Here is a 119,801-nt window from a genome sequence, read left to right as displayed (position 1 = left end):
CAATTCACCTTCCTGATCAGAGAGCACTACTCTGCTGGCATCTCTTCAACACATGACTGTAGTGAGTTAGTGACTAAAAAGTCCAGAAACCTCTGCTGATGTCCTGTACCTCCTAGTCTTTGCCCACGGGTAGTGTTTGTCCATGCTGGCACAGCCCCAGATTCTGACCCTCCCCCACCCCATCTCAGCCTGCCAGTAGAGTCCTGAAATTCAGAATGCAGTCCATCACTCGATGGGCAGCTCTGGACCACACTGAGCCCATTGCTCATTAAGAGGGACACTGGAGGAAGGCATGTTCTAGCCTCATTTCTGCTGCTGTGAGCAATGCCCAGGCAAGAGGCAAGTGAGGGAAAGGGTTTGTGTTAGCTCTCAATTTCAGGATACAGTCCCTTATTTCAGGGAAGTCAAGGCAGCAGGGACTTTAAGCTGTTAGTCACATCACATCTACCATTAACAGCAGAGAAAAATAAGGGCACACATGCTTGTTAGTGCTGAGCACACTTTCTGCACTCACACGATCCAGGATCCCTGCCTAGGGAACAGTGCTGTGTCTTCATACATCAATTATCTTAATTATCAAGACAATCTCCAACTGACAGGAACACAGGCCAACCTGATGTAGACCCTGTGTTCTTCATTGAGACTTTATTTCCATGTGATGATACACTGTATCAAATTGACTGTTAAAACTTGCTATCCAGTGAGCATAGGAAAAATCAAGAAAGTAGAAAGGACTCAGCAAAGGTCAGAGGTCAGCTGTGTGCCTTGTACTAATGCACTTTGTGGGTTCCAGCCTTTGGCCAGTGGTTATCATAGTGTCACTGAGAATGGAACCCACAGATGTAATGGGGCACAGAAGCATTGCTTCTAGAAAACTCCAGCAATGAAGACTTTCTAACTCCATGGGTGACCTCTCTAAGATAACCTGGTAAGTCAGTGACCAGAATCCAACATAATAAGGGGGCACCCTGGATTTGAACCAGGACCTCTTGATCTGCAGTCAAATGCTCTACCCCTGAGCTTATACCCCCACTGGTACCAGTGTACCCAGTTAATAAATTTCATCTGTGTGGTGAGATAGTCTGACTATAAAGGTAAATTACAGATCCTCTCAGACCTACTCTTCAGAAGCAGCCAGACCTGACTGGTGAGATGCCTTCCTCAGCTCCCCAGCTTTCCAGGCCCATCCTTGATCAGCACCATCAGCCAAGGAAATGGAAAGGAGCAGGAGGAAATGCAGACCTGAGCCATTCACACTGCTGTCGCTGGGTTAGCTCCTAGGCTGGCCCAGTGCCTCCACCTGGGCCCCAGACACCCTTCTCCTCCTTCCCTGAAGACAGAATGGCTGCCTCTCAGCAGCTTCTCATGGTGCCCTAGCCAGCACTGTCAGCAGCAACACTGGAGGATCCCTCTCTCCTGGTAAAGCAGCTGAGCCAGGCTTTAGCCTTTGAGGATGAAGCAAGTGAGCAGTGGGCTCTGGAAGGGGAAGAAGCTCACGTGGGAAATGTCTACCAATACACAGACAGCCTGGTTCTGGGATTTTTCTGTTGGGGAAGATTGTTTGTGTTGGCATGATCTGAGACTGCCATTGAAATCAGACCCTTGGTTCGAGGGCAGAGTCCCACACCTAAGTTGGCCATAGTTGGCTAGAGTTTTTCCTCGCCAACTGAGAGTAACCTAGATGGACCTAGAGGAGAATAAGGAGGGGCCTGAGGAGAAGAGAGTGGGTGATAGTTTCTCTATTGCTCTGTGGATCTCTCAGCGTTTTGTTTACATAATTTTTTAACTGCCAATTCTATATTTCAATAAAGCAATAATAGAAGTTGCAATATCTAGCATCCAATAACATGGCTGTAGATCATGTCAAAGCAAGTGGTGTATAGCCACCAGTCTCACCCGCTAACTCCCCCCCCCTGGTACATCAAGAGCTGGCACTCTCACTCAGGCTGACTGCACCTGCACACTGTGACCCCCTCAGCACCACCAGCAATGCAGCAGAGGGACTGTGAACATGCCGTTTCTTTGCACTCCCTGGATGCCATGCTCTCCTGCTTACAGCCAGCAGCTTGGGTCCCTCCCATACAGTGTCCCAGCCAGGTGGGTATCTCCTAAGGCTCACTATCTCTCCCCACACTGGCCACATGAGCAGCCACAGTGGGTACCTGGCCCAGATATGCAATTAGCACAGCTGGGGGCTCCCCACCCATGTCCACCTTCCCTGTTGGCAAATCCCAGCTAAGTGGTTTATCCCCTGAGTTGATTACCCTGCAACTGATTACCCTCCCATCCCTGCCACTCAGCTCCATCTATGCTGTTGGCATCAGTAGATTTGGTGAGACACTTGGGAATTTTTAAAGAGGAAATTAGGTTTTAAAAACAAATAAAAATAAAGTTTAAAATGGGGAAATAGTTCCCATGTTAAGAATTGGAAATATCACAATGGAGGGAGTTAGGACCCTGTTTAGTGCTACTATGGATGGCTTACACATGGAAAAAAGAAATGAGGGGATAAACCACTTAGCTGGGATTGACATATTATCTATTTTAATTACTATAGTTTTTATCCTTAAAAATTGTTTGATTGCTGCCATATATGAAAATTTGACTGATAAGTTACAAACCTTAGAAGGACTTATTATTGATAAAGTGCTAGTTTTAGATAGACTTACTACTGATAAGTAAAAACTGTAGAAAGACTTACTGATGAAAATAATAAAAATTTTGCTGATAAGATACAAGCCTTAGAAAGACCTACTAATGAAAATAAGAAAAATATTCAGACAGAGACAGAGGAATTTAGAGCAGAGCCTACCACACCACTGCATTATGAAATTGAATAAGAGTTGCCCAATATTATTAGAAAACCAACTTTAGTTTATCCAGTTATCACACAAGAATGACCACCAGAAGATAGGCATCACCAAGGCAATGCAGTGTTGACTAGAATCCTGTAGAAGTTTTAGACTTGAAGAGATTTAAAGAAGCAGGCATTTCATACGTAATTAATTCACCCCATGTGAATCAGATGTTAAATTCATGGGCAACTCAGAACAGAATTTTCCATAAGACTGAAAAGATTTAGCTACAGCAATATTGGAAGCTGCCCATCGTTACAATGGAAAACATGGTGGAAAGAGGAAGCTAGGGTCATAGAACAATGAGTAGGTATAGCACAATGCTAATGCTACAGGTAGGGCTAGAGGTATGGAAATTTCCTAAGACCAGCTTCTCAATAAGGTCAGTATACTGATTTGCAAAGACAGTGAAGATTTGACGATCGCACCTTGACACTATGTTGTATAGCAGCTTGGGACAGGGTTTAAGAATCAGGAAAAGGACTGAGTCATTTACTAAAATTATACAAGGCCCAAAAGAAGCCTTCACTGATTTTTTTTTTACAAAGATTGACTTCAGCTGTAAATAGAATGATATCAGATCCAGAAGTTAGACAAATATTAATTGAATCTTTGGCTTTTGAAAATGCTAATTCAGAATGCAAAAGAATGATTAGGCATTTGAAGGTAGACACCAATACATGAATGGATTAGAAATATGGCTAATATTGGATCTCATGCTTATGATACTGCTTTGAAAGGATAAGTAATTTCTAGAAATTTTAAGAAAAATAAAAAAGTCAGATGTTTTAATTGTGGTTAACAAGGTCATTTGAAAAGGGATTGTAGGCAAAATATTCCTAGAAACAATGTATTTCTAGAGATAATCCAAAAAGAAGGCCCTAGCCTTCTGGAATATGCAGTAGTTGTGCCAAAAGCCAGTATTGGACTAATGACTGCAGATCAACAAGGGACAGGCAAGGTAAATATTTGCCATAGGGTACTCCCTGAGGGGCTTCCTACAAGCACCAATATCAAATTTGGCTCAAGCATCCCCTGTCAGTATCAGAGAACCTCATACACAGAGCAATTAAAACCACACTGCTCTGGATGTGACCAAAGACAGAAAAACTTCTATAGATACAACAAAAGGTTCAGGAGTGACAAGAAAACAAGTAATTTGGCAAACTGCTGTAAATGATCAGAGACCAAAGCTAAAAATACATACAAACTGCATTAACATTGAGGATTTGGTAGTCACAGTTGTTTGCATATTACAATATAAAACTTATTACAGGTATACTACACAATTCTACAGGACAGGCAGTTATTGAAAGATCAAATTGCACTTTGAAAGATATGCTTAATAAACAAAAAAAGGGTAATAAAGATCCCCGGAGATAGATTACACAATACTTTATTAACCTTAATTTTTTAAATGCTAATGAGAAAGGAACTCCAGCTGTGGAGAGACACTGGATAATTGAAAAAACTTCTGAATTAAATCAGCCTGTATACTTCAAAGATGTGTTGACCTCAGAATGGAAACCAGGGTATGTGTTATGTTGGGGAAGAGGTTTTGCTTTTGTTTCCACAGGAAAAGACAAGCTATAGACACCATCAAGATTGATAAAGATTGCATTCAAACAGGAGAGACATAACGATTAGAGAGGTGATAGTTCATCAACCACATGGCCATTCCATCTAAATTAACTGATAAGACTTGCAGATGTCTTTCATTTGGTCAAATACAACCTGCCAAAAAAGGGAAACTCACCAAAGTTAGGGTCAGGACAGGGTTTTGTTTTTGTCTCTCCAGGAGAATAAAAGAATTCAACTAAAGAATCTGAAGTCCACTGAACAAACAGACATCTGAAGAAGGACAAATCATCCAGAGAAAAATGTACCAAGAAAAAGAGTAAATTGGATTTGTGGTATAACACATTTCCAACAGGAAAAAAATTTCACAAATCCTCCAAAATGTTTGTTTCTACTGTTCTCTACAAACATAAAGGCAAATGGTCTTTTTGTAGTCCCAACTCAATTAAAATTTAAAGCTGAATTGGAGTTGGAGCATGGCTCTTTCCTCCTTTAATTCCAAGCTTCCTTGTTAGAGGAAAATCCAAGGTCTCTGTCTCATATCTGAAGAGCCACTTGGTATGGAACAGAAGAAAACCAGAATTAAGGAACTGTTCTATTGCCACTAATCTCAACCTTTTCTTAAGGTATAAATATTATCTCAAAATTTTTAAGATATATATATATATGTGTGTGTGTGTGTGTGTGTGTGTGTGTGTGTGTGTGTGTATGTATATGTATATCCTGTTATGATATTGATGGTCATAGAGAGCACTAGCTAATTCTATAAATATGTATCATATAGCTTCCTGTACTTAATTTCAGCCTTAAGTCTGAAGCGGGTAACTAGGAACTAAATTTGTGTACTCCGGATGTAATTAATAGATTGTGACCACTTAATCTCTCTGAGATCTGTGCATATGCCATTTCAAATGTTTAAGTTTTCAACAGTAAACTGTGACCATTCTTAACCGTGTTTTTTGAAGTCTCCAAAAGGATGTTGTGGTCTCACAAAGACAATTCCACCTTGATTGTAGTAATAGTACTAAGCTAACAGACACCACTTACAAATCATCTTTGAACTATAAACTGCTCAGTACAATTTTAAGGCAGTTAGCTAAGATGGTCCAGCATCATAGACTACTACAGCCCGAGCTTCAGATAAGCACTTTCTCATCACACAGAGACTGGACAACAGCTAGCTTTACCTGGACCTGATCTTTATCTCAATTTTTTCAGAGCAACCTAAAACTGCCAGGAGATCCCCCCGAAAGAAGAAGTAAATTTAAGAACAGGATGCCCACATTCCCAAGGGGTGGGGCAGGTGGTTTTGGTCATTCAGTGGATGTTTGTCATTGTTTAGGGGAGGTGGTTACAAGGTGTTATTGGTCATGGCCAGGGAGGAAACTAAGGAAAGGAAATTAGATTCAGGAATCTTGTTCTGAAAAGAAAAAGAGGGAATAGAAATGATGGAATAATAGGGTAGATTATTGAATCTACTTTCAAGCTAAAAAACGCAACTGCTAGTCTCAAATATTTTACATTGATATAGATTTTTGTATACTAATACATATTTAGGGTTAGTTTTGTTATACTGTATATATGTTTCTAATCTTGTTTAGGATATTTATAAATTATACAAATTTAAAGTTATTTTGTTATACTTTATATATGTTTCTATTTATTTATAAACTATTGTACCTATGCAGCTCATTTTAAAATGTGATTTAAAGTTCTAGCTCTTGAAAGCTATTTACAATAATAAAGAAATACATATTAGAAGTTAATCATCTATAGCAATCAAACTTGTACTCATGTTAGGTATGTTTTCAAGGTCAAAGAGACATATTGTAAATAGATAGTCTGCAAACACTTAAGAGAACTACAGAATATGGCATTTAAAATGTTTTAGTAATGTAAGGCTTCTCATGACAGTGAAACATGTCTGATCCTGGCAGCACCAACTTACTTCAAAAGAGAATGATGGGCATAGAAAATGTCCATATGAAGTTTGCTTTCATTTGTAGCAAAGTTAGCCACTGAGCAAAGAAACTGCCTTTGCCTTGACTGCTGACAGTATGCTGTTCAGATTAGACAATCAGGGCACAAAAGAAAACAACTCGAACTTTGCTAAGACAAGTTAGGAGAGTCCTTTAAAATTCCTGCATCACAGAAAATCTGTCAGATATTCTAGGGCCATAGGCTGAAGATGGATGTCCCACTGTTGCAGAGGAAACTTGGGGTGACTGTCCAATCAGCCAGATATTTCAGTCATTTTTTTTTTGTATAGGAAGTTGCTTGTTCTGTACTTCCTGTTTAATTAGGTAATATTGTACCCTTCTGAGGTCTCTGATGAAGTTGAAGATTTGATAGTTATAGTTATAATTTTCCATAGTTAGAAAGGATAGATTATGGGCTATTTTCTTTAAATTTTCCAAATAGTAATGGACTGGACATTCTGAAGGTACTTCTTACTTGAGAATTGCTTTTATTTTATATAGTTTTACTATGTTAAAGTTAAACCCTTCCTCTTTATTTAGACAAAAGGGGGGAAATGCTGCAGATTTGTTTGTGTTGCCTTTCTGAGGCCACTAATGGAGTGAGACCTTGGTTTGAGGGCAGAGTAAACACTAAGCAGGCAAGAATGAACCATAAAGTTTTCTGGCACACTGTGAGAAAGCTAGAGAGACACACAGAGGAGGGATAAGGAGGGGCTAGTGGAGACCAAGGCCTTTTTTCAAGCCCGGAAGGCAGAGAAGAGAGTGGGTGACCATTTCTCCATCTTTCATGGATCTCTCAGGTTTATTTTCCTATTATTTAACTCTCAAATCTTATTTTTAATAAAACAATAAAAATAAGTCTCAATAATTCTCTCCTTATTTCTGACCACATGTTCATCAGACAGTAACAAAGGGAGATAATTTACTGTTTGGCTTTCCTTTCTGGTCCCTGGATACCAGCTGTCTGTATGACTGCTGTGCCTGGATAAACCAGAAGAATTCTCCACTATAGTCCATGCCTTCTCTTTAAGTTCCCAACAGAACCAGAGAAACTAGATATATTCAGTTAGAGTAGAGACACTTATAAGAGTGGGATGGACATAGAGCTTGTAGGAAAAGATGGGAGGCATCCATCCATCCAAATGTCAGGCTGGCCAGGACCTCCCAGCTCTGATGAAGGCCATACGTGTAAAAATTGGAAGAAAAATAGTACTGAGTGTGTGTGATAAAAAAACATATATAAAAACATAAAGAAATATGGATTTGCCCAAGAGACCTCTTGATCTGCAGTCAAATGCTCTACCCCTGAGCTATGCTGCCTCCCTGTCAGATGTTTAGGAAGTGCCTTTTACCTTCACACTCAACATTCCTACAATTTACAGTTTTTACTGTAAATTCACCAGCACTGCTGCCTCCACAAACTCAGACAGGTCTCCAGTCCCCAGTGTTTCCAACTCTGTCCCATGTTGTCATGTTGGCATCCCCACCCCTAAGCCTGTAGGAACAGCATAGCTGGAGACAGAGAGGCATAAGCTACTCTAAAGGACTCAGATTTACATGTCTGGCTTCTTCAGTTATACACAAGTATCAGTGTGAAGAGACTCTGCCTACTTCTTTGGGGAACAGTGGGGTACCTGCATGTGAAGACATCTCTCCAGCCCATGGGTGATCTGAGTGTCGCCCCTGAGGGTAGCCGCTGGGTAGATGATGAAGATGTCTCTTCAGGCCTGAGTGGGTCATCGAGGAGCTCTGACAGCAGAGCAGGAGGACACAGAGGGTCAGGAATGCTGAAGCGCTAGCCTTTGCCCTGGCCTTCAGATCGATCACCACTCCACACACTCATTGTCATATGTTTATATCAACATATATGGCACAGTTCAGTTATTTTGAAAACCAATTATTATTGTAAAAGATTACTAAGAAAAAAAAAACACAACAATCCTCTGAATTCTTTCTTATCGCTCCTGTCGCCCAAAGGGAGCCATTCTCCAAAGGTTTCACTCTCTCTTCTAGTCCTTCCTGTGCACTCATGTAAAATGCACACAGCATGGGGTGTCTTCTTTAACCAGGTCTGGACATCAGTAACTGACTTGTGGAAGAGGATTATCATTTTCATGCCTTCTTCCATTCTCACTTTCCCATTACATTCATGTCCCAACCTTTAGTTGGATGACCTTCTCTGTTTTTATCATGATGACTTGTTAACACTGTGTATGGTGGATGTGTGTCATTCTAAACAGGACAAAGACATCAGATAGAACTTTTGATTTTCCTGAAATTACTGGTAGTCTTATGTTTAAACTGTTTCATTTCCTTTAAATACCTACAACTTCTTTTTTCACCTTTTTTATTTATTTTTCTATTATCAGGTTGATACAGTATAAATTCTTATCCTAATTGTGAAATGTTTCATTGAGGCTGCCCAGTAATTGAGTAAAACCAAAACTTACTATATGCCATAGTCATCCTAGGGTCCCCCCTGCTATATAGCCTCCCTGGTTCTGTGGGTTGCAGTCTGACTGTTCTTTGCTTTGTATCTAGAATCCACTTATGAGTGAGTACATACCACGTTTGTCCTTCAAGACATCACTATTAGCTACTGAAGTTTGAGCATTCTGGAAGAGCCTAGAGCCACCCTGAGGCCACCCGAGGCTCTGCAGCCTGTGTACTGTTCTGGTCAAATGCTCTGAGGTCTAGAGGCAGAACCAGGCTTCCTGCATAGCACCAGTATCAAGGAAAGGCCTATGACCAACCAGTTCCTGTTATGATTTAATGGAAGCCAGCGGGCTCCTGTGTTTCTGAGGACCACACCAGTCCCCTTCCTTGGCTCCTGTGTTTCTGAGGACCACACCAGTCCCCTTCCTTGGCTCCTGTGTTTCTGAGGACCACACCAGTCCCCGTCCTGGGAGACTATGAGCAGATGGAGGGCAGTGTCTTGAAGCACAACCCACACAGAGGAGAGTCAATGCTATGTTTTTGAGACTGCTGTTGTTTTAAGTATGTAAGTGTTTTCCCTGCATGTATATTTGTGCACCATGTGTGCCTAGAACCCTCAGAGGTGAGAAAAGGGCTTTGGATCCCCATAATCAGAGTTAGAGAAAAAGTGAGTGGAGGGAATTGAACCCAGGTCCTCTGGAAGAGCAGCCAGTGTTCTTAACCACTGAGCCATCTCTAGCCCCCTTCTGAGACTTTCTAAGGCCACCACACAATCTAAATGTAAAAAATAAATAAAATAAAAATTGAAATTTAAAAAAATATCTACAACTTCCACAAACCATGAGTTCTCTATGAAATACTTTTCAGAATAATATACGATGCATGGAAACATTTCTACTCTCCAATGAACATTTCTGCTTTCTGTTTTCCAGAGTGACCTGGGCTCCTGATCCTTTTGTTCTGGTTGTCCCCCAAAGGCCTGCTGCATGGTCAAGGCCCTGTGACTTCCTTCACCTTGACATTCTTCTTTTCCACCATCTCTTCTGTGTGGAAGTGTTTCTTTCCCAGATTTTGAGTTCTTGGATGTTTCTTAACAAAATGACACTCCTTCTTTTGGGTGATGAACCCCTCTGTGAGAGGTGAATGGAAGTAAAATTTCTAGCCTTTGTATGTCTGATAAAGCATATAATTCTTCCCACACACTATACTAATAGTTAGTTTGTATATTTAATTTAAAGATTTTTTTCATAAAATAATGTGGTTTGAATGAGAACAGTCACCATGGGTTTATATATTTGATAATGTTTGGTCTCCATTTGGTGAACTGGTTAGGAAGGATTAGGAGGTGTGAACTTGTTGGAGGAGATGTGTCACTGGGAGGTGTTTTGTGGTTTCAAAATCCTGTATCAGGTCAGTCTTACTCTCTGCCTCCTGCTTGTAGATCAGATGGAAACTCTTAGGGCTCCAGTGTCATGCCTGCCTACCTGTCACCATCCTTCCCACCATGATGATCATGGACTAACTCTCCAAATCTGTAAGCAAGCTCCCAAGAAATGCTCTCTTTATAAGTTGCCTTGATCATGCTGCCTCTTCACAACAAAAGAACAGCATATTGACTATATATGTTATACTATAGTAACACAGAATAGTAACTAAAACAAAAGTTGATACCAGGGCCTGGGTTGTTTCTATGACAAGTCTGACAGTGTGGGTTTTGGGTAGAATATGGAAGACGTTGGAACTTTGGATTAAAAAGACAGTTGAATGTTGTGTGACTTACCAGGTCATACTAATAGGAGCATGAAAAAAAAGTAGTTCTTATCTTATGATATAATGACAAAGTGCGTGTTTGTACAAAAAAAAAAGTGGCAAAAGGTCTTGTCTAAAAAATCTGCCTGAGGATAAATTCAAGAGTTGTGGACTTATATTGTTGGCAGAGGAGATTCCAAGACAGCCTAGGATTGACTGTGTCACATGGCTACTACTGATCACCCTTCTGCAGATCTACAATGAAAAGGAGCAAGAAGGGCAAAGTAAAATACAAAATGGATGATACTGGTTCCTTGGAGTCATCCATCACCTTTGGTCCTTATATCCTTTCTGCCTCCTCTTCACCGTAGAACTCTGAGACTTGAGTGGAGAGGTTGATGAAGGCATCCCACTTAGGACTGAGTGCTCCAACGTCTCTCACTCTCTGTCCATTGTCCAGTGTGGGTCTCTGTGCTCATTTCCATCTACTACAAGGAGAAGCTTCTCTGATGTGGATTGCACAATATAGCAGTATGTTATTAGGAATTGTTTTATTGCTATGTTCCTTAGCAGAAAATTAGGAGTGGGGTTTTCTCCAAGGGCCCATGACCTGGACGGTGTCAGGTCCATGGCCATTGTAGCAGTGTCAGATATGGGTTCCATCTCATAGATTGGCCCTTAAACCCAATTTTGTAAAAGGTTATTCCTATAAAATTTGAGTCAGTATTGAACTAGTATGTCAGTTGACTGTTGTAGGTCAAGGGTTTGTATCTGGATGGTATTGATGATTATATTTCTCCTCTGATAGTGAACAGAGTAATTACTAGCACCAGGGATGCTTGTCAGTTTGTAAGAAGAACTTGAGCACCACCTTAACATCTCTGTTTTATGAAATAAGGGCTGTCTTCAGACAATCAATCTATTTCAAGATGCAGCAATACCACCCTTAAAAATCTACCGAAAGGCCTCTCCATCTTACTGAAAGATACTCATCCATTTTCACTGCTGTGCTATTCATAATAACCAGAAATAGGAAACACCCTAGATGGCCATCAACTGATGAATGGATAATGAAAATGTGGTACATTTACACAATGGAATATTATTCAGATTTTAAGAAAAAGGTAGTTTTGAAAATTTCAAGGCCAATGAATAGAGCTAGAGACAATCATCCTGAGTGAGGTTCAAATAATCAAAAAGGCAAATATTTCATGTCTTCTCTTATACATGGATGTAAACTGATAAAAATCTGATCTGTGGGTTACAACCCAGCTAACCACAGCATTTAGGTACCTGTTAAGGGACAATTGGGAGGAAAGGATCTTTCAAAGTGGGGAGATAGAAAATAGTTATAGAGAGATAAAGGGGAAATCAAAATAGCAGCATTTAACTAGGGAGGAAGATGAGAGACAAGGACAAGAAAAGGGCTATGGGAAGAGACACTAACACTGGCCTTTAAAAACTATACAGAAATCAGCTATTTTAGAAGCCTCCTGAAATATGTGCCTATAAGAAAGGAATTCAATGCCAGTAAGTAAAACCTCCAGAGCCAGAAATCCGTTATATCATGTAGAATTGCTGGCCAAAGGGGGTCCATGGAACCCTCCACAAAAAATTATTACCAGCTATCCCAAGACAATTATTGGTTATTCTCCAAATGAGAAGGAAAGGCCCTATTGCTGAGGACAAAATATGATTCTTTAAAATATTTTCATTAGTTCTTGGAGAATTTCATACAATGTATTATCATATATTCACCCTCAACTCCTTTACTTAATTAACTCCTTGTCCCAGATCCATTCCACATCTACACCCCTAGGTTTATGTCCTCCTATGTGAGCTATCCACATGGTCCTGGGTGTGGGGCCATCTACTGGAACATTGGTGGCTTACCAGGAGCCATGCCTTAGAGAAAACTCTTTTCCCTCCCCCAGAAGCTGTGAATCACCTAAGATCCAATCCTTTGAGCTTGGCTTAGGGTGTGGAGAATGCGCTGAATGCACGCTTCTGGGCAGTAGTGCTTCTGTCTCAGCTGTGAACAAGGACTGGAGGGTGCTGGTCATGAGGAGGAGGCACACAGGTGTGCAGCTGGCTCAGGGCTGGGTCTCACAGGAGAGAGCAGATGATAGCAGAGTACTAGCAAGTACACATGTCAAGGAGTGAACACACAGGTTCAGAGACGTTTATTGGATATACATAAAGCAGATGGGGGCATAGCTCAGGGGTAGAGCATTTGACTGCAGATCAAGAGGTCCCCGGTTCAAATCCGGGTGCCCCCTTCCTAGTGTCTCTTTTAGATACAAGAGACCAAATCTGAAGTATTGATTAGCACAGAGCCGACTAATGCCCTGTTTTCCCTGTGCTCTGTATTCTGCTCAGGCCTGGTCCCTGTTCTCCTCTCTGACAGAAGCTAGTACAGGACTCACTGTGAGACCCACCCAGGTCACACTCACGTTGTGGCACACGCTGGCCTCCAAGGCTCTGTATGGCTCAGTCAGTGCAGGAAGTCAGCATAATGGAGTCCTAGGAAGATGAGAGTGGGATTCTTCCTCTGGCAACTTTCCATAGTCAATCCCTCAGGAAGTCACTCCTAAGCCTCCAGAAGGGACGCTCCTTACATGCTGTTTCCTCTAGCCTGTGCTTTTGCTCCTGATACTTCTGAGGAAAGACTTGGATCCATGAATTTGTCTCCTACTTAGACTAAGACTCTGAGGAAAAGGGGAATGGCTGACCTCACTTTGTCTCCTCAGCATGGCTGATAGTGACCAGAACATAGGAAGTCCCATGGGTGTTTATTGAGTGAATAAATGATGGAGGGAAGTAAAGGGCACCCTTCTGATATCTTTGAGTACAGATAAAGTTCTTTCTGGGCAAAATGTTTGGACCATTGAAAACCCAGAATCATCAGCTCTTGTCTAGGCCACTTATGGAAAATTGAGTGTGAAGTTAAGGGAAACACCACAGTTAAGTGTCCTTTTCAGGACCAAAGTTGATGTCTTTAACACACACGAGAGAATGGACATTGACATGGGCTGAGTAAGGTTGGAGAGAAGGGTGGAGGGCAGACTTTAATAGAAAAATCTTGCCAGGTCAAGATAGTTAGGAGGAACCAGTAGGTTGTGAACACATAGGAAGCCTGGGTGTGGTGCCAAGGTTAAAGAGATGCTAATGAGAGGTTACCTTACCTGTAAGTGGGGGTATAGCTCAGGGGTAGAGCATTTGACTGCAGATCAAGAGGTCCCTGGTTCAAATCCAGGTGCCCCCTTGCTTAAATATGATTTTGGTTATTAATTTACCATATTTGCCTTGAGGAGAACTTTAGTGAACCTAGAAGGTCTGCATTAGTTGAGGTTTATTGAGTAAACTCCAGAGCCTCCCACGCTGGGTAGCATAATACAGAATAATTGGATGTCCTATAAGAGGATGACTTAGTCTTTTAACAGAACCCTCACCCAAGGGCCCAAACACTGGTGACTCTGAATCCACACTCTACCCCCACTACCACGATGACCGGAAACAGAAAGTGATGGAAGGTCAGAGAGAAGGAAATTTACCATCAAGGGAGATATGGACTTCCATTTGGTAAGTACTCGGCACAATGGATGAAATGTGGACTCAGTAGCAAATGCCAAGAAATCTAAGACCAAAGAGAAGATCTTAAAACCTGGGCTACAAGGAGCAGGTGATGCTTACAGGACAGGAAATCACCTTGGCAGTAACCGCTCAACAGCGCTCTTTGACACTAGGAGACGGTAAGAAACATGGTTGGGACTCCAGCACACCTCTGACCAACAACTCAAAGGGAGGCATCCATGCCTGGAGCTGATGTTTTGTTTGGCCATCTATAGCTTCTCAGATGAGCATAATCCCCCGTGTGGGGCAATTGCAATTAAACTCTGGTGTCAGACAGACCCCCAGGACAATACAGACTATTGACATTGCACTGAGTCACTCATCAGAACTCGCTGACAAAACCCTATTGCTGAAGACATCACATATATTAGTCACAGCACATGGGGGACCAAGTGGTACAGACCAGGAAGCTTCCTCCCTGTGGGCTAGCTTTGGTCCAGCTGGAAAGTGCTTTGTAAAGTCATCAACAGGCTTACCCAGCTGTGGACTCTGTGAACTGCAATAGTGACCTGAAAGGAAGGTTATGGGGGTAACCACCCCCCTCTTTGTGTAATTCAAGGCCTGCTCCACAGAAGGAACTAGATGTTTAGTACAACAGATCTGAGAACACAAGGCCAGAAGCCAATGTTCTTGATCCCCACCTGAGAACCCCTAAATCAGATTCTCAGGAAACAGGACCTGAGGATGACCTTGGTATCTAAGACACTCTGGGGATGATTCAGACTCATGGGTTGTTTATAGCTATTAATTTTAATCAGGTATTTCCATGCTATAGATGTGTGAAACTTTGGATAAATCAGGCCCAACACGACGAACTTCATAATGGCCAAGCCATATCAGAGTTTACATTTGTGATGCAGGGCCTATTGTACCAGCCTTCTTGAGAAGGGATGGAGCAGCCTTCATTGTCTCTCCTCTTCTTCCCTCTTGGTCCCATTTGCTGAATCCCTTGATGTATCAGAAGAAGATAAAACCTGAAGAACTGACTCAGTCCTCAGAACTGTGGTGAAGTGAGAATCAGAGAGTCTATGGTCTCAGGAGCAGACATGGACGCTGGTGTGCTGAGCGGACAGTGTTGAGTGGGGATTGCCTGACACGTAGGCAATGACTCTGCCAGTGATTTTTTGCCCTTCGACCCGTGTAGACTCTCCTCATTACCATATATTGGCACTGCCTCAGCCAAGGACATAATGTGCTCTGTGACTTCTCATCTCTAGTGCCCTAGGGAGCCAGACTCACCACTAATGAAAAGTAGTATTAAAGAGAGATGGGGGCACTGTAAACTCCCAACACTGGTGATGGTGATGATGATGGTGATGATGATGATGATGATGTGTGTGTGTGTGCATTTATGATGTGTGTGTTTGTACACGAGGGTGTATACATGCCATGGAACATATGAGGAGGTCAGAGGAAAGCCTGAGGTATCAGACCCCACCTTCTGCTTTATTTGAAGCAGAATCCCTCTTATTGCTTGAAACTGAGATGCACACTCCAAGCTCACCAGCCATGAGCTTCCAGAAATATCCTCCTGACTCCAACTCCCATCTTTCTGTAGGAGTGCTAGGATCACATACCTGCGCCCCCAGATCTGGCTTTTTCACATGGGTTCTGGGGATCCAAACTGAGATTCTCGGGCTTGTGCAGCAAGTGATGATGCCTGTTGAGCCTTCTCACTAGACAGCATTGTGAGACTTTGGTTATTGTTTCATGCAACCTTAGTCACTTGGCAGAAATAGCTGAGGCCGCTGCACAGTGCTGGGTTTCACATGTTCCTTCTGTGTCTTCAGCAAAGACTGCAGGCTGTGGAGCTGTCCATGGTACAACCTATAGCTCCAGAGTAGTCAGGCTCTGCTCAGCCCTTCACAAGGCGCTGTAGCAAACGCTGTTTGTGAAAAGTTCAAATCTTTGGTGAGAATTGTTCTGTGGAGCAAAACTTCAAATACTGCCAAGGCACAGATCCTGGCCAGTTAGAGGAGGTGCCCGTCAACGGCCACCATTGGATGCCCACAGCCTGGGATCCCCAATCCCCAGCTCAGGAGAATCACCTGGAGTTCTCCAGTGACAGCACACTCCTGACCCCACTATCCTTAGGGTCATTACTCTGGCCCTCTCCAGTTGCTATGCTGGCTTCCGTACATGGTTCTAGATGCAGATACTGGTTCTTTCTACTGAAACTGCCATGGATAAAATGAAAAAATAAATGCACACATGCTTGTTAGTGCTGAGCACACTTTCTGCACACACACGATCCAGGATCCCTGCCTGGGAACAGTGCTATGTCTTCATACATCAGTTGACTTAATTATCAAGACAATTACAGGAACACAGGCCAATCTGATCTAGACACTGTGTTCTTCATTGAGACTTTATTTTCATGTGTCAAACTGACTATTAAAACCAACTATTCCAGTGAGCATAAGGGAAAAATATCAATGGGGAAAAACAAGAAGGTAGAGGGGACTCAGCAAAGGTCAGAGGTCAGCTGTGTGCATTGTACTAATGCACTTTGTGGGTTCCAGAGTTTGGGCCTGTTGTACCCAGAGCCCCCCAAAGACCACCAAGAGACCAAATCCGATGCAAAAGCAAAGAGTCTTCGTATTATTATGAGTTAACTTGGGACTCTTCGTCCATCTGACTCAGTAGCAGAGCAGGAGAGACCCTGAGTAGTGATGGGGCAGGTTGTTTTGTTGTTTTGTTGTTGTTGTTGTTGTTGTTGTTGTTGTTGTTGTTGTTTTAGCAAGTGGGGGTTGGGGCCTGCAGACTACATAGGAACAGACTCAGGATTGGTTTATGCAAGTGGCAATCATGTTAGTAACTTTTAATTGGCTAGGATTAGTTGGTGGTTGCAGTTAACATTTTTAGGCAGGCCTGGACAAGTCCCAGGCTTTGTCCTTGGGCTGCCATGGATGCTGGCTGGCCTAGCAGTACTGACTATAGGGGTTGACTCAGTGGTCTAGGCTCTGTCCTTGAGCTGCCATGGAGGCTGGCTGACCTCGCACATTCACATTGACCCATGGATGTAGCTCTAAGTTGGTGAGGGGTCCGACACAGTAAACAATTGGCTGAACCTTGAATGGTCAGAATACATGCAGAAAGGGAGCTACTGCAAGGAGTATGTCTTTGTTCATGGCCCTCCCAGAAACTGATTGCTCAAGTCTCAGGAAACTGAAATTGAGGCCTGATCTCTGAGAGAAGACTGAGCAGCCTGCTTGGCATCTGCTTGATCCTTCCAGCCAGTGTGGCTGAGAATGGAACCCACAGATGTAAATGGGGCACAGAAGCATTGCTTCTAGAAACTCCAGCAATGAAGACTTTCTAACTCCATGGGTGACCTCTCTAAGATGAACCTGGTAAGTCAGTGACCAGAATCCAACATAAATAAGGGGGCACCTGGATTTGAACCAGGGACCTCTTGATCTGCAGTCAAATGCTCTACCCCTGAGCTATACCCCCACTGGTACCAGTGTACCCAGTTAATGTCATCTGTGTGGTGAGATAGTCTGACTATAAAAGTAAATTACAGTTCTCTCAGACATACTCTGCAGAAGCAGCCAGACCTGACTGGTGAGATGCCTTACTCAGCTCTGCAGCTTTCCAGGCCCATCCTTGTTTTCCTTTTAATTTTTATTTATTCTTCTGTCATACAGTACATCCTGACCAAAGCCTCCCCTCCCTCCACTCTTCCTATTCTTCCCCTCCACCTCCTGTCTCCCCAAGACTCATTGAACCTCTGTTTCCTTTCAGAAAAGAGCAGGCCTCCCAGGGGTATCAACTGAATACAGCATAACAAGATGCAACAAGACTAGGCAAACCCTCACATCAAGGGTGAATGAGGCAATCCAGCAGGAGACAAGGGGTTCCAAGAGCAGGAGAAGGAGTCAGAGACACCCCACTCCCACTGTCTGGAGTCCCACAAGACAGTAAGCTAACAAGTATAGTATATGAGCAGAGGACCTGGCATAGATCCAGGCAGGCTCTGGATTGTTGCTCCAGTCTCTGTGAGCCCAGTGAGCACTCCTTTGTTGATTCTGTGGGCTTTATTTCATGATGCCTTCAAGCCTTCTGGTTCCTGCAATCCTTCCTCCCCTCCTCCACTGAAGTTCTCTGAGCTCCATCTAATGTTTGGTCTTCCTGGCCCATTCTTTTTTATTTTTAAACTTTTGATTGATTCTTTGTGGATTTCACATCATGCATTCCACTCCCACTTATCTCCCCATCCCCTCACCTCCACCCTCTGCCCTTGAGGACTCCCTTCAGAGCAAACCAAAAAAATTTTTTAAAGAATTTTACTTTTTTTTTTAAGATTTATTTATTATGTATACAGCATGTATGACTGTAGGCCAGAAGAGGATGCCAGATCTCATTACAGGTGTTTGTGAGCCACCATGTGGTTGCTGGGAATTTAACTCAGGACCTCTGGAAGAACAACCAGTGCTCTTTACCTCTGAGCCATCTCTTCAGCCCCGCAAACCAAAATTTAAAAGTATAACCCAAAAGGGAAGAGGAGGGAGGAAAAATCTCAGCGTAGTCTAGAAGTGATATGGTGACCCAGTGAGTCACACAGTATGCCCCTTAGTCCATACAGCTTTATTTGTGTTTATTGCAATGGATCATTGGTCTGGCTCAGGGCCTGTGGCTGCTGCTACCCTATGGACACTGGGCCCTCACTGGGACTCCTCCTGGATATCCTGTTGTGATCTTGTGTCATGGAGATTCTGTAGCTTTGAATCTGCAGATCTGGCCCCTTCACGTGCTCCAGTGGTTCATAGATGAGGTGGGTGTTGATGGTTCTGGGCCTGGGTGGTAACTGGGTTAGTCAGCCCACCAGCTTTCCCTCATCTTCACCACCAGGGTGAGCTCTCCAGAATTGCCCCAGCTAGCTCACCCAATGCAGCAGATAGGAAGGAGCAGGGCCAGTTCTCCTGTTCTCATGCCTTAGATATGGTTCGCCCAGGCTCACACCAGCAGAGCTAGCTCTACTGTTTTTCCCAGGTGAGGTGTGTGACCTGCTCTCCCAATTGCTACAGCTGATGAGGGACAGGGCCAGCTCTTCTGATTTCATGCCACAGGGGGCACTTATTTCCCTCACACATACATGGCATACACATGGCATAAAAGGGGAGGACTTGTCCACTCTCCAGCTCTCTTGCCCTCCATGCTGGTTCACCTGCACTCCCAAAGAGGGTCAGCACTACTGTGCTGCCCGGTTGAGATGAAGTACCAACTCTCCCACTCTCGTGATCTCAGGGTCAGCTCTCCCACCCACCACAGGCAGTGAGGGGCAGGGGTGCTTGGATAGCTTATCTCTCTCACCCACTCCACTATATGGTAGATGAGGAGTGGGACCATATCTCCCATGCTCCTTCATAACTGTGGGTCCCCTGGACCCACATCATCAACAGGGCCGGCTCTACTGTGCTGCAGCCAGTGAGGGTCAGGATCAGCTCTCCCACTCTCATGACCCCAGGACCAGCTTTTCCCTCATGCTGTAGGTAGAGAGGGGTAAGGTAGGTATCTCTCCCTCGCCCATGCCACTGAATGACAGACAGGGGCTAGCTCTCCCACTCTCACACCTTCAGAGCCAGCTTATCTGCAGCCCCACCAACAGGGACAACTCTACTGTGCTGTCCAGGCAAGGTGCAGGGCCTGCTCTCCTGAGTGCTGCAGTTGGTGAGGGCAGGGCCAGTTCTCCCTAGTCCTGTAGCCAGTGAGGGGTGGGGCCAACTCTGTGCAGCCCTGTCCTCACTGCTGCTTTTGGTGACAACAGGAGCCATGGACCTTACCACAGACCAAGGCTGCAGCAGGCCTGGCCCATCCTTGATCAGCACCATCAGCCAAGGAAATGGAGAGGAGCAGGAGGAAATGCAGACCTGAGCCATTCACACTGCTGTCCTGGGTTAGCTCCTTGTCCGGCTTTCCTTTCTGGTCCCTGGACACTGGCTGTCTGTATGGCTGATGTGCCTAGAAAAAAAAAAATCAGATGAGTTCTCCACCATAGTCCTTGCCTTCTCTTTAAGAACCCAACAAGCCAGGCTGTGGTGGTGCACACCTTTAATCCCAGTACTCGAGAGGCAGAGGCAGGCAGATCTCTGTGAGTTCGAGGCCAGCCTGGGCTACAGAGTGAGTTCCAGGACAGGCTCCAAAGCTACACAGAGAAACCCTGTCCCAAAAAAACAAAAATTAAAAAAAAAAACCTAGAGAAACTAGATAGATATATGCATGAAGAATGGAGACACTTAATAAGAACAGAAGGGACATGGAGCATGTAGGAAGAGATGGGAGGCAGCCATCCATCTGCATGATGGGCTGGCCTGCAGAAGGTGTGGTGGTGTTAGTTGTTTTTTCTCTTTTGGGGAGCCTGCCACCTAGCTCCCAAATAAATCACACACAGAGTCTTATTATTACTTATGAATGCCCAGCCTTAGCTTGGCTTAGTTTCTAGCCAACTTTTCTTAACTTTAAATTATCCCATCTACCTTTTGCCTCTGGGCTTTCCCATTCTCTTACTTCTGTAAATCTTGCTCTTACTCCATGGCTTGCTGTGTGGCTGGGTGACTGGCTGGGTGGCTGTGTGGCTGGATGGCTGTGTGGCTGGGTGGCTGGGTGGCTGGGTGGCTGTGTGGCTGTGTGGCTGTGTGGCTGGGTGGCTGTGTGGCTGGGTGGCTGGGTGGCTGGGTGGCTGTGTGGCTGGGTGGCTGGTCCCTGGAGTCTCCTCCTCCTCTGCCTCCTTCCTCTTTTCACTCCTCCATCTCTTTTCTTTTCTTTCTCCCAGATTTCTCCTTCTATATATTCTCTCTGCCCACCAGCCCTGTCTCTATCTGCCTTGCTATTGGCTGTTCAATTCTTTATTAGACCAGTCAGGTGTTTTATACAGGTGCAGTAACACAGCTTCACAGAGTTAAACAAATGCAACATAAACAGAAGTAAAACACTTTAAAATAATATCCCCCAACAGTGTGGTCCAGATTAAAGGTAGATCTTCCCATGTCAAAAGATCCAGATTAAAAGTGGGTCTTCTCATTTCAAATGATTTATTTAAGAAAAACCCCTCAGGGGTAGAGAGATGTCTCAGGGGTTCAATTTTCTGCACCCATGTGGCAGCTCACAACTGTCTGTAACTCTAGTTCGGGGGATCTGACATTCTCACACAGACTTACATGCAAGCAAAACACTAATCAGTGCTCATAAAGTAAAAATAAATTAAAAGAAAGTAAAAAAGAAAAGAAAAGAATAAACCCCCACAGCTGCTTGGATTTAGTTCATTCCAGATGTGGTGAAGTGGATAGCCAGGAATAGCTATCATGGTGATCCTGTCCTTCCCTCCATGAGTCCTCCCCAGGACCCTCATCCAGTGCCCCAGCCTAATCTGGCCACTCCTGCCTGCCCCTAACCCACAGACCCTTCCCACATCACTCCAACCTCTCTGCCCAGACAGATAGTGCACATACTGTGCTGGGGTCTAGCTGGGCTGGTCTTCTTGCTCTTCCCTTCCACACCCCCTCCCCCAAGCTCCAGATTTGGACCAGAACGCCCATCCTACATACCACCCCCCTGTGACTATCTGACTTCATTCCATCTAGGCCATCTCATCCTTTATGTCCAACCTGGCTCACACATTCTGGGTCTGCCCCAACTTTCTCTGTACATATCAGACATAGAACTAACCAAAGAAGTCCACATGCCCAGACCTCATCACAAAATATAAACAATATGAAAACTCAAGGCAGTAGCTGCCCACCCAACAAAAATACCCACCAGTCCTATAGTAATGTTCACCAAGGAGAACTGCCTAGGTGGACCCCCAGGACACAGAATTTTAAAGTACAATCACAAATTTTGTGACGCAGCAAGAAGGCCCTCACTAGAGGCAACCCCTCTACAGGCTTCCCAGCCTCTAGATCTGAGAGATGCACACTTCTGTTTATCGAAAATTCCCCATGGCAGAGCCCACCACTACAACATCACCAAAGAGACAAAGGCCCCAGCCTTACCTCATTCCTGAACCAAATGTCATATCAGCTCAACATTTCTTCTTGAGTATTTAGTGAGCATCTCAAATTTAGCATTTCCCAAACCACACTGATCTCTTCCCAAACCTTCTCTTCTTCAAGTCTTTCCTTCTCTTTAAGCAACTACCCTAGTCTTCTAGTTGTCTGGTTATCTAAACTAAAATGGGGAGTTTGCGTATCTCACACCCAGTGCACAGATCCTTTGGCAAGCTCTAGGCACTTCACATACAGGCTTTAAGGAAACTGGCCCCACTCACTTTCCACTGGAGATTGAATAAAGAGGTTTCACTTTATCTGACACAAGTGTGTCTTAGTAGAAGTTTCTGCTCCTCATCCTTTCCTGTGTGGAAGTGATACTTCCACATATGAAGATGACAAACACTCAAGACCACACAGGCCAGGGAGATAGAAGTCCACATAGAAAAAAAACGGTTTGAAATTGTGCTTAGTGGACCCAGCCAGACCTGGGTACATCCTTTCTTCCATGCAGACTCTATATCCCAGCACATGGTAGGGAAAGGAAGGTGGGGTTCAGATACCAAAGTTATAGACAAAAGCAGTCAGTACAGAGTATAGCTGGATTTGAACCACAAACCTCTTGATCTGCAGTCAAATGCCCTAACCCTGTACTATTACCCCTGTGGAGGAATGGCACTTAGCTAACAATTTCTTTTGTGTGGTAACACTCAGACCTGTGAAGTTAAAATGTCTAGAAGCTGCTAGACGTCACTAGCAAGATGGTGTCCCTCAGCTCTACAGCCTTCCAGGCCTATACTGGAATAAGTACTTCAGCCAAGGAAGAGGAACAAAGCATCCTGCAGACCAGCGCCCATTTCACATTGCTGTCCTGGCCCACTTCTCCTGCTTTGGCTCCCAGACATGCCTCCTCTCCTTCTGTGAAGACAGAATGGGCTGTCATGCAGAGGTTCTCAGTGCCTTAGTTGGCCTTTGCACCGACATTCCAGAATGCCTGTCTGCCCTGGTAGAGCAGCTGCGCCAGGCCTCTGGCCTCTGAGGCTGAGGAAGTGTGCAGTGGCATTTCATTGGAAAAAGCAACTCAGGTTCCAGCCACCCTAGACAGAAAAGCTGGGTTTCCTGATTGTCTCCCCAAGTCTGACCACCAATGTCCAAACTACTGTGTATGGCAAGAAGAGAATGAAAATACTTTAGGGTTCCAGTTACCGTCTGTTCCTGGGAAGCTGGCTCTGTGTGCAACTATCTTCTCTGACCTAAAGAACTGTCCATCACAACCCTTACCTACTCTCTGAGAGTTCTATAGACTCAGAAATTACAAATATACAAACAGATGAGCTAAATACTAAGAATAAAAGGGACATTCAGACCACAGAAAGAGGTAGGAGGAAGTTATTCATCTACATGACATGTTCAAGGGTTGGCCTGTAGCTTCCAATTCTACCAAGGACCATAATGAGAAAAGTAGAACTGAATATAATCAATAACACATATGAGTAAAACAATATACTAAAAGAAATAGTAATTAAACAAACAAACAAAAAAACTAAAACAAAACAGCCAGCAGGAGATGTCCAGGCTTGAACTTGGGAAGTCAATGACTGAAGCCAGATGCTCTGCCCCTGAGCTATACCCCACTGCTCTACTCTGAGAGTCTACTAACCACCTTTTATAGCCACAGACATACACAGCATTCCCAGATAAGACAAAGTTTCTACTTATCTCTAGTGAATCAGTAAGACTAGTACAGAATTCTTCCCAATGCAACCCAAAAAGATCCCTCTCCAATCTTCAGTGTCCTCAGCTCTACCCTGCTCATCTGTCTTCATATCCCTTCTTCAGACTGTAGGAACAGCAGACATACCTAATACCACAGGGGCTCTAGGAATTCCTCATGTCACACACCACAAAAACCTCGGTTGGAAGGTATGAAGTTTCTTCTGTTTTAGTTCCTATCCTGGATCTCGCTCTGTAGACCAGGCTGGCCTTGAACTCACAGAGATCTGCCTGCCTCTGCCTCCCAAGTGCTGGGATTAATGGCATGCGCCGCCGCCGCTGCCGCCAACAATGACACCACCACCACCACCACCACCACCACCACCACCACCACCACCCTGCCTGTACCTAATTTCTTTGAGACACCTGTAGTGCCTACATCTGAGCACATCCCTCCAGCCTGAGTGAGGGTCTGTGCATTCCCTGGTCCTGATTGGACAATGAAGGAGTTCTGAGAACCACCATGAAGACACCATAGAACCAGGACCACAAAGCACCTCTATGGACACAGCACTACTGTGATCTTTATCCCTAATTCATGAATGTGCTCACAGTATTTATATCAAAATAGCTTTCACAATTATTTTTCAAGGGTAAATGTTGCTTTTAAAGTTTATCATTAAAAAAAAAAAAACCTCAATTCTTTGTGTGTCTCTCCTGTCACCTAGAGACAGTCACTTTTCATAGTTTGGATTGTTTCTTCTAGACTTTGAGTCTTATGGAAGGAAATAGATAAAAGCAGTGTGATATGCTTTGTCTAAAATAACCAGGCTTAGAAATCACTAACACACTTCTGTAGGAAAGAGTTTTTTAACTCATGTACCCCCCTCTATTCTCATTTTCCAGAGGTATTTATTTATATTTCAACTTTGAGTTGAATTTTCTCTGCTTTTCTTATGATTAGTTAAGAGTGCTCATAGCTTGTCTATGCCAAGAACTCAGAAATCTGGAAGGACTTTGTTTTCCTGGAGTTAGGAATAGCCTCACATTCTACTTAGCCTTAACTGTCAACCTGACACAAGGCAGAGTCATCTGAGAGGACGCTTCAGATTGGCCTCCATCTTTCTATGATTGTTATTAGTTTTATTTTAAATTTATTTCCAATTATGTATACACATCTGTGTCTGTATGTGGAGATATGCATGGCCTGCAGAAGCCAGAACAAGGCATCAACTCCCTTGGAGATGGAGTTACAGGGCACTGTGAGTTGCCAGATGTGGGTGCTGAGAACCAAACTCAGGTCCTCTACAAGAGCATGGTATACTCTTAACTGCTACACCGTCTCTCCAGTCCCTCGGGAGCTGCATTTACATATCTTAGTTTTAAACACTACTTTTTAAAATATGTTAATTTACTTTTTCTAAAGAACCAGATTAGCCAGAATTCAATAACTGACTCCTGGTGCACACTCATCCATTTTAAATGACCTCCCTCCTGCTTGCAGCATAGAAGAAGTATCTTATTGCACTGTAAATCCAGGGAATTTCTCACTAGAGAATTTCATGTAGTGTTCAACTTCTTTAGCATGCAGTAAGCTAAACTTTCATTACGTGCCTTTATTACAGCATATACTTCATAAGTGTTCATCTTTTTATTCTTAGTGTGCTGGTTGTTTGTTTGGTTGTTCTTGTTTTCAACTTGACACAAAGCTAGACCTATCGGGGAAAGTGGAATCTCAACTGAATAATTACCTCCAGTGGATTGTCCTGCATGCTTGTCTGTGGGGCATTTTCTTGATTGAGGATTGTTGTGGAAGGATCCAGCCCAGTATGGAAGGTGTCACCAGAGGGAAGGTGGACCTGGGTGCAATAAAGTAAGCTTAGTAAGCCATGAGGAGCTGGCCAGTAAGCAGAGTCCCTTTGTGGATTCTGCTCCAGCTCCTTTCTCTAGGTTTGCCTTGGTTGTGCACAGTGGTCTGTGACTTGGTATATGCAAGCCAAATACATGCTTTCCTTCTCAGTTGCTTTGTGTTCATGATCTTTATCCCAGCAGTGGAAAGCTGACTACAACCATAGTTATAAAAATTCTGAATGCATATTCTCATGTGTTTTAGCATTAATAATTCTACTGTACTTATTTTCCTTCATTTCTCAAATCTCTTTGTAAATCCATATATGATGTCTATAATACTTTATTTTTGTAATTTTAATAACAATTTTCTGTAAGTAGATCTTCTTACAAAAATCTGTTAATTTACTTTTTCTTTTGTCTTTTCAATACACTTTATTGTTTGGGAAATCACTGTAATATTTGCTGTACTTTATTTCTTCCTTCTTTAATTTCTAAGAGTTATTTTTTGTTCCATAGGGGGCCACTTCATATAGGACCCTCTTCATGTTCCATACGTGCTGTACTTCCCATCTTTCAGACACCAGTTTCTTTGAAGCTTTCCTCCTTGTCTGGTCAATTAACAGGTAGACCAGCCATCTGGAGATCTCCCCAAATAGCAATAACAACTAGACACTCTCTTTTCAAAATTCTTAACATAATAAAGATAAGACAAAGAAGCTGGCTGCCCACAAGAATGCTGAGAATGTATGCAAGAAAAGCTGTTAGAGATAAACATTGAAATTAGAAGTGAACAGAAACTCCGGTGGCATGGAGCCAACATCTGTAGGGGAACAGTCAAACAATCGATCAGGGTGGGCATCGGTGAGCTTCTGCCTTGGGAGAAGGACCTCCTTGGTGACTGTAAATCCAGTCAATCCAATAACGGTAATTAACCATCGCACCATGAAGTCTTGGTTTCATCTCTTTCTTTACATTGTTTATCTCAGTAGTTTAGTTCACAGTAACAGAAACCTGAATAGCACATAAGTTGTACACAGAAGATATTCCAGCTTCTCTCCACCATTGGGGAATACCACCATGAACGCTGGACTTCTGTTGTCCCTTGAAACCTCTCTGGGAGGTACAGTGTTGCTTTGTTTAATGTGTGTGTGTGTGTGTGTGTGTGTGTGTGTGTGTGTGTGTGTGTGTGTTCTGTTCCCACAAACTCTTACAAGTGGTAAAAATTTCAGATTGATAATCCTGAGTTATGAATCTACTTAACAGGTCGGAGCTAAATTTGTCACTCCAGGAGATCATCGGTGTCCCTTGTGATGTGGGAGAATGGGAAGAGGAAGAAAGGGTGCCGTTGAACAGCTAAGTTTCTCAGGCCCTAGCTCGGACCTAACAAATCAGAAAGTCTGAGTTGGGACTAAAGTCTAAGCTGCACCTATCATCACCCTCTTGGATCATTCTTAAATCCACACATACTCAGCAACCTTCAATGTACACTTCCATATTGTATTCCTGAAAGAAAAAGGCTAGAACAGAAAGTCTCCCTGGGTCCATAGGATGCTTAGTAACTAACATGTTCATGTTCTGAAACCACATTTAGAGTTCTGAAGCTTCCCATTGCCCCAGCTCAGGAGATTAGACTAGACTCTTTGCCCATCAAGTCTAGTCGGTCTCTCTGCTTCTCTTTCCCACTACTCTCTATTACATTAGGTATTTATAGGGCACTATCCTGGGGGGACTAGATTTGAACCAGGGACCTCTTGATCTGTAGTCAAATGCTCTACCCCTGAGCTATAGCCCCAATAATTTGGTGAGTGCCTAACAAATACCTTTTCAGCTATATTCCAATACCCATATGTAAGGGTATGGACAAATGAGTGGATGTTTGTTATTCATTTGAGTGCCAAGGAAGCCCATGGGTGACATGCATCGTGTTGTTTTCTAAACGTACAATGCACATATGCACTTACCCACATCCAATCACTGATGGGGTGGAAGGCACATCACTTAAGCTCTGACATGCACAGCTGTAGTTATTCCAAATGGGAATAACTGATGTAGTTACTTAAAGAAAAAAGAGTCAAAGTCAAGAAAAATGTTAAAGAACACAAATACCTTGTCTTTGCAAAAACAAGACACTTATTTCTTAAAACAAAACAAACTAACTAACTCTTAGAAGAGAGAGTCTGAGTCACTTCAGATTGAAGATAGATACTACAATGAGTTGACCTCATAAGGGAAATAGTACAACAAAGCTGGCAAAGCTGGTTTTTAAGATTGATTTATTTTGATATGCTATGTATGAGTGTTTTGCCTGCATGTAAGTGCAGTGCCTCAGAGGCCAGAATAGAGCATCCTATCCTCTGGAACTGGAGTTACAGTTGTTACCCACAATGGGAACCACACCTGGGTCCTCTGGAAGTGCACCTGTGTGCTCTAACTGCTGAGCTGCCTCCCAAGCCCATTTACAAAGTTCTTATGCCTATAGTGCTATATTTAAATGCTCAGAATATAAAGAAACACAGTCCGGATCTCCCTCCTTGGGTTTATAGTAAAGTATCCAATTCCTTTAATGTATTACTTTCTCTCTCTCTCTCTCTCTCTCTCTCTCTCTCTCGTCCTCTCTCTCTCTCTGTGTGTGTGTGTGTGTGTGTGTGTGTTACATGTTGGGAGTCAGGTGTCTTCCTCCATCACCGCTCCATCTCATTCTGAGAGACTGATGCTTCTCCACCCCACCCTAGTGCTCTCCTGCCATACCCTAGTGCTCTGCTGGGGTTCTGAACTCATGACCTCATGCTTGAGAGCTGGGATTTTACCCACTGAGCCATCTCCCAGCCCCTGGGACATGTACTTTTAAAGCTTGCTCTGCCTAGCAGGACATGCTCTTCCAGTACATACACCCTGGTGATTTATCAGGACAATCAGTTTTCACATCAAATCAGTGACTCGCTTTTTCACTCCTACACATTTCTACTGTAAGACACCAGGTATCTTTCTAGTAATTCATTTTAATCAACGGATTACATAAACAAGTTGCTTTAGTACCGTACAGCATGATAGATTTAAATTATTGTGTAATTTAGCTCACAGCTATACAGGAAAATGTCTGACTTAAAATCGGACAGAGATGAAGCTCTGGGTCTCACTCACCAGGAGGGAGAGCAGAAGGTAATTCATTTGGCCTTTAGAACCTGGAAGAAAGAGATGGCTGTCTTTGAGTTCTAGGGTCTTTCTTTAGTTGTTTTTAGCTGAAATATCATTTTGAATCTAGTTCCGTTATTTTCTAGTCGGAGGTAGTCAACAAATGCCACACTGAGAATCCCTCCCTTCTGTAAGCCCTCATTGACCTTTTTTTGTGCCGATGGTGCGCCCTGCAAACATGGTGAAGGATTCCTAAAATTTACGGCACTTTCTTCAAGAAATGTGTGTCAAGCACCAACCCCCCGAAGCAACATGGTCCAAGAAGATCGTCCAGAATGTTATCTTTTAGATATGAGCAAGGAGAGATGGCGCAGAGCACTTGCTGTTCTTGCAGATGGCCTTCATTCAGTTCCAGTCGCTGGGGGTCCCACGCACCGTACACGGGTGATGCACAGACATAGAGGCAGGCCGAACACCCATACTCACAAAACACGATTTTAAAAAAGTGCGGACGGGGGGGGGGGGGGGGGGGGGGGGGGGCATAGGGAGAGCGAAGGCAAGCAAGTGTAGTTCAGCGGTAAGAGCGTGTGTGTTCTCAGCACCCACCAACAGCAGCCCATAAATGTCTGTAACCCCCGGGGACCGATCTCCGCAGGCACGTGATGCATACACACACACACACACACACACACACACACACACACACACACACACACACACACACACACAAAGGCTTGACTGGCATCATCTACTTTCCAGGTTCCCTAAAAAAATTCAATGTTGTGCTCTGGCCTGAAGCCGGTTGCGGCCCCACCTCACCCCGGCCTGATACAAACTCTGGAGCAGGTGAGGACCCCAACACACGTTGCTGGGGATCTGCCTCGGTAAAGTGAAGGAGACTGTGGGAAATCGAACCCAGGCCCCCGCGCCCCCCGCGCTTGCAAGGCAACTGCCTTACCCACTGAACCATTCCCCCAGGTCCATCCCGCGCTCTCTTTGTACTGTTTTGAAGGTATCTAGGCTATACTTTGCTTTGTGAGACAAGATCTCTCTGTAGCCTTGGCTGGCCTGGACTTCTGATCCTCCTGCCCGCCCCTCCTCGGTGCATCACAGCTGTGCACCACACCATGCCTACTTCTGTGGGTCAGTTTTAGTAGGTTATGTTTTACACCGAGTTTGAATTTTTTCTGTGACCAATTTTTTGCTGTATTGACATCACGTTGTTCATAACGTCCCTCTTTGATCTCGCACGGTCTCCAAACTCTGAGGCACTCTCTCATAACTTCTAACATATGCTCTGAGGTCTCCATTTATTTTCTCTTGGTCAATCTTTCTGTTGCCTTATCGGTTTATTAGCTTATTATTGGCTTATTTTATTGATAAACTTTGTGTTTGTTGATCCTATCTATGATCACTTCTGTTCTTACTGTTTCCTTTCTTTTATATTCAGTGGATTTAATTGGGTTCTTTTTCTACTTTTGTTTTGTTGGTTTTTCAATCTACCTTTCTCATACCAAACCCAGGTGCTCTGCAAGAGCAGTAACTTCTCTTAACCAGTAAGCCATCTCTCTAGTCACTTTCCAAACACTTTATATGGTTTCCTCATTTTTGTTACTGACGTCTAGTTTATTCTATATCAACATTGTACACTTACAGTTCAGTTTTTTTTTTTTTTAAGACAGGGTTTCTCTCTGTAACCGCCTTGGCTGTCCTAGAACTTGCTCTATAAACCAGGCTGTCCTCAAACTCCCAGAGACCCGCCTGCCTCCGCGTCCCCGAGTGCTGGGACTAAACGTGTGGGTCACCGCCCCTGACCAGTTCCGTCTTCTGAAAGCTGCGGAAGCTGACTTGCTGGCTCAGCATTTGTCAGTTTGGGTAAGCGTTCTAACTGTACACTGACACGGAATTGTCTTTCCAATTGTTGTGTATCATCTTTCATTTGGAAATTAAATAGACTTAATTGTGACTTTCAAGTCTTCCATCTTGGCTGATTTTTCCTCTACGTGTCCTATCAGTTACATGAAGAAGTTGTTAAAATCACCCAGCAAAACAAACCATTTGAATGTTTTTCTTTTAGTTCTCTTAATTTTAACTTTTATATGTTTTTGAGGCTATGGCGTTTATGCATTAACACTTAAATATGGGGTCATCAAGATGGCTCAGCATCCAAAGGCACTTGCTACCAACCCTGATGATGTGAGTCCAATCCCAGGGATCCACATGATGGACGGAGAAAACTGACTCCTGAAAGTCGTCCTCTGACCTAACACATGTGCCATGGTTGGAGACATACATACATATGTGCGTGCACACACATAATAAATGTAATTTAAAAATAAAACTTAAATATGCTATATATTTCTGCTGTACTGACATTGGTCATGTTATGAAATTTCTCTGAGAAATTTCTAAGAAAGTTTCTTTCTTAAATTACAATATGTAGGCTATAAGTATAATTTCACCTACTTTCTTTTGATTCTGATTACTGCTGTGCATTGCCCTGTCATTTCCTGCTGTTGCTGGCTGTGCTGGGAGCTTGTTTGTCAGGGCCTCTCTTCCTGGGAAGCTGGAGACTCCAATCATCCTCTCCGTGTGTCTCACCTGGACTTTTCTTCTTACCTCCTGGCATCTGCTACCCTTCCCTCAAAGCAACTGTTCACACAACTCCAAGGGAAATCTTGTCTAATGTCTATTCCATATTCTCAGCTCCAAATGCAGTTACTTCCCAGGCTCTAAACCAATGGTGGTTTTTACTTGATACTTATTATTTTATGTCCACATGTGCTTCGTCTGCATTGTGTGCCTGTAAACTACTTGAATGCCTTATCCCTGTGGCAGTCAGAAGAGGATGTGGGATCCCCTGGAATTAGAATTATAGATGATTATGAGCCACCATGTTGGTGATGAGAACCAAACTTTGAACCTCTTCAAGAACTGCTAAGTCATCTCTCCAACGCCCCACTCATCCTCTTCATGTTGATTTGCACACCACTAGACGATGAGGTCCATAGGGAAGGACTGTGGTTTTCAACCTTCTGCTCCACCCTGAGCAGTTAGTGCTGGGCCAGTGACCATGCATACCTGTCTACCTAGGTCAATGATAATCTCACATAGTCTTTTGCCCATATGAACATAAAAAGTGTTCCACTTTTCTATACGTGGGGCCCAAACTCTATCTCCCAATATCTCCCAGCAATAATAAGTACCATAAAAAAATCTTTAAACTACCAGAATCCCTGTGTTTAGGGTTATGAGATGTATGCCTCTTGACTCTATGCCTGCCCTGCACACCTAAGACCAGCCAGAAGAGCCAGTAAGAACTCCATATAAACTTGACTAATCCTGTTGAGTGAGTTTGTCTGTATCCAAGCTAGAGAGGACTCAGTGTCCCTGTAAAGCAGTCTTAATTTCTGACTAGTCTTTGATGTGACATCTTTCTCCCACTCTAAGTTATAAAGCAATGTTGTATTGACTATGAGGTCATCAAAAATTGATGACTCAACTGTGAGTCTTATAAAACTTCAAAATCTCCTGTAAATATGAGTCAGGATCTGAGTAATAAGCTTGTCTCTATTATAATTATTAATGTCATTGCTGGGGCGCATTGAACTCTTGTACGGTGGTGTTCCTAAACTACAAGATGAGAAACTCAATTGTTTCTACCTTGACCACTATTCAAAAGCCATGGAGAACTTAGTCATTATGGGACTTTTCCTGGAAAGATGTGAATAAATGTCTATCCACCTCCAGAGAGTACACCAAAGAAACTCTACCCGAGTCTAGCTTGGTGAGCCAGTGAGTTTATTGGGGTTCCACACAGGACTCAGAGGAAGCTGCATTCCTGGAGATCCTTGTTCACCTTGCCCTCAGCATCTTCAGAGAGTGCCCCTCCCCCAGCATTGCTTACTGCTTTTCTCCACCTGGGGAAGGGACCTATCCGTCTTGTGGCTTTGTAAGCCCACTGAGTCTTGTAGTTTCATCAGCTTCCAGAGCCTTGTGAGTCTCCTTCCTCTGAGAAGGATTATTTTAATTTGGAGCTTACATGACATCAGTTTCCATCAGTTATGGGAAATTTAATAACCTTAGTTACTGAAATTTTAAAATAAACACAAACTGGTACTTCTGGATTTTTTCCATATTTGAAGTCTACTTAACGACAGGCCCACTGGTTACTCTTTGAAGACATTCTTCCTCTACGCTGGAGCAAAGTGACCCCTTTTTTGTCCTGGTAAGTTCAGGCCTAAAGCCGGTCCACCTGTGGAGGAAGTCTGGAGTTCTTCTATTCCTGGGGAATGCAGAGGCCCTGGACGGGCCACCCTCTAAGCAGTTGTCCAACCACTAACACCCTTGTACTCTGACGTCAACCCATCACAATAACTGTGACCACAGAGGGCTCTCGAAGACAAAAGGCAATCAGGGACCTCAGTTTTGGGTTTTGTTTTTTTTCCCACACATGTCCATCTCATCCCTGGTTCAAAGTCACATCAAAATCTTACCTCCAGGTGGTCCAAGAGTGATGTCATCATGATGAAAGTTCCACAACATCTCAGAGAGCTGTTTCTCAGACTGAAGCTTGGGCCCTCTCTAAGATAGGTATCCAGAGCATTTAGTGATGTGGGATCAAGAGAAGGCTTCTTTCTTTTAAGATTGATTTTTCCTTTTATGCCTATCAGTGTGCCTGGAGACTCCAAGATTTATATGGATTGTTACAGTGTGACAATTCAACACATCTGGGGCAGATGGCAACTTTTTAAATATTTTATATTTATTTATCTTATTTTAAGTGTGTAAGTGTTTTGTCTACGTGTATGTATGTGCACCACTTGTGTGTCTGATGCCCAAGGAAGTCAATATAGGATGTCAGATTCCCTGGAACTGGAGTTACAGATGGTTGTAAACCACCATACGTGTGCTGGGACTCAAATCCGGGTCCTCTCCAATAGCAACAAGTGATTTTAACGACCGAGCCATCCCTCCAGCTCCTATGAGCTCACTTTTCCAGTGCACTGTTATAGAATGTTTGCTAGGTACGCAGCCACAGACATCCCAGCCCAGGTCCCCCAGATCCCTATAGTTTGGATATCGAATGTCCACTAAAAGCCGTGAGGTTAAAGGCTTGGCCCCAGAGTGGTGTTATTGGAAAATGGTGGAGCCTTTAAGAGTTAGGAACCAGCTGGAAATTTTAAGGTCAAAGAGTATTGTGAACCCCAGCTCCCTCCTCACTCCCGACTTCCTGGCCATGAGGTGAGTGGATTTGCTTCTCTGTGTACTTCCACTTGGCCTAAAGCTAGGAATCTTCCCAGTCACGAAAGGGGAACTCTAAAACTGTGAGCCAAATGACTAGAGAGGTGGCTCAGCTGTTAGAGTGCTTTCTACTCTTGCAGAGGACCAGAGTTCAGTTCCCAGGACCTGTAACTCCAGTTCCAGGGGATCTGACACCCTCTTCTAGTGTGCATGTGCGTCTCTCTCTCTCACACACACACACTGATATATATAATATATACATATACATTTTGATATATATATATATATATATATATATTCACAAAACTGTGAACATACATACCTAAATAATAAAATTAATTAGGCCAAAATAAACTTTTCATTGTTCCTTGTATCAGGTATTTGGTAATAGTGACAGAAAGCTGACTAATAGCCTATTTCCTCCATTGTTCAGGTTTCAGCCACACTGGCCTTCTCTCCTTTTTCTAAAATGCTCTGTATCTTTCTGCCTCAGGTTTTCCCCAGGCTGACACTAGCTCCCACCATTATTGCCAGCCTCTGGTCTGAAACTCTCTCTACTAAAATTCTGCCTATCCTGCATGATCAGTTCAAATTTTATCTACTCTGTAAAGTCTTGCCATTGGAATAAAAAACAAACGAGGAAACAGATTTATTTATTTTTAAGTTTTATTTTACAAATGTGTGGGTGTTTTGTCTGTGCACCACGTGTATGCTGTGGAGGTGAGGAGAAGGTGTTGGATCCTTCCCAACTGGAGTCACAGGTGGTTGTGAGCTGCTACTTGGGCACTGAGAACTGAACCCAGGTCCTCTGCGGCCAGTGCTCTGAACCACCAAGTCATCTCCCCAGCTCCAAGACATGTTCAGACACATGAATCTCTTACATACTTTCTGAGCAGTTGTATTTTATGCAGTTGGCTAGTCTTGGGATACAAAGATAAGCAAATGGTGGTTCTTCCATAACTTAGTGGAATGTCCATTCCCAAAGGCCAGAGAAAACAATGGATACAAATTTGAAGAGGTCTGTGACATTAAAGGGTTCTCACGCCCACAGCTCCCTTTGAAAGAAAGTAATTCGAGGTAATTCCCTCTATAAAGAGTCACTGGCAATCTGTGCCAAGTGCCTGACAGTGCTGCTCTGGCTCCCACCTATTGAGGGCCTTGCTTTCAACTCTGCCCTGCATTGGATGGCAAGAGCTGACAGATTAGATCCCCTCCCCCAGACTTCCTTTAGGGGACTCACAGATGTTCTCCTAAACCTGGGCAACACCCTGTCTGGATGCTTGTGTCCTCAAGGAGGCAGAATTCGTTCACCAAGGGAGCAGTGGAGGAATCGTAGGATTCCTCAGGATGGAATCCAGCATGGATCTAAGATCTCTACACCTCTTTGTCCTTAAGCAGCAGCAGGCCCTTTCTCTCTGAGCAGTTATCTCAGACAGGATGAAATGGACTGGCCGGCCAGAAATGATGGTGTACTAGGCCTATAATCCTAGCACTTGGGAAACTGCAGAAAGATCACAAGTTCAAGACCAGACTGGACTTACACTGGGGATTGGGGCAGGGGTAGGAGGACTGTGCGAAGACAAGCAAATAATCATGCAGAGTGACTAGCAACTGGGCCTCCCCTTCCCCCTTCCCCTCCCCCTCCTCCTCTATTTATTTTTCCATTTTTAGTTTTTTGAGACAGGCTTCTCTGTGTAACAGAGCCCTGGCTGTCCTGGATCTCTGTAGACCAGGCTGGCCTCAAGCTTCACCTGCCTTTGCCTCCTGAGTGCTGAGATTAAAGGCATGCACCACCACTGCCTGGCCTACCACCATAGCTTCTTAACAGCAGATATGGACTATACGAAGTTGAGACACTGAATGTGAGGCTCATGAAATTCAATGGGGAAGACGGAGGAGGTCCTGAAACATCTGACAGCAGTGAAAGGTCTCTGAAGGCATGAAGACAAAGAGTTAATTCAAAATCAAATGTGCAGAACTGGAGAGATGGCTCAGAGGTTAAGAGCACTAGTCACTGCTCTTCCAGAGGTCCTGAGTTCAATTCCCAGCAACCACATGGTGGCTTAAAACCATCCATAATGAGATCTGGTGTCCTCTTCTGGTCTGTAGTCATACATGCTGTATACATAATAAATAAATAAATCTAAAATAAAAAAGTTTTTAAGAAATCAAATGTGCAGCCCAGCATGGTGGCTCATGCCACCACTACAGCAGAGACCGAGGCAGGAGGATTTCCACTATAAATTCAAGGCCTAACTGGTCTGGATAAGGAGTTCCAAGACAGCCTGGGCTCTGTGTCAAGACCCTGTGCCTCAAAACAAACAAACAATCAATAAATAAACAAAACACAAAATGAATCCCTGGTGCTTCTGGCATCATTTGCCTGTGTTGCATTGAACAACATCACTGAAAATTGGGTTCTGAACTGTCAACACACGCACTTTGTACTGCACAAGTCATCACAGCACACAGTACCAACTGCCTGGAACACCTTGGCTCAGACTTAGAAATACTGTTTTATGACCTGCGTTGCTTTGCCAGCTTCCTGCTTATATAGAAACATAATGGTTTACAGAAAATTAGGACTATTTATATTGTGCTGTGGATTATGCTCATTGTTAATTTAAAAAAAACTGATTGGCTGATAGGAGGGTAAGAAGAGACTGGGCAAGACAGCCTGATGCAGAGAGAATGAGGGGAGGAGAAAAGGCAGAGTGAAGGAACAGACACCAGCCAGATGCCATGAAAGCTGGACAGGTAGAAAATGAGGTAACAAGCCATGAGCCACATGACAAAGCATTAATAGAAACATGGGTTAATTTAAGTGTAAGAGTTAGCTAGTAACAAGCCTGAGCTATTGGCTGAGCATTTATAATTAATATAAGCCTCTGAGTGATTATTTGGAAAGCAGCTGCCAGGACAGGAAACCTTCTGTGTACAATATTTTTCTACTACCATTTCTCAGTATGTAAGTTTCATACTGTATTATAGTACGTCTTTGGATTATTGTATATGTGAATGGTGGAAATTTAAAACTGCTGTTTGGAATGCTGACTTGAATTTCATTAAGAAAATATAAATGAATTTTGGCTTGAGATTAGGGAGAACTTCCAACAATTTCTGAAATAGTTCTAAACAAAACTGTCATTCAGTACTATCCACTTATGCAAAGTGTAGTTCTCAGCATTGAAAACTATAAAATCAAAATATTCAACCACTCTGAGAAGCATGGAAGATGTTCCATGTCCTGTAATATCAAATGTTCAGCCAAGACTTAATTTTCACTGTTGTTGTATTTTGTTTCTCTGTTTTTTAAGACAGGATTTTGTGTAGCCCTGGCTGTCCTAGAACTCACTCTGTCGGAGATCTGCCTGTCTCTAACTCCCAAAGCTGGGATTAAAGGCATGTGCCACCACCACCATCACCACCCAACCCTGGCTCCAAGATTTAATTCTTAACATAAAAGCAAATAAGCACACCTATCACGTTAATATGCAACTTGGTTTTTCCTGTAAATAATTGGTAAGATTATACATATGCCAAAGAATCATTTTAGAATAAATGTATACTTACTATGAGAAAATGTTTGATTTGGAGACCAATTTTGTATATATCTAGGGTCATATAAAATTTTCTCAGCAATATCAAGCATAAAAAGTCTAAGAACTTTTTGGAGACATGGTTTAGTGGTTAAGAAGCTGGCTGATCTTCTAGAGGACCTGGGTTCTATTCCCAGCACCCACATGGCAGTTCACAACCATCTGTAACTCTAGTTCCAGGGGCTCTAACCACTTCTTCTGGCCTTTGCAGGCACCAAGCATTCAAGTGGTGCACAAACATGCATGCAGGCAAAGCACCCATACACATAAGATAAAAATGTCTTTAATTTTTTGAAATGTCTAAGGCACCCTGAACTAAGCCACAGTGGAAGGATTGAGGTAGTGCTGGGCTTCAGCTGGGTCCAGTATTAAAGCAAGTTGGGATCTCCTAGGTGTGGTGGCACAGCCTTTAACCCCAGCACTCAGAAGGGAGGCAGTACCGGTGGATCTCTGTGAGTTCCAGGCCAGCCTGGGCTACATATCAGGTTACAGGACAGCCAGGACTGTGTAGAACAACTCTGTCTCAAGGTGGGGGGAGGGGGGGAGTTAATATCAAAAGGAAGGCAGATTCAAGTAAATGTCTAGGGTGGTCATCTTACACATGAGACAAAGAGACACCCAAGAGACTGGCTGACCTGACCAAGAATCTCTGCAGATTTCTAGACCCCCCAGGGTCCCTGAATTAATTTTGGTTCCTTATGCACTCAGAAACTTTTCACTTTCCCCACATTCAATTACACAACCCCATATAGGGTCGCTGCCCACAGTTGAAGCTATGGTCCAGTTGTTGGTCATTCTCTGTGAATATTGGTTTATATTCTCATGACCATTAGGATTTATCTCTCGTGCTAGAAGGACTTGTTCTAAAGTATGTGCTGACTTTGATTTTTTTTTTCACACTTATTTATGTGCATGAACATTTTTCCTGCATGTGGTATATGCACCATGTATGTGCCTGGTGTCTTTGGAGGTAGGAAGAGGGCATCAGATTCCCCAGAACTAGAGTTACAGACAGTTGTGAGCCACCATGTTGGGTGCTGGGAACTCAAGCCAGGTCCTCTGGAAGAGCAGTCAGTGCTCTTGATTGCTGAGCCGTCTCTCCAGCCCTGTGTTTTGTTTTAATAAAGTAGAGTCGGGGGTTACTAAAGACATTTACTACAGGCTGAAACACACAGGTTAGAAGGAGGAAAGAGGCTCGGGACAAAGTAGAACACATTTGAGAGCATGGCTACGGGCTTGTCGAGGAAAAGCTGAGGATAGTAAGACTGCATGCAGTGTGGGCACAGCTCTTCACTGGAGAGCTGCCTTTGCTTTTTTCAACCCCGGACTTTACAGCAAAGCTAACAAGCACAGGCCTCAGAGCACCTTCCTTTACAGTTGCAGTCCAGTCTGGTGTTCCCTTATCAGATTCCCTCCAGATTATAAAACTTCAGTCCCACATGTGGGTGCCCCACCAAAGGGGATGTGTTGAAAGGGGAAGCGATCCCCTCCCTGGAAGAACTACCAAAGGAGACACTAGAGAAGGAGCCGGGCCAAGGTGCCGGAGCTGCTCCCTGCGGTAAGGATGAGATGGACTTCGCCCTTTGAAGGACTGACTCCAAAAGGCAGACGATGTCAGGGGACCCAGGTAACTCTTTTGAGAGGCAATAAATTCCAAAACTTTGGAGACTTCAGAACACAGCTGAGTTAGCAAGAAGAGAGGAAAATCAGATTTGAGGAACCAGCCTCCCCAAATATTAAGAGTAAGGGCTCACCCAAGGCAGTGCCCAAGAGAAATTCAATTTTTACAAACTAAGAAGGGTGCATTCTAAAGACTCATCTCTTCTTACCCCTACAGGCGATGTGGGCTGAGGAGAGAATGAAGGGAGGTATCAAGGTCTCAGTCAGTTTCTGGGGTTGCTATCGCTGTGATGAAACACTATGACCAAAGCAACTAGGGGAAAAGGGGGTTAATTTTGCTTACACTTCCACATCACTATTCACCATCAAAGGAAATCAGGATCAACTGGACAGGGACCTGGAGGTAGGTGCTGATGCAAATGTCATGGAGACGGGCTGCCTACTGGCTTGTTCCTCGTGGATTGCTTAGCCTGCCTTTGCTAGTAGTCCTCAGAGACCAGGACTACCAGCCCAGGGATGGCACCAACCATAATGGGCTGGGCTCTCTTCCATCATAACTAATTAGGAAAATTCCCTACAGGCTTGTCTGCTTATAGCCCAAATTTCTGGAGGCATTTTTGTTTTTTTTTTTTTCAGTTGAGGCTCCCTTCTCTCAGATGACTATAGCTTGTGGTAAGTTGACATAAAACTAGCCAGCAGTCAAGGAGCTGTGTGTGTGTGTGTTTGTGTGTGTGTGTGTGTGTGTGTGTGTGTGTGTGTGTGTGTGAGAGAGAGAGAGAGAGAGAGAGAGAGAGAGAGAGAGAGAGAGAGAGATTAAGAATGTATATTTCTCTTGCAGAGAACAAAAGTTCTGATACAAGCGGGGCTGGAGAGATGGCTCATAGGTTAAGAACACTGGCTGCTCTTCCAGAGGTCCTGAGTTCAATTCCCAGCATCCACATGGTGGCTCACAACCATCTGTAAAGAGATCTGGTGCCCTCTCTAGCCTACAGACACATATGCAGGCAGAACATAATAAATAAATACAATCTTAAAAAACAAAAAAGAATTTATAAGCCGGGCGGTGGTGGCGCACTCGGGAGGCAGAGGCAGGTGGATCTCTGTGAGTTCGAGGCCAGCCTGGTCTACAGAGCTAGTCCAGGACAGGCTCCAAAGCTACAGAGAAACCCTGTCTCGAAAAACCAAAAAAAAAAAACCAAAAAAAAAAAAAGTTCTGTTCCCAGGTTGTTCCCAGGAATCTGACACCCTTGGCCTCCCTCCCTCCCACACCTGCATATAAGTACACATATTTACATACAGACACATGCATACATAATCAAAAATGAAAGTAAGTCATAAAATAAATAGCCAACAGCAACAACAAAAAGCTCTCAGCCACTGATATGATCGTCCGGTCCTACAGGTTCCTGCTTGGAAATTGGCGCAGAAGGCAATTCTGAAAGGCAATACGTCTTTGCTGCCACACGGGGGCTCCACACCAGGCTTCTGGAAGAATTTTACATTTTAATTGTTTTCTTCCTTCCCTTGTCATTACAAAACAAATATACGAGTTGAAAAAAGTCAGGAGATGTTTCCAAACAGTCTGTGGTCTCTCTATTAACATAAAACTACCGACACTGCGTTAATGTATATGCTTCCAAACTTGCCTAAACTTTGTTAGACATAAAATTTTATATGAACATTAAATGGATATGAATGTGATAACACATATCCTATTATACACACATTTCAATACCAAAATGGAATCGTTCCACAGTACTCTCACTACATATCAACATCTTTCCGTGCGTACACGGTGTCCAGATATGTCAAAGGAGGGGGGTGGATCTCTGGAAACTGGACTTATTTTACAGACGGTTGTGAGCTGCCCTGTAGGTGATGGGAACCAAACCCCGGCCCTCTGCAAGAATAGCCAGTGCTTTTTGCGGCTGAGCTATCTCTCCAGCTCCATTCAAAACATTTTTAAACGATGGCATTTTATTCCATTTTTCGTGTCATTACAATGTTTATTATAATACACACATTATAGAAACCCCTACATTTTTCATGTCATTGAAGTGTTTATTATAATACACATATTATTGAAAATCCTACACGGATGCCTACTGTGCCTCAATCACACGTTTCTGTTGTTGGAAGTACTCATTCCATTTCAAGGCAAAGATAGACCTGCTACAGCTAGCTGGCCAGTTGCAGAAGTGACCGAGCCAGGGATGCGCACTGCCCGCCGAGGCCATGAGCGCAAGTTTTATCCAGCTAAACCAGGTTGCCAGGGGCTGTGTTGACCGGAGGGAGGTGAGCCTTGCCTCCCGCCCCAGCATTAGCACCGCAGGACCGCAAGGGGCGGGGCGACGCGCGGGGGCGTGGCCAGAGGTCGGGCTGAGGCGGGGCCTCGTGAGGAGGGCGGGGCCGGGCGCGGCGGCGGGCGGGTGCAGGCGCTGCCGTTCGCCGCTCGAGCTGCAGGTGGAGCTGTGCCGCCGCGCTGCCTCCAGGAAGCCTCACGGGCCTTCGTCGGCCTGGCCGCGGCGCCGGCTCCCAGGATGCAGTGTGGAGTGGCCGGGCGCTGACGGTGGCGGTGCGGCTGCGGGCGGAGCGGCGGGAGGCCGGCCTGTGAAGAGCGCGGCGGGGAAGGCAGCGGCGCTGCGGGCGGAGAGGACCCGGCGGCCGGGCCTGCGTGGGGCCGCGCGCCGCGGCGTCGACTTCCTCCGCGCCGGGCAGGACAGCGCAGGGCCATGGCCGAGGCGGCCGCGGCTCCGGTAAGGGCGGCCCGCGCGCTTGGCCCGCGCGGCCTCGGGCCCCGGAAGGCCGGGGCCCAGCACACAGTGCCGCAGGCCCCAGGAGGGTTTCCGGGCCACATCAGGCCTGCGGGTCCTGAGGCTGCGGCGAGCGGCCGCGAGGTCCGCCGGGCCTACCGGACCGGGTGGAGCCGGGCGCCGGGAACGGCCGTCCGCGCCCCGGAGGCCGACCCGCGCCAAGTTCCCGGTCTGCGCGTCCCCGGGCCGGGCTCCTTCCTCAGCGCCGGGCCGGTGCTTCCCACCCCAAGCTCCCCCCAGCGGCCTGGTGGCACCTGGGAGGTGTCCGACGTCGATTCCGCATACACTGAGCACCCACTATGTGCCCAGCCCTCCCCGGGCAGCACCCGAGGGCTGCTCCCATTTGTCCAGCCAGGCTGGCGCTGTGCTCAGCCCGGTTTAGGCATGATTTTTGTCCGCACTGCAAACCTGTGGGGTAGTTACTATTATAGTTATTATTTTGTACAAAAGAAAAGCTGGAGGCCCAGCGAAGTTAACTTGCCGAGAATCTCGGAGAGAAAGTGTGGGAAGACAGTGCTCACAGTTCAATGGCTGTGATAAGGAAAGCAGACAGGTACACGAGTAACCATATGGTCGAACGGAAAGAGGTTGTAGCAACCTGGTGGAAACGAAGTTCGAATGCAGGTGCTTTGCAGACCCTGTTCCTCCTGCCTGGCCAGGTATTCTGTGCTTTTGTGAGCTGAGTTAACTAGGGTTTCATAGGGCTTGGGCAGAGAGAGGCAAGGCACAGAGACAGGACAGTACAGGACCGGTCCACAAGCCTGGAGAGATGGTTTTGGTTATGAGGCTGCAGAGCTGGAAGGGGCTGGAAGGCCTGGACTTGGTCATGTGGGTGGGAACAGTGGAGGGATTTGGCATCCTCTTAGACCAGTGGCCCTTCTCAAACTCAGAGTTTGAGCTTCCCTGCCTGTTTTGCAGTTGGTTATATCACCTTCCCTTTGAGTCAGCAAGGTGCTAGGCTGAGCCCAAAGACAACCCCACACAGTTCAAAGGCCCATGGACCCCATAAAAATGGTTAAAACAAACAAACCAAAAACGCCCCACAGTTCAGATGTTAAACAACAATAACATCACCGGGGTAGATATTGTACCCTTTTGTGTGACACAGAGGTTGCAGCAGAGGGAGGATGGCAAGTACAAGGGTACATCTGAAATAGACTCTTGGAGTCTGGGGTCATCCCAGACAGGGCTGGCCCTACGGGGGAAGAAGAGGCCAGAAGTACCCTCCCACAATAGTTTCCCCGCCCCCTGCCCATCAGAACCCATCTTCTGCTGTGTCTAACCACATTCTGCTTCCCAGCGACTCAAATGAGTCCACACTAGTTCCTAGAAATCACTTTTATCTTTGTTCAAGAGTATTCTTCTAGAATGTAAGGAACATCTGTCTTCAGGCACTGGCCAGAAATGGCACCCATGCGGGGATGGGGATCCTGTGGGTTGCACCTCCGATGTGCATGGAAGAGCTCTTCCCACTTCACACCCAAAGTGGGCTCTCCATCTCCAGTGGACAGTCTCTAAAGCCTCTGTGCCATTCCCAATGACAGGGACATATCAGTCTTGTGACTGTTGTTGCACATGTAAAGTATGACCGTCTACCTTCCTCACCAGATTAGAGTGTGTCACTGATCTTAGGATAGCTCATGTCTGAGACTGATTTGTACCTTCCAGAGAGTTCAAGTGGTATAAAAAGTCCAACTCAAAATGCCAAGCTTGGTAACAACACTTGTCACTCCAGGACTTGGGGTGGTGAAGGCAAGGAGGATCAAGGGTTCAAGGCCATCATTCTGTTCTACCTAGCACATACTAGGTCAGCCTGGGCTAAGTGAGACTTCATCACAAAAACAAACAAAATATTCATCTCTTTGGTTAAAATTAGCAGTAATGGTAATTTTAGCTCGTGGGGGAGGGGCAATTAGGAAAGGACCAAATCAGATTGTCCTGGAGGAAAGGGAATTGGCCATTGAGCTTATCTGTCTGTAAGAGGGAACAAGAGATGCTTTTTTAAAAAGCACTTGAACAACCCCCTTGTTGGTGCCTCTCAGTTGAAGCAGCTGGAGTTTTAGCTGGGTCATCATCACAGTCCTCTGCGATTGTGACAGGAGGCAGGCTGCCCTAGCAAACCTGCAGCTTCTCGTTTCTCCACTAAAACACCCAGCAATGCTAAGCCACTGTTTACTTTGCAAAATCGCAGTGTGTTTACCATGTGGTTAGCACTGTGCTGTGAAAAGACAGTGTCCATCAGAAGAGATGTTCAGTGTAGTGACATACAGGAGATGCTGAAGAGGGTGTGGAAAGTGCCAAGGTAGGAATCTGCACAGTGTGCTGTGGGATCCTGAGTGAGGCACCTGCCAGCCTCAGGCCAGATCTCTATACCCAAAGAGGCTGTCACTAACGCAAGGTCTGGTGCATGATATAGGATGTCTCTACTTTCCAAATACATGGGTCCCACTCCCAGCTTGACTCCTCCCATGCCTAGAGGTAAAGGTTCACAGTGTAACAGTGCAAAGAGTGAGGCTGATTTCTCCTCTTTCTCGAAGATTTCTCCATGGACAATGGCAGCTACAATTCAGGCCATGGAGAGGAAGATTGAATCACAGGCCGCTCGACTGCTGTCTCTAGAAGGTCGAACTGGGATGGCAGAGAAGAAGCTGGCTGACTGTGAGAAGACAGCTGTGGAGTTCAGCAACCAGCTGGATGGCAAGTGGGCCGTGCTGGGGACCCTGCTGCAGGAGTATGGGCTGCTGCAGCGGCGGCTGGAGAATGTGGAGAATCTGCTGCGCAACAGGAACTTCTGGATTCTGCGGCTTCCCCCTGGCAGCAAGGGCGAGGTCCCCAAGGTAGCTTTTGGGGCCTCTGGGGTGGGGAGCCCAAGGGTCCATGCCTGCAGGCGTGTGGGTGAGCAAGTGTTAACACTGGTTTTGGGTTCCTGTGACCTTTGATGACGTGGATGTGTTTTCCTGAGCAGGAGTGGGCCAAGCTGGAGGACTGGCAGAAGGAGCTTTACAAGCACGTGATGAGGGGCAACTACGAGACGCTGGTCTCCCTGGGTAAGGCCTGACACAAGCCTCTGTAAGGCGGGATTTTAGAGTTCCCAGACCTCTCTGTGATAGAGTTGTTTTCATGTCAGTGATGTGGAGATGCCTAGGTTCTGTGAGCAAGGAGACTCTCCCTCCCCACTTCCCATCCCCCTCCTCATGTTGTGGGTTGAAGAGTCAGATATTCCCTTCTGCTTGGGGGAGCAGACCAAGGCAAGCAGTACCCTCTGTCCTCACCAGGCCTAGAGTGTGGACATCTGTTTCTGCTGAGACTGGAACACAGGTGTGCCACAGCTCTCCAGTGTTTTTAATCAGCTCTACTTTAGCGGAGGAATTGTTCTTTTACCATCGATTGGGTAGCTTTTATATGACAAATCAGAGGGTCTGGAGAATAAGGTAGACCCTGCCTCTCAAAACAGATGTTCTTTCTGTGCCCCCAAGCCCTGCTGCCTCAGTCCCTGGGGCTGCTGTCCTGAAAGGGCCAGACCCCTCTTCTTGGCCTTACTTTCTAGTCTGGAGTGTTTGGTGGGGTTGTGAATGAGTACACTCACAGTATGGTCTGCTTTGCAAACATGCTGCTGCTTAATGTGGCCCTGTGTCCCAGCACCACCAGCTCTCTAGACAGATGACTGTTGGGGTGCCGTCTTTCACATGCACTGTTGAATATGCAGCAGCACCTCCCCCCTCCCTAGATTCTACTCAAGATTGTCCCTAGACTTTGCAGCAGAATGCCTACCATTGCGAATTGCTGTTTTGTTGTACCAGTCAAGACATTTAGTTTCTAGGCTGTTAGTGATTTTACAGCTGCCTGTTCCCAGCTCTGATGAGAACATGGCAAAATTAACCCCCTGTCTTTCCTCAGACTATGCCATCTCCAAACCCGAGGTTCTCTCCCAGATTGAACAAGGCAAGGAGCCATGTACTTGGCGTCGCACTGGCCCCAAGGTCCCGGAGGTTCCTGTGGACCCAAGTCCAGGTGAAGGGTTGGGAAAAGGTCAGGGCCACATCAAAAGTGTCATCAATGTAGAAAAATAAAGATCTAGGGGTGGTGTTGGTCTTCCTTCCAGAAAGACACAGAGAATGTTTCAAATCTAAATCTTCATGGTTGAGTCATAGCTGACTTACTCAGCTGTGTTGTAGAAACTAGTGATTTCCACCCTGGACATAGATAGCAAAGTCAGAAGCGGGGCACAGAATCAGGGGATGAGAGAAGAGGGGGTGGGGAGCTCTAGCTGTTGAGAGCAGTGGGTACAGAAAGCCACCCATTGGCAAGCTGTATGGTCCAGTGTGACTAGAGTCAGGTGTTGGCTTCAGGTGAATTGGGTCCTGAACAGTGTTTCACATTTCCCTGGAGCCAGTCAGCACCTCTTCAAGTTTAGGAAGGATGGGGATGCTGGGTTCCTGCATGGAAGACCTTGCTGGGTCATTTGGCAAGAGACATTGCCTCTGCTCAGCCTCTGCCTCCTCCCTTGTCTGTCCTTGTCTGTCCTGCCACCTTGGGTTTGTGTCCTTGATACTGAGTCACTCAGATCTTCCTATAGTTAACTCCCATGTAATTGTGTTTTACATGTTTACTTCATGGGAATTCAGCTTCATCTCATTAGACAAGGGCAGAAGCAGGTCTCAAGCTGAGCACATGGCCAGTTTTCACTGATGTACTGACCGTGTACTTCAGCAGATGTATCTTGAGAGGCTTATTGGTACCAGGACAGTGTCAGCTGGAAGTTGGGAAGGTGCCTACTGAGAGTTCTCTGCCTGGAAGAAGTGTGGACACATATGACCTTGACTTCCAAAGCCAAGAGTGAGAGGTTCCTGGTATCAGATTTTATTTCTTTATGTTTATAACGTGGTACTTTCCCTGTGAGAACCAGTGGGGTCCAAGAAACAGCCAGTTGCTGGTCCTCACTCTCCACTGTCCATTGAACTTAGCAGGAATCACATGTTGTCTTTCTTCCCTCCTCAGTCCTGGCATCTGGGGTTCCTGCCCTCCTCTCACTTCTGATTGAGTTGGTCCATGCCCTTACCGGGCCTCATCTCTTCTCTTCATCCCTAACATCCCCATGGTGGTCTTCAGGACCCACCATGCCTAGCAAGTACTCCTGGGTCCAGTGTGTTCCCATCTGTCTTGCGCAGGCTGAGCCCTGGCTCTTTCCGAGTGTGGCTGCCCTGCAGCTCTTTCGTCCTCTTTCCCATGTCCCAGGAGGCAGATGTCCTTGCTCCTCATCACTGACCCTTGCTAGCCTCTCTCTCCTCTGGAAACCCTGTCTGGAGAGCTCAGTTCTCCTTTAGAGCCCTGGGCACCTTGTCATTCTTCACCCTCACTACTCTTACAGACGGCTATGTCCATGTGGTGGCCTTACCTCCATACCCTTCTGCACTCCATGGTTTCCTCATTCCTTCCACTGTCCCCATCCCTAGCATGTATTCCACAGCCACTTCCTGCTGCTACTTCTCCCAGTCTTAGAACCTCCAGGCCAAAGGTGCTCAGTCTGTAGGAACAGCAAGGCTCCCCACTCTGCTCCTCTCCTCTGCCTGTGGCCATCACTCGCTGCCTCTTCACACTCTCCCTTTCCTGTACTCACTCTTGTCTACTTGGCAGATCGTAACCCCAGAGAAATCCCCTGCTGGCTCTGCTCCTGCATGCGGCCGCTGCCACGGCAGACCCATAACCTACAGCTGGTCTCACTGCTTTCCTGGCCAGCAGTAGTCACCAGCATCATCTCAGCTGCCTCACGAGCTCAGAGGCTGGCAAATTATGACTCACAAACCAAACCTAGCCCTGTTTATAAAGAGCTCACAAACCAAGAATTTCAGTTTAGTTTAGTATTAAAAAATCATTTTTAATTATAAAAAATCTACTCTTGGGGGAGGGGCTGAAGAAATGGATCAGTAGTTAAGAGCACATGTTGCTCTTGTAGAAGACCCAGGTTCTTTTTCCCAGCACCCACAGGGTGTTTCTCAACCATCCGTAACTCCAGTTCTAAGAGATCTGACACCTTCTGACAATAGGTACACATGTGATGCATATACGTACATATAGCTGAACATTCACACACATAAGATAAAATAAATCTAAGATGAGTATGTGTGAGAGTTTTTTTTTTTTTTTTTAATTTATTTATTGCATATACAGTGTTCTGTCTGCATGTATGCCTTTATACCCAGAGGAGGGCACCGAGATTTCATTACAGATGGTTGTGAGCCACCATGTGGTTGCTGGGAATTGAACTCAGGTCCTTTGGAAGAACAGCCAGTGCTCTTAACCTCTGAGCCATCTCTCCAGCCCTAATGTGTGACTTTTTTTTTTAAGAAAAAGAAAAAAAAAACATTCTCATGGCTTTCCAACTCCTTGTGCCCTGCCTGTTCTGTGCCTGCTGCTCTGCTTACCTGGACACTCTCTAGTCCTAGGACATCCTTCTGCCTGGGCCAAGACTCTGCCCTATGCCAGCAGACATTCCCTCCCTTGGCCCCACTCCCCACTCCCCTCCAAGACTGCCCCATGTCTCTGGCCTCCATTCAAGCTCCAGAGGGAGCATGTACGACTCCAAGCCATCCCTTCTGTCTGGGTGCCTCTTCCACTAAGCCTGACTTTCTCAGTCTCCAGTCACCTGACAGTGCCAAAAGGTCTGCCTTCCTCATTGTGTCTAGAGAGTTTGCCACCATAGCTCACTGTCTTACCAGCTTCTGTTTTTACTGACTACCATACACTGGGTCATTCTAGATTCCCCACAGTCCTAGCCTGGAGGCTGGAGAGTCAAGGTCAAGAAACCATACTTGGTGAGACCCTTCTTGCTGAAGGCAACAAAGGATGTCCCATTGTGAGACAGCAAATCTTCCTTCCCCTTGTTACAGAGCCACTCAGGCTATTATGGGGGACCCCACACCCATGACCTTATCTAATCCTGATTGCCTCCAAAGGCTCTGCCTCTAATACCATTAACAAAGATCAAGGGATTAAGTTTCCAACACAGGGATTCCAGGGACACACCCAACCACAGTACTGCTTCCTGAAGTAGTGTCTTTGGATACACAGGATACCTCCATCTCCTGTGGTTCCTGCCCCACCCACCCACCTCTGCTGTCCTTCTTTGGCTGTTTCCTGTGGCCTTGAAGCCTTTCTGAAATGGTGCCCCCCATTCTCAGTCCTTCCCCATGGCAGCTAAGGTCTCAGCACCTATGTCTAGGTGTGTGCCCCTAGCCTGGACTTCGGCCTGAATTTTCCACACCCCAGCGCCTGGGCTGTGTCTCCATTTGGATGCCTAGTAGATAGCCATGACAAGTACATCCCAGGCAAGCTGGGAACCTCCCTTTGAAACCCATTCTTCCCTCATTCTGCCTGGCTTCTCTATGTGTCCAGCTGTAAACCAAAAACCCAAGTTCTCTGGCCCTCTAGTCACAGCACACACCTCCTTTCTCTCTTCCTAGCCCTCCCACTCAGTTATCTAGACTCCTTCCAAGCCTCAGTCTCTTGCTGAGATGACTGCCACCATTGGTCTTGCCCTTAGCCCCTACAGTCTGGTTGGACCCAGCAGAGATCCCCTTAAAATGCATGTCCTAACTTTCCATCCGATCTCCACAGCTCAACCATCCTCCCATTTTCCTGTCTTTCTGCTCTCATCCCACCGTCCTTTAAGCTATTTGCTCAACATTCAGGGCTGCTGGTCCCAAATCCTTGGCTGGCTGTAGAGTTTTCCTGCCTGGCCCACATTCAGGACAAATCCCTCTCACCTGCCAGGCCCATAGACGCTCAGAACCAACCAAGAAAGCACACAGAAACTTATATTGCTTACAAACTGTATGGCCGTGGCAGGCTTCTTGTTATCTACTTCTTCTATCTTAAATTAACCCATTTCTGTTAGTCTATACTTTGCCACATGGCTTGTGGCTTACTGGTGTCTTTACATGTTGCTTCTCATGGCAGCGGCTGGCGGTGTCTCTCCCCAGCCTTCCACTTCCCAGAATTCTCTTCTCTCTTGTCCCGCCTATCCTTCCTGCCTGGCCACTGGCCAATCAGCATTTTATTTACACAGAGCGATATCCACAGCACTTCAGAGTCACTACAGGCAGGCCTTGGGTAGGGTTCCTCAGTTACCCTATCTGACATTGTAGCTCCCCTCCCACAGCTCTAGTCTCTTTCTGTTCCAGGTAGTTCGTATTTACCCATTGTATGCATGTCCTCCCCTCCCATTTACAAATCCCAAATGATAAAAAATGGGTTTTGTTCATGTAGTCATACTCAGAATATTTCATAACAGAGCAGGAATTCAGGAAGTGGTTTTGAGTGTATGCTCAGCCCCATCCTCTAAGATGCGTCTGTGTTTGGTATTTGGACCGTGTCTCTGATACTGTCAGCTGCCTTTGTCTCTGTTGGGACGATTTGTTGTTGTTTTCTTACTCTGCTACTTTTGGGGCCTGCCGCCCAGCTCCAAATAAACCCCACAGAAACTTATTCTCTTATAAATGCCTGGCCTTGGCTTGGCTTATTTCTAGCCAGCTTTTCTTAATTAAATCATCCCATCTCCCTTTTGCCTCTGGGCTTTTCCCTTCTCTTACTTCTGTGATCTTACTTCCATTCCTGCTCCGTGGATGGCTGGATGGCTGGGTGGCTGACCTCTTCTTTCTTGCTCCTTGATCTCTCTCGCTTTCCAATCCCTCTTTTTCTCCTTCTATTTATTCTCTCTGCCTGCCAGCCTCTCCTATCCTTTCTCCTGCCTTGCTATTGGTCATTCAGCTCTTTATTAAACCAATCAGGTGTTTTAGACAAGCAAAATAGCACAACTTCACAGAGTTAAACAAATGCAACATCAAAGAATGCAACATGTCTTTGCAGCACTAAAGTAAATGTTCCACAGCAAATGTAACACATCTTAAAATAATATTCCACAAGTCCCATTCTTCATGCAGTAACTACTTGCCCTTCATTGCCCTTGTGTTTTGGAAAGCCAGCATAAATGTTCCTGTGTTTTTCACTCTGTAGTTCACATTTGTCTGCACTACCTCATTAGGGTGCTGCTGCTGTGGAAGGTAGTCCTGCTCTTGTAGTGAAAGCTTTCCAGCCATAGCCTCAGTACGGGGCTAGAGGTGGGCCTATTGCACCTGGCCCACTGGGCTTTTTAGCAGGTGCTTGATATTTGAAAAACAACTGTGTGGCTGGTGTGACAGGTGCCTGTAATCGCAGCATTTGGAAAGCAGAAGACTCTTGAGACCAGCTAGGAATACAGTAATGAAACCTCTCAAACAAGATAAAACAAAATCCAGATGTAGTAATGTATGCCAGTGTTTTGGAGGCTGGGGCAGATGGATTGCTATGAGTTCAAGGCCACCTGGATGACATAGCAAGTTTCAGGCCACCCAGGGATACATAGTAAGCCCCTATCAAAATAAAACAACAGAAAAGAAACTGTTGCAGTGTATTTTCCAGTACTCTCAAATTTTCACTGTCACAAGCAGCATGGTAGCGGCATCCTTGAGCGCATCTTTGTATCAGCGTGTTTCTCTGGAGCAGACCTAAGGTGCCACCTGCATCAGTCTTAGTCACCCCTCTGCCGTACCATTGCTCTCCCCAGGATCACCAGAAGCCTCTCCCATCAGCATTATGAAATGTGTTTCTGACATCTTTTCCCACTTTTCATAATTAACATTTGCTGTCAGGCAGGGGTGAAATTGTATCTCAGTTTAATTTTCTGTTTCTCTGACGGACTATCATACAGAGGAAAAGAGTCTGCTCACCTCAGGGCAGACAGGAAGCAGAGCAAAGATACTGTTGTAATTTTTTTTCTTTAAAAGATGTATTTATTTTTACTTTATATAAATATATACATATATATGTGTGTGTGCGTGTATATATATGTACACACACACACATATATATATGTCTTTTCTGCATTTATGTAGGTGACCGTGTGTGCAGTAGTAGCTACAGAGGCCAGAAGAGGGCATCATATCCCCCTAGAACTAGAATTATAGATGGTTGTGAGCCATGATGTGGATGCTGGGAATTGAACCTAGGTCCTCTCCAAGAACAGCAGACGCTCTTAACAGCTGAGCCATCTCTGCAGCCCCTTTAAATATTTTTAAATTACACCTTAAATTTAGGTGTGTGTGTGTGTGTGTGTGTGTGTGTGTGTGTGTGTGTGTTTACACACTTGCACGTGCCATGGCACATGGGGAGGGCAGAGGACAGCTTATAGGATAGGTTCTCTTACATCATGTGAATCCTGGTGATCTTCAGCTTAACGGCCAGCACCATTTTTAAATACATTTTTTAAGGTTTTGCTTTTTAAATTTGCCTTTAATCCATCTAGAATTAATATTTATATAGGCTGCAAAAGAGAGTTTAAAATTATGCCACTGGGCACAGTGGCACACACCTCTAACCAACTGGGAGTAGAGGCAGGAAAATCAGAAAACTTGAGACTTGACTACAGAGAGTGTTGGAGGGATGGCTACAGGCCCTGTACCCAAAGCTCTGGCCTCCAAGCCTGATGACCTTAGTTCAATCCCTAGGACCCATGTGGTAAGAGAGAACCAAATCCTGAAAGTTTCCATCTGACCTCTATACACGTGCTGTCATATGGGCACTGGAACTCAGACACACATACACATAATAATAAATGTTTGAAGAACTAATTGGAGACCAACTTAAAATACATGAGACCCTGACTCAAAACGTGCATTAGTAAATACCCCCGTCTTGGCTGGTTTGTAACGTCACCTGCAGCTTGAACTAGTTCTGCATATACACGGCTCCTTGTTGTGTCTGTCTCTTCAATGCTGCACTGTTCAGCTCCTCAAAGCCTTGTGGAGCAGACCTGCCCTGCCTGCTCTTTGAACTGTTCTGCTGTTCTTGGATCTTTGTGCTTCCGTATACATTTTGGAGTCTTTAAGTTCTTAAGAAAAATCCTCTGTGCGCATGGATGAATTTCACTCACTTGCCTTATAATTTAACGTCTAGAGAATTGCCATCATTGCAACTCTGAGCTGTTCTGTCCACAGGAAGACTCATTTATGGACAGTTTCTTGGGTCTCGTTCTGGTAGTTGTCTCTCTAACAAATAGGATTTTCTTTTAGACTTAACTTTGAGTTTCTACAGTTGTAACAGGGACACATGTGGTAAGCTTTGACTTTATTGGATTAAAAATGCTGCTCTTATCAGGTATGGCAAGTCATCTGCTCAGACATGCTTTGGTTTTTTTAATCCTTCACAAAAAAAAGTCATGAGTAGATCCTTTGGCAGTGCTAGGGATAAAACCCAGGGCCCTGTACAACATTGTTTTTCTGCTCTAACAATTTGGCTAAGATGTTGTAGAATGGACACCCTTGCTGATGTTTCTAGAGTTTGCACCTGCATTGTGATTTTATCAGGTTGTTTGTTTTGTTTCCAGCACTACAGATCAAACTCAGGGCCTTGTTCATGACAGGCTAGCATTCTATCACTGAGCTATACCCCAGCCTCCTTTTAGATTTTTTTTTTTTTTTTCACTTTGAGATGGCATCTCCCGGTGTTGCCCAGGCTTGCCTGGCACTTGAAATCCTGCCTTGCCTGCTGAGCACTGGGACTATTACCTGAGAGGAGATTTCTTGGCTTCTTGTCTTAAAGGGAAGAATTCATCAGAGGGGTGCAGTTTAAGCAATGATTTACTTAGCAAAGTGAAGCAAAGCCGTAGTGCACTTCATAGAGCGGGAAACGAGCCAACCCAAGGATGGGTAGTAAAAAAGATCTTGCACTTGTTATTTTTATAAGAAGTGTTATGAATATTTATGAGGTGAGTAGCATGTTTGTGTGGTAAGGTAACCTTTCCCCTCCCAAATCACGGGACACTAGAGCACACTTCTAGTGTCCTTCTTCCATGATCTTTTTAGAAGCCCACTAAAGAGATCAAAACCACAGTGTCAATGGTATTCTGAAGCCTGTGTTCTTGAGGATACAGACCTTGTTAGTTCGCATGTATGGCATCTGGGAACCTGCTCCCTTGCCTTAGTTTTAATATAGCGGGAATAACCTAACTGCAGTGTGAGGATGTTCAGCCACAAAGTGACGGTTGAGCACAGACACAGATACCCAGATAACGGCCTCCATTTCCATGGTTACCTCACATCGAAGCCCTGCCTGCCGTCTCAGGATTACAGCTGTGTGTCATCATACCTGGCATCTTCTAAAGGACCAGGCTTGATGGCGCACACCTTTAATCCCAGAACTTGGGGGGCAGAGGCAGGCAGATCTCTGAGTTCAAGGCCAGCCTGGTCTACAGAGTGAGTTACAGGACAGTCAGGACTACACAGAGAAACCCTGTCTCCAATATATATTAGACTATCCTACCAAATCAGTGATTTATTATATTATTTTAAATAAAATATAGTTTTAAGGCATAGCTGTGCACACCTATAATTATGACATCCAGGAGACAGGAGGCAAGAGTATCAGAAATTTGAGGCTCCATCGTGAGGTCCTGTCTCAAAAAACAAAGGCTGAGGATGTATCAGTGATAGAGCTCTTACCTAACATGCAAGGTCCTGGGTTGTACCTTCGGCACCATGCACACATGTACACACATTCCCTTTTACTTGTACCTAGCCAAAGTTTTGGATGGTTTAGGGCAGTTGTGTAGGAATCCAGTATAGAGCCTTGTGTGCACGTGGTCACCAAGCACTCTCTCCTGTCTCCTAGCCAGATTTTTATTGTGGACAAGTGTTATTATTAAACATAGAGGGTTGCTTTTTTTTTCAGTAGTATGGTTTTTCTGCATCACACATATTAGTAAGAAAAATACCTAGGAACAGGATTGATGAAGTGTGTAAAGTCACCACTTGTATACCAAACACCTAGCATGAGAATTGAGCACCACCAGAACCTTCCAGAGTCCATGTCCCTTCCAAATCCCAGCCTTTCCCTTTTTTATAAACAAACAGAAACCAGGAACTGAGCAGATCATTCTCTGCCTTTCTTGATATTGTTATGTTCTGTGTGTATTACCATTTGGTTTGGCCTGACTTCAAACTTGTTATGAATGGTGCCATGTACAGACGTTCTTCTTGGGCTGCTTTTCTCGTTTGAGATCTGTGCTTGAGCCCTGTGTTGACATAAAACCATTAGTTTGTTCATTTCCATGATTTTTCACTTTGTAGTTTTTATGATTAACACATTGCATTTACTTCTTTTACTGCTGGGGAGTATTTACATTTTGTCTAAGTTTGGGATTATTTAGGGTTAGTTGTGGGTTTTGGTTTGGTTTGGTTGTTTTGCTATAAGGACATGCTGTTGTGAAAATTCTTAAGCATTTGTAAAGGTTTCTTGAGTATCAACCTGTGGATGACCCAGTAATGTCCAAGTGTTCCTGAAGTGGGGTTACCAGCAGGACCTGGGGCTCCTCTCCTGCCTCATTTAGAAGGTTGTTTTCATATCTGACCATCATGTGGAGGTGGAATGATTTTGAATGGAGCACTCACTGTGTGCTGTGTTGCTGGGCCATTCTTCTATTTGTCTTTTTAGTTGTTTTTCTTATTCATGTGTAAGAGTTCGTACATGTAGGAATATGAATCTTTATATGTGTACTGATACTTTCTCAAGTTGGGTTTGTTGACTGTCTTGTGTGCTGGCGCTAGAACTCAGGACCCTATATTATAGGAAGTGCTCTTCTCCTGAGCGGTGTGCTCCACAATGTATTGTAAAGCCCAGATGCTTCTCACGCCACTGTACTTAGATTTGGTAGTCTTTCCCAGTCTGTGTGAGCCTTTTTGTGTCTCAACAATTAAGAACTGTTTCCCAGTTTCCAGATCATAAATGCTTGTATTTCCTACTGAAAGTTTCAAGCTTTGCTTTGCATATTCAAACCCTTAAGCCAGCAGGATTAGGTTCTCTGCTGAGCAGCTGAAGAGACAGTGGTACTTTCTTCCTAGCCCTTTGTTCCTCCCTTGCTGCTGGGAGACTCACTGGCTAATCAAGTACTGTGGAACTACAAATGAGGTTTTGATGCAAAGGATTGACACTTTTCTCTCTAATGGTCATATTGTTATTCTTGGTGGTCTGTAGTCCTTTATACGATCTCAGTAAGAAAGAGTTCATGATTATCTCTTTATTTAGTTTTAGTTTTTCAAGACAGGTTTCTCTGTGTATCTCTCCCTGGCTGTCCTGGAATTCACAAAGATCGGCCTGCCTCTGCCTCCCAAATGCTTAGTTGAAGGCGTGCCCCACCACCGCCAGCAGATTTCATAATCTTAGGCCCGAAGGTCTTCCTCGTGTACTTTGTTTTTGTTTTGTTGTTGTATTGCTGTGCTCAATGGCGTCCTGTTTAACTGGCAGTGTCTGTTCATGCTGATTTATGGGGACTGGGACAAGAACACCCTCCCATCCAGCAGGAGCTCTGTGAGGTGCTGTTCAGCCCTCTGCCTCAGATGCGTGAGGTGACCCAGCGCACTGCAGAGAGGAGCTGGACCTAGCACAGCCCCGGCCACTGGCCACCTCCTGAGACAGCTGTCCTCAGCTTCCTGCTGGGACAGGCTCCAGCCCCGCCTAACTTCTGACACTAGGGTCACTGTTAACAGTTTTGTCCACAGATGAAAGCGAAAGTCTGAATTATCATCATCATCAAAACAGCTTAGCCTTACTGCTTTCCTCCTTGTTTGGTGGGTTCAGATCCATGTCAGAAGAAAAACAGCAATTGATTGGCTCCTCAGAACACAGTAGTGGAGTAAAAAACAGTTGTGAAGCCGGGTGTGGTGGTGCACACCTTTAATCCCTGCAAGCAGATTTTTCTGAGTTCAAGGCCAGCCTGGTCTACAGAGTGAGTTCCAGAAAGGGTAGGTATACACAGAGAAACCCTGTCTCGGAAAAAAAAAAAAGAAAAAGAAAAGAAAGGAAGGAAGGAAGGAAGGAAGGAAGGAAGGAAGGAAGGAAGGAAGGAAGGAAGGAAGAAAAAGCAGTTACCTCTCATTTCTAGAAATCTTGCTGAAATTCTTATTAGTACTAGTAACTTTTCTAATAATTGTCTAATTCTCAAATTTTCTGAGAAATTAATCACATCATTAATTAACAAAAATGTATTGGTTTTTGTTTTCAAATCTGTAATGGCTTCAGTAGAAAACAGGCACCCTAGTGATGTAGACATAATAATGGGTACCCTAGTGATATACACCTGATAATGGGAACTCTAGTGATTCATGATTTGAAAGGGACTGCTTTGAACTTTCCACATAGAGAATACCACTAAACAAGTCCTACAGTTCTGGATGGCTAAGGGCTTCAGCATCCAACAGGAGAGGCTACAGTTTTGGAGGGTAGATTTGTTGTTGGCTTTGGCATCTATTGAGATGATACCGGTTTCTGTTTGCCAGTTTCTGTTTGCTGTCTGTTCATTTAGTGTACTAATACAGTAAGTTATATTATTTCCTAAAGTTGAGCCAACCTTGCCGTCCTGGAATAAACTTTACTGTGTCATGATGGTTTGTGTACATTGTAGATTTATTATGCTGATTGTTCGTCACTTAGATAGTAATTTTCCTTTTGTGGACTGCCTCCTCCTACTTTTAGTATTAAAGATATAAGCCATTATGTGCTCTCCAGTGTTACATGCTCAAAGAGTTTGCTTCATGTCGCAATGATCTTCTCTGGGTGTTCAGAAGACATCATTGAAGCCACATGAGTCTCAAACTTTCTGTGTTGGAGGCTTTAAACAACAGATTTAGTGTATTTTAGTTACAAGATTCTTTAGGTTTTCTGATCCTTTTTTGGTCGGTGTAATTTTTCGTGGGGATTTGTTCATTTAGAATGCCATTCGCAGCATACTGCTTACCATTTGAACTTCAGCTGCATCTAAGCTCACTCTTGTGTGTTCGTTTTTTCATTCTCAGGCCAGTTATGGCTGCTCACTCCTTTTCTCCTAGTAGTTTTACTAGAGATGAACTGGCTTACTCTTCTTTTCAGTAAACTAATCCTGTGTTCTCCACATTGCTTTTCCATATTCTGATTTACTAGTTCCCCTTCCACATTCTCTCTCAAACTGGGAATTAAACCTGGGGCTTCACACATGCAGGGCAAGTCCGCACTGCCTCTGCACTATGTCCCAGCTGGTTTTGTTTGTTTGATTGATTTTGTTTATTCCCCACATTATTTCGAGGCAGGGGCCCAGAATGTTGCCCAGGTGACCTTAAATAATGTGCTTATGATGCCCTCACTGCCTGCCACGAAGCTGGAATCAGAGGCCTGAGCACAGCTGTAGCTTCCTTCTGCTCTTTTTTTTTTAAAGATTTATTTATTCATTATGTGTACAGAAGAGGGCACCAGATCTCATTACGGATGGTTGTGAGCCACCATGTGGGTGCTGGGAATTGAACTCAGTGCTCTGAACCTCTGAGCCATCTCTCCAGCCCCCTTCTCCTCTTTTTAAAAGCTTTTGTTTTGAGGCTACCCTGGTCTATAGAGTGAGTTCCAGGACTACACAGAGAGACCTTGCCTCAATCAATCAGTCAATAAAGAAAGGCTTTGTTGTCGGTATTGCTTGTGAGACTTTGCATTACTGACTAGCCCATTAATTTTCATCCTGTCTTTCCTACTGTAAACATGCAAAACTATAAAATTTCTTGTATGTTCCACTGTAGCTCCAGCCCACACAGTTTGATATTTTCATCAACATTAGCATCCAGATACCCTCTTCCAATTTGCATTTCAGTTTTCTCTTAAACCCTTGAATTATTTACAAAGATACATATACCATATACATACCTACATGGAATTACTGATTCCTATTTTGCTTTCTGGTAACTTCTTTTTTTTTATTGTTTGTGTCTGCATGCGTGTCTGGGCACTACTTGTATGCCTGGTGCCCTCAGAAACCAGGAAAGGATGTTGGATCCACTTCTTCACCTTCTCTAATTTTGCTCCTGGAACCCTTGTGGAGGTGTGGGTAAAGCATACCGCCCATCCTGTGGGGTGTGGCTGGTCCAGCAGGCTTTGGTCACCTTTTGTTGGGATCCTCTTCTGCCATGTTCCCTGGGGGTCAGTGTCTCTCCTGTCCTTTACATTTCCCCAGTCTTCTTTTGAGTTTATTCATGGAGTTTTACCCTCTCTTCAGACTACTGTTACTTTTAATTAGATTGAAAGTTACACTTCGCTGGGCAGGGGTGGCTCATACCTCTAATCCCAGCACCTGGAAGGCAAGAGGCAGGTGATCTCTGTTTGAGGCCAGCCTGGTCTACAGAGTGAGTTCCAGGACAGCCAGGGCTACAGAGAAACCCTGTCTTGGAAAACAAAAGTTCTTTTTGGTAAGCTTTAGGGACTTTTTTTCCCTTCCTTTCATAGGGTGACTTTTTAATGAGTTTGATGGTAATGGACTCTTGGTTGCATGTAATGGAATTTGTCTGAAAATGTCTTTGTTCCATCTCTGTAGTCAGAATTCTAGTTTGATTGTTATTTTCTCTTACTTGTGAAGATAATGCCCCTCTTTTCTTCTGACTCGGCTGTTGTTGGGGAGAAGTCAGTAAGTTAGCATTATTCTGCTGGGGTGTGTATATATATATACTCCCTCAACCCAGGCAACACTCACCAGTCTACCACCAGCCCCGGCCTCTGCTCACCTTACTTATTGTCACCTATGCTTAGAACCTTTGTGTTTTCCCCATGTTTTAGATTCCCGTAAGGGGGACTTTCTCTGGTTCCCTGCATGTCCAGCCAGTGTATGCCAGACACAGCTCTGAAGGCCACTGTTAACATCTCAGAGATGGTGGCAGGCACTTTGCTATTAATTTGTCAAGAACTCTCCCAGCCATTTACTGTCCATTCTAATCTCCACACATACCCCTTTGTTGTTTGTTTGTTTATATGTCTTTGGAAGTCAGGGCCTCATGTATGCCAGGCTGGCTTCAAACTCACTATATAGCTAAGTGATCTTAAACTTCTGATCCATCTGCCTCTACCTCTCAAGTCCTGGGATTACCTGGATGCACCTCCATCCATTTGATGCAGTGCTGGGGATTGGACTGATAGCTCCTTGAGCTAGGCGGGCACTCCACCAACTGAATTACATCCCCAGCTCCTCACTCCATCCCCTAATCAAATTGCTTTCCTTGACCTCTGGACTCTCTCTTTTAAGCTCATGTGTGGTAAGATAGGGTTGAGATTCCTGTATTATATACAAGTGAGAGCAAGACTCCAGGGCAGCTAGGATTTACCCTTGGATCAGCTCTAGCTGATCTGGATGTTCTTCCTTCTCCCCAACCCAGGCACCCACTGCCATGGCTTTCTTGTACTGTTAGACCCTAAGGATCTCCTTAATTGTCTATACATTCCAGCTCAGGCCTGAAGTCCTCACGTGCTCTCCTTTTCCTAGGCTCTGGAGCCCCAGTTCCTGCCCCCGACCTCCTGATGCAGATCAAGCAGGAGGGGGAGCTGCAGCTGCAGGAGCAGCAGGCTCTGGGTGTGGAAGCCTGGGCAGCTGGACAGCCGGATATTGGGGAGGAGCCCTGGGGCCTCAGCCAGTTGGACTCTGGGGCAGGAGACATCTCTACAGATGCTACCTCTGGTAAGTATTGAGACAGAAGCAGACTCTGGGATGAGTTTTAGGGACTGGGGGTAGAGAGGTTGGGAAGGTGCCTGGGGGTTACAAAGATGGCCGGCTCAGTAGTTAAGAGCATGACTGCTCTTCCAAGGACACAGGCGGCTCACAACTGATGCCCTCTTCTGGCAACTGAGAGTACAAGGCATGCATGTGGTACACAGACATACATGCAAGCAAAACCCCCATGTGTATAAAATAAAAATAAATCTTTTTAAAAAGAAGAAAAGAAATCTGGCCTGACAAGAAGTTTTTCAAACCTACCTTGAAGCATAGGCTCCCCTCTTGTTGGAGAAAGGTGAGTGAGTTGATAACATCTGACTTTCCAGTGCTTCAGAGAAAGGAGTAGTACACCAACTTCAGAGAGGCCAAGGCACATGGTCATTCAGAACAGGGCTTTCAGGGCTTCAGCGCCCTGCCTTCCTCTCTCTGTTCTGTGTTCACTATTCTCCCAGGTCCTTGTCCTTCCCCTTCCCCTCAGGCTGTGATTTCTCTTCCTTACAGGTGTCCACTCCAACTTTTCAACCACCATCCCGCCCTCTTCCTGGCAAGCAGATCTCCCTCCCCACCACCCCTCTTCAGCATGCTCAGACGGGACATTGAAGCTCAACACGGCAGCATCCACAGAAGGTACCGGAGTGGCGGGGAGGAGACTGAATGTCTGGCCTGGGAGCCCTGTTCTTCCTGGTGCATTGTCCCATCCTTCCCGCCGCCATGCTCTGAGTCCAGTCTTACAGCTCTCTGTGCATTCTGCTCTCTTCTCCTTCAAAACTGATTTGAACAGCCTTCCTTGAGGATGCCCATGTTTTTATACAGTTCCTTTCACGTGGAGTTAGCCCATCTATTCACATAAGCTGGTTTCTTGGAGGATAGGCCTTCCCCTCCCCCCAGCCAACCTGTGGCTCCCATGGCACAGATGCAAACAGACTATGCTAAAACCCCTTCCGAGATACCAACACTGCCAAAGACAGAGGAAGCCAGAGCTGGAAAGAACAGCTCTCACGTTCCTCTCATACTCACTGTCTTGTTGGAGGCCGGTTACCTGTCCCAGTAAGAATTTCTGTCTTCTTTACGCTCTACCCAATACACTAAAACCAACATCCCTGATAACAAGCCTGGGCCTAACTTCAGTATATTCATATAAAGTCGAACCGTTCTAGTCATCCAGTAACCTTCTGGTCATCAGGTAACTGCAGTTACTGTGTACCAGATGGCATGCTGAGGTACCTTTAGATGTGTTGTCCAGGCTAATCTTGTAGCCCTGTGAAGTGGAGCTGTGGTTAAGAAATGTTCCTGACAGAGTCCCAGATGCCTCAGAGGCCAAACTTGTGCCTCAGCCTTATTTTTAGTACATGGCCATCACACTCAGAATCCTTCTTAGAATAAACTCATGGTTTATGTCAACAGCCAAAGAAAGAGAAAACAGAATCTGGGGACAAAATTTGGGAGTTGCTTTTACTGTGGGGAAAGCACCAGGCCAGATGAAGCTTTTGGCTAGCCTCACAACCAGGACGGGACGGACGCTCCTTTGAGCTGTGGTGGTGCTCCATGGGGCTGACCTTTTGTGTCCTTTAAAAACGTCCAGAATGATCTCTGCTTTTCTGTCTTCCAGCAGACGTAAAAATTGTTATCAAAACAGAAGTCCAGGAAGAGGAAGTGGTGGCCACACCTGTGCATCCCACCGACCTGGAGGCCCATGGGACTTTGTTTGCACCAGGCCAAGCCGCAAGATTCTTTCCCAGCCCTGTCCAGGAAGGAGCCTGGGAAAGCCAAGGCAGTTCCTTCCCCAGCCAGGACCCAGTGCTGGGGCTGCGGGAGCCCACTCGGCCAGAGAGGGACATTGGTGAGCTGAGTCCTGCAGTAGCACAGGAGGAGGCTCCTGCCGGGGACTGGCTCTTCGGTGGCGTCCGGTGGGGCTGGAATTTCCGGTGTAAACCTCCTGTGGGCCTGAACCCAAGGACGGTGCCCGAGGGGCTCCCTTTCTCCTCTCCTGACAATGGAGATGCCATCTTGGACCCCAGCCAGGCCCCAAGACCCTTCAACGATCCCTGCAAATACCCGGGTCGGACAAAAGGCTTTGGTCATAAGCCAGGGCAGAAGAAGCACCCAGCCGCGCCCCCTGGCGGCCGGCCCTTCTCCTGTGCCACATGCGGAAAGAGCTTCCAGCTGCAGGTGAGCCTGAGCGCGCACCAGCGCAGCTGTGGACTGCCCGACGGCGCGGGCACAGGGGCAGCTTCCACCACTACTGGAGGTGGGGGCGGCAACAGCGGTGGTGGCGGAGGTGGCGGCGGAGGTGGGGGTAGTGCACGGGACAGCAGCGCCCTGCGATGCGGGGAGTGTGGCCGCTGTTTCACACGCCCCGCACACCTCATCCGCCACCGCATGCTACACACTGGCGAGAGGCCCTTCCCCTGCACCGAGTGTGAGAAGCGCTTCACAGAGCGCTCCAAGCTCATCGACCATTACCGAACGCACACGGGCGTGCGGCCCTTCACCTGCACAGTGTGTGGCAAGAGCTTCATCCGCAAGGACCACCTCCGCAAGCACCAGCGCAACCACCCAGCAATGGCCAAGGCGCCCACGCACGGGCAGCCGCTCCCACCACTGCCGGCTCCTCCTGACCCCTTCAAGAGCCCGGCAGCCAAAGGACCCATGGCTTCCACAGACCTTGTGACTGACTGGACTTGTGGCCTAAGTGTCCTGGGACCCACTGATGGTGGTGGGGATCTGTGACGTCCTCCAACCCTCCTGTGGCCCCGCAGGCCACAAGTGTACAAAGTCCCATGTGCAGACAGCAAGGTGGCCTGAAAGTTCAGAAACAAAAAGGGAGACTTGGCAGAGAACCAATTTTCCACGTTGCTGAACTGGTCACTGGAAAGAAACTTCTCAGTGCAACCTCCACCTTAAAAGAGCGTAGGATTCCGACTGTGAGACTGGACACCTTAGTAGAACTTAAGTAATTCAATTACACACCCTTTTTGTTTGTTTTTTCTCTTTAATTCTTGAGGAAAAAGATGGAAAACAGTAGCAACACCAGTTGAAGTTCTGAGGTGTACTGTGGCTTTCAAGGTTGTGTGTCCACCTTGTCTTACCAGGGTTGGAAAGGTGGCCAGTGGGAAGAGCAGGCCAGGGCCCTCCCGGCCTTGGACCACACAGTCCTATGGCAAGTGAGTTCCCATTCTGTTCAGGCAGCTAGTCTGGCCTGTAGGCCCTGGGTGATGAGGGCACTAGGGGCCTAGACAGACAGCTTCCACGCAGGGGCTCCACTGGGAGCAGCCCTTCCCTTCTGAAAAGACCCCTAAAGCCAGGCCTGACTTTCCCTGTCCACGGTGGTGCTGTCCACTGTAGTAGTGGGCCTGGCTAGTAAGAGCCATGGAGCTGTGGTAGTGTTAGGTCTGGAGGGTGGTGGCCCTCGAGCATGAGGTCACAGAAAGCCAGGGCCACCCATCCCGGGGCTATGTCCATTATCCATGGATGCTTCGTGTTGGCTGCGCATTGTGTAGTACATTCATTTTCAAAATGGTTCCATTACCATGACTGGGAAGCAGCAGACAGTGGTTCTTCTAGAGAGAAGTAAAGGGCTCAAAGAGGACACAGCCTCTCACTGTGTGTTCCAGGAACTGGGAAGAGCTTCAGCTGAGCCCCAGCTCTCTGGTGGAACATCGGTTTAGGGGAGGAAAGGTTTTGAGGTCTTGCCCTCTTAAGAGATTTGTCCCAAACACATGGATCAGATGATGAAGACACAGAGAGTGTCTGCCGCAGCAGCTCAGGCTGGACCCAGCTCCCCCCCACCCCCCATGTGTGCTTCCACGTCACTAGGCATGCAGGAAGCAGGAGGGATGCCAGGGAACTGGGTAAGTGGCTTTCGCAGGCTTGCCTGGGATGTCTTCACGGTGGAATCAGAGCTAAGTCCAAGTTTCTGTCACAAAAGTGCTGTCCCTACCACACATAGCCATTCCCATTTTGTTAAAGCAGCCGCTGGTCCTCTTCCCCAAATGGGTAACAACTCCCTGAAGAGAGCAGAGACCATGGTGCCCAATCAGCTCCCTTCTGCGTACTTTTATTAGAAATAGACTAGTTAATAAGATTGTTTCTATGTACTGTATATTTTGTACCTGTTTACACTTCTAATATTGATATAACTGATATTTTGAAAAACAAATGAACAGAAAACATCCTGTTAAAATAAAACCTAACCAGCACCAACGCTGTTGGATGGATTCCATTCTTAGAAGCAGCAGGGAAAATGACCAAATGCCTAAACACCTCCTCCAGGAGGTCATTCATCAACCCCCATAGCTAATGCTGGGCCAACTTGGGAACTATGAGTGGGTGATTTCAGGGAAGTTTGGCTCATTGGAGATAAACTGGATTTTGGGGGGAGAATCAAAACCTACCAAATCTGTTTTGTAAACAAAGTTTATATAGTTTAGTTTACTTTGAGATTCAGGAAGATAGGACACTCTTGGAGAAAACTATGGATTATCCGGAAAATGGATGCAAGCTGTTGAGTCCTCCCATCCTGGCCTGGGGAGGCGGCAATGCCTCTGGCTGCATCCTGGTCTTGCTGCTTCCGGGAGTGTTTTCCGATACTGCCACCCGAGATCACCCAACAATCAGTGTTGATATTTTTACCTCACACTTTTGGCATTTTTTATCTTAGTCATATTTTTTTAAGGAAAAGAAAAAGTATTTTTTGGGCTAGAGAGATGGCTTAGCAGTTAAGAGCACTTGCTGCTCTTGCAGAGGACCCAGGGTCAATTGCCAGCACCTGTGGTAGGTGCTATGCGCCTCCTGTAATTCCAGCTCCAGTGGATCTGCTGCCCCTGGCCCCTAAGACACCTGCACTCATAAGCATACACCCCTACACAGATACACATAAATAAGAATAAAGATGCATCAAAATTTTTATTTTTCACTTATTACATATTTTTTTTCATGAAGGATGTAAGAATGAGACAGAAGGGATAGTTCTACCAGGCCCATGATGGAGAATCATGACAATGCCTAACTCTGCCAACATGACCCCTTCCTTCATTTCTGGTCATCTCCCCCAGTGGATGTCTCCAGTATTTGAAAGCCAGCAAGGAGTCCTACCCAGTTCCGGTGCCCTTGCTCTACCCTAAACCCTCTACTCCTGCATGCGTCCCCAAATTCTTCAATGCAAGACTAATAACCCAGAGCCTGGCCATGGTTTCCTAATAAAGGATTTCTCCATCCTGGGCTGGGTGCCACTTGCCAGATGACAGAAGACAAGATGGGTCAAGCTGCATTTTAACCATATCAATAACATCAAGTACCCTGATCCCCGGTGAGGGGATGCGCTCTATCATCCCAGCAACGAAGGCAAAGACAGGAGGGTCACTGCAATTCAGAGCTAGCTGCTCCACACAGCTCCAGTAAGCCAGGGCTTTTCCTTGTGAGACCCTGGAAAGCAACTATAACTATGTTTTAAAGTGTGTGCTTGTGTGCGTTCATGTGCACTGTGTGTAGCAGCCCTCAGAAGTCAGAAGAGTGTTGGATCCCCTGGAACTGGAGTTGCAGGCACCTGTGAGCCACCACACTGGTTCTGGGAATCAAACTAGGTCCTGTACAAGAGCACTTTTAACTGCTAAGGAAGCCATTATCTCCAACCCAAGCTTCTAACCCCTGTGGGGAAGGGGCCTTGTGCTTTCCATGTACCATTTGCACCTCACCCTAGAAAAACAGCCCCTGGCTCCCCCTGAACTCCACGTCACAGCCACTGCAAGCAATACCCACCTTCCCCTTATCTCCAGTCCACCTGGTACATTCCTACCTCCCCTTGGGTCTTGGCTCAAAGAGCCATCCAGCCTACCCTGGTCTCTGCAAGTGGAACTGACACCAGCCTCTCTCCCAGACTCCTGTGTAGATTCCATCTGTCACCTTATCCAACCTTTTCCTACCTTGTGGATGTCTATGAAAGTGGACCATTTAAAAACAAGGCAAGAGATGTAGGAAACAAGGCCTTTTCTCTTTGACAACTGTAAGACAGAGTTCCTAATCTGGGTGTAATTCATAAAGTTTCCTACAATGTACCCATGATTGTTTAAAAATATTAAAAGACCATTTAGACATAAATATATACTCTCAAATAATGTCTATGTTATTTTTAAAATGCAGGGGTATCAGGTGTGGTGGCTCACATCTATTAATCCCAGCATTTGGGAAGCTGAGGCAAAAGGATCACTTTGAGTTCAAGGCCAGCTGGGCTACATAATGAACTTTCCAAGCCAGTCTGGGCTGCAGAGTGAGGCTGGGGGAGCCACTGGAGCCATGGCTCAATGGTTGGGAGCACTTGGTCTTGCAGAGGGCCTGAGTTTAATTCCCAGAATGCTCATGGTAGTCATACCCATCCATAACTCCAGTTCAGGGAGATCCAACACCCACTTCTAACCTCCACGAGTACAAAGCATGCACATAGTACAAATACATACATACAGGCAAAACACTCATAAATCTAAAAAAACTTTTTAAATAATAAATGCAGATATTGTGAACCACATGACCTAAACATATTGCTGAAAAGTGCATCTTTAAATTCTAAGACTTAATAAACATTCTTTCCAATACAAAGCTAAGACAAAAATAAAGGGAGCCGGGTGGTGGCACAAGCCTGTAATCCCAGCACTTGGGAGGCAGAGACAAGTGGATCTCTGTGAGTTCAAGGCCAGCCTGGGCTACAAAGCTAGTCCAGGACAGGCTCCAAAGCTACAGAGAAACCCTGTCTCAAAAAACAAAAATAAATAAATAAATAGATAGATAGATAAATAAATAAATAATAAAGGGAAAGACTATATGCCCCAAATGAAGACAACTGTGTGCCCCAGTTACAATTGTAGAAGTCCCTGCTGTACCTACCTGGGGTTGGTTGGGTCTGGAGAAGAGCACACATAGCCATAAGTCCAAGGCAAGACTGGACTCCACAAAAACCTCGTAAGCCATGTCATCAGCACACACGAGGTTCAAAAACACATCCTGGCAGCGTAACGCCATGTGAAGGTGGATCCTCTGGCAAACAAGCGCTAAGACAGTTTGAAGTACAAGAAGTTTACCTCTGGAAGATCAAAGGGAGAGGAGGCAGGATTTCACAGACTGCTGGAGCACCTGCGAAAGGACATCGAGGAAGCAGGTTTGGAAATCAGGAACAAGGCAGGACGCAGATCTAGCAGTTTCAACCAGCCCAGCAAGGTGATCTAGAGGAAACACTGCCCACTGAAAGGGTCCTACACTGGACAGAAATGACCAGGCCCCAACCCCCAGCTGCTCAAGCAGAACATTAAAACCAAGGCATTTCCCAAAGGTGTTCACAGGCAGAGCTGAATGGCAAGCTCCTAAACTGAGATCCAAACTGTAGAGCAAGATGGCTGCCACGGATGACTAAAGCCTGTCCATCTCAAGCTGGGCTCTGGCCATGGCAAGAGCAATATCCTTCCTGAGAATTCAAAACCAGAACTTGTAGCCAGGCAATGGTGGTGCACATCTGTAATCCCAGCACTTGGGAGGCAGAGGCAGATGGATCTCTGTGAATTCAAAGCCAGCATAGTCTATAAAATGAGTTCCAGGACAGCCAAGAATACACAGAGAAACCCTGTCAAACAAAACAAAACAAGAGCTTGTATCTGCTAGTACCTTCCCTAGCAGGTTAGAGGTTCAAATTTACACTATTTGAGGGGTTGATAAACAGACATAAAAAGTGGACAGAGAACAATGATAGAACTGAAGTTTCCAGGTGAAGCAGACAGCAGGAGGAACAGAATACAGACCTCAAGCCCTGCTCAATATAAAACACAGTCACACACTACAAAACCAGAAACAAAAACAAAAATCTAGCCAAGAGGTGGCTAGAAAAACCCTGTCTCAAAAAGATTAAAACAAAACAATTTACCATTAATAAGGAATACTAACAGCATGATTAAGTATCCCAGAACTCAAATTCATATAAAGATACTCCTAAAGCCAGACATGGTGGCTCATACCTTTAATCCCAACAATTGGGAGGCGGAGGCAGGTGGATCTCTGTGAGTTCGAGGCCAGCCTGGGCTACAGAGTGAGTTCTAGGACAGTCAGAGCTACATAGTAAGACCCTATCTCAAAAAATAAAAATAAATAAATAAATAAAATAAAGATAACATAACTTGTTTCGAGTGTATAAAACTAACAGCCCCGAAGCAGAAAGTAGAAAACGCATAGTCAATAGAAACCACCAAACCTTAATCATCAATCTTATACACAACTGTGAACCCTACAAGCTACAGTGACGATCAGCCTGGTAAGACACGCCCACTGGTGCAGTAGTGGCGTGAATGTCATGGGAGCAACTGGCCCTTTCTGATTGGATGTAAGGCCCACTCCACAGGATGGAGCCCATGCCTGGCACTGTTATCAGGGTCAAAAACCTTTGGCTAGACAGGTCATAGGCTCTAGGGGAGAGCCTATTATTACTCTCTGCCAAAGGGACAGAGTATTAAACTGACTCCTAATGACTTACTGTTATACTCACAGACTAGTGCCTCTCTCAAACCTCACCAGAAAAGCTTTCTTTTTTTTTTTTAAGAGTGTATGGCAATTAACACAGAGACCCACATTTGGTCAAGGTGCAAAGAATAAGGAACTACAAAGTGACGGCCCTAAATGGTGCATCTTTACTGCTCTCTTCTCCTACCAAGGCTCAGGGGTGCTAACAGGAAGGGGTGGGGGGAGGGTTCTAAAAGCCGAAGGTGGTAGTGAGGACAAAAGAAGCTTGTGGGCAGCTGTGCAGAGTAACTTCCGCAGTTAGGAGACCCCAGCACACAGGGAGGGGTGGGCACAAAGCTACCCCTTGCTGAATTGCTATTGGTAATAGAGAGTTGCCAGGGTTAGGAGAGTAGTTTTCTTTAAGGGTGTGGTCCCAGGTAGGTTAAACACACTCCAGTGGATGGACACACACCCAAAATGATATAAACAGTGCTAACTGATCTGGATTTTTTTAACTGAGGACAAATAGTTGTGTGAGCATGGAATTGGGGGTGGATTTGAGAGGAGTTGGGGGTGAATATGATCAAAATACAATGTGAAATTCTCAATTACTTATGTGTGTGTGTGTGTCTGTGTGTGTATAAATAAAATAATCAAACCTTAAGAAAACCAATATACTATAAAGAGCAATGTACCATTAAAAAAAAAGGGTATTTCTAGACAGGCATGATAGCCCACACCTTTTTTAAAGATTTATATATCAATGTTCTATCTGCATGTATGACTTTATAGCAGAAGAGGACATGAGATCCCACTATAGATGGCTGTGAGCCAGCTGCCATGTGGTTGCTGGGAGTTGAACTCAGGACCTCTGGAAGAGCATCTAGTGCTCTTAACTGCTGAGCCATCTCTCCAGCCACCTAGCCTATACTTTTTTTTTTGAATCAATTTTTCTAGCCCATACTTTAATCCTAGCATTAGGAGGCAGTGGCAGGTAGATCTCTGAATCTGAGGCCAGCCTGGTTTTAAGAGCACTACATAGTGAGAACCTGTTGCAAAAACAAACAAATAAGGTATTTCTAGAAGTAAAAGTATGGTGTCTTAGGGTTTTCTATTGCTGTGATGGAACACCATGACCAAAAAGCAAGTTGAGGAGGAAAGGGTTTACTGGCTTACACTTCCACATTGTAGTCCATCATTGAAGGAAGCCAGGACAAGAACTCAAACAGGGCAGGAACCTGGAGGCAGGAGCTGCTGCAGAGCCCATGGAGGAGTGCTGCTTACTGGCTTGTTCAGCCTGCTTCCTTATAGAACCTAGGACCACATGCCCAGGGATGGCACCACCCACAATGGGCTGGGCCTCCGCCCAGCAATCGTTAATTGAGAAAATGCCCTACAGCTGGATCTTATGGAGGCCTCTCAAATAAGGTTCCCTCCCTTCAGACAACTTAAGCTTGTGTCAAGATGACATAAAACTAACCAGGACATATTGTCACAGAACTTGAAAAAAACTTAATGGACTGATTAAACAACAGAACCACCAATAGTTGAAGAAGAAATTATGGTCATTCATCAATACTAGGGAAGACTCACTCCAAAGCCCTCTCCCCATGCCCTTTGTATATAACCTATGCACATCCTCCCAGACAGCTTAAATCACATCAATACTACTAGTAACATCTAATACAATACAGATGCTATACAGATAGTTGGTATACTATATTATTTAGGGAACAGTGACTATTTTTAAAGAATATTTTATGTCTAAACCCACAAATACTGGGATCTAACTGTAATTACATCAAAGATAGATGAAGAAGCTAGAGTGAAGAATAGAGAAAATGATAAATGGAAATATGTTATGTTAAAAGCATAAACTAGAGGACTAGAGATACAGCTCAGTGGTCATGTGTAGTTGAACTTTCCTTTGGGCCACCAGCTCACAAATAATGACTTGGAGACTTATTATTAATTATGAAAGCTCGGCCTTAGCTTAAGCTTGCTTTTTAACTAGCTCTTATAAGTTAAATTAACCCATTTCTATTCATATATGTTCTGTCACATACCACCCATCTTGCTTCTTTTGTGTCTCCTGGCGACCCACACCTAGATTCATCTCCTATTACTTTTTCTCTCTCTGCCTGGAGGTCCCACCTATACCTCCTGCCTAGCTATTGGCTGTTCACTGTTTATTTCACCAATCACAGCAACAGATCTTCACACTGTGTACAAATACCCCACAACAGTTAAGCGCACTTAGTACTCTAGCAGAGGTCCTGGGTTCTGTTCCCAGTATCCACATCAGGGACTCCTAACTGCCCATCTGTTCCCAGTTCCAGGGAGTCTGATGCTCTCTTCTGGCCTTCTGGAGGGCAGAAGTTCGCTTCTGATGCTTCTGATGTTTTTTGTTGTTGTTGGGTTTTTTGTTTTGTTTTGTTTTTTGTTTTTTGAGCTGAGGATCGAACCCAGGGCCTTGCGCTTGCTAAGCAAGCACTCTACCACTGAGTGAAATCCCCAACCCCACATCCGATGTTTTACAATCTTACATCTAAGCTGTAAATGCCCAATATGCTGGATACATAGACAAGGAGCTTCCCTTAAGCATTCAGGAGGGTGGAATCTCACAGGAAATTAGCATAAGGAGGAGGTCAAGGTCAGCAAGCAAGGCAACAGTTACCCAAAATGGGGGCCAGGCACCTACAGGTCTCCCCCTTTTACTAAAAAATGAGCTTCTGACTTAGGTTGCGTGGGACGTCAGCAGGTCACCTTACCCATCATGGAGACACCTGTCCAGGCCACACAGGTGTTCTGTCTTAGGTTGGTGAGCGCCCCCCAGGCATTACCCATCTCTGAATGCTCATTATCATACAGGCTCAATCATGTGAGAGCTGCAGAGTTAACTGTTGCCAAAGATCTCTAAGTGACGCTGGGCTTGCAATCTGTGGGTTCGACACAGAAAAGACTAACAGAAGTCTTAACCCACCCACAGCCGGTCTATGTAACATGGGCTAGCTTAGAACTCACTATGTAGACCAAGCTGGACTCAAACTCACAAAGATCTATCTGCCTCTGTCTCTACTGAGTGCTGGAATTATTGGGCATGTGCTACCACACCCAGAGAAGCAGGTTTTAGACTTTCTAAGTCAACCATACAATTTAAAATGTTCATTCACACCACTAAAAGAACAGTAGGGTGGCTCCTAGCAGAGGTAAAAAATAGGAGGAAAATCTGCTTCATTGAGCATGGCTGTGTATGCATTTAATCCTAGCAGAGGCAGAAGGAGCTGTTGAGTTCCAGGCAGCCTGGGGTACATAGTGAGACCCTATCTTTAAAAGAAGAAAGGAAGGGCCGGGCAGTGATGGCGCACGCCTGTAACCCCAGCACTCCGGGGGCAGAGGTAGGTGGATCTCTATGAGTTCAAGGCTAGCCTGGTCTACAGAGCTAGTACAGGACAGGCTCCAAAACTACAGAGAAACCTTGTCTTGAAAAACCAAAAAGGAAGAAGAAGAAGAAGAAGAAGAAGAAGAAGAAGAAGAAGAAGAAGAAGAAGAAGAAGAAGAGGAGGGAGGGGAAGGGGGGAGGGGGGAGAGAGGGAGGGAGGGAGGGAGGGAAGGAGGTGAGAGGGAGGCAGGCAGGGTCTCAGCTCCCCCAGAGACAGCCATATCTTCTCATGCAGTACCAGCCTCGTCCCTGAGACTTGATGGTGAAGCTTGAAGTGAATGGATTTGGTTGTATTGGGCACCTGGTTACCAGGGCTACCTTCAACTCTGGCAAAATGGATACTGTTACCATCAATGACCCTTTCATTAACCTCAACTACAGGGTCTACATGTTCCTGTATGACTCTACCCATGGCAAATTCAAAAGGCACAGTCAAGGCTGAGAACAGGAAACTTGTCATGAACGGGAAGGCCATCTCCATCTTCCCAGAGAGAGATCCTGCCAACATCAAATGGGGGTGATGCTGGTGCCGAGTGTGTTGTGGAGTCTACTGATTTCCTCACCACCATGGAGAAGGGTCATCATCTCTGCCCCTTTTGCTGATGCCCCCATGTCTGTGATGGGTGCGGGACGGTGAGAAGTATGACAACTCACTCAAGATTGTCAGTAATGTCCTGCACCACCAACAGCTTAGCCACCACCACCACCACCACCACCACCCCGCCACCCCAAGGTCATCCATGACAACTTTGGCATTGTAGGACTCATGACCACAGTCCATGCCATCACTGCCTCCCACAAGACTGTGGATGGTCCCTCTGGGAAGCTGTGATGTGATGGCCACAGGACTGCCCAAAACATCATCCCTGTATCCACTGGTAATGCCAAGGCTGTGGGCAAGGTCATCCCAGGGCTGAACAGGAGGCTCACTGGCTTGGCCTTCTGTATTATACCCCTAACATATCCATCTGACATGCTACCTGGAGAAAGCTGCAAGTATAATGACATCAGGATTGTGATGAAGCAGGCATGGGAGCCCACTGAAGGGCATCCTGGCCTACACTGAGGACCAGGTTGTCTGCTGCTAATAAGGACACCCACTCTTCCACCTTTGCTGCTGGGATTGACACTGCTCTCAATGACAACTCTATAAAGCTCCTTTCCTGGTATGGTACTGGCATGATAACGAATCATACAGCAACAGGGTGGTGGATTTCATGGCCTGCATGGCCTGCAAGGAGTAAGAAGCCCTGGACCACTCACCCCAGCAAGGACAGAGCAAGAGAGGCCCATGGCTGCTGAGGAGTCCCTGTCTCAACTGAGCATCTCTCCTCACAGTTTCCGTCACAGACCCCCCCAGAAGGAGAGGGGCTTAGGGAACCCTACTCTCTTGAATATCATCCATAAAGCTCACTGTGCGTACACACACACACACACACACACACACACACACACACACACACACACACACGGAAGGAAGAAAACCTGTTTAATCTAAGAAAATGGAGAAAGTAACCCCAAAAGTAAAGAGTGAGCAAGATGACTTAGCAGATGAAGGCAATGACCCCAATGCCCAATGACGGACCCACATAACAAAGGCGAGAACCAACTCACAACAGCTGTCTCTCTCCCCACACACAAAATAAATAGGTGAATGGAAGTTTAAAACTGGAAAAAAAAGTTGTGCCATTCTTGCTCAGAGGACATGCTAACCTCTGCATCATTCCAATGTTAGTATATGTGCTGCTACTGTGAGCACTGATGTTAAAGCCTTGGCAGAGCTTCTTGGTTGTTTGTTTTTGTTTTTAGACAAGGTTTCACGGTATGTCCCTGTAACAAGCTCTAGAAACCTGGCTGGCATGGAACTCAGAGATCCACCTGCCTCAGCCTCCTGAGTTCGGGATTAAAGGTATATGTCACCATGCCTAACTTAAAAATGGTTGTTGCTTTTTAACTAATTTTTATTTCTTTTTCTGTGCATGTCTGTATGTGTTTATGCCACACATATGCAGGTACCCAAAGAAGCCTAAGGAAGGTGCCAGATTCTCTGGAGCTGGAGTCACAGGTGGTTGTGAGCTTCCTGACGTGGGTGCTGGGAACTGAACTTGTGTCCTCTGGAAAAGCAGCAGATGCTCTTTATTGCTGAGCAGTCTTTCCAGCCTTTTTTTTTTTTTTTTTTTTTTTTTTTTTTAATGACAGAGGAAAATCCAAACCTTCACTATGAAGCAGAAAAGCTCTTTGGATGAAGAACAAATTGTGCTTTCAAGTTTCAGGAGCATGGACCCACTGGAGCAGAAACATTAAAGTGTCTTCCTTTCTCTGGTGACTGCCCTGTCCCCGCACCTGTGTCAAACCTTCCTTTCTCACTGGTTATTCCGTACCATAATGACACCTTGCTAAAATGCCAAAAGATTTTGTCACTTGCTCTCTCATCAGGAAAAGTATCGTGCTTCTCTGAGTCCAGATTGTATTTAGGGTTCAGTGTGAAACATTCAGCTAAGAACTGGCTGGCTCAGGCGCTGGTAAACCCGGAAGAATGCTCTCCCAGCTTCCTCTAGCCCCCTTCTCTCCCCTTATTTCCTTTGCTCAGACTTTGGCCTAGACTTAATTTTGAGACAGGGACTCACTAGCCCTGACCAGCCGGTAACTCAGAGATCTGCCTGCCTCTGCCTCCTACAGAGATGGATTAAAAGCATATGCCGCCACACCCAGCTCATGGCCTAGACTTTCACAAAGCATTCTTCTGGCTTTGGGAGTTTACCCGGGAGCTGGTCCTAGTGGCCTATACCTTTAATCCCATAGCTGAGAGCCAGCGGAAGGTGGATCTCTGTGAGCTAGAGGCCAGCCTGGACAGCAGGGCTATAGAGAGACCCTGTCCCATAGATAGATGATGGATGATTGGTAGGTAGGTAGGTAGGTAGATAGATAGATGATAGATAGATAGATAGATAGATAGATAGATAGATAGATAGATAAAGTGTTTACATAGGAGTTAGGAGCAAAGGATACACAACTTGTCATCAGCTTGACTCCATGATTGCCTTTGAGTACCTGATTGTGGTATCCAGAGGTCATCCTGAGCCCCTAAGGTGTTGAGAATCAGTCCCTGATTCTCTGCCTCTCTGTGGTGTAGGCATCTCACCCTACAGCATGAAGCCCAGAGGGCAGCCTGAGACCAGCCCCTTCATCCATGATGCTGTTTTGTAGAGGGTGAAGAAGCTGCTGGAACTCTCATGTAGCTCATGTACTACCTTGGCTCAAGGGGACCTGGGAAGGGCTAGAAGCCATCCTGCACTAAAACATGTTTCTGTGTTGTAAGTGTGCCCACTCCTGAAGGAGATTAATAAAGATCACATGACCTATGTTAGGCTCTACATCTGCTCTGTATGTATGATGGGGACAGGTCAGTGATTGGCTAGTCATGGACAGACACTGATGATGCCCCTGAAGCTCTGTCCCATCTCTTGGGAACACATGAAATTAAAAAGATGGGTACCTTCAAAGTTAATCAATGGACGAGGAGGAAAGACATTAACCAACATAAGCCAACAACAAGCCAGGGCGCAAACACTACCAGCCAAAGCGGGCTTTGATGCCAGAGGCACTACCTACTAGGATATATAAGCCACAGTATCAAAGGGAAAGTAAGTTTAATGTATCTAACACGGCCTCAAAAATACATAAAGCAAAAAAAATTACAAAAATGAGAAAAAATTCAAAATGATCTATTTTCACACACTTTGATCAGTAATTGGTCAATTAATAAAGCTATAAGAAATCTGAAAGGGTCGCTGGGCGGTGGTGGCGCATGCCTTTAATCCCAGCACTCAGGAGGCAGAGCCAGGCGGATCTCTGTGAGTTCGAGGCCAGCCTGGACTACAGAGATAGTTCCAGGAAAGGCGCAAAGCTACAGAGAAACCTTGTCTTGAGAAAAAAAAAAAAAAAATCTGAAAGGTAGTCAGGTGGTTGTGGAGCACCTCCTTAATCCCAGCATTGGGAGGCAGAGACAGGAGCATCTCTTTGAGTTCAAGGCCAGCCTGGTCTACCAAGTACCAGGACAGTCAAGGCTGAAAAACAAACAAACAAACAAACAAACAAACCAGTTTTTATCCAGAGATTTTTTTTTCAGTCATTTACAAAAATCAAGAGCTGGGTGTGGTGGTGCACACCTGTAATCCCAGCACTAGGGAGGTGGAAACAGAAGGATCACGAGTTCAGGGGAATCCTTATCTACAGAGCAAGTTCCAGGGCAACCTACTTAAGACCCAGTCTCAGAAAAAGTATCACTGTTGCAAAGCAAAACATAGCACATTTCAAATAACCTACTCTATTTAGACTGCTCTTTAAAAAAAAAAAAAATCACCATACACCAAAATAAAAAGTAAATAATAAAATGACACATAATTTGTGTGAGGGGTACTGAGAATTTGACCTGGAACATTTTACATGATAGGCAAATATTTTACCACCCAGCTGTAATCATGACCCTATAAAATGTTTTTGTAACCAGGCATATTGGTGAATTCCTTTAACCCCTGCAGAGGCAGGCAGCTCTCTGAGTCCAAGGCCTGCGTGGTCTACAGAGTGAGTTCCAGGGCACACAGGGATACATAGTAGAGCCTGTCTCAAAAAAACCAAACCAAACAAAAACTCTGTAAAGAGAATAGCCATTTATTGAAGAAAATGTAAAATATTTAATAGTGTTTTGGGAAAACAATCATCCCTCCCATCAAAGTACTAACCAGGCCTGACCTGGTTTAGCTTCTGAGATCAGACCAGTTCAGGGCAGTCTAGACACACATCAGAGCAATCTTTTCTATGGAAAGTTCATAACAAAATTTCACCTGATTACAGAACATATAACATTGGTGTTTAAATATACAGTTGGTAATCCTGAAGAGGGAAATACAGAGCACATACCGTTACAGAAACAGACACACAGGTGTAAGAAACAAAGTGCTGAGAAACAGAGAAAACTACATGCTTGTAAGATGTGAAAGGGAATATGTCCAAGGTCCCAGTGGACCCCTGAGGCCTCGGCTAGCACAGCACCCTATACAGCTGTCACTTGGTACCATGGATGATGGGTTTCAGAACCCCCACAAGTACCAAAACCCACGGATGCTCAGGCTCTTACTTAAAATGACAGTGTCTTTAACAGAACTTATGTGGGCCTTCTCATATACTTTACGTCATCACTAGATTAGTTATAGCTAATACATGCAAATGATAAGCAAATACTTGCTATACAGTATTGTTTGGGGAATAATGGCAAAGAAAAAGCTTTGTAGAGACACGATTTTCTAGACAGTTTTTCACATTTGTTTATTTTTGGTGGTGGAGCGTCATGAGGCACGTGTGGAGGTCAGAGGACAACTTGTGGGGAGCTGGTTCTCTCTTCCGCCACGTGGGCTCCAGGGATCAAACTAGTCATCAGGCTTGAGGGCAAATGTCTTTACCCACTGAGCCATTCCTAGCCCCAGATACAATTTTTTTAAAAAGATCCTCTGCAAGAACAGCAAGTGCTCTTAACTGCTGAGCCAGCTCCCCAATCCATTTGAAGGAGGTCAAACAAAAGGCAGAGCTGGAGGGATATGGTGCTGTGATGGTGACACACCTCTAACCTGAGCACTCAGGAGGCAGAGGCAGGAAGATGTGAGTTTGACGCCAGGGAGTGGGCTACATACCAAGACTGTCTTAGCCTGTTCTTTACTGCAATGGGAACCACCACGACCAAAAGTAACCTGGGAACAAAATGGTTTATTTCGTTTACACCACAGAACAGCACCTCAAGAAGGGAAGTCAGGGCAGGAACTCAGGGCAGGAACCTGGAGGTGAGAACTGAAACAGAGAACTGCTGCTTCCTGGCTTGCCCCTCACTCATGGGTTGCTCAGTCTGCCTTCTTAAACAACCCAGGACCACCTGCCCAGAAATGGCATCACCCACAAAGGCTGGGCTCTCCCATATCAATCATCTATCCAAAAAACAAAGACAAACAAACAAAAAAAACCACCCCACAGCCTTATCGACAGGCCAATCTGCTAGCAGCAGTTCTCAACCTATGGGTCATAACCCCCTTGGAGGGGGGTCTCAATGCTTTCACAGAGGTGGCCTAAGACCGTCAGAAAACAGGTATTTACATTATAATTTATAACAACAGGAAAAACACAGTTATGAAGTAGTAAGGAAGATAATTTTATGGCTGCGGTCACCACAACCTGGGCTACGGCATTAAATGGTCGCAGCATTAGGAAGGTTGAGGACCACTTGATAAATGCTTTTTCTGAATTGGGGTCCTCTTCCTAAATGACTGGAACTTGTGTCAAGCTGACAAGAAACTAACCAGCACAAAGACTCTGTCCGATACTCTATAACTTAGGGCAACTACTTAAAATGAAGTGTAACTAATGGGCAGCTGGTGAAAAGCAAAAAGTAACTTTAGAATTAGAATGCTGCCATGGTGCTAGCTCCCGGCTGGAATCCAGCACAGGGAAGCTGAGGCAAGAACACAGCTGTTGAATGCTAGCTGGGATGCACTGAGTTCCAGACTAGCCTAAGTTACAGAGTAAGACTCTGCCTCAAAAAAACAACAAAATAAATGCTGATATAGTTAACCTATAAAAGGCAGGGGGAGAGAGATCTTGGAACATCTGTAAGAGGAAGAAAATAACTCATAAGATGATAGATTCAAGTGGAGTCATCTTAGGATTCTTAAGCCAAGCAGAGTAAACTGTGGCTATGGTTTATTGAGTATTTCAAAACAGTGAGCAGAGGGCTGGGAGTGCTTGTAGCATGCCAGAGGCCTTAGCCAAGAGGATATTGGGTAGTCCCAACACTTAGAAAAGGTAAAGCTTTGAACTAATGAGTAAGCCAGTGGTCCTGATCTATGTTGTACAGACAAACTGAAATGTTGAAATGCCATTCTGTACTTCACAAAGCCTAATGACCTAAGTTCAATCCTAGGAACTCACAGGTAAGAGGGGAAAGCCAAACTCTACAGGTACTCACTGGCTTATGCATGCCCACGCCCATCCCCACCCACCCCACCCCCACATACACACAAATAAGTAAGTACGTAAATAAATAAATAAATGTAAATTTAAAAACTAAGGGCTGGGGACATAACTCAGTGGTAGAGAAGAACTCTAGCATGTACAAAGCCCCAGATCTCAGTACTGCATTAAATAAATAAATAAATGCAACTGCGCAGTAGTTACTTTGTTTGGTGGACGATAGGGTTAATAACCGGGATCTATTTCTTATAAGACACTATAAAGCAATGGGAGAACAACCAACCAACAGAACAGGCAAAAGATACGAAGAGACCTCTATGGGATGAGGAAACTGCTAGTGTTGTAAATACAAAAAGACAATTTCTTTAATGAGGGCAACATAAATATAAATATAAATGATAATAAGGAGTTGCATTTCTCATTCAACTTTTGGATAAAATTTCCAAGTCACTTATCAGTAAACGTTGGCCAGGACATAAAAACAGGAAGTCATGCATTGTTAGGCGGTAGGGTAAGTGGGCACCACATCTCTGGTAAGCAGTTTGAATCCTGGGAGAGTTGAAGGCACCCCTGCCTTATCTGGTGAACAGCAAAATGAGCCACGTGTGCCTGTGATGTGTATGTGGCATCCTGGCAGCAGATTTGTTTTCATTCCCCTCAAAGGCTAATGAAATACTATACAGTGGTTAAAATGAATAGACCAAATAGACTTGTTTACACATGCCGTATCTCAAAATAACAATAACCCACCATGAAAACAAAAAGCTGCAACAAGATGTGGGCTGAATAAATACCATTTATGTAAAATTTCAAGACTCTCGAGCCCAGTAGTGTGCACTGCTTGTGGATGCACACATGATAGGCAATTCTTAGACATACTGGGGGGGTGGGGGGGGATTGAGATGGCCCTGGCCTGGTCTCCATTTTTTAGCTAGAGCTGTATATTGCCCGGTTGCCTTCTAAGACATGTTCCAACCCATACATCCCCAAGGTTCCATGAAGTGAAAAAATTAGTCTGCCTTTTCCTCTCGGTTCCAGTTGGGGTTCATCCCTAACTGTAACCAGGGCACCTGCTCAGACTTTTTTTTTTTCCTCTTTGCATTCCGTTCCCAGATCTTGCCAGCCTCGGCATTCAATAAACACGCGTTTCCGTGAACCTGTCCAGGAAAGAGGGTCATCTCTCGGGGTTGGCAAGAGCACTGTGTGTACACGGGGGCGAAACAGCAACTTGGGGTCAGCAAGCCGCTCCCCGCTCAGCCTCAGTTTCCTCCTAGGCAGCCCGTCTAGCCCCTTCCAGCCCGTGCCCTCAAGGATTCCAGAAATTCTGTCCTTTCTGGCCGAAAACAACACTGAGGCTTTTCACAAAGCACTCCCACCCCCACCCCTCGCTCCCCTTAGATCCACAGCCCGCGTCCCTGGAACCCGGGCTGCACCGCGCTGGTCACATGAACTCCGGCTTTCTCTGGTGTGACGGCTCTCTCCGATCCCTTTGTGAGCGCAGGTTTTGAAAGCCAACGACCGGGTTCTGGGTTTGAGACGCGCAGGCGGCCGCGGGCGGAAGGCTGTCGGAGCCCATCGGCCCGCCTCCAGAGCCAGCGCGCCGCACGGGTCGCGCGCCCCGGATTCCGCTCCGCCGCCGCCGCCGCCCGCCGCGGCCTGGCCCGAGGGCGCCGGGCCGCCAGGACGCCAGGTGAGCCGCGAGGGCCCGGGAGCCGCGACGGGCTCAGGGCGTGTCCGGCGCCGCGGCGGCCCGCGCCTCACTGTTCGCTCCTACCGGCTGTAGATGGAGCTGTCTGGGTTCCGGCCGCCTCCGACGAGCCTCCGAGCGCTCCTCTTGAAACGCCTGAGAGGGACATGCCTCCCAGGATGCAGTTTGTAGCAACATGGCAGCTGCGGTGCAGCTCCCCTGCTGAAGAGGCGCCGGGACGGCCGCGCAGCTCGCAGCCGGGGCCCGGGCCGCAGCCGGGGTCGCAGCGTCGGCCGCTCGGGGCGGGCGAGCGCGCCGGGGGCGGCCGCGGAGCGCTGGGGCCCAGCTTGCCGCCGGGGCGCAGCCAGCACAGCCGCGCTCCGACGCCGCCGCCGCCGCCCGCGCCCGCCCGCCGCGCGCAGCCCCGAGCAGGCCGGGGCCCGACGGCCGCGCAGCCCGGGCGGGCGAGGCCAGGCCGCGCCGCACTGCCAGCCCGCCCACAGCTCCGGGCCTGCGTGGGACTGCGCGCCGCGGCGGCGGCGGCGGCGGGGACTGCGCGGCGCGGGCCGGGCGGCGCAGGGCCATGGCCGAGGCGGCCCCGGCTCCGGGGAGGGCAGCCCGCGCGCGCACGGACGCGCGGCCTCGGGGCTCGGGGGACTGCCTGCGTGCTCCGGGCTCGGCGGCCCGGCCTGGGGTCTCGGTAAGGGCCGGGCGCGGCGACGTTAGCGGGGAGGGGGCGCCCTGGCGGGCTCGCGCGCCCCCTGGGGGGGAGGCCGGCCGGGGCGGGCGGGCGGGCGGGAGCGGCGGCCGTCCGTGCGAGGCTGCGCGGCCGCACGGCGCCCGGACACGCGGCCCGAGGTGGGGCGCGGGCGGCGCGCTCGCTCCCTCGCTGCGGAGCCGGCGCTGCGTCCGTCGGGGTGGCCGCCGGCACGTTTTCCGCAGAGCTCGGCCCCGCGGAGCGGCTCCCGGCCTGGGCGCGGCGCTGACGCGGCTCTCCCATTTCGCAGAGCGGAGACACTGAGGCACGGACACCCGGCGGCGACCTGCCCTGCCTGCCCCAAGGTCACGTAGAGAGTCGGCCCGGGCTGGGTGCCCGTAGCCCCATTGAGGCCTGCCCGGCGTGCTGCGGGCCTGGACGGGGAGGGGGCGGCGCTGGCGGCGGCTTCACCGGGGTGGGCGGCCTGGGCTGGCCGAGCACTGGCTGCGGCCCGTCGGGGGAGGAGGGGAAGGCCGGGCAGCGCCCAGCCCAGCGTCTCTGGTGTGGGGAGCCCCGTGACCCACAACCTCTGCATCACGAGGACCCCGAGTCAAACTTGGGGTACGGATGGATGGGGTCTGGCGAGTAGCACCGAAGAGGTTGACGTACCTCTTCAGAGGGCCATTCAGTAATTAAACGCCCTCCCACTCAACATGCTCTCTGAGGCACCCTGGCTGTGCTAGGCAGGTTTGCTGCATGGGAGTCCGTGCCTTTGAGCCTGGTTCCTATGTGCACGGGAAGAGATGGGATAGATGGCTTTCTCAAAAGCCTCGCAGTTCTTAAAATAACAGTAACAAAACTCCTGGGAAATAAAGTGATTTTTTTTTTTAAAACATGCCTACCTCCGGGCTTAGGTCTCCAGAACCCTTTCATGATACGGCATGTAATTCTGGGTGAACCATCCTAGGTCATGTAAGAAAATGGCACATCTTTTTGTAAGAAGTCAGATGTGTTTTGTTATGCATTGGCATGGATCCTGGGGCCCTCACTCTCTCATCATACAGGGAGGGAGAAAGAGACAGGTAGAATCTATGAAATGTGGCGCAGAAGGGTTCTAGCCTTCCTCTCTGCTAGCAGTTTGAGAATTTGAGCTTAGTCGTTTTAGTTCTTTGCTTAGGATCAAGCCACAGGTTTACTGGAACTGATGCCATTGTATCAGGACTTAACTAGGATGGGAAAGGACACATCTTGGGACCCTTCTCCCCTTTCCAGTACTCCAAATCCCTAAATGGAGAAAACAAAAGTGACTATTTCCCTTTGAGCTCTGATTGAACTGGCTAATAAAGACGTCTCGCCTTGCTAGTTTTACTTACTATAGGCTTCTTTCTTGTCTGAGTTAAAGCCCTGTGTTCTCGGGAAGCTAACCTGCCCTCCAGGTGTTTTTTCCTTCTTCCTACTAATTATAGGCAAATACCTCACAGGTAGACAGTCTTAATGTACCCATTAATGTGCCCATTGTGCAGCTCTGTTGGTGCCTTTACCCAGTGAGTGCGCCTTCCACCTAAGGCAGCTGTCTAGTCTGGCCACCAACTTCATAGTGAAGGGTTGAGAGTTAAGGGGTCTTTGAACTCTCCGTGTTTGCAGAATTATGCATCTGTGTGTGTTTTGAGGAGAATTCATCCCTTGTGATGGGCTTTCTAAGAGGTCTTAACACCACCATAATCAGGGATGTCTTTAAAAGATAGGACCTTCTATTCCAACTTGATTGCATGGGGTAAGCCTCCCATAGGTCTGTTAAATCACCAAGCCTCTGACTTGTCTCACACCTATCAGCTTCCTCTGTCTATAATTGAGGCCTAGAGGTCACCTATAGACTGCAGCCTGCAGACTGTGTGACCTGAGGCAAGGTACATGCAGCCCCTCCTGTTTCCAGTGTCTTCCTAGGCTAAAGATGGATAGCACTAGTAGTGCCCGTCTCATCAGGTTTTGTGGGGTGCACATGAGGTAATCCTTTAAAATGCTTTGACACAGTTTATGTCACATAATAAATCCTAAATATTTACTCTGCTAATGAGCTCCCATATAACAGAGATATGGATCGTGCTTTCCCAAAGATCTTTGCTAGACAAGGTCTCAAAATCTTCAGTCCTTGGCTTAAAAGTAGAATGCAACTTTAGTGAAGTCACTTGTGCGTGAATCAGTGAGCAGATGTAAGAAAGACAGCTGTGGAAGGCGTGGCGTGGGTTTAGACAAGTCTAAAAGGTGGCGAGAGGAACCTTGTCATTTACCTAGATGGCCTCTTTAACTATCGCATACAGTTGACTCACTTGACGGGCATTTATTGAGCACATACTATAAGACTGGACACAAGGGATATGCTAATTTTCAAGTGAAGAAAGCAAGGTTTCTTTTCTTCTCCCCCGTCCCCCTCTGGAGCTGAGGATTGAACCCAGGGCCTTGCACTTGCTAGGCAAGCACTCTACCACTGAGCTAAATCCCCAACCCCGAAAGCAAGTTTTAATTACCTTACAGAATACTTTTACAGAGAACATAGAAGCTGAACAGGTTCTTGGAAGGAATATTATGAAGAAAAGAACAAAAATGGTTAGAAAATTCCGTTTAGATCCAGGAAAGGTATTGCAAGGCTAGGTAAATGGACTAGGCACCCACTGAAGAGCATGGCTTTACCTCCCTAGTGGTTCAAGATTTCAACATGGATGTGGCAAGATGGGGATAGAGTGCCAGAAGAAAACTTATCTTTATTCTGCCTGGAGTCCCCAACACTCTAATCACACTCTCAACACTCTTAAGTGTAATGTCTGCCTGGCTTCGGTCACTACGGGCCTACCTTCTCCCTCATCCCTACCTCAAGAACCACAGTGAGGGAGCCCAGCAATGTACACCTGCCCGGTGGACCCTCTACCTAGGAAACGTGGGCTCCCGTGGAGGCTGAATTGCCTACGTTCCCGTCACTACGTCTCAGTGTCCTTTACTTGGAGCAGAAGCCAATCGCCATGCCCCAAGCCCATCCAGCTCTGCAGACCTTTGCAGACAGACAAGGGCAGCAGTCACGGGAGCAGGCTGTGGTGGAACGGGCAGAAGTAGGTATTGACAGAGCCACGAACTGAGTTCTTCCCAGTATCCTTCCCCTCCTGCACACCATTCATCATGCCTGAAGCATGTTGTGGAGGGAAAGATGGCTGTGTAGAAAACAGAAGGTGGCATAGCCATCTTTCATGTGTTGTTCTAATAGCTTTATCATTGATGTCTACATCAGTGCCACTATCAGAAGAGATTTGCTTCCTTGGAATGTGTCTTATTGTTGCAAAAACGGGCCTTTTAGCATGAATGCTTGTCTCTTGGATTTGTTTAGCCAGCTGGAGACTGTGACCTTCAATGCTGTCTTTCCTTCTCTCCTTGAACACAGGTCCAGCAGCTGGACATGGAGGACGGACATTCATCGCCTCTATCATTCTCCAGGGGTCCACACAAAGAGTCTGTGCATCAGGCCCCTGCTGGACTCCCCAGAGAAACTGTGTTCCCTCCTTGCATTCTTCCCCCCAAAGAAATTCCTTCTTTGTCTCCCACTGCCCCTCAGCAAGGTGCCCTGCCCCAGTCCGACAGTACTCTGAAGCAAGAGACTTCTGGCCAGATGTCACATGTTCTCCAGAAGGGACCTTCACTTCTGTATTCTGCCACCTCTGAGCAAGACACACACCACCAGGTATCCCTGGCTTCCCAAGAAGAAACCCATTACCCTCCTTCAGCTGCTGGTCAGGAGACCCCTCTCCTTTCCCACTCCACCCACCATCAAGAAGCTCCACCCCACTCTCCTGAAGTTCCTGAGAAAGACTCGCTGACTCTGTCACCCACAGTTCCCGAGACTGACATGGATGCCCTGCTCCAGAGTCCCACTTTGCAAAAGGACGCTCCCTTCCATACCTCTTCTACAGCCCAGAAGGAACAGCCACTGCCCACCGCAGAGATCACTCGCTTGGCTGTGTGGGCTGCCGTCCAAGCAGTGGAGAGGAAACTGGAGGCCCAGGCCATGCGGCTACTGACCCTGGAGGGCAGGACAGGGACAAATGAGAAGAAAATAGCAGACTGTGAGAGAACGGCTGTGGAGTTTGCAAACCATCTGGAGAGCAAGTGGGTTGTACTGGGGACCTTACTGCAGGAGTATGGGCTGCTGCAGCGTCGGCTGGAGAACATGGAGAATCTGCTGAAAAACAGGAATTTCTGGATCCTGCGGCTGCCCCCAGGCAGCAATGGAGAAGTTCCCAAGGTACACCCATTCCACTGGGGTCTTCCCAAGGAAACCATCTACAGGGGAACATGGCTTGGGGATTTAGTTTACTTGAAAGAAAAGGAAAGTGATGATTGGGAAAGGAAAAACAAGAAGTAAGGATCCCTGATGTCCAGTATTGCTTCACCAAGAGCAGATTATTTCTGCTGTTGTTAAAAGCACAGGTTGGTGTGTAAGTCCACTTAGAAAGGAGTCAGTAGAGCCCATCCCAGAGCCTGAGACAGGATGCAGGAGGAAGGCTTGAGAGGGTATGTATAGAGCCTCCCTCCAGTCAGTCTGCCCTCCACACTCTGGTTCTGCAAGCCGGTTTCTGCCTGCTCCGGGTTAATATGTCTGCACTGCACATGAACGCGTTTTTCTAGCTGTCCCCTGAATGATAGATTATAACAGCTGTACCCAGCATTCACATTGAAGCAGCATTGCATGCCATCAAGGGGTGATTTAAAGTGCTGGAGTTTTTATGCATATACTGTGCCATTATAAGGATTTCAGCATCAGCAGACTTTGGTATCCTGAGATTCTGGAACCAATCCTTTGCAGGTACCAAGGGACAATTGTACCAGTGAGCAGTGCTTAATGGTTTACCATCAGACTGGACAGGGAGAAGAATGTAGTTCAACTGTTAGAGGGTTTGTGCTAACATTTTTTTTTTTTGTCAATTTACTTATTAATCTTTAATGCCAATAAAACTCATTTCAGGATGTATCCTTAAGGAACTAAGAAACAGGCTTTAATCTTTTTTTCCAGAAGGTTCTAAAGAACATAAGTGTAGACCAGTTTCTTTTTGTTCCAAACAGTCTGTAAGCCAACACCTCTTGGAGGCTGTTGTCCATTAGAACTCTAGGGTCTCACTAAAGGCATACTGGTCTCTGAAGGTCCAGGGTAAGGTCTAAGAGTCTGCATTTCCAACCCGTTCCCTGCTGCTCCTGGTGCTACATGTTTTAAAGTAGGAAGGGCCTGGTCAAGATGAGTCCTCCACCCCTTGGCCAGGAACGTGGCCAGATTTCAGCCGGTTTTTAGGAAAGCCCCCTGAGCAAGTACAGGGGAGGAAGGCTTTCCCTCTCCGGTCCTTAGGAAGGGGGGTGGGTTTAACAATCTGTGGTGTTAGCTCTTTGGTCCTTGCTGACCCGGTTGCTTTGTTTCAGGTCCCTGTCACATTTGATGATGTTGCCGTCCATTTCTCGGAGCAGGAATGGGGAAACCTCTCCGAGTGGCAGAAGGAACTCTATAAGAACGTAATGCGGGGCAACTATGAGTCTCTAGTCTCCATGGGTAAGTAGGCAAACATTTGGTTTGGTTTCGGTTTTGTTTGGTTGATTTGTGGCGGTGCTTGTTTGGGTTTGGTTTTGTGTGTATGTGTTGTTTTGTTTTAAGGTAGGGCTACCCTGGCTGGCCTCGAACTTGCTGTGTAGGCTGTGCTGGCCTCAAGCTCACTGAGATCCTCCAGCCTCTGCCTCCCTAGTGCTGGGGTTATAGAAAGGTACTGCCATGCACATGATGGCTTTAACAGGGTCTTACTGTCTAGAGAGGCCGGCAGGCTGACCTTGAACCCCCGGCCTGCTGCCTCCTCTTCCTGATGTTTATAGACATGTACTACCACTCCAGAATTTCCTTGTTCTGTGTGTGTGTGCAATGTGGTGCATGCATGTGTGTGTGTGGAGGCCAGAGGGCGATGTCAAATGTTTCCTCGTTCTCCTCGTTAGTGTTTTGAGGTGAGGCCTGTCACTGAACTAGTTCACCTGACTAGACTGGCTGGCCAGAGTGCATCTGGGACCTACCTGACCCCTTCCCCTCCCTCTCCTCTCCTGCCAGCACTAGGGTCACGCATGGTCACCATGACACCTAGTGTGCTGGGTGCTGAGGATCAAAGCCTTGTTCCCATTCATACAGAGCAGGCACACTTTACCAACTGAACCATCTCCCCGGCCCTCCAAACAGAATCCTAAAGAGTACCACAAATGGGCCAGAGATTGCTCAGTGGTTAAAAGTTCCCAGCACACACATCAGGTGGCCTACAACTGCCTGTAACCCCAGCTCCTGAGGATCTGACACTTCTCTTGTGAACTTTGCAGGCACCTGGAATCACATGTGCACAAACATACATACACATGTAATTAAAAATAAGATAATTTTTTCTTTTAAAAAGAGTGACATAAATGAAAAAAACAAAAGACAAACATCCCACGTACTCTTGTATGACAGTATAGAAGAAGCTGGAACAATCTATTCATAGAAACTATAGAGCACTTGGGGCCACAGGGGAAAGCTGGCTGGACGTTGGTGGGCCACCATAGAGTGTTTCCCCTGCATCCTGCTTATAAAATTCATTTATCTAGTAAATTATTATTAAAAGGAAAGTAACTAGAGGAATATAGATGTACTGAGGGCCTACTGTGTGTCAGTGGGGTGTGAAATGCTTCTAGGAATAACAGTAGTGAAGGACTGAGGACAGGATTAAAGATCTAGTTTTCTTACTCACACAGCTTGACACTCACTCACTGAGGTCAGATGGCCCCAGGGTCCTGGTCCCCATTAGGAAGTCACAGTCTCATAGAAGAGGTCTGTTGATTCTTGTTTTCATTAAAAACATGAAAGGACCAAAAAAAGAAAAATGGAAAGATGGACTTTCTTTCTGTATGTACCCTTTTCTCTGACGTGTAGGAGATTTTGACATAGATAAAAGAAAAATGTCTCAATGGATAAAGAGCTTGCTGTGCAAGCTCAGGAGACCTGGGTTAAGATCACCACCACTCACATAAAGGCCAGCACAGTGATGTGTGTCCATAACTCCAGTTACAGCGGGAGGTGCCTGGAGCTTTACTGTCTAGCCAGTCTGGTCAAAACAGATTCAGTTTCAGTGAGAGATCCTGTCTCAAAAAATGAGGACGGAGAGTAAAGAGAAGACACCTGATGTAAAATTCTGGCTTCCGTGTATGCACACAGGTGAGCACACCTGCATACCCCACCTCCCTGAAACACAAGTACAAGAGAGAAAGGTGTGAATGTTGAGTACGCTGTTGGACAGAAACTTTGATTTGGGTGCTAGAGATGCCTCAGCAGTTAAGGGCACTTGCTGCTCTTGAAGAAGACCTCAGCACCCACATGGCAACTAGCTGTAACTCCAGTACCCTCCTGTGGCCTCTGTGGGTATGAGGCACACAGGTGGTACACATACAGACATGCAGGCAAACACTCATACACGTAAAATATAAATGAATGAATGAGTGAGTGAGTGAGTGAGTGAATGAATGAATGAATGAATGAATATGGGATTGGAGAGAGCACTCAGCATTTAAAAGCATTGACTGCTCTTCCAGAGGATCTGGATTTGGTTCCCAGAACCCAGATGGTAGCTTGCAACCATTTGTAACTACAGTTCCAAAGGATCTGATGCCCTCTTGTATTGGTGAAATTATTAAGGCCACTCCATGTAGTTAAAAGGGAGGTTTATTTTGTGGGCTAACTTACAAATGAAGGGGTAGGTTGCAGGGTCTGGCAAAGGTATAGCGCAGTCCGGGGGTGTTCTCTGGAGAACTCTGCTCGGTCTACCTCCAGCATCCAGCGTCCTGGAACCAAGAGCCTGACCTCCGCTCCCTCCTCTGCCCCGCCTTGCGGGCATGATCATTACCGAAGCCTCAATGAGGGTTGGAACTTCCAGGCCAATGCTGGGATGGCTACCCACTACACTCTTGCCTCTATAAGCACTGTACACAATGGTGGACAGGCATACATGTAGGCAAAAATGCCTGTAGATGTAAAGTAAAAATCTCAAAAACTTTTAAGTAAAAAAAAAAATCCTGGGTTTGGGGATTTAGCTCAGTGGTAGAGCGCTTGCCTAGCAAGTGCAAGGCCCTGGGTTCAATCCTCAACTCCCCCACAAAAAAAGAAAAAATCCTTTTTTAAAAAACAAACTTTGATTCATGCTAAAATAGGTAATTTTAGACATACCTTTCCATAGGCTAACATTATTCTTCTTAAAAATTTGTTTTTTAAAATACAGACACAATTATAAAAAGTTAACGATTTACAATTACATAATAAAGAGCAACCACTAACCCACAGAGGAGGCCACCAGGCCCCCTTTAGGATTCTGTCCTTTCTCATCTTTTCTGTACATGTGTAAACATGTGCACAGTGTAGGCCCTATTACACATGTAGTGTGGAGTTTGCACAAAGGCGAACATTCATTTGTAGTACCTCATATTAGACAGCTTTTTTTATCAGCACCTGTAGGCCACAGTCCTTGGGAAGAAAGTACAGTATCCAGATGGACTTTGGCTTTTTTTTTTTAAATATGTATGAGTGTTTTGCCTGCATGTTAGCATGTGTACCACATGCATGCCTGGTGCCCATGGAGACCAGAAGAAGGCATTCAGTCCCCTAGAACTAGAGTCACAGGTGATTTGTGAGCCACCATGTGGGTTCTGGGTCCCTAACCGCAGTCCTCTACAAGAGTAACAAGTGCTCTTTACCCCTGACTGAGCCTTCTCGGGGGCCTCTGAACTCTGGCTTTTGACTGTACTGCTGCTGGGCCATGGTACTTCTGTCTCACTGCTGTGGTGATAAACAGCCCAGTGCAGATGTGAAGAGGCTGTGGGGTAGAGGATGCACTACCGAGGAGCCTCTTGTCTGCAGCAGCACATGAGAATGCCATTTCTCCACACCCTGGTTTCTTCCGTTGTTCTGAATCTCTGTCATGTTTTGTTTTGTTTTCTGAGACAAGATCATGTAAGCCAGACTAGTCTGAGATGTAATAACCTTGAACACCTGCTCCTTCTCTATTACAAGTACTTAATATAAGCAAATATTTGTCCCTTTGATAGATGAAAAAAATACTATTTTTATTTGATGATAGTGAACTTGTGCATCTTTTTTTATATAATTGCTGGTCATTTGTATGTCTCCTGTGAATTACCTTTTCATACTTCTGCCCTAATTTCACTGATTATAAAGGTTGCTTCTATATAAGTATGAATATTAATCATTTGTGCTTGGTGGTGGTGGTGGTGGCGGCCGCGGCGGCACACGCCTTTAATCTCAGCACTTGGGAGGCAGAGGCAGGCGGATCTCTGTGAGTTCGAGACCAGCCTGGGCTACCGAGTGAGCTCCAGGAGAGGAGCAAAGCTACACAGAGAAACCCTGTCTCGAAAAAAACAAAACAAAAAAAGAATATTAACCATTTGCTATATGTGGTAATATGTTTCTAATATTTCTGCCATGTTTCTTCATCCTTTTATTTCAAAATAATTTTAAACTTCTTGAGGAGTATTGAAGATTGAACTTAGGGTCTCACACATGTCAAGCACATGTTCTACCATTGAACCACATGCCTGCCCTAACTTTTTTCTTTTTCTGTCGGAACAGGGTCTAAATATGTAACCTTGGCCAGCCTGAAATTCACAATGTAGCCCAGGTTGGCCTTGAATTCCCAGAGATCTGCCTACCCGTCTCCCCAGTGCTGAGAATAAGGGTGTGTGCCACCACATCTGGCCTCTTATTTTGTGTTTTTGGAACAGGATCTCCCTCTGTGGCCCAGCTGCCGCCAAACTCACAGCAGTTCTGACTCCAGCTCCCAAGTGCTGGTATTATAGGCATGAAGCATCGTGACTGGCAACCCTTTTTCATACAAGGAACGCACTCTGTCAGTATTTTGTTTTATGAATTTTATTCTTTATCAGGATTAGTTTTTACTTCATACAATTTCAGTGTTGTCTGAAGCTCCTGGGCAAACTTCACACGTGCACATGGGTCCTGAAGAAAGAGGCTGAATACTTCCTATTTATTTTCCAGCATTGCAGTCCCTGGCAGAGGGGTTATTCTAGGTCACATCCCCACAGACGATACCTTTACAGCATACAGTGCCACCTCATACCTCAGAATATTTTCTTTCCTTCCTTCTGCCCAGACTATGCAATATCCAAACCAGACCTCATGTCACAGATGGAGCGTGGAGAAAGGCCAGCCATGCAGGAGCAAGAGGACTCTGAGGAGGGTGAGACGCCCACAGACCCCAGTGCTGGTGAGTGGCAAATGGATGTCCCAGGGCTCTACATCCTGGGTCTTTCAGTATTCAGGTGGCTCTAGTCTAGAGTGCCACAGTCAAGAGAGGACCTGAACAAGCTGTACAGAAAGGAGAAGGCCTGCAGGTAGATGTCCTCTTGGGACACCAGTGACACAGTTAGCTGATAAGTAGGAATACATAGAGTTCATTGTCTTAGAGATTTTTTTTTTTTACATGACCCATTCTTGCCATACTTTTTGTAGGAAGAATCATAGAGAAGGCATTCCTGTGCTCTGCTCATACCTCCTAGATTTCCCACAGAAGGGCCATGTCTCTGCCTGAATAGAGGGCAGGCATGGACTTCACTAGGCAGTAGCCTACACACATTCACTGTGAGTGATATCTTGATGCATCAGTTGTGTAGGCTCTGCTTGCCATTTTCCTTTGGACTTGAATCACATGCCTCAGAGATTTTCAGTCAAAAAATCCCTTTGTCCTTGGTGGTGAATGTAACAATCGAGCATAAGAGAAAATTAGCCAGGTAGTGGTGACGGCAGTGGTGCACATCCAGCACTCAGGAGGCAGAGGCAGGCGGATCTCTGGGTTCGAGGCCAGCCTGGTCTACAGAGCAGATCCAGGACAGGCAGAACTAGGAACACAGGAAAACCCTGTCTCAAAAAAAATGAAAAGAAAAAAAGAGGAGACTAGAACAACACTGGGGATCCCATTGACTGCAGACAGGAGAGTATCCTGCTGGGGAACTGTTGGTGGCCAACGGATAGCTTTGTTAGGATTTAATGTCATTGATTTGAAAACTGCATTAGCTCACAAACAACCCAAGGCGAGGAAGGTTTGTCTGGGCTCCCAGTCTCAGAGGGGTCAGGTCATGGCTGCCTGGCCCATGCACTCGATGCCCAACATCAGATGGAGCGGTGAGGCTTACCCCAACTCAGTACCACAGATAAAAATAGATGAATTTGAAAATAGATGAGGTTGAGGGGCTGGTCTAGGGATATACTTTGGTTAGAGGAAAATCTGAAAACAAGAATTGAGTAGGAATAGAGAGATTCCATGTGGAAGAACTCAGGCAGAGAGTTAGCTTAAAGCAAGAATTGGCAGAGATGCTTCGTGGCCAAAACCCTGAAATATGGCCGCTGCCCCCACTGGTTTTGAGGCCAGGGGCCGCGCTGGTAGCATCCACCTCTGTCTCTGTCTCCTTTTGCCATCTGCATCCCAGATGGGCCTCCCACTGAAGAGGGTTCAAGTGAAAGGCAAACGGCCTAGCCCGCTTTGCGCTGAGCTTCTGCAGAAGCAGTGGCCTCGTGGAGAGAGCCCTCCTGTGTCCCTTGTGCTTCCTCCCAGCCCTTGGAGCTGACGTCAGTAGGGAGGGCAGGTGACACGGGACACGGACTAGTTAGCTAACGGCAACTGCTACTGGAGAAACTGTAGGTGTCTGCCCTCCTACAAACCTGGATAATCTGTCCAGTGTCTTCTCCCCAGCTAGAAGGTGGCAGAGGCAACCTTCAACCAGATCCAAAGATCGACCAAGAAGGGCATCTAGAAAACTGAGAATTTTATTAGTCCCACATGTATCAAGAATGACAGTTTCATGAGCTGCCTCAGTAAACTCAGTCAGTGCTTCGGGACCCTTAGCGATCCAGAGCAAAGTTGATGTTCCACTTAGCTGGAAGTACTCAGATTAGTGTGTCCATGTCATCCGTCTGTGTGTCCATACATTTGTTCCCTTCCCTGTGTACTCACAGCCTGCAAACGCAAAACAAACCAGAAGGCATGGAAAAAATGTGAATTCTCATTTGTTTTAAACATTTTTTTAAATTTTTATTTTTTTATGTGCATTGGTATTTTACCATGGGTGTTGGGTCCTCTGGACCTGGAGTTACAGACAGTTGTGAGCTGCCATGTGGGTGCTGGGAACTGAACCTGGGTCCTCCAGAAGAGCAGTCAGTGCTCTTAACCACTGAGCCATCTCTTCAGCCCCTGTTTTAAATATTTTAAAATTTTTAATACATTTAACCTAATAAAGAGAGAGTCTAACATTGAACAGAATCTAAAATATAGTTTAAAACATACTACGTATTTCATAATATGATACACTTTCTGTCACCTCTGACATCATATTATGAAGAATTTTTATACCATAAGATTTACTTGTTTGTTTATTATTTAGTTCATCAGATGTTTTTTAGTTCATCAGGTACTTTGTCCATAGCTGGGTATCCAAGAGGTCCTTGCTCTCACTTAGGCTTACACCAGTAGAGAAAACCAGTTTTAGCAACCACATCTGCACTATATGAAAACAGTCACTGGCCTGGAGAGATGACTCAGCCATTAGCATGGCTTGCTAGAGGACCACATTCAGTTCCCAGCCCCCACATCAGATGGTTCACGACTGTTATTTCAGCCCTAGGGGATTCACTGCCATCTGGCCTCCTCTAGTATGTTCATGAACATGGTATGTGCACATGACCTCACCCAGGTCCTCTGCAAGGAAAAGGGCTCTTTCATTGTGGTTGTTGTTGTTGTTTGTTTGTTTGTTTGGAAACAAGGTCTCTATGTAGTCTTGGCTGTCCTGGTGCTCGCTGTGTTTACCAGGCTACCCTCCATCTCACAGATTTTCCTGCCACAACCTCCAACAAATAAAATAAAAAAAAAAAAGGAAGGAAGAGATGGGAGAGAAAACTGAAGACAAGATGGGAAGCTGTGAAAGATCCTGGGTACACTAGAAGGTTCTAGAATTTTTACAAGTAGATGAAACTAAATAAATGCTATGTGTGTATGAATGCTTTGAGAGTAGAATTACATAGCTTGGGAACTGAGGAGAATTTGGAGCTGACTGTGTGGCTAGTAACAGTAAGCAAAGCAAAAGAAAAGGTGATCACCTCTAGGGAAAAACAGGAGCTGCAAACATGAGCTTTGCCGACTGTGGCTCTGCTTCGGGCTCACTGAAACCATGAGACATTTGGTGGCTGGTGAGAGGCTTGGAGGGAGTGGTCCTGTCTAACTAGCTCAAGTGCCCATACAGGTGTGTGTGTGTTTTTAGGAGTCATGAGGTGAGAAACATGAATCCTTGGAATCCCTGGCTACAAAGTAAGTTTGGGGCCAGCCTGGGCTATCCAAGACCCTGTCTGTAGGACAGTTAGCAGAATCAGACACAAAGGTGAGAGAGACTGTATGCACATCAGTCTTCTGAAAACTGAAGAACATCCAGATTCTGTTTATACCAGTGGTTCTCAAAAAGAAAAGGCAGGTTGGGGTGGGATGGTAAGAGTAAAATCTTAAGTCACCTTTTCATTCTTTCCAGTGTTCTGTGCTATGCTACACATTGTTGTAAATTATAATAAGTGCATTCTACTGTAAAACAAGTTCAACTAATACAGATGCACATTACTTGCCAGCTTTTTTTGGTAAAGTATCTGACCCAGGCAAAGCAGTTTATACCTTCAGTTCCAGTAGTCAGAAGGCAGAGGCAGGAGGATTCACACGTGTCTTACTATTTAAACCTAGATTACTTTTAATAGCAGATTCTAATGTTCATAATCTATTTGCATACTCCTGTTGATACGCATTTAGGAGGCTCACAAGTCTTAGTGCATCGGTAAAGACCCTTATAAGTAGATCTCTGCAATGGCCTTAAACTTTTAGAAATGATTTTCTAGATCAAAAGTTCTGCCCATTTAAACATTTAATAGATATCAGCAAATGCCCTTCAGCGACTACCTCAGTCTATCTGCTTTCATCTAAGTATGAAAGTGATGCCATACACCCTGTCCAGTAGTCAGTTTTTAGCATTGTGTGACTTACAGGAGCTAAGGGTATAAGCCAGTAGTTCTCAACCTTCCTAATGCCTCGACCCTTTAATATAGTTCCTCATGTTGTGGTGACCCCCTAACCATAAAATTATTTTGTTGCTACTTCATAACTGTATTTTGCTACTGTTATGAATCATAATGTAAATATCTGATACACAGGATATCTGATATGTATGTGCCCCTTGTGAAAGGGTGGTTTGACCAAGACCCCTAAGAGAGAACCACTGCTATAAACAGTATTTTGATGCCCTTCTTCAGTTCTCTGCAGAGTGATGTACATACAGTTTTGCCTTTGTGTCTGAGTCTCTGAGCTATCTTGTACTCCTTTTCTTCTTTGAGATTATTTCTTTTCATTATTGATTTCTAAAAGCATTTTGTTAGTGTTGACAGGGTTTCATGTAGCCCCAGGCTGGCCTTGAACTCCTGATCCTACCGCCTCCACCTCCCAAGTGCTGCTCTAAAGACACTTTAAATATCAGAGATATTCTTGGTTGTGGCTCTGTACAAACTAAGCATTTGGCAGGTGGAGACTGAACCAACACCTAACCCAGCAGTGAGAAGCTGAAGTAGGCAGGTCTCTGGGAGTCTCAGGCTGGACTAATGAGACCTCTCTCTCAAAACCAAACCAAACCAAACCAAAGATACTATCTGTCCTATCTATGAAAACATTTCCCTAATTTGGGGAGTATTTTTGTATTTAATATTTATATTTGTGTTGGTAAAGCCACTTTAAGTTTTTATTTATTGAGATGAATTGGTCATTGTCTTTATGGTGTCTGAGTTTCATTCACATCATCAACTACAGAAATATTGGGCCATTTTATTCAGTAAATACTGTGAACACAGAACTTAGACCTTTGGGCTTCCTAAAAACTGGTAAAAGCCTATAATGTCTGCTAATTAGGAAGATGAGAGAGTTGGATCCAAAGTTCACAGGCCCAGCTGGGCAGCTTAGTGAGTGGCTATCTCAAAAGTAAAAAGAGGAGCAGGGCCTGGTGGTGCACACCTTTGAGCCCAGCACTGAGGCGATAGGTAGAAAAGGGCTGGGGCTAACCCTGAAAACATTGGAAACTTAAAACAACTTCTTGCCCTAGAGAACAAAACAAACAAACAAAAAATGCTAAACATAAAGAATTGTTTATTTTTAACTAATTCTCTCCAAATGTAACACTGCATAAGCTCCATTAACAAGTAACCCCTTGAAGCCGGGCGGTGGTGGCACACACCTTTAATCCCAGCACTCAAGAGGCAGAGGCCGGTGGATCTCTGAGTTTGAGGTCTGCATGGGTTACGGAGTGAGTTCCAGAAAAGGTGCAAAGGTATACAGAGAGACCCTGTGTCAAAAAAAAAAAAAAAAACAACTAACCCTTTATATATTCAAAATTAGTGTGTAGGATAGAGTTTTTCCCATTTCATAACAATCTTTACGAAAAGTGATTACAGAGATTAAAAATGACAGAGTTACAGCCAGGTGCAGTGATACATACTTATCATCCCAATAGTTGGGACACAGAAGCAGGAAGGTCTCCACAGTGGTGAGGCAAGCCCAGGTCTACAATGGTCTCAGCTAGCCAGAACATAGAATCAGATTAAATGAAGATCTTGTAACCAAATACAAACAAGCTGCAAAAATACTTCCAAAATGACTCACAGGAACCAGAATATGGCTCAGTGGGCAAGAAAACTGACAGCTTAATCCTTGAGCCCATGTGTAGTTTAAAGAGAGAACCCGTAGGCGGAGTTTTCTGCCCTGCCAGTCAGCTCTGTCTTGCGAGCCAGTTCCCCAAATAACCACACAGGGACTTATTAATTATAAATGCTTGGTAGATAGCTTAGACTTGTTACTAACTAGTCCTTACATCTTAAATTAACCTATAGTTCTTATCTATGCTCTACCATGTAGCAGTGCCTTTTTTATCACGTCATATTCATCTGCTGCTCCTTCACCTGGCTTGTGACTCCACCCTTCTTCCTCCCAGCATCCTCTCAGTTTGGCTCTCCCACCTAACCTCTTTCTGGCTAACTATTGTCTTGTCAGCTCTTTATTAACAATGATAGCAATGCATATTCACAGTGTACAAACAGATTGTTCCACAGCATTTTCCCCTTTTTGTTTAATTAAAAAGGAAGATTTTAACTTTAACATAGTAAAACTATATACAACAAAAATATTTGGGCTGGAGAGATGGCTCAGCGGTTAAGAGCACTGACTGTTCTTCCAGAGGTCCTGAGTTCAATTCCCAGCGACCACATGGCAGCTCACAACCATCTGTAATGAGATCTGGCACCCTTTTCTGTATACATAATAAATAAATAAATCTTTTAAAAAAGTGGGGACTGGAGAAACGGCTCAGCGGTTAAGAGCACTGGCTGTTCTTCCAGAGGTCCTGAGTTCAATTCCCAGCAACCACATGGCAGCTCACAACCATCTGTAATGAGATCTGGCGCCCTCTTCTGGATGTATGCCTGCAGGCAGAATAATGTATACTTAATAAATAAAATATTTTAAAAAATAAAGAGAGAAAAGAAAGAAATTTAAAAAAAAATATTTAGCAAGTAAGAATCATGGTCACAATATATAGTCCATTTGTATTTGGCAAAATCAGAGAAAATACTCCATTATCTATCTTTGTGAGTCTAAAGTTTTATATCTAATTTACCTTTTATCAAAACTAAGGAAAACTATAAGTTTAATTATTTAGTTTTTAACTCCATCAAATACCACAGAAGGGTGTGTTACCTAATGACAGGGACATCTGGCTGCCTGGACAATCACCCAAAGTTCTTTTGTAATGTTGGGGCATCCAACCCTGGCCTACAGGCCTAGTATATCTGACAGACATTTCTGAGAAGCAGGGAATTTTGAAGAACTGTCCTACTTTGTCTTGACAAAGTTTGGCAGTTGCTTTCTTTTGCATCCTGCTGGTCCAGTTTGGACAGTATACTGTCAGCAACTGAGGAAGGGCACTTTCTTTGCCCAGTGACTAGCTTTTACCACAAAGAAAGCAAACTCCATATGGAGTTTCTTCAATGCCCATCATCTTTGGAGTAAATTGGTGCTGCTGGGATCAGGTGTATCTCACTATCAAGAAAAACCTTATGTTATTAAAACATTTTAAATGCCATATTGTGTAGATCTTTGAAGTATTTGAAGATCACCTATCTATCTAAATATAACTGTGTATGACATTGAAAACATCTAACATGACTATAAGTTTAATAGTTATGGGTGACTATTAACCTGTATTTCTATATTATCCTAAATAGCTTTGAAGGACTAAAAATTTACATAATTAACAAGCTACATAAGTACAATACCTTAAACAAAAATAGACATGTCTGGCTTGCATGAGACCCCAGGTTCCATCCCAAGGACCACAAGAAATGAGAGGGCACCCCTGCTTGTCCCAGTCTCACATGGAGCATTTCTGAGGTGAACCCTCTGTTACCACCCAAACGATCCAAACTGGTGGAAGGTGTGTGCAGAAGGGCACTGCTCTTGGACCTGGATGACAGTGCAAGTTAGGGGTTTTGTTTTTGTTTTTTTTTTTTTTTAATATTTAGCTTTATAACAAAATTAAAAGAACATAATTGTCAGCCAATGTCCATTAACAACAAATTTTTTTTTTAATTTGGTTTTTCGAGACAGGGTTTCTCTGTGTAGTTTTGGTGCCAGTCCTGGATCTCACTCTGTAGCCCAGGCTGGCCTCGAACTCACAGAGATCCACCTGGCTCTGCCTCCCGAGTGCTGGGATTAAAGGCGTGCGCCACCACTGCCAGGCTAAAAACAATTTTTGATAATGTGTTAACCCCATGCTTTTTGTAGCATGTAATTTAGGCTAATTCCAAAGAGTCAAGTGACATTTTCCACCTGAGCATTTTCCAACCCACCCATAATACCTGTGTCTGTAAAAAATGAAAAACAGAATAGACCTGATTCTGATCTGTCTAAATTATACAGTAAGAACATGTGTACATTCTCTAGCAAGTGAACTAATTGAGGAAAACTCCTACTTACCCTAATTAGACATTCGTTTCCAAAGTTTTTTTATTTTCCATGCTGGATAACTGTTTATCGTTCTACATAATTGTCACTAAGGATAACTTCAACCAGGAAGAAATGAACATGTCCAGCCTTGTTACTATTAGAGATGAAAGCAAGATTATCTTTCAATTTATAGGAATATTTTTGGTGGCAGATGAGGTGATCATCAAAAGGCTCCTAAGCATGATTCTATTAGGATAACATTCCATGGGCAAAGTGGGATTGGAAACAGGCTCACGGTGAAGAGGAGTGGGGTATAAAGAACCCAGCTATCAAAGAAGAACTTGGCTGTGTATTTTTTAAGCAAATAATGATGGATTTAAAACCGCTGGAGTTTTTAGATTCCATTGGTGACTTTAAATGAGGGTTAAGGAAAAAGCTTATTTCTATCTCAGTGTTTCCTCTAGAAATCATGTTTTTGTTGAAACTTTTTTTAGACAGCCTCACTTATCCCAGACTGGCCTCAAGCTTGTGACAATCCTGCCTCAGCCTCCCAAGTATTCCGATTAGAGTAGTGACCCCACTTACCTCTATGTTCATTCAAAAAGCTGCAAAGAGACTGTTTAGGAATGTTATTTTAGGGAGTAGACAAGTAAAGTACTTTCAGGAGTTTATGCAGGTTAGGGAAGTCATGTTTCTGGAGGCCTGTGATGATTTAATATGGACTTGAGGCAGGATAAAGAGGCACAATTCACGAGGCCCCCAGAATGAAGACAGGCAGCATAAGGAGAGAGTGGACATAGGTTAGAGGAGGGAGGAGAGGTTGGAGAAGAGGGGTGAGGCTAATCTGCTTTGTATTGCTCTAACAAACTACCCCAAAACTGGTAATTTATACAGAAAACAATTTTGTTGTAGATACTGTGATGTGTGCTTATAATCTCATTCACTGGGAGGTAGAGGTTGGGAAAATTAGAGTTCAAGGTCATCCTTGACTACAACGCTAATTTGAGATCTGCCTGGGCTGTACTGTAAGTTCCAACCCAGCCTGAGCTGAGAAGTGGAAAAGAAAGCAAGTGTGTTTAGCTTACAGTTTTGGCTGCCGAGAGCTTGTCGCCGACACCTCATTACTCTTAGAAGTCTTCTGGCTACATCATAGCACAGCAGATGGCATCCTAAAGATGAGAGGAAGAGAAAACCAGGACTTTTTCTTAGCCAGCACCACTGCCCTCACAAGAGCAATGCCCCAATCTACCCATCTTTTAAAGCTCCCCCCATACCATTACATAGGAACCAAACTGACTGTGTACAGTGAGTCTTTAGAACTGTGGTGCTCAGGAGCAAACCTCGACAAAATATTTACATTACAATTCATAACAGTAACAGTAGCAAACTTACAGTTAGGAAGTGGCAACAAAAAATAATGTTATGGTTGGGGGTCACCATAACATGAGGAACTGTATCAAAGGATCACAGCTTTAGGAAGGTTGAGAACCACGCCTTTAGAAGATGCTTAAAAGATACACAGACCATCAGGACTGGAAGTTTGGGAGGCTGAGGCAGGACAATCACAAATTTAAGACCTGACTGGGCTGGTGTGAGTTTAAAGACAGCCCGGAAAATTGAGCACGAGCCTCTCAGAAATGAAAATAGGAGCTAGAGAGAGCTCAGCACTCGAGCACATGCGCTCTTAACGCTTGACCCTCTGCCTCCCCCCGCCCCAGGATGGTACATCACTAACTTATATCTAAAATAAAAGATTAAAACAGGTGGTACTCCCTACACGAAATCACTTTAGAGGACCTATAGAAAAGGGAAACCCTATCTAAACCCACCCCCCATCCAAGAAGCAGAATCAGCTGGGCTGTCGGGGCCCTTTAATGTTAGCGCCTTTTAGTCCCAGCACTGGGAAGCAGAGGCAGGCAGATCCGAGTTCCAGACCAGCCGGGGCTACAGGGTGAGACCTTGTTTCAAAAAACAAAAACAAAATGAAGCAACAAGAGAAAAGAAGTAGAATCAAAATTGCCACTTTGTACATTACTTGAGGAAAGTGAGCATTGCACGTGTGGATGGTGGGATGGCGGGATGGCGGGATGGCGGGATGGCGGCAGAGGTTGCTTCCACAGCCTAGTGGAGGATGGGCTTCCATTGCCTTACTGAAAAGCAAGCTGGTTGATCCGCCAAAATTAACTATATTCATCTTTGGATGCTGTGGTCCCATAGAAATGAAACCACTCTTTTGTAATTGGGGATATAAACAGATGTTTGTTGTAGTATTGTTTACTGTAGCAAAAGACGAAGACAAAGAGTGTTTTATCCATTAGGGAATAACTTGCTAAATTACAGTATAAGCCACAGGATGGGATATATGGATCATTTAAAAGACTAGTTAGCACCATGGAAAATCAGCTTGAAGGAATTTCTACAAGATAGTTGATCACAGAGGAGAAAAAGAGGCCGTTTTATTTTAACTCCAACAGTGACCCAAGAATAAAATTAATGTATGTATGTTGATATGAATGTAACTATATAAGCATGGAGGAAATCACAGCTAATTACAGGAGTTATCTCTGTAATGATGGAATGAGAAGAGAAAGGAAATAATAGGAAAGAGAGACGGCACTGAAAGGCAAAGATGGGTATTATGCTCCCGTTTGTGTACAGTGATGTTACATCTATAAAGCCCACCTGAAATTAATACAGATCTGTGCAAGAAAACACACATGTTACAGCTGTTCATTTAATGGTGTCTGTCTAACTCAAAACCCAAACACCCTCTCACAGTTACACCTGTGTGAGAAATTATGTGGGCCAAGAGAAAGGCCTTCTAGGAGTCCGTAAGAACCGGGTCAGATTGAGAAGTGAGGAGACAGCCACCTTTTTATGATCTTTGGTGCATGAATGGACCAGCAAGAGAGAAGATGGGTTTTGGCTGTGAAATAATTTTCTAAACAACTTAGGATTTGTAGAGAATAAAGCTTTAATCTATTATAACTTGACTCAATTTGTATTAGCATTCAAGACTACAAAGTGTCCAGAAAATTCTTTCTGCTCACCATTGACTCTGTTGTATTTTTTAGGGTCTCTTTAAAAAGACCTGTTGGAATGTAAATGCTAGGACTGTAGAACCCTGGGGAGGTGGCCTGACGGCTCTGTGTGCTCACCTTCCTCAGCACACGATGGCATCGTGATTAAGATCGAGGTGCAGACCAACGATGAAGGCTCAGAAGGTCTGGAGACGCCGCCAGAGCCACTGATGGGACAAGTGGAGGAGCATGGCTTTCAGGACTCGGAGCTAGGTGACCCCTGTGGAGAGCAGCCAGACCTGGACATGCAGGAGCCAGAGAACGCCCTGGAGGAGTCCACTGAAGGCTCCAGTGAATTCAGCGAGCTCAAGCAGATGCTGGTGCAGCAGAGGAGTTGCCCGGGTAAGTTCGGGGTGGGCGGGCTGCAGAGGGAGGGCCCTGTCCCCTGATTTTATTAGTGGTCCTAATAAAATCTCCCAGCTGAAGAAAGAAGTTGTTCTGCCCAGGATTGGCTCAAACAAGAACTCAAAGGCAGATGAGGTCAGAAACATGTCCAAGGACACCCAGGTAGTGGCGGAGCTCAAATTCCCTTCTCATTCATCAAAGTCAGCACCGCTGACTTTGGGGTTTGGTGGTTTTGTTTTATTTGGGTGGTGGTATCTGCCTTTGAGCCAAGAGTCTCACTAAGAAGCCCAGGCTAGCCTCCCGGTGCTGGGAATGAAAGCGTGTGCCAACACACCCTGCAAGAAAAGCATGTTTTAAAAACAACTGTGGGCAGTCCTTGTGAGCCAATATAAGGGTCTGCTGGCTCTGCCTGCCATTCTGAGTCCCAACCCAGAAAGGGTTAACTCTTCTCTTCCTTTCCTGTCCATCTCCCCTACCCACCACTCCCCACCCCTGTGCTGGCCAGAGCCTGTGTGTGCTTTCTCTTTACTCTGGACAAAGATGCCCCTCTGACCTCCATGCCAGCCTATCTCAAACAGCTTTTCCTTCATGTCTCCTCTGAGCAGCTGCTGGGATCTACAGCTTGCCTGCCCAGGGGTTTTCCTTTTAGCTCTAAAGAAAGAGAAACTGAGAGACTCCCATCCTTCTCTGGTCGACTAGTCACAGTGTGTGTAACTACATGATCCCCGTGTCCTCACCCTCCCCAGGATGAGTGCAGTATTGTAGCAGGGGCATTCAGTGCTGACCCTGGACTGCCCTTCCTGACAGCCTTTCTGGTGCTCCACAGTTTGGTTGCCTGTTTGTGTTTTCATTTGTTTGTTTTTGAGACTCGGGGCTTCCAGTTGTAGTTGAGATTGCCCTTATTCTTGATTCCTTCTGCTTCAGCCTTCCAAGTGCTGAGAGCGCAAACATGTACCACCACCACATCTGGCTATAATTTGCATATTCTCAACTAATAAAAATCTCATGGTATCCTTGGTCAAGTGGTCAGGATCTAATTCCTTAGATCTAAGTAAGTGCACAGAGGCCAGGTGTGGAGGCTCACTCAGCACACTCATGTAACACTGTAGGTCACAAGCTTTAGAACAATGGTTCTCAACCCTCCTATCGCTGTAACCCTTTAATACAGGCCTTCACATTGTGGTGACCCCAGCCATAAAATACAGTGTAATCTTGCTACTGTTATGAATCATAATAAATATTTGTGTTTTCCAATAGTCCTAGGCAACCCCTGTAAAAGGGTCATTCGACCCCCAAAGGGTCATGCTATGCTCAGGTACAAAGGACAGGTATAAAATGTTCTACAAAGATTTTGTTAGAATTCAAAAACTAGGCTGGAGACATAGCTCAGTGGTTAAGAGACGGTTCCCAGCACTCATTTTGGGCAACTCAAAATTGCCTGCAATTACAGCTCCAGTGGGATCTAATACCCACACACAGATACACACTTAAAAGATAATAACAAAACCTGGTACACCAATGGTCATCCCAGAAAACATATATACAAAAAACATTATGCAGATTGAGTAGGTTATACTTAGGGGAGAGAGAGAGAGAGAGAGAGAGAGAGAGAGAGAGATATCATCTAAAAAGGAGGCCATTAATTTGAAAAGAGAGGGGGGGTAAATGGGAAGGTTTGGAGGGAGAAAAGGAAGGGAAGAAATGTAATTATGTTCTCAAAAGAAAAATCTGAGCATGGTAGCACATGCCTTTAATCCTTAAGAGGCAGGGGACAGGTAAACTCTTGCATTCAAAGACATTCAGGGCTGCATAGAGAGACCCTGTCTCAAAAGCAAACCAAAAAACCTCTCCAATTAACACTGGTTAGGATGCCAAAGGTCAGACTACAAAAGCACCTGGAGAATTCGAATGAGTGAGATGTTCTTAGGTTCTCAGGGGCCCCATAGAACCTGGCTTTCTTTAGATCCTATGGGGACAAGCCAGGCTTGGAGGGAAGGGGACTCTACCAGCTGGGCATTGCAGGCACTGCCCTCTGGAGCCTGAAGGAAGCTGTGAGGCTGGTGTTTCCAGAACACTCGTTCTGGCTGCACAGTGAGACCTGCACTGTAGTTCCCTGGGTTGCCCCAGAGGACCAGGACCTGGGTCCCACCAGGGAGGAGCTCAGTTGGTGTTGACGTCACTCACAGGTCAGGCTCACAAAGAAGACATGGACACTGAGAAGGAGGGAGGCATTAATGGAGGGGATCAATGAAGGCATGATGAGAAATACACACAGGTGGGCTCAGGGAGGAAGCACTGTCTGAAAGTTATGAGTCAGTGCCCATCCAGACCGCTGCGGACGTGAGCTCCAAAAGAAAAGTATCGGGGACTCTGGGGGTCCAGCCCCTCGACAGTCCCCTCCCAGGGTCCGGGAAGAATCTACAACCAGCTGATAATTTAATCTTGGATGACATGAAATGAATCTATGTACGCAAAACTCCTTAGTCCATTCACTGTACTCTCCTGAGTCAGTTCTCCTCTACAGCTTCTGTTCTCTCATGCCTACCTGCTTTTTTGCCTGATCCTCTCTACCTTTATCCGCTGTCCCCTCTGAGTTCCAACTTAGTTCTCTCTTCTTAGTTCTGCCCCATCTGGGTTCTCATCCATCTAGTTCTTTCCATCTCAGCTCCTCTCCCATCTCCTTCTCTCTCATCTTGGTCCTCCCCATCTGGCTCCTCCTCATCTCCCATCTCATTCCTCTGGCACTCTCTTCTAGCTCTTCAATCTAGTTCTTCTCCATTAGTTCATTTCTCTCTAGTTCTTAGCCATCTAGTTCTTCCGTTCTCTTTTCTTCCTTCTCTCTCTCACTCAGTCTCCGCATTCTCTCAGTTCTCCCCAAGTCTCTCTGAAATCCAGTTATAAACCCAAGCAATAGCAATCCTGGCAGAGCAAGGTCACCAGGCTTGAGTTCTTACAGGGTCATAAAGGCAGACAAGAGTTTTCCTCAGATAGTGACTAATGACTGGTTAGTATATCAAAAAGAGAATTTATGTGCTCAATCTACATTCCTAGAAGTGGTTAGGTAAGAAGTTAGGAGTCTATAATGTTAGTAATAGAAAACGAGGGGCTCAGATTGCACAAGAAATAAAGTTATCCACCTGACCTAGGGAACAGGCATCGTTTCCACAAGGGTGTTACCTTGGTTCAGGAGATTGTTTGGCCTTGGATGCTTGATAGGTATTTTAGATAAATACTCTATTAGGAGTTCTTGCAAGCATGCATAGCATTACAAGAAAATCACTGTAGGAACCAGCTAAGATATATATACAAAAGCTAAAATATCACCAAGACTTCTGAAGCTTGACCTTCAGAAAAGCCCTTGACCTTTCCAGGTAGTAGCTTTTGTGATTGAATTCCATTACATTTTCCTGCGGCTTGCAGCAGGAAAAGTGGAACTTTGCTGGCTCCCGGACTTGAGTCCAGGAACACAAGCTCAGGCACAGAGTAATGGTTCTTGGGACTGGTTTCTTTCCCGCTGAGGACTGATCCTCCAGCAACTTCATCTCCTGAGCACAAGGTACCAAATAACCATCTCCTCTGCTTCCTCAAGAGCCCTGTTAAGCTCTGGGTTTCACAACTGCTCATCTGAAGGTAGGAATCATGGGACGCGGAACTAGATTTTCCCAGAAGGAGGAATTTGGATAAATATATGTATATATCTGTATCTCTGTGTGTGTGCACACAGGTGTAGCACAAAGTCTGTTGGTGAGGATGAAACCTTGTACTTATCCAGGATCAGGGTTCTAGATAATACTAAACTCTTGCTTTCTACCTTGGAGCAGAGGGGATCGTGATAAAGACTGAAGAGCAAGAGGAGGACGAGGAAGAGGAGGAGGATGACGAGCTGCCACAGCACTTGCAGCCCCTTGGGCAGCTATCCGGGAGGTACGAGGCCAGTATGTACCAGACGCCCCTGCCTGGGGAGATGTCCCCCGAGGGCGAGGAGAGCCCCCCACCCCTGCAGTTGGGCAACCCATCAGTGAAGAGGCTGGTGCCCAGCATTCATGGGCATTCTCATGGGCATGGTGAGCGGCATCTGGGGGAGAACCGTGGGTCCTCCAGCCAGCAGCAGCGGAACCGACGTGGCGAGCGGCCCTTCACTTGCATGGAGTGCGGCAAGAGTTTTCGGCTGAAGATTAACCTCATCATCCACCAGCGGAACCACATCAAGGAGGGGCCCTATGAGTGTGCAGAGTGTGAGATCAGCTTCCGCCACAAGCAGCAGCTCACACTACACCAGCGCATCCATCGGGCGCGCAGTGGCTACAGCTCCCCGGAGCGCAGCTCAGCCTTCAATCCCAAGCACTCACTCAAGCCGCGTCCCAAGTCACCCAGCTCAGGCAGTGGTGGTGGCGCCAAGCCCTACAAGTGCCCTGAGTGTGACAGCAGCTTCAGCCACAAGTCAAGCCTGACCAAACACCAGATCACACATACGGGGGAGAGGCCCTACACTTGTCCGGAATGCAAGAAGAGCTTCCGCTTGCACATCAGCCTGGTGATCCACCAGCGTGTGCATGCGGGCAAGCACGAGGTCTCCTTCATTTGCAGCCTGTGTGGCAAGAGCTTCAGCCGCCCATCACACCTGCTGCGCCACCAGCGGACTCACACTGGTGAACGGCCCTTCAAGTGCCCAGAGTGCGAGAAGAGCTTCAGCGAAAAATCTAAGCTCACCAACCACTGCCGCGTGCACTCTCGCGAACGGCCGCACGCGTGCCCCGAATGCGGCAAAAGCTTCATCCGGAAGCACCATCTGCTGGAACACCGGCGCATCCACACCGGTGAGCGGCCCTACCACTGCGCCGAATGTGGCAAGCGCTTCACGCAGAAGCACCACCTGCTGGAGCACCAGCGAGCGCACACCGGCGAGCGGCCCTACCCCTGCACGCACTGCGCCAAGTGCTTCCGCTACAAGCAATCGCTCAAGTACCACCTGCGGACCCACACGGGCGAGTGAGCATGCGCCCCGCCCCTGCCCCGGCCGGATGAGCAGCCAGGTGCAAGGGTCTAAGGCCCCTGGGACCGGTGCCTCGGCTGCCCCCAGGCTGAGTCCAGTGGGCGGGAGCGGGGCGCCCCAAGCCCTTCTGCTGTGAACCCTCCTCCCCTCCTGTCCCTTCTCCCCAGGACGGGGTAGTGAGACCAGGTGGCTTGTTGCCTGCTTTCCCCAGGGCCCCAGGGGGGAGCACTTGGGCCTGGGGAACCCCTTCAGGCTGTTAATTTCCTTGACAATAAAATGGATAAAAACAATCTGCACGGGGGCAGTGATTTGGCTGCCAGCCACTCACAGGCGCGATGCAGGGCCATTTAGTCGGGGATAGAACTTTCTAATTACCTTTTGGATACTGTGGTTCTATTTGATAATAATAGAGTAATTTTTAAAAGACAAGCGTTTCCTGTTTGCTGTTCTTGTTTAGTTTGTAAGGGGAAGGGCCGAAGTGGCTCGAGGGACATGTACCTAGTATCAGCTAACAGACAACTGATTTCCTTTCTCAAACGCAATTGTCCGTGCTGTGAGAAGGAGAAGCAGGTACCCTGACTGTGATCCTGAGGAGGGGCCACAAAGCCGACCAACCTGAAGGACTGAAGGAAAGTGCAAGGCTGCCAGTCTAACCGTGCCCCGTGCCTGCCCGGGCTGTGGAATCGCAGTGACCAGGAGGTCAGGTTGAGAATGGCGAGGAAAGGGGTTCCTGTGGCCCAAGCTTTCCTGTCCAGCTTGGAATGGCTGACAGGAGTGGCGTCCGTAGAGGGAGTGAGGACTCTCATGGTTTGTTGGAGCAGCCACAGATAGCACTGTCAGGACGCTTCTCCTTCTTTGTTAACTTATTTGTAATTATGTGGGGAATGGTGTGTGTGTGTGTGTGTGTGTGTGTGTGTGTGTGTGTGTGCGCGCGCGCGCACATGAGTGCGCAGAGAGCTTATGTAGCCCAAAGTCACACCGAAGGAAATAATAAAGCCAGGATTTTTGTCTATTTACTTTTTTTATTTTAGTATTTTGAAACAGGATCTTACTCTTACCCAGGCTGGTCTGGAACTCACTTTGTAGCCCAGGCTGGTCTCAAATTCATGGCAATTTTTTTTCCCTCATTTCCTTGCTAGCCTGGAACTTACTCTGTAGACCAGAGTGGCCTAGAACTGACAAAGATCCACCTGCCTCTGCCTCCAAACTATTGGGATTAAAGGCCTGAACCACCCACGTCTGGTTACAGCCCAGATTTGAACTCAAGCTTCACCCTAAAAAGCCATGTTTGATCATAAAGTTCTTTTCCTGGGATCTGGAGGTTATTGGAAAGAGAAAAGCCAGTCTGTTATCTAGTTCATTTACACTAGATGTTTTTCATTGAAAATAAGATTGAGGGAGAAGGAATCTATTAAGGGAATAGGCTATTTGTTTGTCAAAATGGTGAGTGTACTAAGTAAGGACGGAAATGGACGTTAGAGGTAGAGAATCTCTAGACAAGTCAACATTTCCTAGCAGAAGTCAGTAAGTGGGCAACTCAGGGCTTTTCTTGGCCATCTAAGAGGCTCTTGTGCAGGGGCCAGGAGGAAACGGAGTAGGCATAGGTCTGGTATCTTTAAGGGAACTTGATAATAGCCTCCCAGAATTTACTGTGTACTGGGCTCCATGAGGAAACAAAATACAAAACACCATTGCTGCCTTGGCAGTGCTTGGGGTCTGGGGGCGCTTTGGGCTTTATTCTCTAAGCTAAACCTTTGGCTCTGGAGACACGTGGGCCTTCAGGGAGAACTTTTTACTCAGATATCACTGGGAAAGAAAAAAAAAAAAAAAAAAAAAGGTCACATCTTTGATTTTCTACCTCTGTCCTTCCTCAGAGCAGTTTCGACAGCCAGATGCCAAGGGAGACCTTTCCTGAGGCCCTGTGTGCCAGCTCTTCAGATCAGGGATCAGGGACTGAGGCCCTGTAGGCCCTTCTGTTGACAGGGTAATGCTGAGTCAGGCCCAGGCCTCTGCATCAGCCTTCTGGGAAGTGATTTGGCTGCAGAATCATCTTGCTTCTCATGGTGCGAACCTTTACATTTAAATTTCTTCAAAATCGATTTTGAATTGATCACTTCAAGTTGGGTTCCTTGAAATGTGGATTTGAAGTAGACACATACAATTTAACTTTTCTATTTCTCACAAAGGATAGCTGCAGAATTAATCAAAGAATTAAAAAAGTAAAGAAAGAAAGAAAGAAAGAAAGAAAGAAAGAAAGAAAGAAAGAAAGGAAAGAAAAGGAAGTTAGCCTAATACCGCTGATAGCAGCCTTACATAAAAACTGGTCTGAAGTCATCGCTCAGAGTTTTATTAAGGATAATGACAATTACCTACACCTCATTGACTGTTACCACGTACTAGGCATTGTGCAAGACAAACACTTCTGTTTCTTTCTGTGACAAGCTATGAAATTGCTGTCCCTGTCCCTTCTAACAGATGAAGTTCGGACCTCAGCCCAAACTTGTATGGCCAGAATTTAACCTAAACTCAGCCTCAAAGTATTTGCTGTCATGCCTCCCAGTTTCCATCCGATGATCCTTAATAAAAGAAGGCAAAAGCTGCAGCTCTGAGTCTCATGGACACCTCAGCTAAGCCTGGACCTGGCCAAAAGCAGCCGTCTTCCAACCCTGTCACACAACATTGGGACATGCAGCACGTCTTCCCTTTACCAAGATCTGGTAGATGTTGCTCACTTGCCGAAATGGGACTGGAGAAGACTGTCAGTCTGCGTGTTTGTCAAAATGATGGCTGCAGTGATGGGAGCTACTTTGGGTCCTGAGGTTAGCAAGAGGCTCCCACCTCCTGAGGTTCTGTCTGAAGAGGGACCTCAGAAGCCCTTGTACGCTGATCAGAGCAGCAGCTGGGGAAGGAGATTCTTTTTGTTTTGGTTGGTTTTTGGTTTTTCAAGTCAGAGTTTCTCTGTGTAGCCCTGGCTGTCCTGGAACTCCTCTGCACACCGGGCTGGGCTCGAACTCACAGAGATCTGTTGTGGAATATTCATTTACACTGTAAAAATGTGTCTCTGCCAAAGGTGCCTTCTAATTGGTTTAATAAAGAACTAAATGGCCAGTAGCTAGACAGAAAAAAAAATAGGTGGAACTTCCGGACAGAGGGGAAAACTGAGAGAAGGAATCTAGGTGCGATTTTGCCAACAGACTCGGAACAAGTGAGATACACTGTACTAAGAAGAGGAGCCAGTGGGCCACATGATAAAACGTAGATTAAAACATACAGGTTAATTAAGATATAGAGACTATTTGGGAAAAAAGCCTAAGCTAAGGCTAAGCTTTCATAAAAAGTCTCCAGGTCATTATTTGAAGGCTGGTGATCCAAAGATAGTCCAACAAGAAAACTTGCTACGTGTGCGTGTGCGTGTGCGTGTGTGCGTGTGTGTGTGTGTGTGTGTGTGTGTGTGCATGAGTGCACAGAGAGCTTATGTAGCCCAAAGTCACACTTAAGGAAATAATAGGGCCAGGATTTTTGTCTATTTTTTTATTTTAGAATTTTGAAGCAGGATCTTACTCTCTCTCAGGCTGGTCTCAAATTTATGGCAATTTTTTTTTTTTAAGACTGGCTGTCACTATATACCTCTGACTGGTGTGGAATTTACTATGTAGACCAGAGTACACATTAGTTCCAGCAGGAAACAGATGTAGACAGATGTTCCAGCAGGAAAGGAGATTCTTATAAGAAAAGGCACTAATAAAGTAACACCCTGTCTCTGTGCTGCAGGATCAGCTGCCTCCCCACACCAATAAGAAGGAATACTAAACCAACCCATACCGACTTTGAACTGGTGATATTCCTGACTCAGCCTCCAGAGTACCTGGGATTACAGGTGCCACCAAGCCTGGCTCAGAAGCTTTATTTGTTTATTTTGTTCTTCAAGACAAGGTTTCTCTGTGTGGCCCTGGTTGTCCTGGAACTCTATAGACTGACCTCAAACTCAGAGATCCCCCTGCCTCAGCCTCCTAAGTGCTGGGATCAGAGGTGTGGCTCTTATCATTCTACCAGCATCTAAGACAAAAATTTTGTGTCGGGGCTGGAGAGATGTCCCAACAGCTGAGAGCACTGGCTGATCTTCCAGAGGACCAGGGTTTGACTCCTGCGCCCACCCGGAGCTCACAACTGTTAGTAACTCCAGTCCCAGGGGATCTGCTGCCCTCTTCTGGCCTCCCAGGAAACCAGGAACACATGTGATGCATAGCTGAACATGCAGGCAGAATACCCATACATACAAATAAATGTGTGTGTGTTTACCTAGTTGAACATAGTTATCAATGAAAATTGCATTGATTTTTGTCCAAAAGTAGAAGTACATTGGTTCTCACAATTTACTTCCCAATAATTTAATGATAATTCATGTTAAACTAAAATTATTACTCATTTTCCTTTTTAATACTGTGGTTGCTTAACTTGAATTAACCAGTGCCTTATTCAACCAAAAGTTTGTGATACATCTTCAAGTAAATTTTGGGAACAAAAATTTTAAAAGTTTCAGAATGCTGGGGGTAGAAAAAAAAGCTGCAGCAGCCGAGTGTGGTGGCACACACCTTTAGTCCCAGCACTAGGGAGCCAGGGTCGGACAGATCTCTAAGTCCACACACACCTTTAGTCCCAGCACTAGGGAGACAGGGTCGGACAGATCTCTAAGTCCACACCAGCCACTGCTACATGGTGAGGCCCTGTGTCAAAAAGCAAAACAAGTAATATAATAATACCAAAACAAACAAAAAAGTCAATAACCAGACCAACTGAGATGATCTCTGTATATTTAATTCAAACAGTAGACATATTGAGAGAAATAGAGATGCATTTTTCTTGCCAGCTGCCTGGAGTCTTGGAACAAAGACTCAGGTGTTCACTTTACAGAAAAGATTAACTTGCCTTAGTACATAATCACAGAATTTGAAATTTTTACTTAAAACTTTTCCCCCTTCAAATGAAAATAGTGGGATTTTTTTGTTTGTTTTTGTTTTTGTTTCTGGCTTTAAAAGGAATTTCTGAATGTTTTTCTTTGGTTTTTCCAAGACAAGATTTCTCTGTGTAGTCCTGGCTGTCCTGGAACTCACTCTGTAGACCAGGCTGGTCTTAAACTCACAGAGATCCCCCTGCCTCTGCTTCCAATTGCTGGGGTTAAAGATGTGTGCCACCACTACCTGGAGAATTTCTGAATTCTAAACAACAAACACTTTTAGGTGAGCAAATGACTTATTTTTGTGCTAATCAATTTCTCTCCTAAATGTGATGGAAGAAATGTGTGTTAGGTGCCATCTGGATGAGGACTTGTAGCCATTTGCACACCTGTGATGTCAACATGAAGTGTGTCACTAGGAAGAGCCTGCTCCTCCTCTCTTGTGGAGCACAGGGTGGCGGAGAACACACTCTGTATGGAAGGGTGACCATTTGTCTCATTTCCCAAGTGCTGGAACAACCAGATACAAGACACAGCTTTATCAGCTCTATGAAGACCTGCCACGTCTGCGGCTCTAAACTTCTGCTCTCGTCAGTATTCTCAAACTTGTTTTCAGCCTCTGAATCCCTCGTTTGAGTAGAACCGTTTCCATGGCAGGGCATCCTTCCTGCTGGCCACTGTCTGCCTTGGCTTCTGTGAGGGGACCACCAAGGTGGAGGCTTTCTTTAGGCCCAAGGTTCTGGCCAAATCCCTATGACTCTTCTTAACAGGCCCCAGCCCCAGACTGAGCTTTGTGTGCATAATTTGTCCAGTGACGCTTGCCATACTTACCTTACTCGTAGATAGAGCAAAGTTTCTCAACTTAAACTTTCTTTCGTGTTTTGTGTGCTTGGCAGATATTATCGGAAAATGGTAAGTCCCTGTAACCTCACCAGGAAGATCTCAGAAGCCAAAACTCACTAGGAATTCCTGGAAGGCTTTAGAAATGACAGCACAGATGTCCTTAAAGGATGCATTGTAATTGCAGCACATGCTTCCACTGTGTATGCCAGGGAAGACTCCAGGACTGCCCCTCAGCTTATGAGCATCCTGGAGGGGCTATGCTGGCCTGGGGTTAGGGCTGCTTCCTTGGGTCACTCAATGGCCATCACGTGTTTGACTTTCCCCACGAATAGGGATAGCTTTTCCTTTTTTGTGCTTGCTCTGGAGTCTGACACCCGGACCAAATCTAAGAATATAGTGGTAAATATGCTACAGGTCAACAACAGATTTAAAAACTCTGCCTTGGGGTTGGGATTTTCCTCAGTGGTGGAGAGCTTGCCTAGCAAGCACAAGGCCCTGGGTTCGGTCCTCAGCTCTGGAAAAACAAAAAACAAAAAGCTCTGCCTTGCTGGAATTTTGTCGTTGTTTTTGTTTTCTAGGGTATCACTAGGTAGCTCTGGCTGGTCTGGAACTTGTTACATATTATAGGTTGGCCTCGAACTCAGAGCCCTGACTCTGTCTTCCAAGTACTGGGATTCAACACCACCATGCAACACCACCTCCCAGTCAGAAATACTTTTCTTCATTGTAGGCAATCCCAAACCAGAGCCATGTGTGGTGGCACAGCCATCCCAGTGCTCAGGAGCCTGAGGCTAGCCTGTGCTACATAGCAGACTGAAGGCCAGCCAGGGCTATAGCAAAATTCTGTCTCAATAAACAACAACAACAAAAATCTAAAACATGTAAATGATACTCTCTTTTAGTATGCAGTCATTCTAGCATCCCCTGTCATATTTAACCCACATACTATACCTTTTTCACTGAGCACAAACTGTTGGAATGCAAAATAAGCCAGATTCTGAGGCTCTTGCTTTAGATGCCTGACTTGACTGTCTGCCCACCCTCCCAGGCGCACACAGAAGCTCTGACCCTGGAGAGATCTCCCAAACCCCTTCCAGATCCCCTCAAGCTCTCCAGACTCCCAGAGAACACACTCCACCCCCAGAGTGGCCTTGATCTCCCTAGCTGGCCTCAGAGTCCATGATTTCTGACTTGATGGCCAACTTCCAAATCCTGAACACCGTGAAAACCGGTGGTGTTTGCCTCAGGTTTCTGTGAGTGTGGCAGAGACCCGAGCCAAGGCTCCCAGAAAGCCAGCCTGTTTTTTAATCCAAAAACGTATCTTATAGGTTTCTATATTTATTTTTCAATAAATGTAAATATTCTGTTTATACATTAAAACTAATTAAACTAATTTAATTCCAAACGTCCTCCTGCCCAGCATCATCTCTAGGCCTAGCCCACTGCAGGCTCCTGCAGGCCACTCCGCCACGTCGGGCCGCGCTGGCCGTTGTGCTGCCCCCTGGCGGCCATCCCCGATAAGGCCTCGGAGGCCCGCGTCGTACCTGGCTGTTGGTGGCCACTCTAGGAATGTGAGGGGACCTCTCGGTGGTGGTGGTGGCGGCGCGCGGGCCGTTTCCGCGCGCCCAGTCCCCAAGCCACGCCCAGGGGTGGCTGGTCCCCGAAAGGCCAGCCCAGCGACGTCTGCCAGTGGAGTGCCCTTCTGCAGCGATTCCTCGGTGCCGCCGGCGTCCTCGTTGCCCTACACCCTCGAACCAGCCTGGCACAGTTCCCTGCATCTTGTGCAGCCCGTTCTTCATGCGAATCCCGCGCAAACACAATTGTGGGCGCCCCAAGGCGAGGTCTCCGGAATGTGCAGGGCATAATAAATACGAGGTTTACCGCAACCGATGGCTCAAGCCAGTTGCCGTGAAAAAAGTCAAAGGCGAGGATAAAGGAATGAATCAGTCCTTTAAGGTTTATGTATTTTAAAATTATTTGCGTGTGTCTCCAAGCGTGGGTGCGTGCACATGACTGCAGTACCCACAAAGGCCAGAGGCACTGGATCCCCTGGTGGTGGTGAGCTTCGAGATATTCGAGATATGCGTGCTGGGACCCGAGCTCCAGTCCTCTACAGGAGCAGCAAGCCATCCCTCCAGGCATTCTGGGTTTTGTTTTTAACATTTATTTATTTTATTTTACGTGTGTGAGTGTTTTACCTGCATGTATACATGCGCGCCTCAGAGGTCAGAAGAAGGTGTTGGGTCCCAGAGCTGGCTCACCACACCCACTAAGTATCTCACAATTTTGGAGGCCAGAAGATCAAGTTCAATTTGGAACAGAGTGATTCTTCCTTTATGTGTTAGTCTGAGTACTGTCTCTGTGACCCAGCTGAACTTCTACCCCATTCTTACCTTTGAAAATAGGTGATGTCTTTCTCAATAAAAAAAATCAAAAAATTTAAAAAATGAAAATAGGTTGCCTGTAGGCTAGAAATCCCTCTTTTGGTAAGCCATCAGAACTAATTAGATATAAGACAATGTGTAACTTCATCCTGTTTGCATGCTAAAGAACACACCCTCCATGGCCATAACAGCTGACAATTTCCATGTGTCTATCTGGAAAGAACGTTTGAGAGAGATGGCGTGGGGAAGAGAAAAGAGGTGTCAGACTTCTCTGCAAATCTCACAGTCTCAAACAGCATGCTACTGTTCTCCTTGTGAGCCTACCTGCCCCATTTCTTTTCTTCTATAACTTCCTCGACACAGAGTTGAGTTGACTATGGAATTTATCTCCTGCTTCTCCTATTCCTGGAGAATAATAGGAGTATCAGTGCTCTGTCGTTCTTACATTGGTTCCACAATTCCTAGAGGGAAAGGGGACCCACTTTAGGTACAAAAATTAGAACCTAAAGCCGTGGGGAAAGAATCTGTCCCTGCCTGTCTCTTAGCGTCCAACGGTTGCTCAGGAACCCTTGGCTTGTAGACACATCAGCTTCAGCAGGAGACATGGCAGTTCTTACCTGTGGGAGGACATCCATGCTGGGCTACTTGGATCAGTTCATTTATTTTTGCCATATTGAAGCTTAGCACAATTTTGGGGGAAAGTTTTCAGATAATGACTCAGCCCGGTGAGTATAACAAAACTTAGGCATGTTTACATTGAAGCTCTTTACAAAGTACAAAGACGGGTTTTTGTTGACTTAGAAGAGTCAAGGGTCTAAGAGATTGACTAAAGTAAATATATGCCTGTGGGAGTCAGGATTTGGTCTGGCCCTAAGATAACACAGAAGTCACTTTAAAGTATAAATGATATTTCTCACAAGCAGGAGGTTTATGACCTAGAAGTAATGCTCAAGGTTATAGGGGAAAAGGGTCAGGGATAAGTAAAACATAAATTCTGGAAGATACGGGTGGAGCCTGGCTCATCAGACAACAAAAGATCAACAGGTTGTAAACTACGTCCATTCCCAGCAAAGGAACGGGTTAAACAGCTCATTCCTTTAAAGGATGCCTGAGAGTTTAACTCTCCTGGCTTCTTCTGTGCTGATCTGTGTGCACACATGCTTTTGGCCTCCACGCCACCTGTAGCAGCCTGAAGAGTAAGATAGAGCTGAGACGTTTAGCATATGTCAGAAAAGAATTTCAGAGCTGGTCCCAGAGGTGAACTCCTGTGAGCCAAGGCCTTGGGAGATGGATGTACCAGAACCAGGGGTTCAAAGTCATCCCCAGCTACATAGTGAGTTCAAGGCTAGCTTGTGTTTTATGAGACCCTGTCTCAAAACAAAACAAAAGAATCTCAGGACAAGTCATGCTGAAATAAAGTTGGAGTTCTTGAAGAACGGGGTTTAATATAATTTGATCACAGATATTAAAAGTAGGAGAGAAAGCTGGGCGGTGGTGGCGCACGCCTTTAGTCCCAGCACTCAGGATGCAGAGCCAGGTGGATCTCTGTGAGTTCGAGGCCAGCCTGGCCTACAGAGTGAGTTCCAGGACAGCCAAAGCCAAGGCTGGTCCATGATGTCACAGCTTTCCCTCTGCTGGTCCACGATGTCACAGCCAGCCTTCTCCCATGATGTCATAGCCTTCCTTCTGCTGGCCTGTGGTGTCATGGCCTTCTCTCTGCTGACCTGTGGTGTTGTCCCAACCTTCATCATATGTTCCATCTTCTCCACCTTCCCAGCCATGGACACGTTAGTCATCTTCTAGGTCACATCCCCCACCCCCATCCCTGCCACCTTTTGGAAATGTCACTGTCTCAGGGAATTTTTGGAGCCACTCAGTTGAGAGTAATATCTTGCCCTGTCTTGTTCTGGGCTCACAGCACTTACCACAGTTATGACTGAGGTAACACTGAGTGACTATGATGTGTTCACCTGAGCTCCTCCACCAGAAGCCTCTCCTCGAGGGTGGGAACGAGGAAGACTGCATGAAGTTTAATGAACTCAGTAATTCAGCACAGCTGAGGGGCCAGCAGGTGGCATGGGAATCCTGTTTCAATAGAACTGGCCAGAGCTGATGAATGCCTATGTGAAGCCCACTGGAGACAGCCCATAAAGGAGGTCTCAGGGGCATGGCCCTGTCCTCAGGATGTTGTAGAATATCATTTTAACTGGCCAAAGATGTGTTATATTTGTTTATGCTACAGAATATTACTTTAACTGTGTAAAGGTGTGTTACTTCTGTTTACACTGCATTTGTTTAATTGCTGTGGAATAATCCTTTTGTTCACTGTGAAGATTTGTCACTTGGACTGGTTTAATAAAAAGCAGATTGGCCAGTAGCCAGGCAGGAAGCATAGGCAGGATAACCAAACTAAGGACACCAGGAAGAAAGAGGGCAAAGTCAGAAAGAGTCTCCAGCCAGACAGAGTATAAGCAACATATGCCAGAGAGGTACATGCCACGAGCCTTGGGGGAGCACATAGAATAATAGAAATGGGTTAATTTAAGTTGTAAGAGCTAGTTAGTAATAAGCCTGAGCTATCGACCAAGCATTTATAATAATATCAAGTCTCCGTGTCAGTTATTTGGGAACTGGCAGGTGGGGAAGAAAAGTCCACCAATATTTAATTATGAAGAGATGTATTGTATTTGTTGCACCTTGCCTGCCTAAGGCATCTGATTGGTCTAATAAAGTGCTGAATGGCCAATAGCTAGGCATGAAAAAGGATAGGTGGAGCTGGCAAGCAGAGAGCATAAATAGGAGGAGAAATCTGGGTTCAGAAAGAATGGGAGGAACAAGAGAAGGAGGAGAGGATGAGGGAGACGCTGGGGTCCAGAAGCCAGGCAGCCACCACCAGCTAGCCAAATACAAGAAGCCATGAGAGAAAGATATACAGAAAGAAAAGGCAAAAGCCCCGAGGCAAAAGGTATATGAAGAGAAACAGGTTAATTTA

General features: G+C 45.8%; 2 protein-coding genes and 5 non-coding genes across 11 annotated transcripts; 4 read left to right on the top strand and 3 right to left on the bottom strand.

The window, feature by feature from the left end:
- Positions 1-958: 958 nt before the first annotated feature.
- Positions 959-1,031, bottom strand: Trnac-gca. Its single transcript has one exon. It is a non-coding gene; the product is annotated as a tRNA-Cys (tRNA).
- Positions 1,032-12,804: 11,773 nt separating this feature from the next.
- Positions 12,805-12,876, top strand: Trnac-gca. The gene has a single exon. It is a non-coding gene; the product is annotated as a tRNA-Cys (tRNA).
- Positions 12,877-13,790: 914 nt separating this feature from the next.
- Positions 13,791-13,862, top strand: Trnac-gca. The gene has a single exon. It is a non-coding gene; the product is annotated as a tRNA-Cys (tRNA).
- A 3,752-nt stretch (positions 13,863-17,614) lies between these two features.
- Trnac-gca lies at positions 17,615-17,686 on the bottom strand. Its single transcript has one exon. It is a non-coding gene; the product is annotated as a tRNA-Cys (tRNA).
- A 24,139-nt stretch (positions 17,687-41,825) lies between these two features.
- On the top strand, positions 41,826-65,449 carry Znf746 (zinc finger protein 746). 3 transcript variants are annotated; one of them, XM_036181771.1, is made up of 7 exons: positions 41,826-42,133; positions 44,728-45,027; positions 45,156-45,237; positions 46,088-46,201; positions 60,546-60,737; positions 61,275-61,400; positions 62,386-65,449. In XM_036181771.1, the coding sequence occupies exons 1-7, from the start codon at positions 42,110-42,112 to the stop codon at positions 63,501-63,503; spliced, it is 1,956 nt and encodes a 651-aa protein (XP_036037664.1). In that variant the 5' UTR covers positions 41,826-42,109; the 3' UTR covers positions 63,504-65,449. The 3 variants fall into 3 exon arrangements, with proteins under 3 accessions (XP_036037664.1, XP_036037663.1, XP_036037665.1); XM_036181770.1 differs by having other exon boundaries at positions 62,383-65,449; XM_036181772.1 differs by lacking the exon at positions 46,088-46,201 and having other exon boundaries at positions 62,383-65,449.
- Positions 65,450-74,341: 8,892 nt separating this feature from the next.
- Positions 74,342-74,446, bottom strand: LOC118580956. The gene has a single exon (XR_004944606.1). It is a non-coding gene; the product is annotated as a U6 spliceosomal RNA (small nuclear RNA).
- A 6,900-nt stretch (positions 74,447-81,346) lies between these two features.
- LOC118580404 (zinc finger protein 777) lies at positions 81,347-108,920 on the top strand. Of its 3 annotated transcripts, XM_036182096.1 has the most exons (7): positions 81,348-82,088; positions 82,396-82,450; positions 85,513-86,370; positions 87,537-87,663; positions 92,297-92,410; positions 103,378-103,632; positions 107,457-108,920. In XM_036182096.1, exons 1-7 carry the CDS (start codon positions 81,556-81,558, stop codon positions 108,626-108,628), a joined length of 3,114 nt encoding a protein of 1,037 aa, XP_036037989.1. In that variant the 5' UTR covers positions 81,348-81,555; the 3' UTR covers positions 108,629-108,920. The 3 variants fall into 3 exon arrangements, with proteins under 3 accessions (XP_036037991.1, XP_036037989.1, XP_036037990.1); XM_036182098.1 differs by lacking the exon at positions 82,396-82,450 and having other exon boundaries at positions 81,347-81,391; XM_036182097.1 differs by lacking the exon at positions 82,396-82,450 and having other exon boundaries at positions 81,954-82,088.
- The last annotated feature ends 10,881 nt before the right edge of the window (positions 108,921-119,801 follow it).

The sequence above is a fragment of the Onychomys torridus genome, chromosome 3, assembly GCF_903995425.1.
Source record: "Onychomys torridus chromosome 3, mOncTor1.1, whole genome shotgun sequence".
In the NCBI taxonomy this organism is placed as follows: domain Eukaryota; kingdom Metazoa; phylum Chordata; class Mammalia; order Rodentia; family Cricetidae; genus Onychomys; species Onychomys torridus.
This window is presented reverse-complemented; position numbering and strand designations above follow the sequence as displayed.

Excerpts from the sequence above, each read along its gene's own strand:
- Znf746 (XM_036181770.1), top strand. The coding sequence starts at position 42,110 with ATGGCCGAGGCGGCCGCGGCTCCG. Across the intron at positions 42,134-44,727 it reads CCGAGGCGGCCGCGGCTCCG|ATTTCTCCATGGACAATGGC; the intron begins GTAAGGGCGGCC and ends TCTTTCTCGAAG. Across the intron at positions 60,738-61,274 it reads CTCTACAGATGCTACCTCTG|GTGTCCACTCCAACTTTTCA; the intron begins GTAAGTATTGAG and ends TCTTCCTTACAG.
- LOC118580404 (XM_036182096.1), top strand. The coding sequence starts at position 81,556 with ATGCCTCCCAGGATGCAGTTTGTAGCAACATGGCAGCTGCGGTGCAGC. Across the intron at positions 82,089-82,395 it reads CGGCCCGGCCTGGGGTCTCG|AGCGGAGACACTGAGGCACG; the intron begins GTAAGGGCCGGG and ends CCCATTTCGCAG. Across the intron at positions 82,451-85,512 it reads CCTGCCCTGCCTGCCCCAAG|GTCCAGCAGCTGGACATGGA; the intron begins GTCACGTAGAGA and ends CCTTGAACACAG.